The sequence below is a fragment of the Mirounga angustirostris genome, unplaced genomic scaffold (assembly GCF_029215605.1).
Source record: "Mirounga angustirostris isolate CCGP_5_RB_7025 unplaced genomic scaffold, mMirAng1.0.hap1 SCAF_10, whole genome shotgun sequence".
NCBI lineage: Eukaryota > Metazoa > Chordata > Mammalia > Carnivora > Phocidae > Mirounga > Mirounga angustirostris.
In genome coordinates, this window is record NW_026991718.1 from 1,878,854 (window position 1) to 2,023,032 (window position 144,179).

The window sequence follows — 144,179 nt, forward strand, 5'->3', positions numbered from 1 at the left end:
TAGATCTTCTTATTGAATAAGATCAATAGTGAAGATCTCTTTACTTGTGGTATTTCAGGTCTCTGCTCTGCTGCTTTTTGATTCTCTTGACTTTGGACTTTCTGTGTATTGGCTTCCTGCTCAGGGTGATAGCAATTCCAGGCCATATTTTTCCAAAATGTCAATAAGTAGAGGGATAAGATTCTTGTCTTTTAGAAAAGAGAGCCTATTATAGAATTCTTCTTGAATTCAATTGACCAGCATTGAAGCTCAGGCCATTTTAAGTTAATTACCTTAAAAAGAAAAGGATAGACTTAATTTTCATCAACTAATCAGGGTCTAATTCTGGAGCTGTTAACTTGGGCACTTTTGCTATATGTCCTATATGAAGGGGTGGATAGCTGAATAAAATGTTGCTCCCTATGGGATAATTTTTTTGGAGAGCACTGCAGGAACAATGGTACAATGGTGAACATATCTCCTGCTATCAGGAAGCTTCCTCCAATCTTACCATTGCATGTAATGTCCCATGTTCCATTACATCACTTTCAACCTTCTCACTGGTCAATAATTCCTTCTCTTCCTTCCCCTCTATAAATGAAATAGACTTCATTATGAGCATCTTCCCAAATTGAACTCTGCTACTTGCCAAGACCACATTATCCTTACATTACTCAGCATAATTTCACATCTTTCTTCACCCCACATTCAACAAATTGATCATTAAATTGTAACCACTTATCCTGTACAACATTGGAATATATCTCTCTATTACCAAAAATTGTTCTTGTAGTACTGCAATTGCCCACTAAATGATCAATGGTAATCTTTGTTGACTCTGATCCTTTAAGGAAGGACGACATAGCAGTACACAGAACAAACTTCTAAAGGGAAATAAGGGTGGAAAGAATATAGAAGAATTAAAAGAAACATAGAGCATGTTCTGTGAAAAAAGTTGGTATGTGTTTGGGTACAAAATACACAATTTCACATTTATATGTTTGCATACAAGAAAAATGGAAGTTTCCCATGTAAAGTAAGTTAAAATAATGGAGGAAAAACACATTTACAATAAAATTTACTCCAAAGCCTTGTCATTTTTTTTTTTTTTTAAACTGCAAAGTGTTAGAACAGGATCCTTACAATATGAAGTCATCAATAAGCAATGGCTGTTATTTTCTTTGGTGGTAGTTTTCTGAACTGCAGTCTTGCCCACAACCTCGTTCTTCATCAATTATCCATGGACAGTACTCTGCTGGTCACTGTGGTGCCCTGGCCTTTGGTCTTTGTCTAGTGGCCACTCTGACTCTGCCCTGACTTTATGCCAGCAAGTTGGCCCCACTTAACAGCCCAGGATGGTGCATTTGATGGCTCCGAAGAGTCTGATTTTATGAAAAAAATCACAGCTGGACAGTTTTCTCATGCTGACTCTGTCACTTACTATGGGAGTCCTCATTAAACAAACCATTTTCATTTCTCTGACCTTTCCTGAAGCCATCCATGTGTCTGGAAAACAGGCATCAAAGTTTTCCCTTACTCTCAGGTAGAGATTAAATGATATTATGTACTGGGAGGTAAATACTTTGTAAACCATGGTTTGCTGAATAATTGTGAATATTGTTTCAGGTCTAAGGCCGCTGGGAACACTGGATTAGTGAGGATGTTGAGGAATAATTCTTACTAGAAATACAGGGTTTTAAGTTTCTGCAAGCCTCTGATCACATTTTGATCAACTGATCAATACATAACTTTGTCTTCTGTGTTTCCGTGATAGCTAATTATAATGTTTTATTAACATTGAACTCACAGCCCACAACACTAACTCATGCCTGAATGAAACTTCTCTAGTACATGTATTTTCCCCATGAGGCACATCACCCCATCCTTGTGCTTGGTAACACAATGCAGCACTTTAGCGCTATGGTTGAGCGAGACTGGTCTAAACCGTGAAATCACAGTAACAGGTGCAAACATGGAAGAAAGGTACGAAATCATGAAAGACACTTGTTTATAGTCTAAGAGCTAAAATAAGATTGGTCATCCTGGTTTGACATCAGCTGGGAATGCACATGCTGGGTGACTCAAGTGTTTTGCAGCTCTGCATATGTCCATGAACGGAAAGTACCCTGGGTATTTTGGGGGTACAAATTTTAGCTTCTGCACTAATTTGAAGTATGGACTCCATGAATAATGAGAATGGACTCTAACCCTATGTGAGGGGCAGGTATAATTCCTGCACGGGTACTGGGTATAGGATGGTTATGTTTGCCTTCCCTTGACTTCAGGATTCCTGTCTGGAGCCCAATATTAGTGTACCTTCTTTCTATTGATGTATCAGCCAGAGTTCTCCAAAGAAACAATGACTGTGGGAGGTGTGTGTGTGTGTGTGTGTGTGTGTAGACAATGGTGAAATTCCAGTCCAAAAGCTGGCAGGCTTGAGACCACAGAGGAGCCAATATTTCAGTTCAAGTCTGAAGGCAGGAGAAGACTAATGTCCCAGCTGTTGTAAGGCAGGAGGAATTTCCCTGTCCTTCCCCCCTCAAAATATACCCTAACACATGTACCCAGAATAATTGACCAAATATTGGCCACTGACCGTGGTCTAGTGAAATCCTAAAAGTAACCACCACAATTGGTGTTTTCTTTTTGTGTATATCTTCTGAAAGAATATATATCAGATAAATGTATATTATAAAACTTAAAGCCCTCTATGGTGTTCCCCTGCTATCAAAGCCCAGAACCCTATTTTGGCAATGTTCTCTTCCTTGGATTCCGTACCTTCCCTAGATACAAGATACGGCTTGGTGCTCTGCACTCATGATCTCATGATTGTGAGGCTCTGCCACCTCATCCTTACATAACCTAAGGGTCTCAGGGCACCTGGGTGGCTCAGTCGTTAAGCATTTGCCTTCAGCTCAGGTCATGATCCCAGGGTCCTGGGGTTGAGCTCCAGGTCAGGCTATCTGCTTGGTGGGGAGTCTGCTTCTCCCTCTGCCTCTCCCCACTGTGTTCTCTCTCTCTCGGATATTTAAATAAAATCTTACAAAACAAAACAAAACAAAACTACTCCATCCTGGATTAAACACACTTGTTCTGACTTCAAATCTTGTGTTCATATCTGTTCTGCTCCACTGCCTCTAATGGACCAGCCCTGCTTTCTACTGATTTTTTTTTTCATTAGGAGAAGGAATTAAACAAATTGAAATATTTGGAATATAGCAAATGATTAGATCAGGTATTTATGGAATGTGTAGAGGTAGTTTTATGGGACATCAGACAAATGGCTTGCTTTTATATAGCTTCTATGGAAAATTCCAAGTCTAGCTGTTGGAATGAAACAAGAGTTCCAGTCCACAAAAATGGTTTTTGTTCCCAATCTGATGCAGTCTGGTGTGATCATGGTGCCTTTCAAAGAGATGACAAACATGGGGTACAGCTCATGCCAATTTCAGCCAAATCATCTCTGCCCTTTTGTAGTTTATCTGTGAAAGTCTAATTTCACTTGAGAAGTCAAATTTCTTTAACTGCAATATATTTTTTCCAGTTTTTTTAAACTAAAAAATACACTTAGTTTCCATTTTAAATCTATGTGCTAGAATGAGACATTTTATTCGGCTTTAAATCATAAATGACTAAAATTTGAATTTTGAAATACTATAGGAAAATATATCAGCCAAGCAATGTACCATGAAGAAAATAATGGACTGAACAACTGAAAATGTAAGCTATTTAACTTCTCTGTCATTCAAAAGCAGGGGTGGTGAGATGCACACAAGAGGTTGAGTGGGCAAGACATGAACAAATCACAATATTGGGAGATTAGGAGTTTCTATCACTGTTGCTTTTGTGTGAATATTTTTTGTGCTTTTTTTTTATTCTTATGTTAATCCCCATACATTACATCATTAGTTTTAGATGTAGTGTTCCATGATTCATTGTTTGTGCATAACACCCAGTGCTCCATGCAGAATGTGCCCTCCTCAATACCCATCACCAGGCTAACCCATCCTCCCACCCCCCTCCCCTCTAGAACCCTCAGTTTGTTTTTCAGAGTCCATCGTCTCTCGTGGTTCGTCTACCCTTCCGATTTCCCCCACTTCATTCTTCCCCTCCCGCTACCTTCTTCTCCTTTTTTTTTTCTTAACATATATTGCATTATTTGTTTCAGAGGTACAGATCTGGGATTCAACAGTCTTGCACAATTCACAGCGCTTACCAGAGCACATACCCTCCCCAATGTCTATCACCCAGTCACCCCATCCCTCCCACCCCACCTCCCACTCCAGCAACCCTCAGTTTGTTTCCTGCGATTAAGAATTCCTCATATCCGTGAGATCATATGATACATGTCTTTCTCTGTTTGACTTATTTTGCTCAACATAATACCCTCCAGTTCCATCCACGTCGTTGCAAATGGCAAGATCTCATTCCTTTTGATGGCTGCATAATATTCCATTGTGTATATATACCACATCTTCTTTATCCATTCATCTGTCGAGGGACATCTTGGCTCTTTCCACAGTTTGGCTATTGTGGACATTGCTGCTATAAACATCGGGGTGCACGTACTTTTGTATCTTTGGGGTAAATACCCAGTAGTGCAATTGCTGGATCATATGGTAGCTCTATTTTCAACTTTTTGAGGAACCTCCATACTGTTTTCCAGAGTGGCTGCACCAGCTTGCATTCCCACCAACAGTGTAGGAGGGTTCCCCTTTCTCCGCATCCCCGCCAACATCTGTCATTTCCTGACTTGTTAATTTTAGCCATTCTGACTGGTGTGAGGTGGTATCTCATTGAGGTTTTGATTTGGATTTCCCTGATGCCAAGCAATATTGAGCACTTTTTCATGTGTCTGTTGGCCATTTGGATGTCTTCTTTGGAAAAATGTGCTTTTGTGTGAATATTAATAGCTTCCTTCTTAAGATCACAAGAACCCTGGTGATGTGATTTCCCTACCTAGTTCTCTCTAGTCTCCCCAACAGGCTTCCCTATACATCCTAGGTCATTCATAATGAATATTGTCTGGACCTTTAACCTTGTGTTTTGCCTCTGGGAATCCTCGTGTTTTGTTTTTTCTTTTTATTGGGTGACATCCAACCTGAATCACCACTTTGGTTATTTTTATGACCTCCTTTGGCATTTAGCCCAAACGCCACATCAGTGAGGGGCTCACTGGCCAAGATTTTGAAGGAGTTACTTGTGTTATCTGAGAGTTCAGAGCTTATACTTCATTATTTTAGAGTTTAAATACCTTTTTCTATATTCCTATCATCCCCTCACTAAAACGCCTTTGAAATAATAGCCACATTCTGCAAGACACTGTGTAGATACTTCTTGTTCTTTCAATTCATGTATTCAGTAACTACTTGTTGAAAGACTTTGTGCAAGCATTCTTTCAGGTTCTAAGGGACCCTCTAGTGACAAAACCAACAAAACTCTATGGATTTCACATTCAAGTGATTGCAAATGCATACCGATGTAGACAAGTGTTAACAGGAACTGGGACATTCGAAAAGGAAGCAGATGATAACTAAAGGAAGCAAATGATCAGAGTGTAGATTGGCTTGAGGAGATTTCTGGAACCAGCAACTAGAAAAATGACCAACATCTTTTCTTTGTTTTCCTTTGTTCTATCCAGAAAGTCTGACTTTTTTTTTTTTTACATTCTTTCTCACAGCTGTGGATTTTTATGTGGCCCTGTAAATAACCACCCACATGACCCAGAAATATCCAGAAATCGAATCTCGTGTTTTTTGCCCATTCTAAGAGAATGGTCTTTGGTTGCACTAGCTTGGTCAACTTTTGACTTGCGGTTTATCAACTATGACCAAGTTTGCTACCACCACTATAATCTCATAAATTAGAAGATTAAAAAAAAAATGAAACTGCAGAGAGCTCTGAATTCTCTTGACCTCAGAATATCCATATGGCAATGTCAATTCTGATTCCCCTCTGTACCTGATAATCAGGTAAAAGCTATTTCCCTTTGGGATGCTAACTGCTGCATGCACCCACGTGGCTACTCCTTGTTTTAAAAATTAAAGGCAATGTAGGTGACTTTGTTTCTGGTTGGAAAATGATTTTGTAGGACTTAAAAGTAATGAAAGAGATAACAGGGAGTAATTTCACTATAATAAAGTATTTTGAATAGATCTATATAAACAATATAAGGTACAAGATGTGTGTCCATGGGACTTGAGAAATCTCATCTAGCTATTTTTTTTTAATTTATTTTTTAGAGAGCGAGCGAGAGAGAAACAGCATCAGAGGGGAGAGGGTCAGAGGGAGAAGCAGGCTCCCCGCTGAGCCGGGAGCCCGATGCGGGACTTGATCCCAGGACCCTGGGATCATGACCTGAGCCGAAGGCAGATGCTTAACCATCTGAGCCACCCAGGTGTCCCTCTCATCTAGCTATTTTGAGTTGCCATGAACTTATCTATGAAAACTTCATTATACAATGCATATTTATTTCACATTTTCTATGTGAAGTTTTCCAAGTACTGGGGAAAAAAAAAATATTTTCCTGCTTTCTTGACAGTGTTTTTGTGAAGATCAGGCAAAAAAAAAAAAAAAAAAGAAATGAACAATATAAATAATTTATAAAGTACATAAAAAGGGAAGTGATGACTATGAAACAAGATAATGTTTTTAAAAGAATGTTGCAAATTCTAAAGCATGGCTATATCTGCAGTGTATTTATCAGGCTTTCTGGGAGATTACAGAAAAGATCTGGGGCAGTATCAGCTAGCCATCTTGTGGAGTCTGAAGGAATTAGAAGACAGAATCCCTTTTCCTGCTGCATTCATTTTTGCTTGATTTTATTATGTATATCCTGAGCCCTGCTTTATATTTACAAGGCTCGCTGGTCCTCCCTACTCTGTATGCTTCCTTGGGGAAAACCTGAGGAACAACAGCCAAACTTTTGAGCGTTTGCCCACCCTTGTAAGAGGTAGCAGGAACGTACCAGGTGTCCATTAGTGATTTGAAGTCACTGCATTTGTGTTCTTCCCTACATGCTGAGTTCATTCTTATAAATAATACTTGCTGTATGTAGTTCTTAGCCCCAACAAGTAACATCTGGAACTTTTTGGCTGAATAATATACAGCATATCATTCCTGAGGATATTTTTTTTATCTAAGAATCTATATTTTTAATCAAATAAAAGTAAACTGTTGGATTAAATATTATAGCTTGAGTGCTTAGACTGGGAAACCCATGAAATTGCTTTAAATCTAGAAGCCAGTGCTAACTTCTTACAACATATTGCAAATGGTAATTAGAATGTAAACAATAATATGAATTAAGTGAAAATGCTCTTCCCATTAACTAACCTTTTCTCCATTTTTGCCTTATATGTCAACTGCCCTATTGCATACTGACTGGTCACTGCTTATTGTTTTAGCCTCAAGCCAAAAGTCCTGTCCTGCTGGACTTCTTCCCTGACTTTCTCTCATTCTGGTTCTATTCCTTATCTCATTATCTTAGCACTTAGCACAGCTGTTGGCTTATGGAGGTGACTGGTGAATGGATTGTGTTTACAGCACTGTGGTAGGCAGAACAATTCCCTAACCCCTCACCTCCAACACACACACACACACACACACACACACGTCCACAGTTTCATCCTCAGGAACTGTGAAAATGTTAGTTCACGTGGCAAGGGAGAAATAATATTGCAGATGAAATTAAGTGTTCTCATCACCTGAATTTGAGATGGGAAAGATTCTTCTTAGGCTCCATGTAATTTCAAGGGTCTTATAGGTGAAAGGTGGTGGCAAGAAGGTCAGTGTCAGAATGGTTCAGTGTGAGAAAGTCATGGCTGGCTGTGCTGGCTTTGAAAATGGGAGGTTGGCAGGAGCTAAGGAATACAGACAGCCTCTAGAAGCTGCAATAAGCAAGGAAGCAGACTGACCTCCAAGCCTACAGAAGGAATGATGCCCTCCCAACACCTTGATTTTTAGCCCAGTGAGGCCCGTTTTCGACTTCTGATCACCAGAACTGTTGAGCATTACACAACACAAATTTTTAACCTTGAGTTTGTGCTAATTCTCTATGGCTGCAATAGGAGAGACTAACACACCATAATATAAATAAAAGGGGTTTTGTTTCCTCTGTATATGAATAGCTAGGTTTTCTCCCTCTAACAGGGATGAAGTCATGTGCAATGTCTTTCAATATCTAAGGAAGTATGATCTAGTGAAAATACAGTGAGTTTAGAAATTCGTTGGCTCTGGAATCCTAGCTCGCAGAGGACATTTGTGACCTTGGGCAAATCACTAAGCTACTAAATAGTTTGGTTTCTAGAGATGATCTGCATTTCACAGGGGTATTGTGAAGATGAAAAAGAATACATGTCAATCATCTGCTAATGTGCCACAGTATACAGTTGGAATAAAATAGGTGTACCGCAGTGGAGATCATCACTTTGTGTAGTGAATGCCATAAGGCGTAAGCACTAAACGAGTAACGAGAGTTCTGATGAGCTTTCTGGAGGACCTCAGTACTGACGTTGGCCTTGCATGAAGGGAAAGTTTCACCTATGTGAGTCCAGGGGAAGGCAGGGCACTCCAGCCTTTATCAAACTGTGTTCAGTAGAAGGCAGGGGGGTGCTGCCCAACAGTTTCAGGCAGCGTCATCAGGTGCCAGCAGGTGTGGGCTCTGGAGCCAGACTGCTTTGAGTCCTGGCTCCACAACCTCCAGACCATGACAGCTTCGGTCCACTGTGTAAACCCTTTCTGCCTTCGTTTGCTCAACTGTAAAAGGAAAGGTAGCACTGGGAATTTATTGTGTAAATATGTCTAAGACACATATTCAAGCTCGATAAAGTAATACCTACTGTTCGTGTTATTTACAGCACATATGTGGGGATGTTAATGTGAGGAAGGTGTTCCGAGATGCTTTGCAGCCAAGCTAACTGGAGCAGAAGCTTCTGTAAACCTACAGGAAAATGTGTCCAATGGAGGACTTTCAGTACTCTTAGGGGAGTGGGCAAGAGAGTTCAATGAGAGTTCAAGTTCAGTGGGAATAAAAATTATATCTTGCTGTTGTTGCAGTTCACCAATTTATCCCTAAACCCCACACGATGTCTTGTCCATAGGAGGACTCTTTAAATACCTACTGATGGACTGTACCCGTCTAAAGTCCAGACTATAGCATCCAGTCCTTTATCAGTCCTAGTCTGTGTATAAACTGGAACGTAAGGAGCCTGAGTGAAACCTTTGAGGTCTTCCAAATCAAGCCAGGTGAGCCATAGCCTAAATTACCCAGGGGAATCCATCTGTACTGTTCTACCACCTGCCTGTGTGACTTTGCATGAGTGCCTCCAACTCACTGGGTCTCAGATTCTACCTTTCATGAAATGAGAAATCTGAGTTCTGTTCTATTTTGATTTTACAAAATAACATAACCTAATCATGATTGTGGAAACTCTAGTTCAGATCCTATCTCTGTGTCTCCTCCGCATAAATGGATACCGATCCATAGTCCATGCTGAATGAGCCCCTTCCTTATTTCTCAGCCCAGCTTATGGAGGGTGGCTTACAAGTACAACGGTATTCCATAGAGTCCTGGGCTGAAGAGTAAGAGATTTCATTGAATTGATTCCATGGCTTGTCTCTTCAGGACTCTTATTTATTTATTTATTTATTTATTTATTTATTTATTTATTTATTTATTTTATTTATTTATTATTTTTTTAAATTTTTATTTATTTGCGAGAGAGAGAATGAGAGACAGAGAGCATGAGAGGGAGGAGGGTCAGAGGGAGAAGCGGACTCCCCGCTGAGCAGGGAGCCCGATGCGGGACTTGATCCCGGGACTCCAGGATCATGACCTGAGCCGAAGGCAGTCGCTTAACCAACTGAGCCACCCAGGCGCCCAGGATTCTTATTATTTAAATGGAATTGTCTTGTTTCTGAAACTGGCATTTTACAAATAAACTCTGTCATCTTAGTGCCACACAGAGCATTCTATCACCACTCATATGTCATTTTTCTCAGGGAATGATATCCGTATCAAGGTGTATGGTAAGAAAATATAAATCTTTCTTCCACTAGGCTGAATAAAAAATTAAAAAGGAGTAATGATTCTATGAGATTGTTGCATAAGAAAAATGAGGCTGGATTATTTAGGCAGTGTTGATTAGAAAGTAGAAAACAATCATTTGCTGCAGTTCCTGATTTATGGCACCCTCTTAGTGCATACATTGGGGTTATTTGCTCCAGAAGGAAACTGTAGACTAATTCATAATTCATAATATTTAGAAATGTGCATATGATGAAGTAGCTAGTAGTAATAGGGGAATAGGAAAATAGATATTCCAAGGCTTTCTCTACTGTTTTCAGGATGTTGATGGTACTGTTTTTATTATCATAAGTGTGATTTTAATGCTTATCAATGCCTCTTTTTCATAATGGCTATATAAGATACCATAGGTATAATAAGAATTAGGAAAACTGGATTTGAGACCAGCTCTTCCAGTCTCTGGCAATGAAATGCATTCTCTTAATTTCATGAACTTCACTTTTCACATCAATTAAATATCCCTAATATAGTTATATACAAAAGCACTTTAAAATGATAGTGTCATACCACAATTATTAGCATGTGAATGTTGGTTTAACACTACTATAGTGTAGTCCTTTTCAAACATGAAAAATGTAGGCATTTATTGTGATCTCCAAAGAGTGTCTTTTCAAGCATGAACTATAGATATTGACCTGGATGGTTGGTTGATTTTTTTTTTTTTTTGTAGGTTTTCTGGTAACTCTGTCTCCTATTTCCTACTCTCTGGTGATTCATTTTGGTCCAGCACAGTATTAGGTTTTTTAGATTGTTCAAAATCTTCTAAACCAGATTATCTAAAGATGTTTCAGAAAAATTAAATCTGTTAAAACGAGCTATCACATTAGATAGACATAAATTTGGATACTACCTCTGCCACATAATCCGTGCATGATCACAGAAAGGGTAATCTTTGTGAAGCCTCACAATAGTACAGGTCAGTAAGTTTTCTTCCCAACTTTGTTATTTAGATTTTGCTTTTATATCTCCATAGACCTTTGTCCTAAAAGTTCGTAGAATTTTAAACCTGAATCTGTTCAGCCTCATTAACTCTGAATCACTCTGTGATGCATTCCTGTATTCTTCCACCATTTCGTTACTGATGAGGTATAAGGAATTATCACTGCAGCATGAATTCCCAATTACTGCCACCATCTTATATTCAGACACACTGTTGGTGAGCCATCTCTGGGTTAGAAAGGCAGAACAGAGCATTAGTCATGTAAAGACGTACAATAACAAGCTTAAGGAGGTTTAATCTCAGCCTCCTTAGGGTAGGAAGTGTCCGGGAGGAGTTCATTTTACTGTGCATCCATCTCTGAATACTTTCATGGAAACAATCATTTTTGGTTCACCCAGTTAGGAATCTGGTTGTCGTCATTTTTCTGATGTATTGCCTGTGTATGACAGCCACCAACAATTGACTTTGAACTCCTACCCCCACCGTTGGAGAGAATTCGGTGTTTGTTAAATTTTCCCTATAAGATGCTGCTTAAGAGTGCACGTGTGCATACCCAAACACACTTGTTCAGTGTTGACGGCAGGAATTGGTTTATATATTTCATCTAATTTAAAATTCACAACCTGGCATGGTAAGGGTTATAATCCCTACATAATTTATCATAAGTTAACACATGAAAGTAGTAGAATCAGCACCCATAGCCTTCTGGTTCCAAATATATAGGTGTGTCCTTAAAAAATAAAACTGATTGCCACATGCTAGGAATACAAATCGAGTCAAGAGTCAGCTAGGTGATGCTTTCCTTCAGTCAGTTTGTACTATTGACAAAAAACCTCTATCAGATGTTTGTAATAGGAAATGCACAGGAAGCTAACACTGCTGTCATTAAGTGCAGGTTCTCCCATGTCCACCCTCACCCCTTGCTTTATTTAGTGCCTGCAAGATTGCTCAGCTACATAGATCATTTCTAGTTTGGGAGTCCAGTATCCCTGACTCTTGTATCAGTACCTTTTATACTAATGTAACACCAGTTTGAATTTTGGGGCTGATAACAAAAAACATGTGTTTTCTTAGAAGTGATTTATCTGATGTCCTGGCCCAAATTTTTGAAGATCATCTTCTCCATAGTGAATATCCTCACTCCTTTTCTGAAAATCACTTGACCGTAATGTGAAGGTTTATTTCTGGATTCTAAGTTCTATGCTATTGATCAATATGCTTATTTTCATGCCAATAACACACTATCATTTCTGCTTCATGGCTAAGTTTGAAATCAGGTAGTAGAAGTCTTCCCACTCTGTTTTTCCTTTTCAAAATAGTTTTGATATTTAAGGGACTTTGCATTTGCGTATAAAATTTGAATGAGTTTATGAATTTCAACAAAAATATATGCTGGGGGAGGCGCACATCTGGGTGGCTCAGTTGGTTGAGTGACCAACTCTTGTTTTTGGCTCAGGTTATAACCTCAGATATGCAAGATCGAGCCCCACCCCCTCCACATCGGGCTCTCCACTCACTGTGGAGTCTGCTTGCTTCTCTCTCTCTCCCTCTCCCTCTACCCCTTCCCCTGCTCATGTGTGTGAGTGCGTGTTCCCTCACATTTTCTCTTTCTCTCTCTCATCTTTTTAAAAAAAAAAAAAATGTATGCTGGAATTTTGACAGACATTACATTGATTCTATAGATCAATTTGGGGATGAATTGCCATCTTCTCAATATTAAGTTTCCAATCCATAAAAATGGAATGGCTTTCCAATTATTTGGAACTATTTTAATTTATCTTGGCATCGTTTTTTGTAGCTTTAATTGGACAGGTCTTGAAACTTTTTTTTTTTTTTAAAGATTTTATTCATTTGTTTGACAGAGAGAGAGACAGCGAGAGAGGGAACACAGGCAAGGGGAGTGTGAGAGGGAGAAGCAGGCTTCCCGCCGAGCAGGGAGCCTGATGTGGGACTCCATCCCAGGACCCTGGAATCATGACCCGAGCCGAAGGCAGACGCCTAACGACTGAGCCACCCAGGCACCCCAGATCTTGAAACTTTTTAAATCTATTCCTGTTTTATTTCTGATATTATAAACTATTTTCTTTTTTTCATATTGAATTATCTGCTGCTGGTATATAGACATGCAGTCGATTCTTTACATTGATCTGATACCCGGCAACCTTGCTACATCACTTTCTTACTTCTAGTAGTTTTCATGTGGATTCTTAAGGATTTTCTACCAGATTATGTCCTCAGAGAATGGTGGTTTTGTTTTAATTCCTAGTAGAAGGACTTTTTTTTTTTTTTTTTTTTCTGATTAACTGATGTGCCTTATTATACTGGCTAGACCAAACAGCACAATATTTAGTGGGAGTGAAGAGTAAGGATGTGTTGGAGGAGGTCATTGATATGACATGACTACAAGTTGACTCACAAGCTGGGCATGAGCAATTGGAGGCTCTTTTACCCCTCTCCTGTCCTTGGAATGTGCATTCAATGTACTATTCCCATACCAGCAACCATTTCAAAAATGCATTCTTGAGAGTGTAAGACCATCTAGATGGTATGTGACCGAACACAGTGAAGACCTCTCTATCAACTTCTAAGATTCTTGCAGACAGTTGAGGAAATCTACTTGCCTTGCAACACCCAAAACAAGCTGTGTAATTTACCTTGCATCTTAAAACTGCCACATACCAGTCTGGAGTGGCTTGCCTCTTTCTCTGGTCTCTCTTTGCCCTCTGTGTATAGGGGCCGGTTTTAGACTTCACCCCAGGAACTCCTGAGGTTTTGAACAAACAGGACGTCCTTGGCTTGTTGCTGATCTTAGGAGGAAAGCATTTACTCTTCAGTTATGAGCTGTAGGTTTGGAGAAGATGTTCTCTGCCAATGGAGGAAGTCCCCTGTTCTTCTTTAATGCGTTTTTGTTTTATTATGAAAAGTTGTTAGCTTTTCTTCTTATCCTGAACTGGTGTTGAATTTTTTTTTCTTCCTGTTTCAGATGAGATGAACATGTGGTTTCTGTCCTTTATCTACTTGTTTAAAACTATTAAACCAATCTTGCTTTCCTGCAATAAACCCATGGTCATGATGTTTCTTTATAAATGTTGCTGGATTCACTTTGCTATTTTGCTAAAGATTTTTGCATCTGGTTTTGTTTTCTAGTACTTTTGTCTAGCTTTGGTGTCAATACTAACATTTTAGAATAAATGGAGAAGTGTTCTCCCCTTATCTATTTTCTGAAAGGATTTGTGAAGGATAACTATTTCTTTTTGAAATACTTGAGGAAGTTCCTGTGCTCAAGTACCGCCTGAGATTTCTAAGGCTAGTGGGGCCCCGGGGTCATCCAGAAAAGGGAGAATGGGCCAGTGAACACCTGCAGCAATGCTGAATTGCCTGGGGGTCCCCAGCAGGTGCATTCCTGCAAAAGCTGCCTTTTTATGGTGGGCAGGTTGGTGATCACTCAGTATTGCCCGCTCCCCGGGCCCCTACCAGGAACCCCAGACTGCCGTGGTTTCTCTCTCAGCAGGAATAAACAGTACTGAGCTACACTTAAGAGCATGAAGGCCCAGGACCGGGTCGTTATGACTTGAAAATACCACCAGTAAATTCTGTTACTTCCTGTTCTCAATCCAAAGTACCTCGATTCCTGCCCACTTGTTCGAAAACCCCTGGCCCAGGAGCATACAAGTCTTCAGTGCAATTCCCCAAGCAGCCCCCCTATGTGCACATCGGGGTGCACATAGCCAAAATGGGCCAAGAGAATAGCCTTTTCTTCAACAACACAAATGGCTTTTAAAATAAAGCCATCTTGGCCCTAAGCTATTTTGAGTTTAGCAAGTTCTTCTGTTCAGAAAACTCTATTTTCTGTTCTTTAGGAGAGTTTGACTACAGAACATCATCAATTGCCCAGGCGACCCTCCTGCCCGCCTCTCTGGAATAGTCCCAGCATAATTTCCAGTTCACTCTCGAAAGTGTCCTGGTTTGAATAATAAACTGGGCTCACTCTGTTTTTAAAAAAAAAAAAAAAAAACTTGATAGAATTCACAATGAAGCTATCTGGGCCTAGGTTTTTCTTTTTTGAGAAGTTTTCAATTACTATTTGAATTTCTTTTTATAGGCTTATTCATGTTAAAAAATACTAAGTATCAATAGTTTGTAATGGTCGCAATGTGTCTATTTATGTAACTTGTCCAATTACTTGACAATTTATAACAAACATCCCCTTAATTTATATAGAATCAATAGAGATTTCTCCTGTTTTGATTTTGGCTATTTATGCTTTTTCTCATTATTTCTTGGCCAGTCTAGCTAAAGGTTTGGTACTTACTCTGATCTTTTCAAAGAACCAATTTATTGCATTGGTTTTGGCTATCATCTTTGGTTCAATTTCTGCTTTTTTTTTTTTTTTGCATGATTGTTCTAATTTGTCCACTTTAAGTAGTTTCTAAAACTATAAATTTAAACTTTTGATATGGTACTTTATTTACGTAGCTTTATTTAAAGCTTTAAATATCCAGATGCATTAATTGCATCTGTAATTTTTTATTTATTTTAAATTTTATTGTTATGTTAATCAACATACATTACATCATTAGTTTTTGATGTAGTGTTCCATGATTCATTGTTTGTGTATAACACCCAGTGCTCCATGCAGAACGTGCCCTCTTTAATACCCATCAACAGGCTAACCCAACCTCCCACCTCCCTCGCCTCTAGAACCCTCAGTTTGTTTTTCAGAGTCCATCGTCTCTCGTGGTTCCTCTCCCCCTGATTTACCTCCCCTTCATTCTTCCCCTCCTGCTATCTTCTTTTTTTTTTTTTAAACATATATTGTATAATTTGTTTCAGAGGTACAGATCTATGAATCAACAGTCTTGCATAATTCACAGCACTCACCATAGCACATACCCTCCCCAATGTCTATCATCCAGCACCCCCATCCCTCCTACCCCCCACCACTCCAGCAACCCTCAGTTTGTTTCCTGAGATTAAGAATTCCTCATATCACTGAGGACATATGATACATGTCTTTCTCTGATTGACTTATTTCGCTCAGCATAACACTCTCCAGTTCCATCCACGTCATTGCAAATGGCAAGATCTCATTCCTTTTCATGGCTGCACAATATTCCATTGTATATATATACCACTTCTTCTTTATCCATTCATCTGTCGATGGACATCTTGGCTCTTTTCACAGTTTGGCTATTGTGGACATTGCTGCTATAAACATCGGGGTGCACATACCCCTTCGGATCCCTACATTTGTATCTTTGGGATAAATACCCAGTAGAGCAATTGCTGGATCATATGGTAGCTCTATTTTCAACTTTTTGAGGAACTTCCATACTGTTTTCTGGAGTGGTTGCACTAGCTTGCATTCCCACCAACAGTGTAGGAGGGTTCCCCTTTCTCCGCATCCCCGCCAACATCTGTCGTTTCCTGACTTGTTAATTTTAGCCATTCTGACTGGTGTGAGGTGATATCTCATTGAAGTTTAGATTTGGATTTTCCTGATGCCGAGTGATGTTGAACACTTTTTCATGTGTCTGTTGGCCACTTGGATGTCTTCTTTGGAAAAATGTCTGTTCATGTCTTCTGCCCATTTCTTGATTGGGTTATTTGTTCAGATGTATATAATTTCTAATTGGAATTCTGCCCTAATATTATTGACTTGTTTTTAATTATGGGCAAATAAAAAGTGGCATTATAGTTAAAATTATTTTCTTTTGTCATTAATAATCAAGTGACTTCATGGTTTTTTTAATCATCCCCCTCTTATTGGAAACTTTAATATACTTTTCTTCACCTTTGTGATTCATATCAAATATGGAGATCTTTGTGCATACTATTTTCCATATACTGTTTCTTTATATTTGACTCGCAGTAGAGGAATTATTGGATCAAAAAGAATAGCAGTTTGAAGGCTCTTTAGATTACCAAAGTGCTATGCAAAGTTATCATGTGAGTTAACAGTCCTACTTGCCTCTCAATGAGGCAGTGAAAAGTGCAAAATGCCCATCATGTCACTACTTATTCACTTTACAATTCAGCCACTTCTAGTGGCTGTCATCTTCTGAACAGCTTGGAGAAATAAATTTGTACAATAAACTTCCTAAAGACCCAAAGTGTTTCTGGATATTATTTAGGTGTAAAAACATTAGTAAATGGTTATCCAGTAAGTAAGATGCTGTCCATGAGTTTGGCATAAACTCTGAGAGGATTTGGTGAAGTGTGCACTAGGTCATAACGGAAGAAGTGGCAAATTCATCATAAATCTGGTGCCCATGAATGGGTTGCTAGTTAGAGATCTTTCATGCCTTCAGCCTGCCCATAAACTCCAGCTGTTTATTAATCTCTCATCATCCCATTTTTCTTTTGTCAGCATATTTTGAAATCTTATAATAGTTGAATCTAGCATTACCAAGAAATCTGGAAGCAATTCACATAGCTGGTAGTTGCCACTGTAGTCCCATTTGCTTCTCTGGTGTAACATTTAAATAAGCGAAACTGATAGTTTTGTTCACTTACAAAGTACATTTTGTTTTTATTCACTTTCATAATTTTTTTATTGAAGCATAACTGGATATGGAAAAATTCACAACTATGTCAGAACACAGAATGTTATCATGATCCAGAAACCCCCAACCCCACCCATGATGCTTTGAAACCCTTAACCCCAATCCCAGGGATGACCGTATTCTTACCTCAAACCATAAATAAACATTGCCTATCTTTAATATGCATTACTGGGATCATAGAACATGCATTGGGCCTGTGTCTTCTTTCATTCAGATGCAGGTTTGTGAGTTTTTTTGCAAGTTTATATGCATATTGTGCTTTGTTCATTTTCATTGCAGTTGAGTATAAATATACCATATTTGTATATCATGTATTCCTTGTGTATACAGTTCTTGAGTGACAATTTAGAAAATGTCTTTTGGTGGAGGTATGTACACAATTGTTCGGAAGGAGTGTAAATACTGAGTCATGGTATGAATGTTTGATATTTTCCAACAGCGTTCCAAAGTGATTTTATAAATTTAAACTTCCAGTACATTATTTTTTTTATTCTTATGTTAATCCCCATACATTACATCATTAGTTTTAGATGAAGTGTTCCATGATTCATTGTTTGTGCATAACACCCAGTGCTCCATGCAGAATGTGCCCTCCTCAATACTCACCACCAGGCTAACCCATCCTCCCACCCCCCTCCCCTCTAGAACCCTCAGTTTGTTTTTCAGAGTCCATCTTCTCTCATGGTTCGTCTACCCCTCCAATTTCCCCCGCTTCATTCTTCCCTTCCCGCTACCTTCTTCTTCTTCTTTTCTTTTTCCTTAACATATATTGCATTATTTGTTTCAGAGGTACAGATCTGAGATTCAACAGTCTTGCACAATTCACAGTGCTTACCAGAGCACATACCCTCCCCAGTGTCTATCACCCAGTCACCCCATCCCTCCCACCCCACCCCCGACTCCAGCAACCCTCAGTTTGTTTCCTGCAATTAAGAGTTCCTCATATCAGTGAGATCATATGATACATGTCTTTCTCTGTTTGACTTATTTCGCTCAACACAATACCCTCCAGTTCCATCCACGTTGTTGCAAATGGCAAGATCCCATTCCTTTTGATGGCTGCATAATATTCCATGGTATATATATATACCACATCTTCTTTATCCATTCATCTGTCGATGGACATCTTGGCTCTTTCCACAGTTTGGCTATTGTGGACATCCAGTACATTATTTTTTATGTGATAAAATACATACAACAGAAGATTTGATTTTTCAACTGCTTTTCTGCTTACAAATCAGTGGCACTAATTACAGTCACAATGTTGGGCAAATATTATCTGTTTCCAAACCTTTCCATCACCTGAACATAAACTCTGTACCCATTAAGCTGTAACTCTCCATTCTTCCCTCCCTTCAGCCTCTGGTATTGGTTATACTTTCCATCTCCACGAATTTACCTATTTGAGATAATTACAGATAAGTGGAATGCTACCGTATTTTCCATTTTGTGCCTGGCTCATATCACTTAGCATAATGTTTTCAAGTGTCATGTTGTGGCATCTATTAGAACTTCATTCTTTTTCAGGGCTGAATGTTTCATTGTGTGTGTGTATACCACATTAGTTTATACATTCTTCTATTGATGGACACTTGGGCTGTTTCAACCTTTTGGCTATTAATGATGTTGCAATGAACATTGGTATACAACTATCTGATTCAATGTTCTAAAATTTTCTGGAGTATATACCCAGGAGTGGGATTAATGAGTTGTATGGTAATTTTATGTTGAGGTTTTTGAGGAATCACCAAACTATTTCCACAAAAGTTGCACTATTTTACATTCCCATCAGCAAGACATGAAAGTTTTAATTTTTTCACTTCTCGGCCAATACTTGTTATTTTCCATTTTACTATTCTTTTTTCCCCATTTTATTATTTTTAAGATTTGAGAGTGAGTGTGTGCAAGCAGGGGGAGGGGCAAAGGGAGAGGAAGAGAGAGAATCCCAAGCAGACTCTACACTGAGCATGGAGCCCTATGCGGGGCTGGGTCTCAGGATGCTGAGATCAGGACCTGAGCCAAAATCAAGCATTGGTTGCTTAACTGACTGAGCCACCCAGGTGCCTCAGCCATTTTGCTATTTTTATTTTATTTATTTGAGAGAGAGAAAATGAGCACAGGTGGGGGCGGGGGATGAGAGGGAGAGGGAGAAGCAGGCTCCCCACTGAGCATGGAGGCCCACACAGCTTGATCCCAAGACTCTGGGATGATGACCTGAGCCAAAGGCAGATGCTTAGCCCACTGAACAACCCAGGTACCCTGTCTTTTGTATTTCTAAATTAACTTTAGAAAGAGCATGCCAGTTTCAACAAATACAACAGAAAAATCATACCAGTTTTTTTATTTTAAAAAATTGAATCAAATTTATTTGGGAAAAATGTCATTTTTATAATTTTTTTTAAATTTTATTTTGTTAGTCACCATACATTACATCATTAGTTTTTGATGTAGTGTCCCATGATTTATTGTTTGTGTATAACACCCAGTGCTCCATCCAATATGTGCCCTCCTTAATACCCATCACCGGGCTAACACATCCCCCCATGCCCCTCCCCTTTAGAATCCTCAGTTTGTTTCTCAGAGTCCATAGTTTCTTATGGATCCTCTCCCCCTCCGATTCCATCCCCTTCATTTTTCCCTTCCTACTGTGAATTGTGTAAGACTGATGAATCACAGACCTGTACCTCTGAAACAAACAATACACTATATGTTAAAAAAGAAGATATATTATTTTATTGGTATATATTATTATTACATATAAAATATATAACTATATATAATGCTAATATATTAATATTTTTAAGTTTTTTGTTTTGTTGATTTGTTTTCTGTTGTATGCTTATTTTCTAGCTAATTGACTTCTGCTTTTATAGTTATTTTTTTTCCCTTTTTTTGAGTTTAATTTTGCTGTTCTTTCTCCAGCTTCTTTTTTTAATCATTATTTATTTTTTATTATGTTAATCACCATACATTACATCATTAGGGGTTTTTTTTAATATTTTTTTTTTAAAGATTTATTTATTTTTGAGAGCGCGAGAATGAGAGAGAGAGAGAGTACATGAGAGGGGGGAGGGTCAGAGGGAGAAGCAGGCTCCTCGCTGAGCAGGGAGCCCGATGTGGGACTCGATCCCAGGACTCCGGGATCATGACCTGAGCCAAAGGCAGTCGCTTAACCAACTGAGCCACCCAGGCGCCCTACATCATTAGTTTTTGATGTAGTGTTCCGTGATTCATTGTTTGTGTATAACACCCAGTGCTCCATTCAATGTGTGCCCTCTTTAATACCCATCACCAGGCTAACCCATCCTCCCACCCCCCTCCCCTCTAGAACCCTCAGTTTGTTTCTCAGAGTCCATAGTCTCTCATGGTTCATCTCCCCCTCCGATTTCCCCGCCTTCATTTTTCCCTTCCTACTATCTTTTTTTTTTTTTTAAACATATGATGTATTATTTGTTTCAGAAGTACAGGTCTGTGATTCAACAGTCTTACACAAGTCACCATTTTTATAATAAGTATTTTACCCAATCAAATTGAATATGATGAATTTGTACATGTTTGTACATACATGGGAATGTATATATATATTTTAATCTCTAATTATATTAATGTTTTACAGTTTTTAGTGTCAAGGTTTTAAGTACTTCTTAGTTATTTGATATTAATATTATGAAAACCATTTTGAAATTCCATTTTTTAATTTTTTATTGCTAGTATATACATGTAAAGTTGCCTTTTTTTTTTTTTAATTTTATATAGCTAGAATGCTAAATTCACTTAGTAATTTCTGGAGTTTGCCAGGAGATGCTTTTGGATTTTCTCTATATATGTAATCAGGTAATCTATGAATAATGACAGTTTTAGTTCTTTCTCTTCAATTTTATGCTCTTCATTTCTTTTTGCTCTGTTACACTGGCCAGGACTTCTTGTAAAATAGTGAATACAAGTGGTGAAAGCAGGGATGCTTATGACCTTTATCATTTCAAAGGGAATACTTCTGATAATTCACTAAAATATAAAATTTACAGTAGGTTTTTGTTTAATGCTGTTATATAAATTTCCATTTACTTCTGTATTGCTGTGAAACTATTAATGGGTAATTTTATCAAATACTTTTTTGAATATATCAAAAATATCTTTTTTAAATTAATATATGATGAATTATATTGAGTCATATGTAGGGAATACTTAAGTGTGATAGTGGAGCCAATTCACTTTCCATGTTTTATGTGTTTATATGCCATTGACTTGACCATTAGCTTTTTGTATATGCCCTTACCTCCTCTCTTCCTCACTCTAACATCCAGGAAATTGCCAAGCCCTATCAATTTTATTTTAATTTTTTATTAATTTTTTTAAAATGTATTTCTTAAGGACCTTGCAAAACTATCCATTTTTTTCAACTCCATTGCCATCCTTTCATTAAAAAAAATCTGATTTTAAATTTAACTTACAAGAGATTTACCAATTTCCTTAAACTTTATTTTTTTTTTAATTTTTATTTATTTGAGAGAGAGAATGAGAGAGAAAGAGAGCATGAGGTGGGGGGAGGGTCAGAGGGAGAAGCAGACACTCCGCTGAGCAGGGAGCCCGATGCGGGACTCGATTCCGGGACTCCAGAATCATGACCTGAACCGAAGGCAGTCACTTAACCAACTGAGCCACCCAGGCGCCCCTTTCCTAAACTTTAAAAGAATCCTTTGTCTTGTGAATTTTCTCTATCACTATGGGAGTCAGTTGCATTGGGAGTATTGACTGAATCTTCTTTTGGTATTTATTATATATATATATATATATATATATATATATATATAATTTTTTGTCCTCACCTCTTAAGTTCAATCTTGTCTTATGACTTACTGTTACAGGCTGGATGTTTGTGTTCTCCCTAAAATTTATGTGTTAAAATCCTAACCCCCAGTGTGATGGTATAAAGCAGGGAACTTTGGGAGGTAATTAGGTCTTGAGGGTGGAGCCTTCAGGAAGGGGATTAGAAAAGACCCTGGGAGCCTCCTCTCCCCCTCCCTCATGTGAGGATGAGAAAAGACCTCTGCAACCCAAACAAGGATCTTCAACATTCTACCATGGTGGCATCCTGATTCTTGATTTCCCACCTCCAGAACCATCATAAATAAATTTGTTATTTATAAACCACCTAATCTATGGCATTCTGTTAGAGCAGCCTGAATTAAGACACTTTTAAGAATAGAATATAGCAAAAATGTTACTGTACCAATTCTTGCCTAAATTTTGAGAAGATATACCTTTGTTGGGGGGGGGGTGGTGCCTGGGTGTCTCAGTCGGTTAAGCATCTGCCTTTGGCTGGAGTCATGATCCTGGGGTCCTAGGATCAAGCCCTGTGTCGTGGGGAGTCTGGGGAGTCTGCTTCTCCCTCTCCCTCTGCTCCCCCCCTACCCCTCACCACGACTCACTTGTGTTCTCGCTCTCACGCTCCCTAGCTCTCAAATCTTAAAAGAAAAAAGGTATACCTTCATAAAGCTTCCATTTCTGAACCTTTAGTAGGAGCTCTAGAATCATGTCACAATTCTAGATGAAATCATGTTAAGAGAAAATAGGGAGAGCCTATGTGGAGAGGAAGAGGCCCTGATTCCTTGAGGGAGAACTGAAAATCCACACAGGACTTCAGTGTAGCTCTTCTAGCTGGCCATCAACTTTTCAAACCTTCCTAGCAGAGACATGAGACCGGGACTAAACTAGCCATTGCAGATGTTCCAGCTCTCTCAGCCATCAAGGTGAGAATAGGTAAGTCTACTGCCTTCTGTGAAATCAGGATAAACAATCAAGTGATTGCTATTTTTTTTTTCAAAGATTTTATTTATTTGAGAGAGAGCACATGAGAGGGGGGAGGGTCAGAGGGAGAAGCAGACTCCCTGCCGAGCAGGGAGCCCGATGCATGACTCGATCCCGGGACTCCAGGATCATGACCTGAGCCGAAGGCAGTCGCTTAACCAACTGAGCCACCCAGGCGCCCAGTGATTGCTATTTTAACATACTAAGTTTTGAGGATAGTTTGTTAGATGGAAGTAGATAAAAATGGATAGAAATTGGTACTGCAGTAACAAACTCAAACTATGAAGCTCTGGCTTTGGGATCAAGAAACAGGTATGGGGCTAAAGAACCTTGAGAAGACAGCTGGAGAAAAAGGGACCTTAGTGATATCCTATCAGATTAGTAAAACGGCCACCCACAGTTCTTGGAAGATGGAAAATATACCTAATGAGCTCAGGAATCTGGCTAAGAAAGTTTCCAGGGAGAGTAGAGAAAGTATCAGTTGCCGCCTTTATTTTGTCCATATGCTAAACAAAGGGAGAGAAGGAAAAGGAGGGGAACCCACTAAGCCTTTTCTCTAGTTTGTCTCTGTGTATTCTAATTTAAATGCAACACCTCCTGAGTCCTTGGTTTGAGAGAAATGGAAGTAAGCAACAGGAAACCACCCAGGGAGAAATCACTGCACACAACAAAAGGATAGAGTTTCGGAAGCTATGGTTTACAAGCATCATGATAACTTCATAATAAAAAGGACTTGGGAGGTCTTTTAGCCTTTTGGAAACAGGTCTACTTTACGCATATTTGACATATTAGAAACTACTCCAAAGGAGAAGAATAAATTGCCCAGTGTCACACAAGCTGGTAAGTGGCAGGGCTGGAAATAAAATCTAGTTCTGACCTCCTTGCCACACAGCATTGAAGCTTTCTCCCCTTTACAAAGTGAGCTAGGCTTGCTGTAGAGGCATCTGAAGGCTTAACTGTCAAACTGAATCCAGGCTCCTTGGCAGTGTCACGGGGAGAAATGATCTAATGGGCTGAAACGAGGAGAGGAAAATAGTTCTCAGCAAGTGGTATCAACTTACTTGGCATTTTTCTCTCCTGATATTGTTACAGACATGTTAATGGCAAATCTGAGAAGGTTCTTTTGTGAATCAGGTAAGGGCTACAATTGTTCAAAAAGCTCATTAGCAATTTATGAAGAGCAGCAAAACTCATTTTCCCTGAATGTGAAATCACTTCAGCCCTGTCACTTAGAGGAGGAATTGTTGGGAAGTGAATTGACCACATACAGATCCATTCTTTAAAAAAAAAAAAAAAAAAAGTCCTCCAAAGGAAAAATACCTTGCAATAATAAGATATGTGCAACACTCAGTTAAGCTCTGGTTAATATAGTTTCTGAATTGGGCTACTTTTCTCATTTGCCTACTGTGGGCACCACTCAGGTAGACTTCATAAACCTGAGTTATCTGTCTATTAAAAAGCAGCAGGGGCTGCTTGACTCAGAATTTCATTAAAACAACAAAAAGATTTGTTGGGAATGGTTGAATTTGCACTCTGGAATGAGAGCTACATGGAGTTTACTACATTCACATTTCATATGAAAATGATTAAAGTGACTGGAGTGGGTTTTGATCTCCATTCCTGGCTCTTCTACTTCAACAATGATTGTTACCCAGAGTGGCTGGCGGATCGCTCTGTGCTGGGTGAGCTGATTTCGCTCTGTTCTGTGTATGGTTCCTATAGGCTCATCTCCTGTTCTGTCACTTGGGATATCCAGATCTTGCTCCAGAGTCTTTCAAACTCTTTATTTTCACACCAGTGCATTTGGCCAAGGTTCAGCATTTAAGCAGTAGGTCTTCATCTGATATTTTGTGCCCTGGAAATTTGTCTGTTTAATCCATTAACCCCCAGAGATTCTGTGTGGCACTGCATCTTTCTGATTATTCTAGGCATGCATATCTGCTTTCTTTCTGCCAGATCATTATTGTTCTGACCTCTGGCTTCTTTTTGTTTTTTGTTTTTTTTTTTTTTTGACATTGGAAGCTTTATTTTTTTAACCTCATACACATACCCCTGTCCCGACGATGGCCTGGGCACCCTGGGCTGCAGATCCACCCAAGAGCCTTTGACAAATGAGGGTTTATATTCTTAGGTTGTTTTGGAACTTGAATTAGTTTTCTAGATATTGAAAACACTTGGATTTCCTAAGTACCTGGTGAAGTCATCAGGTAATTTAAAGGACTTTGGAGAAAATTCCCAATAAACTAGCTTGTATATCCCCAGAGAAGTGTGTGCTTTGTCATAGGCAGCAACTGTATAAGTCAGTTTGATCTTCATAAAGCAACAGTTGTATGATTTAAAAAAATTAGGACAGTTAATGGAAATGATCATTAATACGAATTTTTATTTTGTTCTGTAACATACTTTTTGGAAGATTAACTAGAGATTTCAAAAAAAAACGTTGTTTGAGATTAGCCATTAACTCTTCTACCCACGGAGGTAATTTCACGAAAAAAATTAGGTATCATTTGATTATTGTGATGGTTCTATCAACAAGTTAAATTTTGAAAAGTCTTTTTTTTTAAGATTTTATTTATTTATTAGAGGGAGAGAGAGAGAGAGAAAGCACAAGCAGGGGGAGTGGCAGGCAGAGGGAGAAGCAGACTCCCTGCTGAGCAAGGAGCCCGATGCAGGACTCGATTTCAGGACCCTGGGTACGTGACCTGTGCCGAAGGCAGACGCTTAACCGACTGAGCCACCAGGTGTCCCTTGAAAAGCTTTTAAATCCTATTTCTGTCAATCCAAAATAATATTGCTCACAGTTATATTTGAATGATGGGAAGATAGATTTAGCATTTTGGGGTGTCTTAGTTCATATCCATAAAAGTTCATTTAGCTGAATGTTTCTAAGTGGAGTTGTACCAATGTTAAGATCTCACCAGTCCATATACTTACACATGGCTTAATAGTCAGATGCTAACATGTAAGATGTTTTTTCCAATATAACCACTATTCCACCTTCTAGATTATTTGTTGAAAATGATGCTACCTGTGTTAGTTGGGTTGCTATAACAAAATACGACAGACTAGGTGGTTTATAAACAACAAATTTATTCTCCTAGTTCTGGATCCTGGGAGTCCAGTATCAGGGTGCCTACATGGTCAAGTGAGGGCCCTCTTCCTGGCCATAGACTTCTGGTTGCATCCTCACCTGGCGGGAAGGGGCTGGGAGCTTTGTGGGAACTTTTATAAGAGCACTGATTCCACTCATGAAGACACCACCCTTACGACCTAATTACTTTCCAAAGGCCCCACCTATTAATTCTATCACCTTTGAAGATTAGGATTTCAACATGATTTTAGGGAGGACATAAACATTCAAACCACTCCCCTGCATGGGAACCTGCAAGAGTTTGCAACCTAGAGAAAATTGAGAATAATGACTAGCAAGCTATAATCCAGAAATTCCTTGAAATAGGTTTTTATCCCAGAATTTGATAGTGATCATTTAAAAAGTGAAAATATATCCTGCCCTTGGTTCTTAAGACTCCAATTTTAAGATATTAAACATTCTTTAGAAGTGGCAAAACCATATATAGAAAGACATTTTATAGGTTAGGTGCTGGAGGACAAGAGATAAACCTTCCCTCACAGGCCTGTTTTTACTAATGCATGAAATCATGTTGATTGCAATGAAAATATCATGTTATTGTAATCTAATGACTTTTAATCATTTTAATGGGATAGAACAAATAGTTACTAAGCCATCATTTGATCTCCAAATTAGTTGAGGTAACCACAACACTTCCATGTAGTTCTAAAAATATTCCCAAAGATGAAAAGTCAAAGCTTCCTTTGTATGTCCTTTTATAACCATCTTCCCAAGAAATTGACTAGAGGAATAAGCTTTGTATCAAAATTTCTGGATACAGATATTAACTCCCCAGTCCACTGACTGAAGGATATCTGGAAGTTATCAAATTTTGAGTATCAGCTGTTAATAAAATGGGAATTATATGACCTGGTTCCATAAATATTTGCAGAGTAAAGTGGATATATGGGAGGTCTGTCAGTGTTTGATCTTTGTTTTTGGAAAAAGGAAGATTCATGTTCAGGCCCTGCATATTCTTCTATGTCATGCTATCTTATGATTTTTTTTCACTTTTTTTGGATTTTTGACGAAGTTCAATTCCATATTAAAAACTGGAACTACGATGTTGAAGTGGGAGAGCGAGGTTCTTGTCTCAGAGTCGAAGAATGAATCTCACAAACAGGAGAGTGAGTAAAGCGATAGTTTTATTAAGTAAGGATACAGAAAAAGCACTCAGGATTTAAGTTCCCTGGTTAGCCTTCAATAAAAGACCAACCCTAAAAGCCCTCAGTTTTCACTTTCCCAGGGATTACACCTCTTTGTGTCTCATTCGGGCTTTGTCACAAGCTCTTACAACTGAATTCATGGCAGCTTGAGCCCTCCTAGGTTTGCAAAATGGCACATTAGGGTCTACAACTTACTATTCTGCTCTCCCACCTTGTCTGCCAGCCCCAAAACTAAACTCAGCTCTTCCAGTTTTCTAACCCGAGCCTCTGATCTGCATCAGTGGCCAGCTGACTGCCCACAGTAGAAACTAGCCCACTGTAGCAACCCTTCTCTGCTGCAATGTGCTCTGTGCAGTTCCTCAAACAAGCATGTTAGACTAGCTGGCATTTTCAAGGCATCCCCGTACTCACGTAGCAGTCCACAAGCATCTAACAGAGGTTAGATGGCCAAATCAGGATTCCTTCCACAGATGCCTCTTTCCCAAGACCCATTTCTTTGGTCTCTTGCCTGGCTTGCCAATCATTAGTTTGTGACTTCAGGAGTTCCCCTGGTGGCCCCAGTGCACAGAGGGCAGGGAGAGCTCAAAGAAAGAGGCAGACCACACCAGATTGGTAGGCGAGAGGTTTAATAAGCAAGGGAACTTCTATAGGAGGCTTGTCTTGAATGCCGCAAAATGAGTAGATCTCTACACCTCCCTGCCAGAATCTTAAAAATTTATATAGAGGCCTTAATGGGATTCAGTCCATTAAGATGGTCTCAACAACACCTTAGTCTCTCAAAGCCATGTCCTTGAATCAGCTCCAGCTGTGGGAATGGCAGGTAGAATATGCATTCTAAGGACCGAGAGTTGGGGGGAGGAGCCTGAATTACTGGGAGTCCAGCTTCAGGGTCAGTCAACCAGTGTTCACATCCTCTCAATGACCTCCTCCAGAAATAGAGCAAAAATGGAAACATTTTTATTCCTTGTAAATGCTATTCCAGATATTTCTTAGACTTAGGTATGTAAATAGAATAAACTGATACAAATGATTACAGAAATTGGATTCTATATCATACTACACTGTTTTTTTGTTTTTAGAATATTTAATGGAATAAAATGAACCAGAAATTAAGTGATAGGGTAAGTAAATGTTAATATTCTGTCAAGAGAGATTTTTGTCCAAAAACAGATTTCTAAATTAAGAACAACAAAAATATAAGATGATAAAGATAAGGTAAGATTTTGACTTTTTTTTTTTCCCTGTGGTTTAACTTTAAATGCATCTCCTCAAATCCCTATTTAATAGAAGATAGGATATTTTTACCTCCTTTCTCCACATGGATTGATAGTTTTGGTTATGTTATTAAGCTTATATTGTCAATGCTTTAAAACATTATTCTCTCTTTAACTATAATTTACACAAAGTTCTGTTTTAATTTTATTTCCATATTTATAGAGTTCCTGGCATCATTCATTTTTACTAAATCTTCACATTCTTTGGTCTTTTAATTTCTGTCTGGCTTGACTAGTTTTCATCATTCAGTAAGGTATAAAAGTAAACCTCCTGGGTGTTTTATTCCATTACATTTGCAAGAACACATGGCTGGTTTCAGAATTCTAGGGTCCCATTTCTTTCAGAATTGTACTCATTGCCTCCTTGCCTTTTGGTATTGAGTGTTGCTGGGGAGAGTCCACCCCAAAGGCAACAACTTTGACTGTTTCTTCTAAGAATATACTAGACTTCCAACTCTTCTTACTGAATATTTTCTGTTAACAATTGTATTTCTTAATTTTCAAAAACTCTTATTTTTTATCGCTTCCTCTACCTTTGAGCTGTATATGACGCCATGTATTTTCTCTCTGAAGATAACTGCACATCATTTTCTGAAATTTTCTTCTGTTCCCTCCTTACAGTGCATCTTTATTATGAACTTATGAATAATTAAAGGCATTGTCAAATCTTGTGTGTCTATTCATATTTAGGAGACGAGAACCACACTGCTTGTTGGAGGCGCCATGTGTGGGAGGTGATACGTCTGTTGGTAAATTTCTCTGTGGAGAAGTTTCTAGATGGTTTTAAAATTTAGTAACCATAAATGTTAGGTTTTTGGCATTTCAGCTCGAGCGTGGAGGTCTAATGCTTATCGCCAGTAAATGGAAGTTATGAGGGTGGAATACAATTAGTGTCAGAATGGAGTACACCCTTCTGCTTTGCAGACTGGTGTCTACTCTTGTGCTGTTTGAATTGTGTCGTCAAGCCTTGAACTTTCCTTATTAAATTCCTCTGGAGAATAAATATCCTATACGTGGTTCTGCAAGGAATAGGCACTTGACTTCCTGGGACGTGGATGGAAAATGGAAGATCTTTCTGCCCTTTAGGTGGACTTTCCCACCATGCACCCCCAGATGCAAAAGTGCTAATGCCTCACTCCTAAGCTTTGTTGGTTTTGCAGGGCTCACTCCTTGTTCTTTCTGGTAACCGTAGACATTTCCAATTGGCCCTTCGGATCCACTAAAGATTTTCTCATCAGGGTTTGCCTCATAAATTAGAGATTGTCTTCAGCTGTCTCCTTGCTGTGTTGTCTTTTTTTTTTTTTTTTTAAGATTTTATTTGAGAGAAAGAGAGAGCGAGCGAGAACACACAGGGAGAGTGAGAGGGAGAAGCCGACTCCCCACTGAGCAGAGAGCCCAAAGCGGGCCTGGATCCCAGGACGCTGGGATTATGACCTGAGCCGAAGGCAGACGCTTAATGACTGAGCCACCTAGGCACCTGGTATCTTACTGTTTTCTATGCTTTTTGAGGACAGAAAAAGGCACAAAGTTCTCTGCCATCTTAAGGTCGGATACTCTTATTTTGTTCTGCTATTTTCAAACTTACAAACTTGAGAAACACAACTTTCTTGATTTATTATCTTTCCATGTGTGGTAGTCAGAATTCTAAAATGACCTGCAAGATTCCTGCCCCTAGTCTACATGTAGTAAGTAATCCCCTTTCCTCAAGAGAGGGCAGGGCCTTGTCTGATACTTGTTTTAAACCTTATCTTTTTTTCTTCCAGTTTAAATCAGTATAAAATTATCTTTCATTTCCTTACAACCATGAGGGAGTGTTTGTTGACTTTTTCCTTTGTTTCCCAGATTACTTCCATTTGGAATATGTATTCTTCATTAGTCTATTGATTATGTTCCTTTCCTCATCATTGCTACCACCACCAGTCAGCCCTCTTCCTGCCCCCTGTCCTCTCTACCCCCAGTATTTCAGAACGTGTCTTAGGCAAACATCCCAAAAGAAATCCTATCTTTAAATGGGGTCAAGTATTTAAATAAAAATGTCTAAAGTGGTAGTGAAGTGAGTTGGGGAAACCCAGAGCTGTCATTCAGGTTTTGTTTTTGTGGTTTTGTTAGTTTTCATCAGTACAAAACAATCTTGCCAAACTTTATTCTCTCCCTTGAAGGTATGTCTCATCTAAATTTTAATACATTCAGTTGTTTAGTCCTGCATCCAACCAAAAAGATTTGTTCTGTCGAATAAAAGCACCATGAACTTACTATTTTTATTCTTTAGATGCTATTATTCCCTCTATCTGAAAGCCTCCAGTACTTGATGGCTGCATTAATAGTACTTAGAAACCAAATCCACAATAGTGAATTATTTTTAAGTCTTTCTCTAGTTATCCTCCTATAAGGAGGCAAACCCTTGAAGTGGTTGAGGATTTCATACAAAAATTCTGAAGGGCAAACTTTATCTTATTTCCTTGGGCACACTGATTCATCCTTTTAGCTGATCTCTGAAGGAATCCATAAAAAAATACTTGTTATTATTTTTACCCACAGCAGCATAATTTAAATTCTAGTTATAGAGGCTTGTAAAACAAATCTGGATAACCACAATGGGAAATGATCTTCCCAGTGGTATAGCTAAACTAATAAAGTAATTATGGCAGGGATGAGCAATTATAGCCCAAGCAATGTAGACTCAATTCACATGTATAAAACCACAGAGGCAAGAGGAATGTAGACTGTAGATAAGATCAGAGAAATAAGAGGGTGCTAGGAGTCATGCTTCCATATTCTGCCGATAGACATAATCTACCCACTTTCCCACGAGTCCATCATGGAAATGCCTTCTCTCCAACGCATTGTGATTAAGGATGTAATGATATTTTATGCAAAAACTGTTATTTTGAAAAGCAAAAAAAGTTCTAGGACACAGTGAATATTTGCTTCAGCAATATTTACCAACGATTTATAGATTTATTTACATAAAGTTTAATCAGTGAATATTTTATGTTGCTTTAGCTACACTACTTTAGCTTACATACTAAGTCAAACACCAAGGTTTAATCCATTTAACAACTTTAAACAAACGTTGATTTGACTCATGTTTCAGGGACAGTATTAGTTGCTAGGGATACAAAGTGAATAAATCCCTGTCCCTGCCTAAAAAGTACATGGTCTTTAAAGCTCAAGACAATAGAGTCACAGAGTGTTTTAGAATCAATTTATTCATTATTTTATTCAATAATTATTTTGTACCTACTACGTGAATGTATTACTGTCTATAGTTTGGTATATGCACAAATTCTATGCATAAAATGTTTCACATTCATTTTAAAATAAACTTACATTTGTTTTGTAATATGTAAGGATTATTTTCAATATTAATCTTTGAGGTCATCACTATTATCCATACTTTGCTGTTTATCCCCTCATAAAATTCTTTTGGACTGTCTTGGCATCTTTCCGAAAGCTACCTCTATACATATGTACTCCTTATTCTTTAAGACACAGCTCGATAGTCACCTCTTCCATCCCACAGTCATACCTATGTACATATATACCTTTCCATTGGGAGTAATCTGTCCCTCTTCCAGATTTTCATAGCATTGTCTGTCTCTACACGTTTGCTGTGTACTAGAGTGTGTTGTGTATGGGCTGCGGCTGCCCTTATCGTGAGCAGTAACACCCTGTCAACATCTGGTGAAGGGCTGAGACCTTGTGTTTCTCTAAGGAAAGGCTCATATGTGATCATTTCCATGTTCCTCAAATTGGGACCAGTTTCTCATACATAATAGAACTCCATTAAATTATTTTTGTATATATATTTTGTATACAGTTGAATTTTACAGTTGAATTTATAATGCGTTTTAAAATCTTTGACCTACAAATTATATATTCCTTGTATACTTAATAATGAAGTTGAAGTGGATGAATTAAAAATGATTATCCCCCAAATTGGCCCTTAGTTCTTTTCAGAAAATATTTGGTTAGTAGACAATGAGACTTATCTAATATGGCATCTCTGGACGTCAAAAATCATGAGGGTGCTTAGTTATTATAATATCATATGTTGTCACAATCCTTTCTTCATCTAGTCTGGTGTTGAATCCCTCTAGTGAGTTTACAGCTCAGTTATTACATTCTTCAGCTCTGTGGCTTCTGTTTGGTACTTTCTTACATTGAGCTGGTGATTCTTTTTTATAAAATGATACCATACATCCTACAGAATTTTCCCGTGACAAAGATGATCGATCCCAGAATTATGGAGGCCCCCCCCCACCTCAGTCATTCTTTTCCTCTAATTCAGGTCATTTACTCAAAACAAAAAAACCCAAACAACAACAAAACAATAGGATACAGCTTAAAAGTTGAAATCAACTTTGGTATTAACCCCCATTTTTTTTAAATAAAATAACATTTCTTCTAACAAATTTTCAGTGCAAATGTCTCAAATTTATTTCATATCTAGATTTTTACAAAAGAGATTTTAAAAGTTTTTCCAAACATGTTTCAATATATTCCTTTAAACTGTAAATTCCATAGCTTACTTTGGGATTGGGAAAATTACTGTTGTGGAAGGTCTTCTTTTTCTTAATTTTGATATCACACAGAATGCAAATGTTATTTTCTTAATTGATGTAAGGTTATTATTTGGGATTATCATATGAACTCCATCCTTTTTAATAATTTGATAATATGTTCTCATTTTATATAATCTATGATATAGAAATTTTACTGTGCAGAAAATCTCCACTTTTTGATGTTTTCTTGATATTTTACACAAATGCCTTTTTTTTTTTTAAGATTTTATTTATTTATTTGACAGAGAGACCCAGTGAGAGAGGGAATACAAGCAGGGGGAGAGGGAGAGGGAGAAGCAGGCTTCCCGCGGAGCAGGGAGCCCGATGCGGGGCTCGATCCCAGGACCCTGGGCATGACCTGAGCCGAAGGCAGATGCTTAACGACTGAGCCACCCAGGCGCCCCTACATAAATGCCTTTTAATCTGAGAATTCTACATGATATCACTGCATGACATATACTAGACATTGATCACACTAAAGAATCTGCACATCACTCTTTACAATACAGGAAGATATACTTAATTTTTCTTGATTTTTTTTTTGACCTATTCAATTCAACTAATTGAGTACAAGCCAACCAAAAAAGAGCAAATGAGAAATTATGACAGTGCATTCTGCTCAATTTCTAGAGCAGTAAAACGTGAAGGTATTTGTTTCTTTATTAATAATTTTAAGATCCTTTTATGTGCAAGTCACTATAATAGAATATAATCAAGGAGACAGACCTAGTCTTTCCATTCTCAAAAATTCAGTCATTCTTCCACAAAATATATATATGTAATAATGTGTATGTAATAGGTAAATAATTATTTACATATTAATTATGTAAATATGTAAATAATCTGTATGTATGTATAATACCAATTCTTTGTGGTGTTAGGCCAAATGTAAATGACCTGATCTTAACATTTTTTGGCTTCTAGTTTGCATGATCTTATTGAACACGTCCTCAAAAATGGAAGAAAAGAGAATATCTAAGAACAACAAAGCAAAATACAGAGCTCAGGTCCCATTTTTGAATTACATTATAGTAGCAATAATGTTATATTCATGTTTAAAATGATTTAAATTTTATAAGTAATGTTTGTGACATGCAATTATAAAATCAGTTATATTTTAGCAATTTGTTGAGTATAGATAAAAAATACCTGTGACATGAATCTAGTAAACATGCCATCTTTATAAATTATTCTCTGTTCTATTTTCTAACTGTTTAGTCTCTCAATCTATTAAAATATTTTTTTAGCTTTATTTTCTGCAGTTTATATTTTTTAAATGGAAATTTTTCTTATGGAATTATGGAAGAGAAAATTCTTTGAGGCACCCTACACACATTTTTCAATCCTTTTTTTTTTTAAGCTTGCAAGACATAAAGGGAATCTTCAGTGACAATCGAGTTGAAACTGAAATGAGGAAGCATGTATGAAGTCAGGGAGCTGGGCTGGAAACAAATGATTATTGTTAGCATTATAATCTGTACACTATGTCTTTAGCTATAAATTATAGTAGCTATAGCTGAAAATCCCAAATTAATCCAGGGACACTGGAAAAGAATAAAATGCTTCAGTTCAGTTGTGACAATGTTGCCCACATATTAGAGAAAGAGATCTTATGTTTAAATTTATATTGAATAACCTACTTAAACAGGCCAAGGTATTTAGGGAAATAAAACAAAATTGAAAACAAATGACCAATAATTTTGGTAAGCAAAGGGCATTAGAGTTTGGAATAATCAGAAACTGATTAAAATAATAACTAAAATAGTTAAATAAAATACAAAGATAAAAACATGACAATGCAAGAAACTGTTAAATAACAAAATGAATTTTTAAAAGCAACCATGTACAAATGTAGAAATGAAAAGATACTTTTATAAAATTTTAATATCTGAATGGTATAACAGGAAAGTAATAGGGAAAAAAACAAACAATGGAAACAAAATCTGCTTCTTTGAAAATATCAATGAAAGTGATAAATCTCTAGGCTAACCACCCCAGTCCTCCAAAAAGATGACCGATGTCAGAAATGAAAGACTGGGCATTTTTGTTGATTCCTTGGGCAGTAAATGAATCCTCGAGGTAACAAAAGAAAATGAAGGAATACTATGAACAAAATTGTGCTCATAAATTCTATGGTTTGAAAAAATATAAATCTATGAATCAATAATTAGAAGCCTTCCGAAAAAGAAAGCTTGAGAATCAGAAGGTCTCACTGGTGAACTACTATGGTCTGAATGTTTGTATCCCTGAAAAACTTGGACATTGACACCTAAACCCCAAGGTGATAAAATAATTTTTTTTTAAAGATTTTTTTTTTATTTATTCATTTGAGACACAGAGATACAGAGAGAGAGAGAGAGAGGGAGAGAGCATGAGAAGGGAGAGAGGGAGAGGGAGAAGCAGGCTCCCCGCTGAGCAGGAAGCCCGATGCGGGGCTCGATCCCAGGACCCTGGGATCATGACCCGAGCTGAAGGCAGACGCTTAACCATCTGAGCCACCCAGGCGCCCCGGTGATAGAATAATTTTAATAGGGAATGTGATCTTTGAAGTGACCACATAATTGTCCCAAAGACCATTTCTTAAAAACAGAAAGGCTTTCCTATATTTAAATGGAAAATTTCAGAATAGTTAGCCCCCATTGTAAAAAGATTTAGTAGCTAACCATTACATAGCACTTACTTTGGACCTAATATGATTCTAAATATTACCTACACTATAATGCATTCATCCCAACAATTGTCACAGAAGGTAGGTGACTGCAATTATCCTTTTGCAAATGAGACTGAGGCACAGGGAAATTTCTCAATTTATACCATTAAGAAATGGCAGAGCCTGGGTGCAAAATTGGGCAGATGGCTCCCAAGTCCAATACTTAATTACCTCGGAGAGGACGGTGACACACAGGAAGATGGAGAAGACCAAGAAAGCTATGTTTTTATACACATGAACTAATATATATAAATTCTGGCCCCAGTATACTCTCTTTTTTTTTTTTTTTAAGATTTTATTTATTTATTTGAGAGAGAGAGAATGAGAGAGAGCACATGAGAAGGGGGAGGGTCAGAGGGAGAAGCAGGCTCCCTGCCGAGCAGGGAGCCCGATGCGGGACTCGATCCCAGGACTCCAGGATCATGACCTGAGCCGAAGGCAGTCGCTTAACCAACTGAGCCATCCAGGCACCCTATACTCTCTTATAGTAAGTTCATGGGAGAGAATACATTTTCCTTGATGCTCCTGGTGTACCATTTTGGCTTCATTCCATAACTTTGAGATGTAAATGATCAGTATTGTTTAGTTTTAAATATTTTTCATTTTCCTTTTTAGCACATTGTTTAGAAATTTGTATTTAATTTCTAAAAATATAACTATTTTGCTTGTTGCTCTTTTATAATGGTCAGTGAACTTTGGCTTCCCAAGTAGAATTATATGGGTCTGTGGTATCTTTTATAGTTTCTCTGGGTGTCCATACTGCATCTTGACCACAAAAATTCTCTTTCATCTATTTGATAGCTGCTAAATATTCGCTAACATGTAAAATAACTTTTCTGTTATTTTTTTGGCTTTTAGTTAGAAATGAGTAAATCTAGCATGTGTTCTATCGTTTAAAAAGCAGACATTAAGAAAATTGTTTAAGCCCATAGAAAGCAGTGAATGTCTTTTTGTTGCCTTCAGAAAAATGACTGACAACTTGGCAGCATGTAAAATTCTTAGAACATAGTTTTTTCTTTTAAACCTCCATATATGTTGCTAAAATCTGGCATCTGATTTCCTGACCAGTTTTTCATCCTTCATAAATAGTCTCCCCAAGCTTACAGTTTCTTTTTCCTTCATGTCAAGACATTCCTGGTGGTGGTTTGTTTTTACATGTAAGGGTCTCTCCATTAAAGAAAAAAAAAAATCTATGCATTTTCTGCTTGAAATGTCAACAACTAAGAGGGACATGTTAATATTTCCAAAGTCAGCTGGGCTTTTGGACACTTCTTACCTTTTACTAGATTATTGCAAAAAAAAAAATCCTGAATATTGTTCAGGTATCAATTGTGTATTAGATAAATTGTCAATATAATGTAGATTGACCCAGGTCATGCTATTTCATATTCTTTTACTTATGTTTCTATGACATAAATATTATCACTTGAACTTTATTTGGTCTTACCTAGTGTGTCATTGTTTTACTGTTTTTATATAATTGTATAAATTATCTTCTTTTAGCTATACTTACTGAAATCAGCATAGAATTTCAGTTTTAGATTTCCTTTTTGAGTAGCTTTGTCAAATGTTCCCAGGCTCTCCAGTCAATGTAATAGGAACAGGGGAGCAGAAGGCCAATATTGTAGGAAACAGCCAATAACTAATTAGATTTGGGCATATCAGATTAGTGGCTGCCTTTTACTTGAGCAAAGAATGTGATTTTGCTGATTTTGAGATTGGCTATTTGTACATATTTCCTTAAATAGAAAAAATAACTGCATAGTTAGCTTGTATAAATCCTTCCTGAATGATGATATAAGCTAAAGCATAACAGGACTGTGGCACAGCAAAAAAACTAAGCATGTCAGGATCAGCAAGATCACCCCTGCACAGAGTAGACTAAGACCAGCTATACAGTTCCATTAGGGACTCTCAGGAACTTTGGGAAACTGAACTGGGATAAGCCAAATATGTTTCTGTTCTCTGTGGCATACAGATGAAGCTGCATCTCTAGATTCTTGGTTAAATAAACTGGAATGTAAGTCTAACTTTCTAATAGGCAGTCTACATCACTTAGATCCCTTGTCATCCAGCAATCCTTTGTCTCAAGAGTGATGTAACTAATCACAGATACATGAATGATGACTTCTTGGAGACAGTCTCAGTGCTCAACGCTGCAGTGCTCAGTCCCCTCATAGGTGTCTGTTTGGGAGGCACAGTTGAGGAGTTGAGTTTCTGAGTTGATTTCAAATATAAGAAGTGTGGCAAAGGATACATGCATGTGAAATTCATGGTTGCAACTGTTAGAAAAAAAATCATGTTGATGGTAAGACAGACTTTACTCAGAATGGTCACATGAAAGCAAAGAGATGGGGCTCAACTATGAATACAAGAAGAGCAAGTAGGGATTTAGAGCCAACTAGCAGAATGAGGGAGTAGTGGATGGAAAATTACTAAGAGCAGCCATCAAGGGGTTCTTGCTAAAGGCAGGCCAGGGTGATCCCATAGAACCTGGATAGTGGTGGGGGTTGAGGAATTTGATCAGATATGGAAGGTGATCACATAGGGAGGCTGTCCTTTGAATTAACATTGTAAACGGTATCTTTCAGAGTTATGAAATATGACAGCCCTGTATTTGAGAATACATTCATATTTGGCCATTTTTCTATTATGAAGTGAATACATTTAATTTTCCCAATTTCCTGTTGTTGTTTTTTTAAAGCCTTATTTGTTTGAATTTATAGGTCCTGGAAACTTGAACTTTGTCGATTATGTATGTTGCACATAACTTCACTTTGACTTTCACTTTTTTGGTAACTTTTGATGAACTGAAATGTGGTCAGTTATAGATCTTTTCTTTTATGGTTGATAATTTTTGTAATTTAAGGATATGGAGATAATCATTCAGTTACATTAATTTATAAAAGCTTTATAGTTATACTATCTCTGTAATCTATTTAAAATAGTTTTTTAATGCTACAAAGTAGGATTCTATTACTTTTTATTTCCCCTCAGTTGCCCTACCACCACCCACTTCTTGATTATCCACACTACCATTTCTGTATGTCATGTATGTTTGGGTAATCTTGGAAGCCTCTATGTTATATTCAATTTGTCAGTTTGTACATACCTTTTCCAATACCACACTATCTTAATTATTCAGAGCTTTACAATAAGACTTCATAAATTCTTAAGGCCTCCCTCTTTGGTCCTTTCCCAGAATGTTGTGCTGGTTTTTTTCTTATTTTCACTTCCATATTAATTGTAAAATTATACCTTAAAACCTGGAATTGCGTTGAATATGTAAATCTATACTGGGAGAACTGCATCTAACATATATTGACTTCTCCAAACAGAACATATTTTACCTCTCATTCATTTAAAAATAAATTTTCATAATACATTTTCTTCATGTATCTTGTGAATCTTTGGTTTCCTAGGTACTTCATAAATTTTGGTATTTTTTAGAAGTATATTTAATCTTTATTTTCTAACTTATTTCTAATGCATCAAAAGGCAATGATTTTTATGCATGGATTTTTACTTAAAAAAAATCTTACTGTTCTTAACTGTAAAAAAAATATATCTGTAAGATCTTATAGATTTTCTATATATAATAACCATATCACCTGCAAATCAGTTTTTTTTTTTTTTACCTTTCCCATCTTTTTTTTTTTTTTTTTTTTTTTTTTTCTTTTTAAGAGGGAGAAGGAGAGCACATGTATGCAGCAGAGGGAGAAGGAGAGAGAATCTTAAGCAGGCTCCATGCTCAGCATGGATCCCCACATGTGGTTCCATCTCATGACCCTGAGATCATGACCTGAGCTGAAATCAAGAGTCAGGCACTTAACCAGCTGAGCCATCCAGGTTCCCCCTTTCCCATCCTTTTTAATTACAACCTTTTATGCCAACTAGGTATTCTAAGCCAATATGAAATAGAACTCATGGCACCAGATATCTGTCTTTTTTTCTCATAAGAAAAGTTAACAATTAATCATTAAATATGCTTGCTATACATTTTTATAAATAACTTTTATCAGATTAAGGAATTAACTTCTCTTCCTAGGTTTGAGACTTTTTTTTTAAATCATAAATGGATCTTTAGTATTAATTGTTGACTTTTCTGTGTTTGAGAAAAGCTTACGTTTTTTCTTTAATATGGAGAATATATAGAGAGAAAATATATATGTTCTATATATAGATATACACATCTATATATAGAATATATATAGTGTTAATATACATAGTGTTAACATTTTCAGGGTACAGGCAGATCAAGAAGTATTTGATCCATTTTATGCTGCTGAATCCAGTTTGCTAATATTTTATTCTGATTATTATTTATTCTGATGTTCATGAATTAGTCTGCCATTTTCCTTTCTGCTACTGGCTAAGAGTTTTCTGGTTTCAAGTTATGCAAAGCTTGGGACACCTGGGTGACTCAGTCAGTTAAGCATCTGCCTTCAGCTCAGGTCATGTTCCCAGGATCCTGGGATCAAGTCCTGCATCAGGCTTCTTGCTCAGCAGGGAGCCTGCTTCTCCCTCTGCCTGCCACTCCCCCCACTGCTTGTGCTCAATCTCTTTCTGTCTGTCTCTGACAAATAAAATCTTAATAAAAAAAAAAAAGTTATGCAAAGCTCATAAAACAATTTGGGTTGTTGTTGTTGTTGTATTGTTTTCCAAGCCTTTTTTCTCAAATAATAAATACTTAGAGGACCTAATATCTGTCCAAAAAAAAAAGGGGGGGGGGGCTTCGATTAAAAACAGATCTTCAAAATGAACCAAAAACTGAGAGGACTTTAAGGAGAGGTAGACAAAATTTATAATCATATTAAACATTTCTTCAATAACAGAACAAATAGAAAAACAGTGGGAATAGAAGAGACTCCACCAAAGGTCTTTTTTTAGGTGATCACAAGTTTAAGATTGTTACTCTTAATGAAATGACACACTTTATTATTAGCAAATGATCTTATTTTCTCCTGGTAATATCCTTTGATTTAAAATCATTTTGTGTGTGTAATATTAATAAAGGAAACTCCAGCTTTCTCTTGATTTGTGTTAATATGTGTATTTTCTATTGCTACCTTAAATTACCACAACTTTAGCTTTAATGCAACACCCATCTATTTCACAGTTCTCTAGGTCAGCAGTTGAGACATAACCTGGCTCAGCTGGTTTTTTGCTTGGGTTTCACTAGGTCAAAGTCAAGGCATCAGCTGAACTGTGTTCCTTTTGAAGACTCTGGAGATGAATCTGCTTCTAAGGGCATTTAAACTCTTGGCAAAATTCAATTCCATGTGATTGGCGGACTGAGGTCCTCTTTTCCATTCTAGTTGTTGATGGATTGTTCTCACCCCTAGAGGTGCCTGCATTTTTTGGCTTGTTGCTTTCTTCTTCCATCTTAACAGACAGCAACTGAAAGTTGATTTCTCAGCTTTGAGTCTCTCTGACCACCCCTCCACATATCTTTTCTCCCTCTTCCACTCTATCTCTTTTGTACTGACAAGGGACTCATGAGACTACATTGGGCCCACACTGATATTCATTGTATTTCTCTGTTTTAAGGTCAGCTGATTGGCAAATCTCTCATAGTAGCATCTAGATCAGTATTTGAATAATTAGAGGGTGGGAATCATGGGTGGTTGGGGGATCTGCCTCTCTCAGTATGATATATTTTATCCTTCCTTTCAAATGACTTGCGGCTTCATATTTAAAGTGGCTATGCTTTAAGAAGTATAGAGTGGCTCTCCTTTGTTTTGCCTGTTTTATAATCAGTGAAAATGTCTTTTAATTGAGATGTTTAGGTAGTTAACATTTACTGTGGTTATTGATATGCCTTTGCTTAAATAGATCATCTTTCTATTTTCTGTTGGGCCCATCTGTTCTTACTTCACTCTTTCTTCTCCTTCTGCTTTCTTTTGAATTAATGATGCTTTTTAAAAATTATTTTATCTTTTTTGGGGGGGCTTATTGGCTATAATCCCTTATTTTTGTGTTTTATTAATTTTAGGTAGTTGATAGGAGTTTAACTTCTATTTTACTTATGACAGCCTGTGTTCAAATGATGTATATGTTTACTTATAGTGTAAGAAACTTACAATAATTTATTTCCCTTCATTCCAGACTTTGTATTATTGCTGACATACACTTAACTTTTATATATATTATGTAGCCCTCCCAAAAGAATTATTATTTTTAAGACTTGATTAACTTTTAAAGAGTTTTAAGTACATGGTAAAATTTGTATATGCAGTTTTATATACTGTAATATCATAGTATCACTTGAGCATAGAACACTTTGGTTCTCTGTGGAATCCTATATTTGGAGACCATGGATTATCTTGAATCAATGCATTCATAGGTTTTTTTATACTGAATTTAATACACATATAGCCTTTTTAAAAATATGTTCTATTTCCTTCACCTTTCTCTTCTAGAATGCTTGAGGATTTTCCATAGTTCACTAGTCTTTTTGTTACTTTTTTTTCTGAGTTTTTCCCTAAATATAGTTTTGATTGCTATGCCTTCAAGCCTTTAATTTGTTTGGTTTGTTTTTCAGTGATGTCTAGGCTACTTTTAATCCTGCCGTTTTTTTTTTTTTTTTTTTTTTTTTTTTAATCTCACCCACTTTCGTTTTCGTCTCTCGAAGTTTAATTTTTATCTTTTTTATCTCTAACATTTATATATCTACTTAACTTCTTAAACATACGGAATACAGTTATAATAGTTTTAATTTCTTTGCCCACTATATCTAACATGTGCTGGATATCGGGCCTTTTTAATCAATTGATTTTTCTCATTATTGCAATTCACATTTTCCTATGTTTTTTGCATGCTTGATATTTTTTAACTGGATCCATACATATTGTAAATTATGCATTGCAAATAGAGTGCTGGATATTTTTTGCCTGCCTTTGAAAATTCTTGAGGTTGTCAAAACCTAGCCATTGCAATTCTCTTGGGCTTTATTTCTTCAACTCTGGGAGTCAGTTGGGTTCTGCCTGGGTTCCTCTTCTACACTATAAGAGTGCAGTAACTCTTAAGGCCTTAAGCTGAGGCATTTATACAACTGACTTAGTTTGTTTCCCGTCTTCCAGAGATCAGTGTTTTGTATTGCTCACTTGCCAGCATCTTGAAAACTACTGTGTCTTATATTTTGTCTTTGTGTATTTTTCTAAGTGGTTAAATTAGATCCCTATTCTCTTTATCTTGCCTGAAAGTGGAAGTCTACACTCCTTTTAGTATAATGAAATTTCAAAGTTTTCTTTTCCCTTTTGCCTTAAGTTTTAACATTACTAAAATTTATTTTTGTTAATGATATGAGGCAGGAATCTCAGATGATTTTTTTTGTCCCATAAGAATAAGCAATCATCAGAGCACATTATTGGATATTCTATTCTCATTACACTGGTACCTGATATTTTATAGCCAATTTAAAGCCACAATACTCCTTTATTATTTTGTTATATGCTTTAAGTAAATTTAAGTGAGGTGTTGTCCTAGCAGGTTTATCATCTTCTTAAAATAGCTACGGAAATTAAGGATCATCACAGTGTAGTTACTTGTCCAAGATTATACTGAATTAAGTGACTGAATTGGGAATGTAATTCATATGCATGAGCTCTGACTGAAACATTTGTCATCCCTGCACTCAGTTCCCCTGAAGAAGTGGTTTCTGTCTTAATGTAGAACTATTTAAAAGTGTGATCAGCTCTTAAAAGCAGGAAACACTCCTTTGACTGAGGAAATTTTACTTCTAAGCCTTATATTTATTACATTGTGCCATATTTTTCTCACTTCTTCATTTACCATACTCACCTCTTCATTGAATGCCATCAAATTATAACTGAATAATTTTGTCACTGGTATAACTTGGTTCCTTCTTATGGTTATGGCTGCTGCTTTTAAGTTAATTATTTAAATTGTAATGACTAGTGAATTAATATACTCCAAATTTATTTCTAAAGTAAAGGCTTATTAACCGATTTTTAGACTTTTATTACATCTATGTATGCTGTGTGCTAGCATGAGGTATAACTGTTTGTATATACTCACATATGAATGGTCAAAGGTAGATCAAACATATGCAGATAAATAAAAATAATCTTTTTTTATCTGCAGGCTTCTATGTGCCATCTTTTGTGTGACGTGTAAATATTAACTCTATACATTTTAATCTTATTGGGCAAGTGCTATTTTTCTACTTTAGATATGGGAATCTCAGAAACATTAATTAGCTTGTTTGATGTCATGCAGCCAAAAAATGCTCTTGTAGAGATTCAAACTCAATCTTACCTGGGACTCTGAAACTCATGCTGTTCTCATTTCTCTGCACTCAAAGGTCATAGACTGTTATTACAGCTCAACAAAATACAGAGTACCAGTAGGTATAAAGCCATAATAGTAAGTGCAGTTTGTGACACAATTCACTGAAGTCCACAGTAATTTCCTCTCATATTGTATGCTAGAACTAAAGCAGATTATCTTTACTTTAAGATAGCATCACCTTTTCAACAACTGTTAGAATTTTATTTTTCTGCCTCCCTATGTTCTGTATAATAAATGAGTTGGATTAGAAAGTGAGCCCATCTGGAGAAAGGCATACAGATCCATTTCTGACATTATCTCTCAAGAACAAATGTTTCCATGTTTCTTTACACTATCAAAACAAACACCAAGAAAAGGATGTGCATGATCTTGAATATCAGTCTTGGTGATTAGATCTTCTGCATGAAGGAGTAGTGACATACTATAAGAGCAGGGACACTGAAGAACTACCAGGGAATGCCGAGGATGGGGAAGTGATTGAGAAGCTCGCCGATAGGTAGAATCATAGAAGGAACTGGAATATCTGCGTAGGTTGTTGACTCGTGGGAGACATTAAATACACTTCCAAATCTCTGGCTGTCCTGTGGATAAGAAAATTCTGTGTGTTGTGTCATCCCATAAATCTCACTTGAAGAGATTATAGTAAGCAAATGCTGATATGATGAAGTGATTAGCTACACCTGCTCCTCAAGATGGGCAAATAGAAGTTGGATAACCAAAAGTCCTTCAGAATCCTGTATCCAAGAGTCTTTACTCTTTAAAGGACTGAATATTATAAGTGTTTTAGGTTCCTTTCTAACTCTGGTCGTCTGTGATTTTGTGAAGTTAAGACACTTGGCTATTTCTTCCCATACTCATCCACAAATGGCAAGATAGGAATGTATCTGTAGTATGGGAGTAGAATGGGTCACCTTTAAATTACATCCTGAGGGTCTCCTAAATTTTCAACACATGAGAAACCCGTTGGTTCTAAACAATCTGGAAATTAACTCCAGTATTCTTGGCATGGATAGGACAGACTTGTATATTAGTTGTCTTGGCAAATGTAAGGCAAAGATGTGTGGAGAAAATAGAAGCCGAATTTTGACCTGTAGTCTGAACTTTGAACTGCTTAGATTAGAAACTAATGGCCAGTTAAAGAAACCCTGAAGCACTCTGGCTTTTGTGGAGGTAATTTCCTTGGAGCCCTTACTTATTTTTTTGACCTGTCACATGGATTTTTCAGTCCATTACAGTGTTTCCTTTCTTCAGAATGTTTTCATTGCCTCTCGTCATTTAGCTACTTACAACTTGGATTTTAGAAGATGTTCTTACTTTCCACAGTTTGACTCTCCTCTATCTTTGGGGACTTGGATTCTCTTTTTATTTTCTTGTTTTTTCTAGCTACTTTGAGTCAAGACCTCACCCTATAGAGCTCCATTACTTGGACACCAATCTGGGCTGAGCTTCCTTTTGTAGGGGGCATTTGTCACATCCATCCTGAACCTTGTGTGATAAAGACAAGATAATTTACATCAATTTACGGGTAGATGAAATAAAGTTTACAAAAATTTGAAGTATACCTGCCATTAGAAGAAAGTCATACTTTGACTATTGTCTACTCCAATAGTTCTTAAGTTCCCTGAAAACAGGGCAAACCTTATTTTTTGCATTCTCTTAATTTTTAAATTTTTTGCATTCTTAATACTTTGACTTGAATTTCTCTAGGAGAATTTCAAAGTTCTGACAATCACTACATCCTAGGAAGAATCTTTTTTGTGCTCTAAAGGCAAAATGAAATGATAAAGAATATCCATTGAGTTTATGGTATAAAAGGGTGACTTATTGAAATAGTTACCAAGGGCAAACAGAGCCTTCATTTATGTTTTCTGAACTGATTTTCTAAGTACAGAGAAAACAATTTTGTCTGTCTATGTCTGACTGTCTGTCTACCTGTCATCATCTCTCTATCCTTTCACCAATGAGCAGTAAGAGTTAGAGAACCAGATGGATCTTGGAGACAGAGCAGGAGAGAAGGACAAAGCAGATTCTTATGCTCCACTACTAAATTTGACCTGATACTAAAATTATTCAAGAGGTGTCTTGAAACTTTTATGCAGCTTAGTTCTAATTACCAAAGTTGGAGGCCAGGAGGGGAGTTGGAATGAATTGAAAGAGAATTTGTGAACTTTAACATGCATTTGGGATTAGTACCAAAATGAGAATCAGAAACCTAAAACCTTTGTTTTACAAAAATGTTGGTGTAACCATGATCTGACCTGACGTTGAAAAATAAATGCTTGGGCACCTGGGTGGCTCAGTGGGTTAAGCGTCTGCCTTTGAGTCAGGTCATGATCCCAGGGTCCTGGGATGGAGCGCTGCATCACGCTCCCTGCTCAGGGGGGAGCCTGCTTCTCTCTCTGCCCCTCCCCCCTGCTCATGTTCTTTCTCTTGATCTCTTGCTCTTTCTCAAATAAAATCTTAAAAAAAAAAATAAATGCTCTATTCCACAGACTGTATGAGGAAGGATGAGACTGCAGAAATGTATAGAGTGGCAGATATTCAAGTTCACACAGATTAATTGCATGGTGGCTCTGGGTGAAGGATCATTTGGCAGCAAAAGTGCTGATGATAACTGGGATTATAAAAGATAGGTATTTGCCTTTCTGGGTTATAGGGGCAAACCTAAGCCAGAAATTAGTTGTCAGCCCTAATATGAGAAGATACATTCCAAGAAAGCAATGACTGACTATGCATGTAACCAAGAGAAAAGACAATCCATCTTCCCAAAAGGGCAATGAACAGTAGAGGGATAAAGGCAAGGTGGGCACATTTTCAGTCTTAAGACAACAATAATTTGGGATCCAGCCACTGTGGAATACACTATTGTTCACATACTAAATGCCTTAGTCATGAATGATTCAGGAGCTGAATGGAGCTTAACCCAAAATACAGATTTCAGTGGAAATAGCTGGAAAAAGCAGGATCTGGAAGTACAGTTACTGAACTAAAGTAAAAGCTTGAACTTTATACATGTGGACTAATAATTTTAGAGACCATAAAACTTAATCTAAGAAACGAGTGTTTTCAGCAAGAAGTAAAAGACCAGCTTTAGTCCAAATGTTACATAAAACTACAGACCGTGTAGTATAGACCCAGAATAGGACAACAAAAGATCATTTTTGAATGAAAATCAAGAAAAACATAACTGACTGCTAACCAATGCCCTAGAACCTAGTGAAGAGTAATGATCTCAGGGTTGTGAGATGGAGCCTCACATTTTGCTTTGCATTGGGCATGGAGCCTGTTTAAGGTTCTTTCTCTCCCTCCCTGCCCCCCCTCTTAAAAAAAAGTTTATTCTTCACTTTCCTATCTCTGCCTTCTTTTTTAAAAAGTAGGTATATTTGAAGGCTAAGAAAGTGCTACTTCCTTCTGACCATTTTAAAACCTTTCATTTGTTATTTTACCAGAAAACCATGTCAAGTGTCTGCGTTGAAAATAGAGACCCACGAATACCAACATTTCATCATTTTTGGTATTTTGCCAGCGGACAGTTTAGCAAGTTATTATGAGCCATAAAATTGCCAGTAATTTTGAGATTAAAAACATGAACATTATAAATTTGACTGCATAAAAACAAAGCCAATGAGTTATAACTTCCATTTGTGGACAATTTCTGAGATTAAGGATGTAGGGCATGAGAGATTCACCAATTAAAACATCTTTAAATGTTGACATTGAAAGAGCTTTTAGAGAATAACTAATGCAATTAATTGCCATTATTTTCACCTTTTTTTTTTTTTTTAGAGCGCTAATACAATATCAGGAAGGAGCTGCAAACTGAATTCAGAACAATATGAATTTGACACTTGCTTCCATTATGTGCCAGATGTTTGACTTTGGACAAATCCTTTGCCCCTGATTTTCAAATCTCACATATGTAGGAGAAAATGAAGCCCAATTTTAAGGCTATAGTGAAGATTATTACTAATTATATTGGTCCTTGGCACAGTGACAGACTGGCTTTCATTATTAGTCATGGAGCTATAACTTGGGTGGTGGTAGTTTAATAACCCCTTAATTATATATAATGTTTATGTTTCTGAAGCTCTTTTCATATATAATCCCTAATTTATAAAAAGGTTCAGTAAAAGGCATGTTAACAGCAACTTTCTTGACTGCTTACTACAGGATAGGCACTGGGCTAATAATCTTACATCCATTACCTCATTTTATTCTACAAACATCTTTGGTATAGGCATTATTATCAACTCTGATAAAAGGCTTAGAAGAAATTAATAAATTTGTCACTCGAGGCTACTGGCAAGTGACAAGTGTAAAATCAGCATCTCATTTCTAACATTTCTGAGTTCATAAGAACTGAACAGTACCACTTACTAAAAAAAAAAAAAAAAAAAAACCTGATTTAATTAAACTAGAATTTAAATCTCATATGGATGACACTGAATTTAAGTGACTTGAGTTATATTTGCATTTCTTCCTATGTAATGGGAAGATTTTAAAATACTCAAATATTTTCATAGTATACAATGACCTCCTAGAATTTGGAACCTGCAAAAGAATTGATCATCTTGTCTAACCAATTTTTAATATCTTATTCATCATCAGATTTAGGAAGGCATGTAAAACAGCTTTACTGTAATTATATATAGTATGAGAGATATAGCTGAATATAAGTTTAAGAAATATACATTTGCAAATATTAAGTTAAATAATTTTAAGTGTTTCTTAAATTGTTCTTTTCTAATAAAAATAGATAATTTATGGCTATGAATAAAGAGGTTCCTTAATTTGAATTTCAGTTTTTAAGCTTGTGATTCACTGAATTGCAATTTACTGACTTTGCATTTTCAGGTGTAAAGTGCTGGTTCATAAAAAAAGACTATTGCATAAATGATATCATTGCACAATACATATTAAATAGTGATTATAATGATATATTTATGGAATTTGAGTTCCTGCTTCATATATATTTGTGGATATATTTCTTATGGCTACTATTTTTTTGTGGTGGTTTATGCAATTTTCTGCTATGCAGAGACCTAAGTGAAATCAAGAAAACATCCTTGCTTCAGAACTCAATTTTTAAAATATATTTATTGATTTCCAATGTCAGTGGGTAGGTTCCTTGGGGAGCAAACTCTTGAGATGGAGATGAGTGTGCAGAAAGTCTACTGGGGTATACTGTAGGGATTAGCATCTGCAACAGGGAGGGAAAGACTACTACTCTTTCTGGGCAGAAAGAGAAGGGCTCTGTGAAGGATTAATAGCAAGGATTCAGGAAAGCCTACAGGAACACTAGAGCTAAGAGAGCCCTGCAGAATTGTGAGGAATTGGGGCAAGGTGACTAGCCCTTTAGATCTTCCTTAACCAGTCATTGAATTCAGGCTGTCTCTAGGAAGGAATCATGGCCTTTGTGAGGTGGTTCTCCTCAGTGGAGGGAAATTACCCTTAGGAAGCAGAGGATTTGTACTGCTTAGAGTGCCAATGGTAGGTAGCCCTCGGTTAGTTGCCAGTTTCCTTGGAAATCACCTCAACTGAAAAGGACCCATCTGTCCAAGGCCATGAGACATTCCAAGTGGCCTACATCCAGTTATCAACTGATGTGGGGGTATAAAAACCTGACCCTTTGTTTATGGTCTTATATGGAATTGCATATAATCTGATTTATATGCTAAAGCCTTAACTCCCCCATACATCTGTATTGGAGATGGGGCCTCTAAGGAGGTGGTTAATGAGGTAAAATGAGGTTATAAGGGCAAAGCCCTGATCTGGTACAACTGCTGTCCTCATAAAAGAGGAATAGACAATAGAACTGACTCTTTCTCTGCCATATGAGGACAAAGGGAGGAGGTGGACTTCTATAAGCCAGCGAGGTGGACTTCTATAAGCCAGCAAGAGCACTCTCACTTCTCGCTAGAATTTGAACCATGTTGGAACCCTTGATCTTTGACTTCTCTAGTCTCCAGAACTGTGAGACAATACATTTCCATTGTTCAAGCCACCTAGGTTTGATGTCATTGTGACAGCCTGAATAGACTAAGGCACCCTTTCATTCTAATATGCAGGAGGTCTGTTTCCTAGGGAACCCAAATTCTGGTGGTTGGAACTAAGAAGGACATATGAGAGCAGCCACTGAGATGGAATTTGGGGCAGGATCATCTGACACCCAGCGAGTAACCACTGCAAGTGGTAAGTAAAGCACATGTCACCCTTGGCACAATGTGGTAATGTAACTATTGAATTTCCTCACTGGGGAATGGACATGGCATACCAATGTAAAGAAATCCTTTGGCTAGTATGATTTATCAAGGATTTGAGGAATGTGGGTGGAATACCACTGAAATTGCAATGGAATTGATGACTACTGCTAAGGGGGAAGAAAAGATAATGAAAAGTTGATCAATTAACTGGCAATTCAAAGCTAAGTTTTAAACTCAGAAGGCTTCCTTCATAACACGTAAAAGGAGTCCTCATCTCCTGCGGTGATAGGACAGAGAAAGCTTGAGGACCAGAACTTAAGAGTAGGTGAGCCCCAAAGAAGCTTCAACTATTAATACAGACTGGTTTGCTATGCCAAGGTCAAGGAACTGGTTAAGAAGGAATGGGGTCTTGACCTACAGGATGGAAACACCAGGGGGGATTCCCCTGAAAATAATATAATCCCAGGTTACTTGGGATCCTCTGAGTCTGCATAATGGCACATGGAGGTTGCAAAAAATATAGCATTTACCAAAGCAACATCTCATGTTCTGGTGAGAGGTCAATAGCATCACTTAGAAGTTCAGCAGTGGTCTTGCTCTGTATGCCAGGGCTGATGGTAGGAGATCCTGCCATAGAATGACTATTGGCAATGGATGTGATGGGACCCCCACAGCAATAGAGGACAGGACGTATCACTCACCATCAGAAGGCTGACGGTCACAGTAATCATAATGAGTGGCAGAATTGCAGGTGCAGCTGAGTGAGCCGACCTTCAGAGTGTTAGAAATGGTTCATATGGCATCTCTAGGAACAAAATAAATGGGCAATCAAAAAGATACAAGTCAGTCTATACAATCAAGAGAAATCAAGGGTGGAGAGTCAAGAGGCTGAAGGGCATCTTCCCAATGAAAAGTTAATATTCCTTTCTCAGTGTCAAAATTTGAGGGAGCTTTCAGACTAAGAATGGATAGATTGAAGAGACTAGGTCACCAGGAGGAGAAAGCCTAAAACACTGCTCGTGTACATCACATTGCTTCCTAGTCCTTGCCTACAGGGAGTATGGCATTTTAGTTGCTTAACCGGGCACAAGAGGAGTGTTCCAAACTTGTCAGGACTGTTGAACACAGAAGGAAAGCTGACCAAAATATCATCAGGGTCATGTTATTAGAAAGGGAACATTTTGAGATCAGGTCATAAATGAAGTCCTGCCCCATGTTTGGGTCATCTGGGTCCATTTGAATTTTAGGCCCATCCTTTAGTCATTTATAGTTTCCAAATAGATGTACCTGTTCATTAACACAAGCACCAAAGTCATTCCTTAGTCTTTGGGTTTAGAGCTGTGATTTTGGTTAAGGCCAAGGGGAAGCCTCTACACTGGTCTTCCCTATTTTCAGCAAGATAAAAAATGAAAAACAACCTCACATCTCAGGTTAAGTGGCAGGGATTAGTATCCCCTTTAAAGATCTCACAAATGCAAGAGTTGTTTTCTTTCATATCTCCATGAATTTCAACAATCTCTTGGGAGGCGGGGGGTTGATGGAACCTGGAGAATAATAGACGATTCCTGCAGACACAACCAAGTAGTTAGTAGCTCCAATTACTGCTGCCGTGTCAGATGCAGCATACTGGCTGGAAAAGATTAATGTGACCTGTGATCCATGAACTACATCCATTGATGTAGCAAATGAGTTCCATCTCTATCAGAAAAGAAGATTAAAAATCTGTATTCACATGGAACTGGCAGCCTCATACATTTTAAATTTTGCTACAGAGGTCTGTTTAAGCCTCCTGAGTCCTCTCTCAATGTAGTCCCAAGAGATCTGGACTATCTGGAGGTTCCTTAACACAACAAAGGGGTGCACCTTATCAATGAAATCACATATTTGGACCAAATGAGCAAGAAATGGCTAGCATGTTGAAGTCTCAGGAAGACATTTGACCTCTAAAGGGTGAGAGCGAAAAGACTTAAGGGCCTACCACATAAATAGAATCTTAAGGGAGTTCAGGGGGTCTGGGGCATGCTAGAATATCCTCCAAAGGTAAAAGACAACTTGTACCTTGTACATTTCACAAGGAGGAAGGAGACACTGTTTCTAGTAAGTTGCTCTCCATTTCTGAGGCAGAATATTACATTTCACCTCTGGGAATACTGTTTTGACCTGCCTACTGGGTGACACACAAATTTGCCAACTTTGAAAGGAGCTCAAAGGAGGAAAAGGTTTGTAGCAGATGCAAGCTGTAGTATAAATAGCCCTGATGTTTGGCCCACGTGATCCAGCAGATGCCATGATGTTACAAATACCATTCATGGGAAAAGATGCTTTGAATAGTTTATTATAAGCATGGATGGGAGAATCATAATGCACGCCATAACGTTCTGGAGCAAGACCGTGACAAGTGCATGGGATGATACACATTTGAAAAATAGCTCTTGGCATGCAGTCAGGCCCATGCTTTCAGTAAGAGAGTCTGAATGTGAGTCATCAAATGACCATGCAGATGTAGATGGCTGTCATAGGAGGGTTTTGTGAAACCAGCCAAGTCATAAGATCAGGGGATCCCAACCACCAACTAGATAAAATGACATGGCTATTGGACTTCTGTTAGCCTGTCTTGACCACTCCAGTGTTAGTACAATGCACTTATATATTAAGTAGCCATGGAGGCAGGGATAGAGGCTATATATGGTCCAAGACTATGAGCTCCCGCTTACCAAGACCGATTAGCTACCGGTATCAGCAAATACCCAAACTGCCTGGAGCAGAGAACAAGTCTGGGTCCCCACTGTGGTATTATCTTTCAAAAAGACCAACAGATTTCCTACAAGTTATTCATTTGGGCATTTTTCTATCTTAGAAGAACCAGCTTTTTCTGTATTTTGGACATGGTTTTGTTTTTCCCGTCCTCAGGGACTCGGTACCACTACCTGAGGACTTAAAAGAACTTTTTTTCTGGGGCACCTGGGTGGCTCAGTCGTTAGGCATCTGCCTTCGGCTCAGGTCATGATCCCAGGGTCCTGGGATCGAGCCCCACATCGGGCTCCCTGCTCCGCGGGAAGCCTGCTTCTCCCTCTCCCACTCGCCTGCTTGTGTTCCCTCTCTCACTATATCTCGCTGTCAAATAGATAAAATCTTTAAAAAACAAAACAAAACAAAACTTTTTTTCCAGCTGTCTGTGATAGTCCAAAGATGCATTTTCTAGCCACAGAGGTGTGGAAGTGGGCCCATAACATGGATTCTACAGGTTATATTACAAAGCATACTACACAGAAGCTGCCAGTCTAATAGAAAGTTGGATAAGGCCATTGAGACCTTGGGTAAAGCGCTGGTTTATAAGCAAAACTTTATGAGAAGGGACGATATTTCCCTGGGTGCAGTACATTCTTTTTTTTTCCCCATCTTTTTTGAGTATGGTTAATAAAAATTATATATATTTAAACAATGCGATGTTTTGATATAAGTATACGTTGATTCCCACAATCATTATACAATGTTTTTGTGTGTGGTAAGATCTTGAGATCTACTCTCTTAACAAATTTCAGGTATAAAATACATTATTATTTGAAATATGGAGAGACATGGTTCATGTACTCACTTAATTGGTAGTGTAATGTAGAAGCTGTATGTACTGATGTTTATAATAAAGTGTCTTCTTTCTGATATTAAGCAAAACATAGCTCCATGTAATTGATTTCCTTGGTAATGATGTAAGGTGAAGTGCGAGTATCACAGTAGTCTTACTAAGAGTTTCACTTTGGGCGCCTGGGGGGCTCAGTTGGTTAAGTGACTGTCTTCGGCTCAGGTCATGATCCTGGAGTCCCTGGATCGAGTCCCACATCGGGCTCCCTGCTCAGCAGGGAGTCTGCTTCTCCCTCTGACCCTCCACCCTCTCATGCTCTCTCTCTATCATTCTCTCTCTCTCTCAATAAATAAATAAAAATCTTAAAAAAAAAAGTTTCACGTTGGGAAGGGGTTAATTGTAGTAATACAGTTGTGGTTTCGGAGCTGTAAGGCATCTTTGGAATTGTGTGGTATAATCACAGTATTTTACATAATAGAAGACAGACCCAGAGAAATCAAGGGGCTGATTTCCTCACTTTCTCAACAGTGCTATTTCCCCTCCTCTGTCTTGCTCCATAAGAAGATATACAATGAGCAGCTGCTCAGCCTGCTAAGATTGTTTTTCTTCAAATTGAGTCTGGTTCTAATCAATCTGGATTTTTGAGTTCTGTGATTGAGCTTTTTTATTGACTTGAAGGAGAAACCCATTGTACTCAACTGCTACCTTTTATCAGCAACAACTTTTTCAACTGCCTGGCTTTCTAAATACCTCATCAATACTTAATGTCCTTTCCAGATTGCTCCATAAAATAGGCGAGGTTTCATAAGAAAAGTTGCTCAATACACGTACAAACGAAATGATAGTTTATATACTTTATTTTTATATGAGTGGGTTTGGGTTTTTTGCAAACACGTCAAGATGACTGCCTCAAATAATTCCCACCTTCCTTACACTTTAGAGATTACCCCCTCCCTTCCCTGCCTGGTTGTTTCTCCTCCTGTGGACCAGTAGGTCTGTGAAGCTGGATGTCATGGGACAGTGCCGCTCTTAGTCGTGAGTAAAGGAATTGCACACACTGAACAGGATCGGTTCTGTTTCTCATATTTGCCAAGCTCTATGCATGTCATAAATAATTTTACTGAAACTTCATGGCAAATGCATAAGGATTTAAACAGTCCAAATAACTTTATAGGTGGAAAAACCTACAGAGAGTTTAAGAAAATTACAGAGAAATAGTAAATAAGGTTGCTTCATTGTATCCGGAGCACTCATTTATTGATCACTTAACAATGTATTAGCCTGCTAGTTACTGTCTTAAGACAGATGTAAGTAAAGTGTGTCTTTGTCCTTAGAGAAATTGCATTCTCTCATTTGACTCTTTCTCTCTCTCTCTCTTTTTTTTTTAAAGATGTATTTATTTATTTGAGAGAGAGCGGGGAGGGGAGAGGAAAAGAGAGAGAAACTCAAGCAGGTTCTGGGCTGAGTGTGGAGCCCAATACAGGGCTTGATCTCATGACCCTGAGATCAGACCTGAGCTGAAACCTGGAGTTGGTCACTTAACAGACTGTGGCACTCAGGTGCCCTCAGGCAGACTCTTAATCAGAGTAAAGTGATGTGAGGGTTGAGAACGTGGGTTGTATTTTCAGAAACTTTGATTGAAACAATAGGTGGGAAGCACATACAGATTTTAAATGGAAAGCCTGGAGGTGGTGGCTTCATGGGAGCCAAAGTGAGATGGTAATCAGCCTGTGAGATGCCACTGAGGGAAAATATAATGTGGATTTTTTTAAAGATTTTATTTATTTATTTGACAGAGAACAAGCAACGACAAGCAGGGGGAGCGGCAGGGGAGAGGGAGAAGCAGGCTCCCCGCTGAGCAAGGAGCCCGATGCGGGGCTCCATCCCAGGACCCCAGGATCATGACCTGAGCCAAAGGCAGATGGTTAACTGACTGAGCCACCCAGGTGCCCCTATAATAAGGATTTTAAATGGAGTTTATTGTGATAGTTGAACAGAAGAGATTCACTAGAAATTTAAGAATTTGTGAAGGAAGAATGGAATGGAAGCTGGAGTGGGACATTGAATCAAAGTATCATGGTGGTTTTCTCCAAGCTGGCTACGTTTTAAGAAAAAGATCCCTACAGGCCTATCAGAAACAATGGACAATGAGAGGTGCAGAGGAAATAGGCTTATAGAGCAGATGATGGATAAAGTAAGTTTTTCGTGAAGGTGAGGTAACAGAGGACCCAGAGCACAGGTCTCGGCGGGAAGACTAGATCTCCTTCCCTCTGCTGGGTGAGAGGAGAGGCAGGTGCAAATCTCTGCTAGGTGTGTGGAAATTGGAGAAAGGTCTAATCATAAAAGAAAGGAAACATGCTGGGTAGGACATTTGTGGAGATTAAATAACCAAGAAAGCAGGTTGAGGGAACAGAAGAGCCAACTTACCCGAAAAGGAAAACAGATGGACTGTTGGCGCTCTGTCAGTGTTTGAGAAAGCCTATAGACTTTTTTTTAAGATTTTTTTTTTTTAATTTATTTATTTGACAGAGAGATAGCACAAGTTGGCAGAGCGGCAGGCAGAGGGAAAGGGAGAAGCAGCCTCTCTGCTGAGCAGGAAGCCCGATGCGGGGCTCGATCCCAGGAGCCTGGGATCATGACCTGAGCCGAAGGCAGCCGCTTAACCGACTGAGCCACCCAGGTGCCCTGAAAGCCTATAGATTTTTAATGGCAACAATCAGTGTGTTTATACAGATTTCGTTTTTCTTGAGATGCCTAGGACTGTGGGGTCTTAGGGGGAGATATGATATTTTAAGTGTTTTGGTGAAAGGGGAAGCAAAAAATGAAAGTAAGAAAAGCTAAAGAAGGAAAGTAAAAGCAACCATAAGACATGGGGATACACTGGGTAGAACAGTGGGTTTACGTCAAATTCGTTTATAGAGTTATTTAAGAAACAGACAAGCTCTGCACAGGCTGTGATCTACTTTGTGGAAGAAGTGTCCTTTTATTCCAGGAGTAAGGAGTCCCAAGCAAATTTGTAATTTAAAAAATTGTAAGTCATCGGATATGCAGTCAGAGTAGTAGACCGCTTTGAATAATCCTTGTAATCTCAGCATGTTAGGAATGGATATGCTGCAAGAGAATGAGGAAGACCGTGTAGGGCAAAAGGTTTTAATCATGTTAAAGCACAAATATGGTATTTGGAAAATAAAGGAAGAGAGCAGAGTTTTTACAGCTTGAGTTTGAGTGGTACTGGGACTGAGCCCATAAAAAGGGATGGGGAGGGATGCCTGGGAGACACAGCTGGTTAATTAAGCATCAGACTCATGGTTTTGGCCCAGGTCGTGATCTCAGGGTCATGAGATTGAGCCCCATGTCGGGCTCTGTGCTCAGCACAGAGTCTGCTGAAGATTCTCTCTCCCTTTCCCTGCCCGTCCCACTTGTGTGTGCTCCCTCTCTCCCTAAAATGAATAAATAAATCTTAAAAAAAAAAAATGGAGAAAGTAGAGAGGAGCAGAATTTCCATTCCTTGACCTGAGAGATAGGGCATTAAATGGGCCTTCCAACTTTATTTTGTTGGTAGGAAGGAATCAACTCTTTTAAGCTACACAAATTCTCATTGATAAAGTGTGGATTTGGATGATCCTTATGATTAATTTCAGCTCTAAGCATAGTGTGAAATTATGAGCATGATTCAAGTCCCGTTATGATCTATGTGCATACAAAACTATTTCAGTTTTACTCAATCCCTGAAATTCCTTAGACCAAAAAAATTGATAAATTTATATAATTCTGTTACTTAATTGTATTCATTGGGTTATAGAGGAAAATTAGATTTGTGGGGGGAAAATGAACTTTAACATATTTATATTTGTGAGAGGCAGCAGAAAATGCTATCTAGTTATTTTCACTGTATCATACATACTCATATTTGCTGTTTCTTATAAGTCAGATAAAGTTTAGGGAGTTAATTTGAAGAGCCTTCAAAAAACAGTAGCAACAAAATGATTCATGAGCACTAAAAAATTAGAGAGCAACTGAATTTTTTTAAGAAGCAATTCAATTACATCAACCTGAGGAGCCAAAAACTTCAGTTTTTATGGTTTTATTAAATTGTAATTATCGAAAATACAGCTTGCAAACAAGAAGACGTTGAAAATTCTCTCTACAAAAGCAAGTAATAAGTTGAAGAAATTTAATTTTCTGAGCCAAAATGATATGGAGGATTTCATTTTGGAATTCTATAATTGCATTTTGAAATGTATTGACTTGGAAAGAATCTTCTGACAGAACTCTAGTTCCTAATAGTTAAGTTTATATTCTGTATAGGTGTAAAATGAAATTGAAAAACCCAATGATTTTTCAACATATAATTCGGTAAGATGTTTAAAAACTCATAGATACAACTAATTTCAAGCTCTGTTTTATAAAAGTATATTTCAAAGAAAGATACACTGAATAGAAGTAAAAGTATTGTTCTCATGAACATCTTAGGAACTAAATATACATTTTTTATAAAGTAATGGAACTGAGGAATATCTTCTTTTAATATATGCTTTGAACTTACCAATGATCTCAGCACTTACATGAATAATATTTTCTCAGTTAGGAGTATGATCTGCAGGGACGCCTGGGTGGTTCAGTTGGTTGAATGTCTGCCTTCGGCTCAGGTCGTGATCCCAGGGTCCTGGGATTGAGTCCCACATTGGGCTCCTTGCTCAGCAGGAGAGTCTGCTTCTCCCTCTGCCTCTACCACCCCCCCGCTTGTCCTCCCTCCCTCCCTCTCTCTCTCTCTCTCAAATAAATAAATAAAATCTTAAACGAGTATGATCTGCAGAAAAGAGTAAGCTGAAGGAGGAAAAAAATTATTTTTTCAATTAAGTGCAACTTCCAAGAAGATTGCAATATTATGAAAAATGCTTACAATACTAAAACCATATAGAAAAAAATGTGTCTTGCTCAATAAGATACCAATAACATGCCATTAATAGTGACTGATGTGACTGAGAAACTGATTACAGTATGTTGAACATGTTCCAAGATGATTATTCTTCTATTACTACTATGATCTAAATAATGGAAAGTTGTTTAATTTGCTTTATCATGGGTACATTTATTATTTAGTTTGAAAATATAATTTGAATAGAGCTATTTTTTTATGTTCACCAATAAAATAACACCAATTTATCAAGAATTACATCTTTTTTTTAATTGAGATGTAACTGACATGTATATTGGTATACAACATAATGATTTAGTAAGTACATCATTTTAATTGTTATGACCCTTTTCATTCTCAGAATGTCATAGCTTTGAGAATAAATTGTTTGGTCACCCTCCTCTGTTTTAGCATTGAGCAGCTTAGGATAGGTAATAAAGAATCATTGAAAAGTTCTGTGATATTGCTTCACTTTTGTACCTGGAAAGATAACTTCAGTCTGTACATGGAGAAAAGGAAGAGAATGAAGTCAGACTGTTGAGGAATTAGTACAGACAGGGATGTGTTGCCTTATACTTCTTAAAAATTTTAAGAGAAGGGCACACTAAGGAATTCAAACAAAACAAAACAAAAAATTAAAAATATACCTCAGTTAGAGAAGCATCCTAATATATTTTGGGTTTTTTTTGCTCTGAAAATCTTTAGAGATGTTTTTGTTTTTTGGACTGAAAAGCATCCAGATGTTTTTTGGTGGATGTTGCAAATAAATCATCGTTGGGCAAAGGAAAGTATTCTAGCTGTACTTCACTTTATTCTGAACTTGGAAAGTGAGAGCATATTGAATTTTAATAAATGGAACAATTTTAAATTCACCAGGCAATAGCATTTTAAAGGGATATTTTTATAATGGAAAGAAGCCTTTTGTAGTGCAAGTTACAACTCATAACATGTGTTTTGTAAATTCAGATTTACAAAGTTTTTAACTAGCAGAGTCAGTGTGTCCATACTCAAAAATGAATGTCTTTCCAGAATCTGTTTTAAAAAATAATTCACTTATGCAAGAAAAAGTGAATGGATATTAATTCATTACCTTGGCATCACTCACACAGTCTGAGCAGCTAGTAGTATAAAGGGAACTTGCTCATGCTAAGGAGGGATGATAATGAATATGGCATCAGATTTATCCATCAGTGGTTCACAAAGTAAACAAGGAGGTAGACATACCTATGCTCCTAGGAAAAGCACCATAAAATGTTCTGGGTAAGTGCAAGCATAGCTAGAAGGGAAGAAAGAAGGAATTGATATTGCCAATTTCATTAATTTTGGATCTGAAAAGGTCTCATGGAGGACATAAAATATATGTAGGGTTGCCAGATAAAATATAGGAGGCACAATTAAATTTGAAATTCAAATCAAATGAATGATGTTTTAGTGTAGACATGTTCCATACCACAATGACTTCCTTATACTAAAAATCTGTTGTCTGCCTTTTTTTTTCTTTTTTTTTTATTATGTTATGTTAATCACCATACATTACATCATTAGTTTTTGATGTAGTGTTCCATGATTCATTGTTTGCATATAACAGTGCTCCATGCAGAACGTGCCCTCTTTAATACCCATCACCAGGCTAACCCATCCTCCCACCCCCCTCCCCTCTAGAACCCTCAGTTTGTTTCTCAGAGTCCATCGTCTCTCATGGTTTGTCTCCCCCTCCGATTTCCACCCCCTTCATTCTTCCCCTCCTATATCCTCCACTTATATTTGCTAAATCTGTCCATCGTAAATGTAAACTAGGTTTTGGAAAATAAAAACTTTCCAAATTAATAGCTTCATTTATTAAACATCTATGACATGTGGTACACAGTCATATGCATTATGTCCTAAAGCTCTTAGCATAAAGTAGGAATTCTGTTTTAAACTCCATTTTCTAAATGATGAAAAGCAGGCTTGGTGAGGTTAAGTAAGCCACATCGCACAACTAACAAAAGGCTGAACCTGAATCTGAAGTCTGAGGCAAGATTTGTTTGTTATAGATTAAATTAATTTTTAATTAAAAAAAATTTCCAGGGCACCTGGGTGGCTCAGTTAGTTAAGTGACTGCCTTCGGCTCAGGTCATGATCCTGGAGTCCCTGGATCGAGTCCCGCATCGGGCTCCCTGCTCGGCAGGGAGTCTGCTTCTTCCTCTGACCCTCCCCCCTCTCATGTGCTCTCTCTCTCTCATTCTCTCTGTCTCAAATAAATAAAATCTTTAAAAAAAAATTTCCAGCTTTATTGAGGTATAATTGATACAAATTGGTACAAATAAAAATTGTATGTGTTTAAGGTGTGCCACATGATTATTTGATATGCATATTCATTGTGAAATGATTACCCTGTCAAGGTAATTAACATACCTATCACCTCACTTAGTTGCCTTGTGTGTGTGGGGGGGTGTGTGTGTGTGTAGTTAAAACACTTTAAGATATACTCTCTTAGCAAATTTCAAGTATACAACATAGTATTATTAACTATAGTCACCATGCTGTATGTTAGCTCCCCAGCATTTGTTTATCTTATAACCCAGAGTTTACATCCTTTGACCAACAACTACCCATTTTCCTCACTCCCCAGACCCTGGTAACTATCAGTTTATTTTCTGGTTCTAGGGATTTGACTTATAGATTCCACATATCAGTGAGATGATACAGTATTTGTCTTTCTATGTCTGGCTTATTTCACTTAGCATCGTTTCTTCTAGTTTTACCCATGTTGTCACAAATGGTAGGATATCCTTTTTAATGGCTGAATAATACTCCTGTGTATGTGTGTATATATACACACCACATTTTCTTTATCCGTTAATCCACTGACAGACACATAGCACTTACGTTGCTTCTATAGGTTGACTATTGTGAATAATGCTGCAGTGAACATAGGGGTGCAAATACCTTCTCAAGATACTGGTTGCATTTCCTTTGGATCTATATCCAGTAGTGGGATTGCTGGATTGTATGGTAGTTTTACTTTTAATTTTTTGAGGAATCTCCTTACTTTTCTCCATAATGGCTCAACCAATTTACATTCCCACCAGTAGTTTACAAGGGTTCCTTTTTCCCCACATCCTCACCAACACTTTTTATCTCTTTTCTTTTTGATAATAGCCATCCTAACTAGTGTGAGGTGATCTCTTGTTGTGATTTTCATTTTCATTTCTCTGGTTATTAGTGATGTTGAACACCTTTTCATGTATCTGTTGGCCTATTGTATGTTCTTTGGAAAAAAATGTTTATTCAGGTTTTTCCTCATTTAATTATTATTTTTACTATTGAGTTATATGAGCTCTTTATATATTTGGGGTATTAAAATTGGATTGTATCAATGTTAATATTTAGTTCAAATAACGTATTAAGGTTTTGCAAAATGTGATCATTGGGGAAACTGTGCAAAATGTATTATTTCTTGTAATTAAATGTGAATCTACAGTTATCTCAATAAAAATTTCAATTACAAGGAAAAAAAATATCAGTATTATCAGATACATGGTTTGCAAATATTTTCTCCCATGACATAGGTTGCTTTTTCATTTCATCCTCTGGCTAGGACTTCCAGTACTAGCTGGACACCCTTGTCTTCTTCCTAATCTTAGAGAAGAAAGCTTTAACCTTTTACCATTGTATATGATGTTAGCTGTGGACTTATCATATGTGGCCTTTATTATGTTGAGGTGCATTCCCTCTAGACCTGATTCACTGAGGACTTTTATGACGAAAGAATGGCAAATTTCATCAAATGATTTTCTGCATCTATTGAGATGATATGATTTTTATCCTTCACTTTTTAAAATGTGGTGCATTATTTTTATTGATTTGCAGATGTGGAATCATCCTTGCATCCCAAGGATAAATCCCACTTGATCATAGTGTATGATCCTTTCACTGTGCTGTTGAATTTGGTTTGATAACATTTTGTTGTGGATTTTTGCATCTATGTCCATCAGGGATGTTGGCATGTAATTTTCTTTCCTTTTGAAGTGTTTTTATCTGGCTTTGGTTGGGGCAGGGGAGGAATACTGGCCTTGTAAAAAAAAATATCTGGGGGGGTGTTGCCCCATCTTCAGTTTTTTGAAAGCCTTTGAGAAGGATTGGCATTAATTCTTCTTCAAATGTTTGGTAGAATTCACCAGTGAAACCATCTGGTTTTGGAATTTTTTTTGTTGGGAGGGTTTTGATTACTGCTTCTATTGCCTTACTATTGGTCTGTTCAGATTTTCTGTTTCTTCACGATTCAATGCTGACAGATTGCATGTCACATATTTGTGAATTTTCCACCTTTTCTCATGTTTTGATTTCTAGTTTTATACTACTGTGGTCAGAAAAGATGCTCAATATGATTGAAATCTTCTCAAATTTGTTAAGACTTGTTTTGTGGTTCACCATATGATCTATCTTGAAGAATGTTCCGTGTATACTTGAGAAGAATGTGTATTCTGTTTTGGGGAGCAGTATTCTATATATGCCTGTTAGGTTCATATGGTCTAAAATGTTAAAATGTAATTCAGGTCCAGTGTTTCCTTACTGATTTTTTCTTTTTTTAGTGGGAGGTCTGCATAGTCTATCCATTAATGAACTTGTGGTATTAAAGTCCCTACTATTATTGTATTGCTGTCGATTTCCCCCTTCAGTTTTATTTGCTTTATATAGTTAGGTGCTCCGGTGTTGGATGCATGTATGTTTGTAATTTTTATATTTTTCTGTGAATGTATCCCTTTATCATTGTATAGTAACCTTCTTTATCTCTTATGACCATTTTGACAGAGTTTATTTGCCTGATATAAGTACTTTTTTGGCTGCCATTTACGTGGAAGCTATTCTCCGTCCCTTTATTTTCACCCTCTGTGTGTCCTTAAAGCTAATGTGAGTCTCTTAAGGTAGCATATTATTGATTTTGTTTTGTTTTTTAATTGAATAATTTAATCGATTCATGCTTAAAGTCATTATTGAATAGCTAAGGACTTACAATTGCCACTTTCTTAATTATTTTTTCTAGTCCTTTTTCTGTTGTCTTCCTTTGTGATTCATTTTTGTAGTGGTATGCTTCAATCTCCCATTATCTTTTGTGTACCTAATGGAAGGGTTTTTTTGTTTTGTTTTCCTTGTAGTTACCATGAAGCTTACATAAAACATTTTATAATAGTCTGTTTTAAGCTGGTAACAATCTACCTTCAATTATACACAAAACTCTGCCCTTCTGCTGCTTCTCTACTCATATTTTATGCTACTGACATCACACGTGACATCTTTTTATATGTTGCATCCATTAACAAGCTATTGTAGTTAGTTATTTTTAATGCTATTGTCTTTTAACTTTTATACTAGACATAAGTGATATACTCCCCACCATTAGGGTATTAGAGTTTTCTGAATTTGACTTCTATATTTATCTCTACCAGTGAGTTTATACTTTTATATGTTTTTATTTTTTAGTATCCGTTCATTTCAAATTGAAGAAGTTCCTTTAGCATTTCTTGTAATGTGGTGAACTTTCTAGTGGTGAACTCCCTTAGCTTTTGTATGGGAATGAATTTATCCTTCCATTTCTGCAGGATACTCTTGCCAGGCATGGCATTCTTGGTGGAAGGTTTTTTTTGTTTTTGTTTGTTTTTTGTTTGTTTTTTGTTTTTGTTCCAATGCTTTGAATATATCTTCCCACTCCCTCTTGGCTTACAAAGACTTTTCTAAGAAATACACTGAGAGCCTAATGGCTTTTATGTATGACAAGTCATTTTTTTCTTCTTTCAAAATTTTTGGGGGCACCTGGGTGGCTCAGTTGGTTAAGCGACTGCCTTCGGCTCGGGTCATGATCCTGGAGTCCTGGGATTGAGTCCCACGTCAGGCTCCCTGCTCAGCTGGGGGTCTGCTTCCCCCTCTGCCCTCGTCCCTCTCGTGCTCTCTGTCTCTCATTCTCTCTCTCTCTCAAATAAATAAAATCTTAAAAAAATTTTTTTTTGTCTTTGATTTTTAACATTTTGATTATAAGGTATATTGTGGTAACCTTGTTTTGGGTTGATGTTGCTTAAAGTCCTTTGAGCTTCATGTACCTGGATGTCTACATCTTTCCCAAGATTTGGGAATTTTTCAGCTATTATTCCTTTTTAAATAAGGTTTCTTACCCTTCCTCTCTCTCTTCTCCTTCTGGGAATTCCATGATGTGAATGTTTGTTCACCTGATGTTATTCCATAATTCACAAGTAATTCACAAAAGCTTTCTTCACTCCTTTTTATTATTTTTTGTTCCTCTGACTAATTTCAAATGATCTTCAAGTTTTCTAATTCTTCTGCCTAATTGAGTCCGCCATTCAAGCTCTTTATTGAATTTTTCAGTTCTGTCATTGCATTCTTCAGTTCTAGGATTTCTGTTTGGTTCTTTTTATGGTTTGTATTTATTTATTAAACTTCCCCTTTTGTTCATGCATTGTTTTTCTCATTTCATTTAGGTGTTTATATGTGTTCTCCCTCATTTCTTGGAGCTTCTTTAAGTTGGTCATTTTGCATTCTTTCTCGGACAATTTGTAGTTCTCCATATCTTTGAGGTCAGTTACTGAAGCTTTGTTTGATTCTTTTGTTGGTGTCATATTTGCCTCATTCTTTGTGATCTATGTATACTTCTGTTTGTGCCTATGCATATGAAGGTGGAAACCTCTTTCAGTTTTTACAGACTAATTTTGGCAAGTAAAAACTTTCTTTGGTCAGTTCCTGGGCTAATGAGATCATCTCTGGGATCAAAGTTGTGCTGGTTTGGAGCTGGGTCATGAGGCTCTTGCTGGGCTTGCAGTCATGTTTGCTGTTGGGGAGCCCGTTACCAGGGGCTTAGGCAAGCAAGATTCCTGTCTGGCTATTGGGTAGGAAGTACTGACCTTGTTTAGTATGGTGGTACTGGGGCAAGTTTCCACAGTTGGGTCTTAGGCCTGTCCCCAGGTTCATGGATAGGCGTGATTCCCACTAAGCTCTCAAAAGACTCCTGCCAGGTCACAGGGTATATCCCTGGGTGGGCAGGACTAGCCCTAGTATGTAACCTACAGGAGCTGGAACTGAATCCCAGGGCTGCTTTAGGGTCCACAGTCTAGATTGAGGTGTGTTTCCTGTCAGGTCCCTGGGTTGGCTGGGAATGCTCCCTGACCATGGCTGGGAAGGGCTGGAGCTGAATTATAGCGTTGTTTCAGGATCTGCTGTCAGACCAACTTTGCTAAACTTACCTTTAGGGGCATGGATGGCTGTGTCTTCTGGTGGTCCTATGGATGGGCAGAACTGCTTGTGGACTGCAGGTAGACAGCGTTAGAGCTGAGTCACAGGGTCATTTTGGGATCTGCTAACAGACTAAGTTTGGTTGGCCTGACCCCAGGGGCACTGAGGGCATGTCTGGAAATATAAAATAATCTTTTAAAATATATCTGGAAGGATAAAGTAATCCTTACATTTGGTGACATCAAAAGAGGAGGAATATCTTCATAAATGAAAACTGAATAATGCCCTAATTACATGCCTGTCACACATAGCTATTTGTTTATTCTAGCTAATGCAATCTATTTACCAAATTCTAATAGTCTATGTTGAAACATATAAATAATGCAAATCAAATGAAAATATGAATTATATGAGGTTATTAACTAATAAAAATGAATGCATTTCCATCATAAAAATACCTATCAGTAGGATAAAAGGGCAGGATATCTGGATCATTATGCAAATGGAACCAGGGAACTTTGAAATAATTTAACTTTTTAAAACTTGCTCTATCCAGAATTTCATCTTTGGCCCTCACTGAGGGACACTGCCAGCTCATATGGTGTCTTTACCTAAACTAGAAGAAAAAGGTACTGATTTTAGTTGGGTATTTTCAGACACAGACACACTCCTGCCAAAATATCCCAGAGAAACACTTGACAAGAGACACATGGGTTGGATTTCGGTGGGTCCCCTTCACCCTTATGACCAAGGTCTCTTCCAGAAGCCACCACCTGTACAATTGTATAACTTGGCCAGGACTCACTGGGTATAAAGCTTCCATTGATAAGCCCTCCTCTATTCCAATGGAAGCAGATAGAGAGGATGGGTAGCAATGTATAAGTACGGAAGGATAGCTTAGCTTACACAAAATCCACACTCAGAAAGGCATTCTTAGACACACACAGGCACACACCACGCAAATTGTGAATTGGCATCAATAAAAGTCGATGTTCACATTGCAATTTTCAAGTGACAGAGACAGAATTGACAGGAAGACAGGCTAGCAAAGCAAAGATTACAGTATTGGAAATGAGAGATTATTAGCACATTGAGGAGCATTTTAGTAGGAGAGAGAGAGCGAGAGAGAAAGATTTAACAGCACTGTATCTCTTCTATTATGATTGCTTTCTTGAAATCCTCTTAACCCAGAGCTAAGTGGATTTCAAAATGATTCCCTGCTAGTCACCGGAATAATATTCCACTGGAACTACCTATACCATTGAAAACGGGTATTTAGGGTTCAGACTTGCAGATGAACGAGAAGAAAGAGAAGATTGCATATAGAAAGAACTTATGAAAAATTCAGAACATGGCCACCAAGAATTTACTTAAAAAGTAACTTAAAAAGTTTTATTTATCCATTAAAAATTTTTAAGAGTAATTTATGAATGGAATTAGTATACCCAAGTAAGCTAAGGTTGCTGTACATTTCAAATGATTTTTTGACATGGTTATTATATGAAATTAAGAGTAGTAAAGTAAAGTAAAGCAAGACCTTCATGGAAAGCAAAACAGAACTATTTAGCATTACCAGAAATAGCAAGCTTCTTAATAAAAAAAAAAACATAATTTATTTTCCTCCCTCCTGTATTAAGTCTCTCTTTCTCTAATCACTGTCTTCTGTTGAAATAAACTGTTCACAGCACAGTCGATAAAATCAGTGGGAGGAGGAAGTCAGAGTGAGGATCAAGGTTATGAGACAAGACTGAGAATGTATGCTGACATCAGGCGTGTCCATCATTTGTCCTGCTGGGATGAAACCAATCAGCAGAAGTTAATTCCTTCTTGATCCCTAGGCAAAGGTTTTATTGTGCCTCTTAACAACCACACGATCATGGAAAAGAGAAGGGTACTCACCTTTTCCAGTGACCTTTGGAAGAGAAACTTGATAAATGTGCACCAGAAACTGACAATGATAAATCAACCAGTCCTGACTTGATTAATAATACATTCTTTAGTCTCTTAATGGTTCATAATTGCCGGTTGAGAAGAATGAATAGAATAATTTTGGCAATATACAAATTTAGAATGCAACTTCCTGAAGTGAACTGCTTTATAAAAAATGATGACAAGTTGACTTTAGAAAAAGAAAGGCCTAATGAGAGTGGAGGCAAGTCTGTTACATTCAGTTCAAGACAGCTCCGCAAGTACCAAATGCCACCTGTTTTCAAGGCACAGCAGTTTCAGCTTCCTTGCCTCAGTGGACAGTTCTCCGTGGACTTGGGGTTACGAATCACTGATGTGAGAAACCAATCATATCTGAAAACCAATTTCAGTCCTGAGGTTTACTCCCTAGGATAAAGGCAAATGTACCTCTAGTCAGAGTCCTAAAAATGAAAACCCCAATGTGTACTCTCTAATATCCAGTAGTATATTCTCCAAACTTGAGGACAAAGAAATTACTACTTTTTTGCTCTGGTAACTGTTTCAATACCAAATACTGAGAAACAAGAGGTTAGTAATATAGATTATGTCAGATATGTAATTGGAAGTGAGCAATTGCGCATAGCATATCTCTCAAGTATAACAAACACCAGGGTATCTTACAAGTATAACAAACACCAGGGTATCTTACAGGTCAGTGAGGTAATTCGTATTGAGAAATATGGTCTCCTTAAACATAATTTGAAAGGTTTTCAGTGTTCGTTATTGTTTTCGTGGAAAACTTGTGTCCCTGAGAATCTGAAGATGACTGTTCTAAATTTGGTGTTGTCCATGATGGCCCCAGCATCAGGCCAAATGTGTCAGTCTGATGGGCAGTACTTGTCTCAGGAAAGAAAATGAATTCATTACCCATGTATTAATGTAAACAACACACATGACATGAGCCAGGCACCAAAAGGTCTTTGGGGGGAATCAGAGTAAGAACTGAGTCTTGTCTTCAAAGGAGACTAATTCACCTTATTGAGGGGCAGGGGAACAAGTTGATTATTACAGTGGTAGCCAAGGATCATACCAGGCTACTTTGGGATACAGAGGAGACCTCTCTCCATTAGACTTGCTGGGGCTTATTTTAAGCCATAAAAAATGAACAAGAGTCATCTACGTGAAAATTGAAGAACAATTCAGAGATGGGATGGCATGGTGTGTGGACTTCTCAACCCTGTCGGTCCTGCTGGCATGCTTGAATGGGCTCCTCATAAGCATATCCAACCTCATTGTTCCAATGCAGAATTCACCAACCAATGTTTTTGCCCCATCAGCTTGTCCCTCAGCAGTGCTTCCAAAATGTGGTTGGGGTGTCAGTCTACAAACTGTTGATGGATAGTGATGAGAAGACAGAAATCAGTGATGTTTAACATTTTAATAACCATTTGCATTGCTGTGATATTCAAGCAGATGCTGAGTGGCCTGTCTCCTTGAATAGGATATTGACAAAAATGATCCGTATGCTATTGTCATGGGTTGCATTGTGTTCCCACCCCCCACACATCCCAAAAAATATGTCAGGTCCTTACCTCAGTATTTGTACCTACATCTTTGCGGATGTAATTAAGTTAAGATGAAGTTATTAGGCTGGTCCCTACTCCAATGTGACTATGTCCTTATAAGAAGAGGTAACATTGAGCACAGCTGTTCACAGAATGCCATCTAAGGGCAGACTCACACAGGGAGAATGGAGCTACAAGAGACAAGGGAAAATTCCCCTCTACAAGTTTAAGGGATAAAGGTCCTGCCAGCACCTTGATTTGGACTTCTAAGCCTCTGTAATTGTAAGACAGAAAGGAAACTAATACAGCTATGAATTGAAAAGTAAAAATATAATCACTAGTCCTTTCTCACAGATATTTGAGAAGTTCTGCCCTAGAGCAGAGGAAAAATTAAATCAGCAGTGGCACAGACAGGGGCCATAAATAACCCAGAGATAAGCAGAGTCTAAAGAAAATTAATGAAAGCAGCAGAATCACACAGTCATTAGAACTGAATGTCTCAAGCAAGGGGGAGCAAAGCAGAGAAGGTGACAATCTGCCTGGGACTGTTGATTACAACGAGAAACACTTTACCATGCCTCTACCCACTCCCAGCCCCATATGTTTCTAAAGGTGACTTAATTTTATCCAGGACATCTTGGTATTTTCAGAAATGTTTGGGAAAGAACTACATGGAACATACAAATCGTTAAGTGGAAACTTACAACTCTAAAATGTGAATTATAAAAGTAGTTATATTCGACGTGGATGGAACTGGAGGGTATTATGCTGAGCGAAATAAGTCAAACAGAGAAAGACCTATATCATATGACCTCACTGATATGAGGAATTCTTAATCTCAGGAAACAAACTGAGGGTTGCTGGAGTGGGGGTGGGAGGGATGGAGCGGCTGGGTGATAGATATTGGGAAGGGTATGTGCTCTCATAAGTGCTGTGAAGTGTGCAAGACTGTTGAATCTCAGATCTGTACTTCTGAAACAAATAATGCAATATATGTTAAGGAAAAAGTTAGCAGGAGGGGAAGAACGAAGGGGGGAAATCGGAGGGGGAGACGAACCATGAGAGACGATAGACTCTGAAAAACAAACTGAGGGTTCTAGAGGGGAGGGGGGTGGGAGGATGGGTTAGCCTGGTGATGGGTATTAAAGAGGGCACGTTCTGCTGGAGCACTGGGTGTTATGCACAAACAATGAATCATGGAACACTACATCGAAAACTAATGATGTAATGTATGGTGATTAACATAACAATAAATTTTTTTTTAAAAAGTTATATTTTAGGGGTTGAAAGAGGTCACAGGCTTCACTGCTGTGCATCATACACAATTCCAGACCCTTACAGATATCACTGTGAACATCAATGAGAATAAGTTATATTAATTTTTTCATTTCAAAAGGAGAGGGGTGCCTGGATAGCTCAGCTGGTTAAGCATACGACTCTTGATTTTGGCTCAGGTCATGATCTCAGGGTCCTGGGATCAAACCCTTCATCGGGTTCCACAGGGAGTCTGCTTGAGGATTCTCCCTTTCCCTCTGCCCCTCTTCCTGGTCACTCATGCATTCTCTCTCTCTCTCAAAAAAAAAATATTTAAAACAAAAAACCAAAAGAGTGGATGAGTAACTTGCTCAAGATAAACAATCAGGTCATGGGAGAGCCAAATTCCAAACCCAGATTTCTCTGGTCACTTCCCCAGAAAAGTTGAGTGAAGTATTTTTTACCACCGGTGAGACTTGAGAATGTGTGTTTATATCTTTGCGTACATATAGACCATTTTTAGACACTCAATAAATGCTTGGCACAGTAACAGACAACTTTCTATCAATTCTGACTAACACTCCATTATAAAACCCATTTTACATATGGAGAAGTAAACTCTGGTTCTTTCAATGTTTTTAGAACTGAAAGAATTTAAACAGTAGAGAATCCACCATGCAACCCCCTTCCACAGCCCCAATTTTTTTTCTCAGTACTCGGGTCAGGTCCAATAGTGAAAGCACAAATGTAGACTCTTTTCAGGAGGCCCTGCCTTGTGGAATGTGATAGTTTTTCCATCTGTTATGTTTTTGCCAGAACCTTCAGGCATATGCTTTTAAGTAGTTTGACGTTTAGAAGAAAGGACATGGATACAATATGGAAATTTTCCCTCAAATTGATAAATTCTAGTTTAATTACATTCCACACTATTTCCTCTGTTAGAGGACACTGTTTTCTCACAGAAACCGGGGCAAACCAAGAGGCTCTCATCTATTTGGAAGGAGAGACCACAGTGTAGAGACTCACTGTCTACAGAGTAATATCATAAGTCCAGAATCTAGTAATTGAGAATCAGTTTGGGGATTCTGAATAATAAAGGACATTCTTAGAGAATCAAAATGATAGAGTACTTGTAGGCCCCAGGAATAGAATTCCTAGGTTCAAATCCTGGATATATTTGCCACTCGATATAATCTTGGGATAGTCACTTAACCAATTTGTATCTCAGTTTTATTATTTATTTATAAAATGGGGATAACGTCTTCCTCACTGGATAAGACAATGTTGGCGTATAGTTCATGTTTTATAAATATTTGCTAATACTAGGAGCAGCTCTCCAATATCAGTAGGAATTGTTGTTTGTGAAACAATCTTATAATTTGTAGTAAAAATGAAAGAAAACCACCTACCTGTCCAGCAGTTTGTTTTTCTTAGATGTGTCTTCTCTAAATATTTGTGTTTACCTCCTCAAAACTGCCCACCTCAGAAGTTTGAAGCGGGGGGGGGGGGGGGGGTTGCTTAAAAGTAGAGCCGCATCTTCTATGTGTTTAGTGCAGCTCTTATCTTTACAAACACATTTTCTCCTCTACCTTCTCGATGTTTTCCTTGACTTGTGCATGCCGTGGCAACAGAGAGTGGTACATATTTTAAGAACTGGGAGTCAGAAGACCCAAGCTCTGCTTTTATTGTCCACATTTCTGTCACCACTGTAATCCCATCAGCATGTTTCCTTGTGTGGAAATCGGATTGGTAAATCCCTTCCCTGCTTATTTCAGTGAGTTTCTATGAAGACAGAAGTGAAATTACTTTGAAAGATGTGCAATAATAAATAGAGTAGATAAACCTAGAGAATCTATTTATTTAGTCATAAAGGCCAAAAGAATGCAGTTTTGCTGTAAATAAAATGATGTGTATAAAAATTGTGTGATTTGAGTAAAGTAGAATGAATTTTAAAATGTATCTTAAAGGACGCATAATGCAACGTGTACCATTCGGAGCATTGCTCTCTGATAACCAGCATATTACCATTGTATTTTGATTAAGATAGAGTACGGAAAGAATTTTGTTTTTACGAAGTCATTTTTTATGAACAAGTGTACAATGAGTGGTCAGATCTCTAATAGCGTGTTTATCAAACAATTAACAAATCTGAAGGGCCCACTTTCTGCAAGGCAACATAAGGAAACAAAGCAGAGGAAAGAGAAAAAAATGAGATCACAGGCACAGAGCAAGGTTCTTCGCATTTATCTTATAGATCCTAAAAATAATACTAAGCCATGGCTATTATTTCAGTTCTACAGACAAAGAAGTGAAACCAAGAAGTCTGACAACTTGCTGAGAGCCACAGAGCTAATTCCAAGCAGGGGCTGGATTCAGACGTGGGTTTCTAGAGGCAAATCCAACATGGGGCCATGTGTCATGGACTCTTCCTTCTAGTTGGAGAAGAGTTGATCATAAAAAAATTAACCTCAAGAGTGCCGTTGATGTCAAAGCAACAGAGTACTTGAAAGACTTTAAGGGCTTTGGAAATAGTAAAGCTAAATAAGAAATATAGGATATTACTAAGGATAAGGGCAGTGATGGGCAAGAGTGCTTGGAGGAGTGGCCAGACATGCCAGCAGTGGTGGGGTTTGAAATACAGCTTGAAAGTCAGGTAGGGTAACCAAAGATTGGTGGGGATTTCAAACATTTCCTACAGGATTCAGAGGCATAGAAGTGGGAAAGATCAGAATGCTAAAGTGTTGGCTTACTTGAGGACATACTCTGTGAGGTTTAATTGAAAATTACAGGCAAATCTATGACAATAAGTTTGCTCTTATGCTTTTTCTCTGTATAGAAATCTCGAGTCAGCAAAAATGAGTGATCATACATTTGTATCAACATATCAGAGTTTTTCCATCTAAAACCTGTTTTTCTGCCTCAGTGAGTAAGCAGTTGGAGCCTGAAATGTAAAAGGTGCACTTATTTCTCATGCAACACACTGTAATGACGGGATGCTCTTAATAGTCCAATCAGAAAGGTCACTGGAGTTATTCAAGTCACCTTTTCAGAGACCACTGGATTTAAATTTAGAAAATTGGATGCAGGCTTCAACTCTAATAAATACACTATGTGTTTGACCCTGGATAAGGTACTTAGTGGTCCGCAGGCTAAATCTTGCCCTCTTTTTTGCAAATAAAAATTTATGCGTTTTTTTTTCACTTGCAGAAACACATTCATTTTCATATTATTTATTGCTGTTTTTATGCTATGGCAACAGAATTGAGTAGTCGTTACAGATATGGCATCACTTGCAAAACCTGAAGTATTTACTGTCTGGCTCTTTACAAATAACATTTGCCAACCTCTGATCTATGGCGCATAACCTATTTATTCCTTACAGTAACACCATGGGGTAGGTAGGTAGTATTCACATTTTACACATGAGGAACCTGAAGCACAGAGATGTTTTGTAACATGGGCACAGTTGCAAAGCTGTGCAGTGCAGGAGTTAGTATGAAAATGACTACAGCATTAAAATCAAGAGATACTGTTGTCATGCAGGAATGCACATTGTAAAGCAGGGAAGATTCATGAATCAGCTCATAAGAAGCAGTATGCCCCTAAACATCCATTGTCGAGGCCACATACAAGAGTTTTCAAACTCTAGCTTCTCCACCTTGTGACTTTGTGCCAACTGCTTAAACTGAGTCTCTGTTACCTTATCTATACGTCCGGGTAATTATACTCACCTTGCAAAATTTTGCTGTGAAAATTAGAGCAACTCAATGCAAGACGCCACATAAAAAAAAGCATGGTACCTTGTGAATGATAAAGTAAGGCTTCCGCTGGCTTTATTAATCTTTGTTTTCACAACACTGGCCTCCATTACAATATTTAACATTTAAGATTTAAATTTATGTCCTTGCCTACCTTCCTTTATCCTTCACTAAACTGTGAGCCTCTCAGAGGGAAGAGACATTGCTTATTTGTTTCTGTGCCCCCAGATTTTTGCACAGTTTGCCATAAGAGTGTCAGTAAGTATTCATTGACTAGATGACCAGTTTCTAAAGCATTAAGGTGGTAGATCTTGTCATGCTCATTCCTTGCTGGGCCACATTAGAGGGGAAAAATGTGCTTTTTCCATTTTAATATTTTTAGGTATAAAGAATGATGCTTCATTTGTTGGTTCTGCATTACGGCTAGGCTTGGGATTTATTGTTGCATTGGGTAGTCCGCTTATTACGGCCATTTTTATTCCTTCTTGGTAGAATCAATTAGGTGATCAAGATGAAACATGTGTCTATTATTGGATTCAGAAACATTCCATACTATTTCTTCAAGATACTTCTAAATCACCCAGGAACGTGCAACAAATCAGAATGCTTAATTTGCCAAACTCTGATTCTTCTCACTGGGGAAGAAAATGAACATATGCTAAAGGTCGTTGGACAGGTCTATAGTACTCCCCCTGTGAACGTTTCCTAAAATGGTGTCTCTTCTATCACCACAGGCTGCTTAATTCACTTCAGAGTGATTACTTTTTCTTATGCTCTGAGGCCTTAGACCAACATGTATTTTCTGGTCCACAGAACATCCCTCAGTACTAGTGAGGTCTCCTTATTCAGGTCTCAGCCATGCTTCCATCTGTAAAATGGGAGTCGTGATTTCTCCCTCACAGATGTATTAGGAAGATGAATTGAAATTACAAATGCAAGGGAACTGGGAAGGTGCCTGGAAAATTATGCTTCACAGTACATGATGATTCCTTCTTGTTGCTTTTTTAATTTTTTTAAATCAAAGATGAGCATTGAAGTTTAATTCATTACTTATATAGCTTATTCTTTCCAAGGAAGCCAGACTAATGACAAAACAGAACAGACTGAATAAAGACCACTTTAGATTTCATATAATACATCTGATGTGTGTTTGTGCATGTATGTATATATGTGTGTATATATATGCTCTTATTATATGCCTATTAATTTCTGTCCTGTCTTTCTCAGATTAGGCTGCTTTTATGCAAATCCTCACCCTGATATCTAATAGTTACTAGCCCGATGATCTCAGTTGCTATTGAGGAAAATTATGTAATAAGCACTTTGTAACTGTTATCCCTTGAGTTATTGATATAATTAAAGTATTACTGACTTGGGGCACCTGGGTGGCTCAGTTGGCTAAGCGTCTGACTCTTGATTTTGACTCAGGTCATGATCTTAGGGTTGTGAGGTCGAGCCCCCTGTTGGGCTCTGCACTCAGCAGGGATTTTGCTTGAAATTCTCTCTCTCCCTCTCATTCTGCCCCTACCCCACTCGTGCTTTTTCTCTAAAATGAATAAATAAAAATCTTTTAAAAAATAAAGTATTACTGACTCTCTTAAGCTATTTTTTTTCTTTTCTGATTGTTTTCCATCCTTTTCAATCTCCTTTCAAAAATGTTTATTTGTACCTTATATTCATTAAGAGCTATGGAGATAGAAAAACTGTTGTATAGTTCTTGACCTCAAGAGAAATTGGTCATCTCAAATACATGTGGACTATAGCAGAAAAAGAGTATAGATAAGAAATAAATGAATCATGAGATAGACTGGTTAGTAGATAAAACAATGATTTTTTTTCCTGAAGTAGAGAAAAGGCTGTGATAGCATAGAGGAAGCAATTAAATAATTTTTGCCTGGCAGAATATGGGAAGGCTTCAAAATTCAAAGACTTTTGATCTGAGTCCTAAAAGCTGAAAAGTCTTTCTCAGATTTACAAACTTGAAGATGGAAGTTTGAGCAGAGGAAAAAAAACAACACACAAAATCTAAGATGTGTGAGAAATACTTTTATGCTTTTGAGCAAGTAGCTTGTTTTTTTGCTGTAAAATATAGATTGGAACTTAAGTGGTAAGAGTTAGTACTAATTAGGCAGTTAGTACTTATTTGTCAGACCAATGAATTTAAGGCTTGATCCTGTTAAGGGAGAGTTGTTTAACAACTTTAGTCAGTGTTATGACATGATTATATTTGCATGATCAAAAGATGATTTCAACAACAGGAAACCTGGTAACAGGTATTTGGAAGATTTGTGAATTAAAAATAGGGTGATTGGTATTGAGGTTTTTGCAGTCAAGGTAGGTAAGAGTCAATGGCATCCAGAGGGAGCTAATGGTAAATGTTGGACAAAGAGTGTATATATACCTCTAATATCAGAGCTTTGTGTGTGTGTTTTTAATGAGCCAATATTAATAGAATCTGTTGTCTAGTTAGATGCTGGGAATAATGAAGTATTAAAATAAAAGTAAGGCAAATAAAATGACTTCCTGACTTCCCTATAACATCCCAAATCTCTTATTACATTATGCTGTACTTGGGAGGGCATTCATCCTATGTTCTACCTATAAGCTAGCCAGAGTGCCTAGAATATATTAGTTAATCAATGAGTAGTTGTTGAATCCATCAGTGATGAAATTTACAGATCTGGATAATGGAGGATAGAGAGTAGATTTATGGGAGCTAGATAGACATCAGTTTTGGAAATATATGACATGTCTGTGGCTCCATGTTATATACTTCTAGCAAGTACTTCTATGCCTGAATGAAGAGCTCTTGAGAGTGGTGATTTAAGATACTGGTATAAAGGAGATCATTTCAGGAGAGAAATGCTGCTCTCTCTCTCTTCTCTTTGTAGTCAGATTCTGTCCGTCTAACCTGTCCTTTACCCTTCCGATTCTTCTTTCCTTCTGTATTTCTTTCCACTTTATTTTTTACCCAAAGATTGTATTGATCTAGAGTAGACCACTGTTTAAATGGAGTAGAGCACTGCAAATACTCTTTTGATGATGATTGGTCTTTTTAAGCCCAGCCCCCTACCAAAATGCTTTATCAAGTGAAAAGTCAACTTTCTGCATCCTGTTTATCATGAATAACAACAAAGATTCTATCCACTTCAGGAATAAAATGAACTCCATTGATTTTTTTTTTTAAGATTTTATTTATTTGACAGGGAGAGAGAGAGAGCACAAGCAGGGGGAGAGGGAGAAGCAGGCCTCCCGCTGAGCAGGGAGCCCAGCTCGGGGCTTCATCCTGGGACCCGGGATCACGACCTCGGCTGAAGACAGATGCTTAACCAACTGAGGCGCCCCTAATTTTTTTAACTTCTTTTTTTTTTTTATTTGAGTATAGATTATACACAATGTCAAATGAGTTTCAGGTTTACAACATAGTGATTCAACAAGTTTGTACATTATACCTTGTTCACCACAAGTATGGCTATCATCTATCCCCATGTAATGCTATTACAGTATCACTGACCACATTCCTTCTACTGCGTCTTTCATTCCCATAACTGGAGACCTGTATCTCCCATGCCCCTTCCTTAATCTTAACTCTTCTATTATGTAGGACCATGCATGTGTGGCAACTGACGTTAGGAATTAGGATGTGATGATTTACAGTGAAATTTCTGCATCATCAACACATCTAATTAAAGCCAAAATTAATGCATCATGCAGTTATTTCTGATATACTTCTTTCTGGTCAAAGGTAGTGAAAAATTAAACTAATCACTTCTTGTACTACTTTAAGAACACACTCATTGTTCATCATTTCATTCAGTGAGTATTTAATATTGTTAGTTTTATGAGCCATGATTATTCTATTCTAACTAAGCCAGTTACACTGCCCCACCAATTTAAAACCCCATTTATTCATAGGACTCATAATTGTGAAATCAATGAAAATTGCACTGAAATAATTAAAATGGAAATGGAATATTTAGCATCTTCGAAGTACTGCACAAACATTTATTCATTTTTGTCATGAGCCTTAAAATGATGCTCTGAGTATTATGAAAAGAATTGCTTCCTATTGTAGGTAACTTTGAGAGTATAGTAAATCATTTGTCCAATTCATATAGTTAGTAACTGTTGGACCTTAAATCTGAACAAACCCAACGTCCATATTCTCTTCTTTTCATTCATCATGCAACCCCTTAGTAGAGACAACTTGTCTATTAGAAATTCTTATGGATGATTTTAACTGGAAATGCCATTTGGCTCCTCTGATAATATTTAATCACAAATTTAAATTCATGACTTATTTTACTGTGTTAATATTCCTAAAACTTTTGATGAATGTGTCTAACTTCATTGCATTGATATAATTTGACATGAAGTACATACTGGAGTTCTAAAATCAGCAAAGTGTAGCAGAATTTCAGTGAGAAATTGAGGAAAGATTGAGAGGCATTGCCATGAACATGCAGTACTAAGAATGTTGGGTGCAAACAAGAAGAGACCCTCAGGATTGGCCTAAGGAAAGAACAATTCATCTGAAAATCTGTCCTGCTTTTAAAGAAAAATACAGAAGAGCTCAGGAGAGAGAGTTTGGGAGTCCACTGCCTAATTCTTTCACCTTTCATTCAAATTCTGTTAATTTCAAGTATAACTTCTAAAAGTTGATTTAATCATAACCTTTTCCTGCAAGACAGATGGCTGGTAAACTTGGTTTTAAGTAACTCATGTACTTCCAAAGTGTAGATATGTAACTTTAATATCCCGAACTTGGAGTAAGACCATCATGCCCCATTTTTATAGCAACTATAGTAGGACCACAGCATCTGGCAATTGGTAGATATTAAAAATGCTCAATGAATGATGTCATACTGTTAGGTTTTGGAGCAACCACTTTCCCTTTCTACTCCTTACATGCACTTTTGTTTTCAAACACAGTATTACCCAGCATAATCAATGAAAGCCAGGACACAGTGCTCAGACTTATCCAAAAGTTCATATCCAGTTTAGCTAAATAAACAATCCCTATATGGTATTGAAAATGCCCAGTGGAGGTATACAGAGAAACCAGGGAGCATCCATAAACAAGTACATCTCATGTTAACCTAGCAAAATATATGTGATGAGGACTGAGGAGAATCTAAGAACATTCTTGGGCTCTTTTAATGTTATGAATGATCACATGTGATTTTCAAAAACAACATTGCTTTCAAGAAAGATGAGCACTACTGATAACAGAAAAATCCTATTCTTAATGGCTTAAGAAAGAAGAATGGCTAAAAATTGAGAGTAAGTGCAGAGGAAGAAAATGAAACCCAGAGAGAGGGAATGAATGAAATATAGTGGAAATCCTCAAACTGTTGGTGATGATGGGCTTCATCTCTTTGGATTATACTTTCCTTATCTACAGTATATTTTTCAGATCTGTTCCTGATCTATTTTTCTATAAGCAATGATTTTGTTGAAATTAGCCATTCGTGTGGTCTGTTTTTAGGATGGGGATACTTCAGCATATAGGAAGATCCACTCTGGTAGAATAATTTTCATGGTAAGTGTTTGAAGTAAGAGCCTGTGTAGTAAAGACTTTAACCTTGCCCCCAAAGAGATCTGGCCTTTGCCTTGCCTCCTGAGAGGTAAACTTTGTTTGCCTGGGAGCCTTGTTGTAGTCAGTAACAGTGTGGTTTAGAGTTAGGGCTGGATATGCCAGAAAGACCAACAATATAATTTAGGGTGGAGGCTTTGAGTGATGAAGTAATAGTCGATCTATAAACTGAGATCAACCACATTGACATCCAATCAATCATGCCTACATAATGAATCCCTAGTAAAAATTCTGAAATCGAGGCTCGGGTGAGCTTCCCTAGTTGTCAGAGCTCTGTCTCATCACACATCAGGGCCAGGAGAGTAGCAGGAGATGATGGAAGTTCTGTGTTTGGTACTTCTCCTGGACTCAGCTCCATGCCTCTCTTTTTCTGGCTGACCTTAGTCTGTATCTTTCTTTTTGATAAACCATAACTGTGAGTATTATAGCTTTCAGTCAGTTCTATGAGTCTTTGGAGTGAATTATCAAACCCAAGAGTAGTTTGGGGAAACTTTTGAACTTGCAGTTGGTTTCAAAAGTGAGGGTGTTCTGTGGATTTCCACGGTCCCTCTGAACTTTGTAGTTGGCCAGTTCTCACAGTTGGCCTAAACTTCTGCAGGACCATGATAGAGCCATCTTTGAATTTATTCCTATGCAAATCATTTATTTCTTAACACCTATTATCTGGACTGTCCAGTCCTATAGGTTATGGGTGATATGAGGGAGAATAAAAATTAATACTGGTGTCTTAGGATCTCAAAATTCAGTGAAAGAGATAAGCATACACTACAGTTGTAATGAAAGACAAAATGCAGCATGATGTGTTGAAAGAGACAAACAGAGAAGAGAAAAGCAGCCCTGACAGCAGAGAGCTAGTTTGGCACAGACCGTGGTGTTTCTAGAATCTGGCCTGGCACTCTCAACTCAGCCATACTTTTCTTCTGTTGTATATGAATAGTTTCATAGAATAGTAACATCAAACAAGACCACCCTGTGCTATGATGATAGGACCAAAACAAGATTCTATAATCATTTCTGAATAAGGACAAAAGCAGGAACACTGTTCAAAACCCCCAAATGGCCAAACATCCTTTTTCATGGCTAATGTGAGCAATCACTGCTCTTGTTTGTTTGTTTGTTTGTTTGTTTGTTAATGATTATAGCTTTAGATTTATTCCTCCTGCCTTTAAGATTAATAAAGATGCATAAGTAAAAAATAACCACTGATTCCAGAATATACCCATTTAAGAGCAAAAGTCTTCTTTCTGAAACCCTCCCTCTAATCTAACACTTTCCCAGACCTTTAATAAGTCCTTTTAACTTTCTTTTACTGAGAAGCCCACTCTTTCAATGGACTACCCTCCCCTCCATTATCACAAGTCAATAAACCCAACTTTATTGGACTTTATAGCGGTGTTCCTGGTAGTCTTTAATGGGCATCAACAAAGCTGTGGTATAAGTATGGTTTTTATAGGAAAGAGGTAGGAATCAGAACAATGACTCTCAGTTTTAACAATACTGCTGTTGCTATAGTACTTGCTGGTCCTGAATGAGGGGACTTGGCAAAGCCTGCATGGCAGCTCAGTGACTGAACCAAGATTACAGCTATGAGAAAACTCCTGTCTTCCAGAGCAGTGCTCTATGGATTACTCCATTCTGTTTGTTTATTTTCCTTACTCTTTAGACAATATAGGTTATAACTAGAATAAAATTTAAGGCAAGTTAAAATGCTGTAACTTTCAGTATATAAATATGTGACTAAAATGAAATTAAGAAAACATCCTAAGGCTTCCTGATTGCAAAGGAGAAATTTAAGACTATTGATATTCTTTAATCAGAATGTCGAATCTGAAAGAATAGCTTCTATGTCTTTATGTTAGCCCTGTTTCAAACTACGTAGTTACTTTATCATACCAATGCAGACCATGCAATTTTGTTTCCCACAACTGAAGATTTATAGTTGTGCTTGTCAAATGTAGCTCTATTAATATATTAAATGAAAAAGGGGGGTCAGTAATCAAATAAATTAAGGAAATGCTAGGTCCTTTAAGGGGATATTTCTCAGAGCCTTTAGTTTATTAATGTCTATCATGAATATTGAGGACAAGAATACAATGCAGGACACTTTCAGAAAGTATCTGACAATTGTTCCTGTACCTCCTCTCCCTGCAAGGAGGCTTGGTGTGAGATTAGTAGTCTTCAGAACAAAATTTGAAACATAGTGACTACTTTATTTCCTTGATTACCTTGTTATTTTCCTCTCACAATTTACTGAATGTTCGTGATGCTTGACTTTCGGTGGGAAGTGGGGGGAGGCAATAGGTAATATAAAAAAGAAGCACACAATGCTCTCGATGTGCAGGAATTCACAATCTAATTGGGCTAAAGCCATGAAAAAAATGTGATATATTTTCTTAGTATACATAATTACTATTTAGGTGAAGGGGGAAACACTGACATTTTCCCTGTTGTATTTATTATAATTTTTGCTGCATAGCAGAACATCTTTTGATATTTTTCTTCAAGAAAGTTGCAGTTTTATTTACCTCTGAACACTAATAGTAATAATCATTAGCACAGTTTGAGGGATCACTTTGTGCATGACACTGCAATGCAATTTGCATATAGTGTTTAATTAATTCACAAAACCCTTTAGGATATAGATTCCATAGAAAGGGAATCTGAGCCTTTGAAATTAAATTTTGCTAAGAACCATGGTTTGTAAACAAAAGAGCTCAAAACTGTCAGCGTTAGATTCTTAATCTATAATCATGATTCTGGAAATACATGACTCATTCAACTCTACATTCCCATAAAAATCTACCCTTAATCATTCAGATCTCACCATTCAATTCAAGATTTAGAGGACAATGGGCATCAGAGATCAGGAAGCATTAAGATAGAAGATATCATAAATTGTAATTCTTCGGGGCGCCTGGGTGGCTCAGTCTGTTAAGTGTCTGCCTTCCGCTCGGGTCATGATCCCAGGGTCCTGGGTTCGAGTCCCGCATTGGGATCCCTGCTCAGCGGGAAGCCTGCTTCTCCCTCTCCCCCTGCTTGTGTTCCCTCTCTTGCTGTGTCTCTCTGTCAAATAAATAAATAAAATCTTTAAAAAAAATTGTAATTCTTCTTTGCTGTCAAAATTACAAGGGAAATAAATCATTTCCCCACATTTGCATTTTCTTAGATCCTAAGTAAATCTAATTATTTAATAGCAAAAATATCTCTTTTGAAGTCTAGAAACATTTTATAAAATTTGAATGCTGCTCCGTTAATTTGCATGCCACATTAATTTGGACTATTTTAATCAATAATTTTAAAGCAAAATGGATTGCATGCAATTGGGAAATATTGTAAATCACTGAAAGTTGTAATAAATGTCAAGGACCTAATAGGTCACTTAAACCAACTGAACAGTGCAGCCAGATGAGAAAGAAAAGTTAGAGAGGGAGGTAATAGCTCTTCACTATCTTGAATTTCATTAAATTGAAAAACAAGCATTAGGCAATAACCTCATTTAGTATCGCTCTGTCTAGGTTTCACTACTAATGTGGCCAGGGTTTCTTAAAAAATGAGAATATGATAAAGTTCAAAGTCCACAGAAGTAGAGACAAAAAATAAGACTTTCATTTCAATCTTGTCCCTCTTGCTAACTTTAATATGAGCAAATTGGTAAACCTCCGACCATTGGTAGTAGGTCTTGGAAGGGCAAAGGGAAGAGTTGCTTTTTGTCTCTATTTGACCCCATATCTCCTCTAGGATTCTCTAGGATTCACAGGAACACTATTAAGAAGAATATTGTGATAAACCAGTCAGGCAAGAGACATAGGTAGTAGTAGTAATAGTGAGAAGTAGTAGGATTCTGAATATGTTTTGAAGTTAGAGCTGACAGGACTTTTTGATGCTTTTAGTAAGAGGGAAAAACACATTATGATGAACACAAGAGATTTAAATGAGTAGGATGGAATTGGTCTTTTCCTGAGATGGGGAAAATTTTGATAAATGCAGGTTTGGAGTGTGAGGAAAGGAACTAAGAGTTTGGTTTTGAATACAGTCCCTGTGAAAGGTCTTTTAGATATCCAAATAGAAATGTTCAGTAAGCAGTGCATATGCATGTTTTGAATGCTATACTTCCAAGATTATATATAAATCAAAATAACCCTTGTGTTTATTTAGTCCCATGATAGAACACTTAGACCTTAATTGATTCAAACAGATTCAACAAGTATACTAAGTATAAGATTATGAGAATGTGAAAATTATAAAGAGAGGTTAATAAATAAAAGTTTAGGATGAAATATATCAAAACAGTAAGAACTCTTAGAGTAGAAGTGTGTTTTTTTGTTGTTGTTGTTGTTGTTTGTTTGTTGTTTTCTGTAAGGTAACACTTTGCAGATTTAACACCAACAAGGATACCTTACTTGGATCACTACAGTTTTTCCCTAACTAACCCCCTCTCCCATTTGTTTTTGCCCAGTTCTAATATAACCCATGTGGAATGAAAACAATACTTTAAAAAGGGGGGGGGGATCTGATCATGTCTCTTCCAGCCCAACACTTCAACACACTACTCTGGATCATAGTGTCAACTGCTCTTATAGCAAACAAAATCTTTTCCATAGTGAAAAAGCTCCTTCACCTGTTCCCTGCCTTCTGACCACTTTCACTCAGTACATCTCCCTACCTCTCCGCTCCCCTTAACTCTGCTTTCATTGGCCTTTTTCCATTCCTCCAATGCTTCATGGACCATCATCCCTTCTCAAGGACCTTGAACCCAAGGTCTTCTATGTGCTTCTCCTTCATGCTTTATCCTACTGTTAACTTTCGCATCCCCCAAACCTTCTCTGAGTATTTCCTTCACTGTGTACTCTAAATTAATGTCCACCCTTCAGGTACAAAATCTGGTGTTACTCTGTACTCTTATTTTATAGATCTTACAGAGATTATGACTAAGCAATCACTTATGACATAATCTGCATGAATACTACTTACCCCATGGGATGGTCACGTCCCGTAAGGGCGGGGTATATATCTAATTCAGTCTTTTAGGTGTAACTCTTAGTAGAGTGCTTTACACGTAATAAGTGTACAATAGCATTCAATGCACATGCAAGAAAAAGGAGAAACTATTGTTTCAATAAACACCAAGAATTGATGAAAGAGAGAGATTTTAGAAGATACAGGTGGAGAGCTCCCAGATGTCTTAGTTTGAGAGAGGCAATGGAAATAATGTATGGATGAGTCCCTTCATTGCGTTGATTGAATTCACACTGAGAATGATAGTGTTTCTTACAGAGAATGAACAGTGATAACAATCACCTTGTGTTTTGATGCTTCTATTGGTTCTAATTTAGTCTTGGTTTGAAGGTTTTAGAAAACATGTAAATTTTTAATTGCTTTTATTAAAGCTGCTTCATTAGGTATGCTTTAGGGGATGGGGAAAGAAAATTCTTGGAAGTGGTGTGGGGCAAAGATCACAGATTTCAGAGTCAGGTTTTGTTGCCATCAGGATCAACAGTTTATTGATATTGGAATACTCATATTTAGATTATCATAATTTTGGCTTTTCTTACCTGAGAAATGAAGAAGATAGACTTTAACGAGATCTCTCAAATTCTTTCAAAACTAAAATCCCATGATTTTGTTTTTAGCTCTAGTTCAGTCACCCTTAATGTCCAGCATTTCGTGTATTACTGCCATTCTATCCAGTAGTTAATTAGTAGTTCTAGTTACCTCTAGTCTTTTTTTAATCATGATCTGAATAGAAGTGTCTAAATTAAGGAATATAAAACAATCTATTAATAATCTTATGTAAGTATAAAAAAAGTTCACAGGTATGGCTTGATGGATAGGATGATTAGTGAATTAAATTTAAAGGGAATTGAAGGAATTTTCATTAAATTACATTAATATCTATGAATGAATCTATTGCATAAACACTAATATTACTATCCACTTGAAAGGAAATGAATATGACTAAATTAGATTACATTAATAATCCAAAGATAGTTTAATAATTTTGAGTTTTGTAAGAGTGAAAAAGACAAGTAAAAAATGTAGATAAGAAAGAAAGATAAGAAATTATGGGAAGAATTAGGAACTTTTATAGATTGTCAAAGCAAAACTTACACTAGGCAAAGTTAAAAAGATAAAAGGGACTTTTTTCAGGGCTATGCAATAGGGGAGAAAGCCCAGAATGCAGTCTTACCTCAACTCAGCTGGAACAAAGGGGCAGGGGGAATTTTTAAGAGGTGGGGTGGGGGGATCATAGGTCACCTTTGTTTGCTTATTGTTGTTACTCAAAGGAAAAATAACCTCTTTTCATATTTTCATGATAGGAAGTTGTTCTACAAATTAAGCAAGTCTCCAAGGTAGTTAGGCTCCAGCCTACCACAGAACCTGGGAGACACGAGTGCTACTTTCTTCAGTGATTACATTTTTTTTTTTTTTTTTTTAGAGAGGGACTGAGGGTGGGGAAGAAGGAAAGGGAGAGAGAGAATCTTAAGCAGGCTCCACACCCAGTGCAGAGCCCAAGATGGGGCTTGATTTCACAACCCAGAGATCATGACCTAAGCCGAAATCAAGAGTTGGACGCTTAACCAGTTGAACCACCCAGGTGCCCCTTGATTGACTACATTTTAAAGAGATGGCTCTCAGGCCTTTGAGAAAGACCTAAGGTCACAAAACTGGCAAGAGCATTTTTAAAGATTTATTTCTCAAAGGGACAGAGAATTTTCAATCCCAGGTTTTCTAAAATAAATGATCTAAGGAAAAGGAGAGGGCAGAATCTCTGTGCTTAGAGTAAGTGGATTCTGTAGGAGCAGGGTTGAGAAAAGGGAGGTCAGTGGCCCAGAGGTACGAAGAAGCTGCTGGTTTAAAATTAAGTGAGCTGAAGGAAACTTAAGGGCATCCTGGTTAGGATTTGTGACTGAGAAGACTGTGGACAAAGGATTGTTTTATTTTACATGTAGGTGATGTAATAAAATGTGTCAATGCTAATTGTGTGATAGATTCAGGAAATACAGAAACCACTGCATTCTGTTGGGTATTGAAAATGTTAATCATTTTAAGGTGCCATTTAGTGCATGTAGAAGGCAACATTTTTGAAGACTTCTGGGATTTTAAAGGGATAGGAAGACACCATTGAAAGCTAATCGCTAACAAAATGAATAGCTTTGCAAATAGTATGCTGGTGATAGAAAACTCACAAAATCCTGCAATCTGGAATACATTCTCTAAAGTTAATGATATTAACTGAATGAAAGATAGAAATAACTAGATATCTACCCATCATCCATCTATCTCCCTTCAGAAATTTATCTTTCTCCTAATTTCAGAATTGATAATCTCTCAAAAATCTTCAGAAAGGAAACATTCATCCATTCTAAATAATTGACTACCTACTACTTATTACCAGGTTTGCATAGACATCAATTTCCCCTTCCTTTACTAAAAGGTTTATCAAAGTGGTTAAGTTGTTATACAATCTAAGTGGATGCTGTGGTGAACCAATCAAATCTCCATTTCAAGACTGAGACTCACATTCTCTCAGTTTCTGGGGATGTTAACTGACTGACCGCTCTCAGCTGGAACCTGGTTTGGGGAGCCGTTCCCTAATATTCCACCTCACCCAAGACTGAGTTGTTTCCTGAGGACATACTAACCCCGCTGACTAGTCCATAATGGAGCAGAATGGGGTATAAAGGAATATCCTCTTGCTCAAAGTGGGGTAACTTGAAGGTTAAGCACTGTTCCAATGGAATCAGCTGCAGCCTTTTTTGCAAATGCATTTCAGTTCAGCTTCTCTCTCTGAGCCTACTTTTTTTTTTTTTTTTTTTTTGCAATGAACAGACCACCAGCACACAAATCTCAACCTGAGTTTGTTACCCAGGGAACCCAACCTATGGTAGTTAGTTCCCGAATGCATCTGAGGAAGCATGCACCCCAGTGTTCATAGCAGCAATGTCCACATTAGCCAAACTGTGGAAGGAGCTGAGATCCCCTTCAACAGATGAATGGATAGAGAAGATGTGGTCCATATATACAATGGAATATTACTCAGCCACCAGAAAGGATGGATACCCAACTTTTGCGTCAACATGAATGGAACTGGAGGAGATTATGCTAAGTGAAATAAGTCAAACAGAGAAAAACAATTATATAGTTTCACTTATTTGTGGAACATAAGGAATAGCATGGAGGACATTAGGAGAAGGAAGGGGAAAATGAAGAGGGGGAAATCAGAGGGAGAGATAAACCATGAGAGACTATGGACTCTGAAAAACAAACTGAGGGTTTTAGAGGGGAAGGGGGTGGAGGGATGGATTAGCCTGGTGATGGGTATTAAGGAGGGCACGTATTGCATGGAGCACTGGGTGTTATACAAAAACAATGAATCATGGATCACTACATCAAAAACTAATGATGTACTATATGGTGACTAACATAACATAATAAAAAATTATAAAAAAAAGAAAGTTATCCCCCCCAAAAATAAAATAAAAGGATATTTTAGAGTTGGATCACCTGCCAGCTGGTTTGCAGTGAGGAGTCCTTAACCACTGGTAGGAGGAGCATTGGTAATCCCTGCCATTCTGCAGCATTGCCTTTGTTAACATCTTTACCAGCAGTGAACTGGCCAGTGGAATATCTGAGGCTTTTGAGGGATTAAAGGTAAGGGCTATTTATAAGGAAAGTGGAATCTGATGGCTATTACTAAGTTCCATTAATGAACTGCAGGAAGAAAAGGCAAAACTAAGAATGCTTATTCAACAGTTGAAGGCAAAGTGTGAAAGTCAAAGGATCTCCACTGTAGAACATAAACAGAGTGTATCTCACACCAGAGAGCAGGAAAAGCTGAAGATGAGGTCCAAACCTTAATTTTACCAATAGCAGAGTTCCACAGAAGGAGAATTCTTGGTCATAGCCAAGTCCATAATGTCAGGTTTAGGGTCCTAGTTGGGAAGGGGTGGATCTGAGACTTGAAACTGGGATACCTGAATGATAAACCTGAAAACCTCAAAACCTGAATTCTCTCTAGATCCTCTAGCCCTGCAAGAGTGGCCCATTTCTTTTTGGTAGGAGGCTAACACATAGCCATTTCATGAAGATGATGTAGAGACCACGGCAATACAAGGCAACATATGACCCCAGTGTGATCTTTTCTGGTGACCAGATCAATGACTATGATCAAGTCACAACAACATCTGACAAGGTTCTGCTAAGCCTACTACAGGAAGAAAGGAATTCTATTACAAGGATCTGTAGGACCTAGAGAAATTGTACTTCAAAAGTTGAAACAGGGCTCATTCATGAGGATGTTGGGTCTGGAATTTTCCTCACTTGGTAGTAAAATGTAAAGAAATTGTCTGACTATAGAATTATCTGTAATACCCAAAAGAGAGAGTTGTCCAGCTCATATATTTATGCATTTATTTCTATAAACAAAAGAAATATCTATGAACCTCTCCTAACCTCTGACTTTCAGTGGTAAGCTCTCTATAGGGTCAGCTAATGAACTTCATGTAAAGTTTTTTCACATATAAATTGATCTCAAAATCTATTTACATAGGTGTGATTACCAAGTATTTATAGGAAAAACTTACGGTAACTAAGACATTGCACAGATAATGTCAGTGTTAAGCCCCCTCACAAACCATTTTAGTAAACAGTTATATCTCAGTCATTGTTATGCAGAAATTTTTGACATGACTGAATGATTTTGAAATATATATAGTTACAGCTATAGAAATGTCAAAGACAGGTAAGGCCTTGGGGAGGGTAATCAGAAACATGAGATTTTCCCCTGCTAACCCAGACATGAGCTAGGTTCTGAGTGACTCTTCATGCCACACAGTGTCAGTGTTCACTCACTTATAAACTAGAATGCCAGTTGATTTACAGTTGGAGATGAACCTAGCTAAGGAAAACAAAATTTCATCATGTCACTTCTGGCCAAAAACACCCACTGATTTCCACTAGCCTTAGGGTAGAATCCACACTTCTTGGCTTGTCACATGGGTTCCTGCATATTCAGCTTCCTATCACCACTCCAAGTCATCTTCCACAGTCTCTCATCACCTCCGCACACAACCTCAATGAATGACTCAGTAAGAACAGCCACACTCTCTCATCTTCCTGATTTTTGAAATGTTGTGTTACACCTCCTTAAATCCATGCCCTTGATTCTTTCCTCTGTCCACTGGGGGTCCACCCTCCAACATGCACATTTGATCCAGTCATCTTGGGATTGTTTTCCACTCGGATGGCCTCTCTTTTTGGAAACCTGCCCCGTGTGAATTCCCCTGCTGATGGGCAATCAATCAATTGAAAGCGTTAAAATGGTTATGTTCAACAAGGTGGGCAGTTAAACATATCTCCTTTTCTGACTCTAATGATGTTTCATCAAGGTGTTTTGACCATGCTTAATAAATGGTAATAAGCCCTTATTTATTTGTCAGGTCCCTTCTCTGTTAGTCATCCTCAAAGAACCTCATGCAAAGAAAGCCTAATCCAGCTGACTCACAAGAAGACAGGAGGTTTCTCTGGACTCTACAGAATAGAGCATGGTTATTCTCATGAGGGCTTGACAATTCATCCTTTGGGATGGACTGTGTTTCTCTATAGGACCTTTTTTTTTCTTCCCCCCCCCATTTTGTGGTGATTTGATCAGTTTTATTTTCATAGGGTAACTTTGTTTCAGTATTCTAGAAGTGTCTTTATCATTTCTACATTCCCTGACTAATTGGGTGTGTATATACAATTTTTTTTCATCCTTACATAAGCACCATGACATACCGAGAGAGCAGAGGGGGTGAGCATCGTCTGCTCCGTGGGTACCCGATGAGTGTGTTGTCAGAAGAGAATTTGAAAAAAAATAAAGCAACTTGCTTACAGTAGTGTTACATGCAAACTGTGGCATACTGTCTTTGCTAAGTGCCAATTTAACTTGCAAAATATTTTACTGAACTGGAATAATACCTTTTAAATAGAAAATTAGGTTTTTTAAAAATAACTGCATATTTTAAAACTTAGGGAAAAAGTAAGTAGAAATTGTATTGTCACACTCATTATTGTGACAGACCATTAAAGATATACCTTCTTTCAAAAAATTAGTGCATGTTAAGTCTCTTATTTATCTCCTTTGTTTTCTGTAATATGTATTTTACTGATTATATTTTCTGGAATGATTACTGAAATTAATTTTCTTAATATAAAGGGTTAAAAAGTGATCTACCCCAGCATGAAATACACTAGGTATATCACAGCGTAGATGGGATATTGAAAAACTATTCAAAGGAACTTGGCTGGAAGAGTTTATTCAAGATCCCATAGCACATTAACTTATTCACACATATATTCATTCATTCATTCATTCATTCATTTAATCACTGAGCACCAAATATATTCCAAGCACTCTGCTAGGCCCTGCAGATACAAGGTAAGTAATCTCAGAATTTTTTAGTGTAAAAGGAGAAGAGAGTCAGAAAATTCAGTAAATAAAACACTGAGCAGGAATCTTTGTTCTGTTTATCAGTTTATCCCAAATGTCTACTCCAGAGGGCGTTAAATAAATATTTTGAATTAATCCATGCTCTGAAAGAAACATGCACAACAAGGGAGCTCAAGGAGCATCTGAGGAGCATTGGCAGTTGGCAAGATGGGGGGGGCAGGAAGAACAGATTGCATGGAGGAGGTGATATGAATTGCCTAATGTTAACAGATGAGTAATAATAAATTGTAGCTTCAGCCGCTACATTTTTGGGTGATTCTTTACACCATTTTTTTGTGATAATAGCTGAACAATGCAGATGTAGGACAGGGTGGGGGGTGGGGATATGGGGAACTAGCAAGAACTGCAGTAGACCAGACAAGAAATAATCAAGCCCGAGGTAGGGCAGCAGTACTAGTAAATGAAAAGAGGGGACCAAACTCCGGAACAAAGCCCACTCTCTGATCAAAATGACAATGTTGGGTGGTTCAGATTTGAGAATTCTGTAGAAGTTAAAATGAAACAAACAAACAAAAAAAACCCTCTCCCAATAAAAGGTACTAACTCCTTCTTAGAGTTAGTACTTTTTGGAGAAAAGCCAATTTCTACGTGAAACTTTGGAGTGTCACTATTGGATCACCATAATTGATCCAGGGTCACTGAGTAGGTCCCTGAATTCCTGGGTGTGAACATTAATAGGATGTGATTTCATACTGTTACTAAGCCAGCACAAAAATACCAGACCTCCCAACACTATAAATATTTTACATGTCAAAAATGAAATGAGGCGATTAGAAAAGAAATGCAAATATAATCCAAGACAGAGTTTTCTTCCCTAGGTGGAAAGTAAATTACAGCCTTTCATAATGAAATTAATGTTTATAAGCACTAGCACTAAAATCAAATTCATAGGCTAACTCCTTTAAAGATGGAATACTCCTTAAAATTTATCAAAGATTATTCTGTTCCAGTTTTTAAATGATTTCCTAATGATTTGTAATAGATTCTTATTTCTTTACAGCATATATAATTTGCATTAGTCTCCATAAGAATTTAAAAGGCAGTTTTTGAGTTTGGTCAAAAGAATTAAGATCTTTGAATTTCTCTTATATCTGGCATTTTCTCTGACCTTTTACAGCTGTGTAGAATCATTCCTTTCGATGGTTATTTTATTTTGCACTTTTCTTTGTGCTCCAGAATCTTGTTTCTGAAAGTGTAGGGTTATGTCATCTAGTAAGTACCAACAGAGGGTTCAAAGATCCTAAGTGTCTGCAAAGGCATGGACTGGATTTAAGAGTGATGTTCCACAAACTAAAAACCTAAATAAAATTACATATGAATGCTCCTAATGTAAGACAGATACTCCTAAACCCGCTTTTTGTTTGAGTTGAACTGTATTTACATGAACTCTCTGTAGTCACACTAATGCTCTCATTCTGGGCATTTTATATTTGCTGTTAGATATGTTTTAAAAATGTGATAAAATTAAAAACAAATTAGGTAAGAACTAAATGTGGACCTTATGAGCCACTGTACAAATCTGATCTCCTTAATTTACTTGAAAAGAAACTGTGGTCAAGTGATGAACCAAATTCTCTTAAGTGTTTGATACTTAATACTGAACTTTCTTACTGATTGTTGGTACAGAGAGAACCTTGCAATATTGATACTATGTATTAAGAATGTTTAACACTTCAACCTACCTGGGTTTTCAACTCTTCAAACTTATCCTGAGAAAGTAATCTGAAATGCCTAACAATTTTTATATGTAAATATTTTCTTTAACTACAAATACATATTGTAATAGGTAATAACAAACCAGAAAAACATTAAACAGAAAAAGAAAGCGAGACTAACTTTAAAGTAGTATACAGGGCGCCTGGGTGGCTCAGTCCCTTAAGTGCCTGACTCTTGGTTTAGGCTCAAGTCATGATCTCACGGGTGGTGGGATTGCCCACATAGGACTATGCTCTAAGAGGGGAGTCTGCTGGAGATTCTCTCCCTCTGCCCCTCCTCTCTCTCTCTCTCTCACTCTGTCTCTGTAAAATAAGTTTTTTAAAAAAATAGTATGCAGGTATAAGCTATATCCATCCGAACATGTACCCGTTAAAATAATGTTTACTTAAAGCATATTGTAATATACAAAAAGCCCACTCTAATATTAAGGGAAAATTATAAAATTCAAAATAATCTTTGGTTACATAATGAAAAATAATATCTGCAATTTAAAACAGGAAGTAAAATGTATAAATATATTGTGAATAGTTGGATCCATTTCCTTTTTATAATTTTCTATATGTAATAGATGAACTTTTCTTCTATAGTATGTATATGGCAAATACACATATTTCAATACAGTAGTTCCAGCACACTTTCATATCCAAACATCTTGTTAATGAAAGAATGATATTTCACTCTGCCTACTTAACATAGGTTTATAAAATGACTCCTGTAATACTAATTGCAGTCAGAACTTTTTTTAGATACATTGTAAAGGTTTTTCAGAACATAACTCAATGTCATTGTTGCAGTTTGATATCTATAGCTAAATATATTTAAAGCATAGAACTTTTGCCTTGATTATTTGAATTTTACGCCAAATTCATTCTCTGATCATATTCCTCATGGAATTTTCTGCCCATATAAATCATTATTAATACCCACTTGTTCATATGATGAATACTGGGAATATTTCCAAAAGAGTTCTGCTTTAGATTTTACCTATGTGCCCTGTGCTGTCGGTAATCATAGGCAACCAGGTAACTAGCCATGCAATCACCTGAGCTAGGTATTATTTATTCACATTTTATAATTGAGGAGATATAAGCTTATAAAGGTAAAGTGCATGTCCAAATTCACACAAATATGTGCTCTGGACAAGATCTAATCCAAGCTTTTGGGTTCACAGATGACCAGCTTTATGATGTCTGTTCACTGATCTCTGAGGCTAAGTTCCTACAAAGTAAACATAGTTATTTTTATGGGGTCTTTGTGATAGCAACTACTTAGTTATGTGTCCACAAGTAGTAATAACAGTAATAATAATGAACAGTATAAACCTCATTTTAATACATATCAGTTTGAGTTTTCTACCCCATTTGAGTACAGACAGACCCATTGTTAGAAATATTTATTAGTTTGCCTTTTTTTTGTTTTTAACCCAGAGTCCAGGCCAATCAAAAAACGTTTCTCTTTGTACCACTGAATAGAGTGAATAGCTTTCCCTCATAGTTAATATTTTCATTCAGTTTAAAATGTTTGGCTATCTCAGATTAATGTAGGGTCTTATTTCCAATCCTGTGCCTCAGGTAGGCTCACATTTTTGTCTTCTTTCTCCATGTGACTCTAAAGCCCAAAAGTCCCTTGTTAGAATAATAATCCCTCCAGAATAGCTACTGACTGCATGGTCTGGTTTATACTTCATGGTCTGATTTTTTTTGGACTCTTTTCATTTACAAAAGGAAGATTGTTCTTCATCTGCTTGCAAATGCTTACATATATTTTATCTTCACACATATACATACAGAAACTACAGTGTCAGCTGGAGCACAAAACTTTTCTAACACTTTGACAATAAAATTCAATGTCAAATTTTAGATTTTACAAGACAATTTTTGTTGCTAGATTGATGTAAAGTACTGTTTAAAACCTAGTAAACAAGAATATTTTATTCTGACCAATCTTCTTGAACTGATTTTAGGGATTTCTGCAAGTAGTTATCTCCTTTTTTTTTTTTTTAAGATTTTATTTATTTATTTGACAGAGCTAGAGAGCACAAGCAGGGGGAGCAGTAGAAGGAGAGGGAGAAGCAGGCTCCCCACTGAGCAGGGAGCCCAATCCAGGGCTTGATCCAAGAACCCTGGGATCATGACCTGAGCAGAAGACAGATGCTTAACCATCTGAGCCACCCAGGCGCCCCTCCTTCTAGTTTTTCATTGAACTCTGGTCTCTTCATTAAGATAAAGTATTTCTTTCCCATGGAAAAAACTTTATGGAATAGATTTTAAATTCCTTTGTGATAAACTCAGTGACAAAATGGCACTAAGGAATAATCAGGATAGGGATTGGACCTCACTCTGAAGATAGGAAAATATACAGAGAGGCAATGAGAAAAAAACTGTATTAGTGGTTTAACTAGAGTGTGCATCCAGTCATCAGGAACTTTTTTATTACATATTTTTCCTTTTAAGTAACAGAATTTTCTCTGATAGGACATTCAATAATGGAGCTAGACAGTAGGACCCGAGCCAGCCCCTGACATATGCTTTCCACCCAGGATGGTCTAAAGAGATAATATTTTATCAATTGATTCAATAATTTAATTTATAATTATGTATTAAGTTTCTACAGTGTGACAAGAATTAAGTGAGAAATGATTTTTCTGCTTTACTTTCACTTAAATATTTAGACTCTTTGCTCTCCAAGTAGGTCTAATGCTACCTTGTAGATGAAAGCATCCTTAAATCAGTTCCATTTCTCTGTTGTAGAGAAAGTTATTGACACACAAAACAGTGGTCAGTAAATGATAGTCATTGTAGTTCAGTGCTACAAATTAGTAACATTGAAGTGTGGCTACATGTTTCATTTCTGTCCAATTTTAAGGCTCTATTGAAGATCCAGCTCTCCCAGGAAGGCTTTCTCTGACCTTTAGCATTATTCTTCCAACCAGTGTCAGCTAACAGAGAAGGTATTTGAAGTTGGAATAATCTAAGAGACCAAGTGACAATACTTTAGTGCTTATTCCATTTTCTTTTTTTTTTTTTAAGATTTTATTTATTTGACAGAGACACAGCGAGAGAGGGGAACACAAGCAGGGGGAGTGGGAGAGGGAGAAGCAGGCTTCCCGCCGAGCAGGGAGCCCGATGCGGGGCTCGATCCCAGGACCCTGGAATCATGACCTGAGCCGAAGGCAGACGCTTAACGACTGAGCCACCCAGGCGCCCCAGTGCTTATTCCATTTTCTATTATTAAATGTATTTCTTTACTTTACATAAATTCACTTGTTAATATTACTGCTTCATTTATTTAATGTAAGGGCAGTTGCCAGATTTGAATGCCACGATACTCAGGATAAATTTTGTAAATTTGGTTTCCTATAAACGTATTTGCTTTTTTTATTTGTTTACCCCAAGGAAGTGTGATCAGGCTAATAGGATAGCTTTTCATTTCTTTTGCCATAAACACATTTAACCAGATGCATAATATAGAATACTTCAATACAGAATTTTAATAATTGGTTTGATGAATAATCTGTCCAAATATTCACAATGTAGGTTACTATCAGTGGTCTGTAAAAGCGTGGCATATTTTAGCTTTTAAAATGAATATAGATGGGTGGGAGGCAAAGGTTAAATAACCACAGTGTGGAAGGCTTATAAAAAGATGCTTCAGTGGTGCATGGAGTACTTGAATCAATCAAATTTTCATCTGATACATGAAGAGATTCTTGTAGATATCCTATAGAATCTAAAAATTCTAGTCTGGTGTCTTAAAGACAAGACACACATTGCTTTGAAGCCCATTCCTACTGCTTGCAACTCTGTGACTTCTCTCTGTTCCCATTCACCCACTGTAGAATAAGGGCATAAAACAACCACCTTAGGGGTTGGTTTGGTGGTTAAATATAACCTACAATAGCCTGTCAAAGTATGTGGGCAAGTATAGGCACTCATCAAATACCCGTTATTAAATTTAATCAATTCCTACTCCCTTTAAGTACTCTTCAAAGCCACCCATGTAAAATAGAAAGAGTAGTAAATTCCCTCTCCTGTCTATGTGGCTCTGGATATCTGCACCGCCTTTTCATAGCTCCAGTACACTAAACAGTATTTATGGGCTACAGAACATCTCTTACTTAGGAGAAATATCCATCCGTGGATGATCCTTTACAACATAAAGACCAATTAAAAACAGAAAATATTAACTGGCTCTATGCAAAGTGGAACAATTTTGAAGTTGTGAACTTAATCAGAGCTTTAAGTAAAATTCGAGGATTGCTACTGTCGAATGTATCGAGATCATTAAACAAAATTGGTAAGACGAAGTAAAAGCAGGAACTCATACACCCAACTTCCTTCCCAAATAGTATTTAAGGTCATGTTTTTCAGATCAGACACAAGGAAAAGGCCACTCACTAAATAGGAACAGTAATTTTCATGTTCCTTATGAAACAGATTTTAATAATTTTTTTTTTAATTTCTGGGAATTTACTCAAATGTATTGCATGGGAAGTCAGAAATTATTCCTCTTATCTGCTGTTTCCTGACATTTTTCTCATGGCGCTGGGTAATGGGAGCCTCTGAGGAGAAAATTATCAGTTCTTTACTTTCGACTATAATCAAAGCCTATTTCTGTGAGCAAAAAGTCCCCCACCCCAAATCACCAGTATACACCAGTTTTCAGCCTGAAATTCAGCACATTGAACTGTGGCAAATAGCAGGCATGGTGCAGCCTAATAAAATGTGACTTCTCAGACTGAGAATGACTCAGACTGAGGATGATGCATCTGATTAAACCTCCACAGGTCTGCTTGGTGATTCTTTCCCACTGACCAGGAAAGATGGATGAGATGCACATTATGTCCATCCAACTTTCCCAACATTTATTAATATTAAGTGGAAACTGATAACAGATTTCTTCAATGTGGAGAAAAAGGAAAAAAAAATAATAAATGTACTAAACTAGAAACTACAAAAATGACCAGCAGTAGTTTTCCAGAGAACATTCCAGAGGAGAGATTGAGAATGTCCAATCAGTAACTTCCAAAGTTTTAAGTTTATTTTATAATATATGTTGTTGTATGGAAATTTGATTCACTTACTATTTCTAAGCAACTTATAATATAAAATATATAATTCTTATCAATCTGTGGGGGGAATTAAGTATATCATTATTGCACAGCATTGTGAAGTGAGCTCCATAATTTTCAGGTGCACAGCGTTCTCACTAACTTTGAGAATAATTGTTAGTTAAAATGAATTTTTAACTCTTACAGTCCCACAGTCTTCTTCATTTTGGAGAAGTAACTTCTGTGTGCTTTTATATCCATCAAAACTAGTAACTTAGCTTTTATCTAATGAATTTCCGTGTGTCTTTTAGACACATGTTAAATAGGGAAACACTTAAAAAAAAAAAAAAGAGGATGTTTTCAGTGTATCCACAATATGGACCCTCATAAAAAGTCAGTCGTTCCTTGAGCCTGTACCTGGGTGGAGTTTTTCTACCTAAAGATGTTTTGGTTCTGTATTAAATGCTTTTAACTGCTATGGAAATGAGATGTCTGTCCCAGATAGGTTTCTCTCAATCCTGCTGAGATTTTACTGCAAAGGCAGGGAGCTGTCAAGGGTCACTGAGTTTCTTCCAAGTACTCAGCTTTTCTTGACACTTGACAAGCACAGATGAAAGGCTTGCTGATTCATAGGTTTCAGGATCTCTGTCAATTCTCTGCCATCCAGAAGAGGAAGAAGTAAAGAAGAGTTCTAGAAAAAGCCAGTTTGGGTTTTTGCAGGGGAGGGGGATAAAATTCATAGTTTTGAAATTGTGCAAATAATGCATCATATATTAACTGGAAAATGGGGGAAGTATGACAAAGCAAACAAAAAATAGCATTGTGAAGCAAAGCTTGATGTTCTGAAGCTTTCACTTCCAAAATATTTTTAGCATAAAATATATTATCTAGTAGGAATCACTCTAAATATATACTTTTACCCTTTTTTTTAAGTTACATAAAACCATTACTATTTCATGTGTATTCAGATATTCATTTTAATTCTTAATGTTTGGATGCTCATGTCATAATTTATTAAACCAATTTTTCAACATCTGGGTGTTTATAATCATCACCGTGGGATACACAGTCTCTACGGTGGTCCCCATTAATGCTATCCCCTGGTGGTCACACCTTGGAACACTGTCCTCCTCTATAGGGCAGGCACAGGACCTGGGACTTACTTCTAACCAATGGAAGACAGCATTAAGATTATCCCATCTATCTTGCTAGAAAATTATCTGTTGCTGCCTTTGACATAGCAAACTGCCATGCTATGAGTGCCCTAGGAGAGGACCTTATGGCAAGGAACTGAGGGTGGTCTCTGGCTGACGATCAGCAAGAGATCAAATTCCACAGTCTGGCAGCTGATCGTGAACTAGATGCTTCTAACCATGTATTGTTTATGGGCAGATCTTTCCCCAGTAGACCCCCAGCCCTGAACTAAAACCTTAATGGCAACCTTAGAGGAGCTCCAGCTAAACCAGGCCCAGACTCCTGACTGACAGAGCTATGACATAATAAATGCATGTTCTTTTTGATTATATTGCTATGTTATATTACATAACGAAGAAAAACTTATAAATAATACTAAGATAAACCGTATTATGTAAAAAGGACCGTTCTTTAAGTTTACTTCCAAGGATATACTTCAGAATGGAATATTACTGGCCTGAAGTATTAACTATTATTATAATTCTGATTTTGAAAAAGTATTTGTGTAATACCCCAAAAGAAAAAAAAATTGTAAGAATAATTTTACCCTGGAAAATTCAGGAAATCCAATATCACCCACTTAGTGAGAAAACCATAAATAATCTTAAATAGCAATTGTTACCATATGCCAGATACTATGCTAAGAAGCACTTTACATGTTTTAACTTATATTGAATTTGCGGACAAGCATGTGAGAACTATACTAATATGCTATATTATACTATACCCAATTTACAGATGAGAAATTTGAGGTGAAAGGGAGATTTGCTAACTTGTCCAACATCCCAAAGTTCCTGAAGTATAGAGCTGGGGTGAACCAGGTAGATGGGCTCTAAAAGCTGTCCTCTTAAACAGTTTGCTGAAGTGCTTGCTAGATAAATGGGCAGCATATATCAACAGTGTTATAAATAAGTTATAAAATATGGAAAATATCACCAAAATAGCCCTTAGTTATCACTTACTACTTTTTGTCCAAGTTCTGTTGACCTTGGGCATTTATTCACTGTGCATCACGTTTTGTTCACTTACTCATCTAGCAAATATGAATTGATCATTTGCTAAGGAAGGCATTATATGAAGCTTTAGATACGATAGTAAAAAACAACAACAACACACAACATATGGGTTCAGAGCATGCCTCTAGCATGTGAGACCTATAGTGTAACCACAATTCCACAGTTGTGAAAAGTGCTCTGAAACAAAACACATGGTAATTTAAGAGGATGGGGAGTGAGGTCATGCTTCTTTGAGGAAGCAGTCTAATCTGACATCTGAAGGATAAGTACTAATTAATTACATGGAGAAAAAGAGATTCACATCTCAGGCTTAGGGGCCACCATGTGTGTGGGCCCTGGCCCTACGAAGCACGGTTATTCCAAGAATTTGAAAGATGACCTGTGTTTCTCAGTCATACAATAAGCCAGTGGCACAAAATACAGCTGGTGAGATTTGCAAGTACAGAACATGGAAAGCTCTATAGATCTAAATATCTGGCTTTTTTTTTTTGTAAAAGTAATAGACAGTAATGGAATAGATTTAAGCAGAGAAGCCTCCCGCTTATATTTGCATTTAACATAAGGTATCTGGGGACAATGCAACTTATGGAATGGGCAGGGTACATGATATACCCCAATCCTAATAAGCTGGTCAACTTAGAAAAGCTGGGCAAAATTCAAAAACCACCTGCTTGTGGGCTGAAGAGCTAAGAAGAGTGTCAGGAATTACTGGGATAGAATGGTGCAAGTCCAGAGTTGCAGGGTGTGTGCCTTAATCCATCCAGGCTGCTGTAACAAAGCTCCAGAGACTGAGTGACTTAAAACAACAAATTTATTTCTCACAGTTCTGGAGGCCAGAACTATGAGATCAGGGTGCCAGCATAGTTCAGTTCTGGTGAGGACCTGCTTCCTGGTTCAAAGATCACCATCTTCTTGCGATGTCTTCACATGGTGGAGGGTGTTAGGGAGCTCCGTGGGGTCTGTTTTATAAGGGTGCTAATCTCTTTCACAAGGGCTCCACTTTTATCACCTAATCACCTCCCAAAGATTCCATCTCTTAATACTATCATAGGAGGGCTATGATTGCAATAAATTAATTTTGGGGAAACACATTCAGTCGATAGCAGTGTGGAACCAAGTTTGAGGATCTGCTTTTGTCCCTGAGGCCAATTCTAGCTTGGGAACCTGAGTCCAGAGTCTGAGACATGTTGTTAAAGTCTCTCCAGGTTCAGAGCTAAGGGATTGGTGTTCAGGTCTCCCTAAGGTTTGGGGAATAGCCCTTCAGAGCCCTTTTCACGTGAGATTGGAACAGCTAAGTTCTGCCAAAAAGAAGGATGAACCAGAAATGGAAACCTGCACAGACTGCTGGGAAACTTCAAATTACCTATCTCTGAAATTGGATTAAGGAGATTCTTGAATATGAATGCCAGGTGCCTGGCAAAAGCATTTGCAGTTCATCATTGGAATATTACCCTCGCTCTCAAGTTACCTCTACCACCCTCTGTGGTCATGTACCCTTTAATGTTACTGCATTTTAAATGAGGGATATGAAGAAAATTCCTGTGCCTTAAGCAGAAGGCAAGGTGCAATGAAGGAAGGAATGACCACCAAGAAGCTTGTTTTAGCATGCTTTTTGAAGCCTATTGCATTGGTAGATTCATTCTGCAACTTCCATGAGAAAGCCTATAATTTCTGCAAATCCCTAAAGGCAGCCTTAGGTCAATATGACTGAAAAACAAATTGAGGTCAGAAGGTTGCAGATTGTTTCATTTAGAGAGAATATTTAAGCTCTGTGGATATTTAAGTTCATGGCACCATCCCAAAGGGGTGTGCTACATGTCCTGAAATTGTCTGTTACCCACATGAATAAGTCTTACTGGCTTCCCATCACCTGTAGATAAAATTTCCTAGGATTTCTCTTTGAGATCTGACTCCAACCTCCCATTCAGGCCTCTCACTGATGCTCTGGACCTCACACACGATTATTGTGTTGCAACATAATCAGTTCGTACATATGACTGGCCTTGTATGACTCATTGAATCTGCTTGAAGTGCCCTTTCTCTCCTTGCTTTCCTACAGAAAAAGAAAATAAAACAAAAAACTATCCTGCAATGCCCAGTTTGTGATACTTTCTCCAAAGTTCTTAGCTAGAATCTCCACAATATTCTATGAAATCCCTATTCCTGTAATCATCCTCATAACATTTATTTTAAATTCCCCATCCTTGAAATGAGTGAGAGGTTTAAGGACCTTTGCAACTTGTTAACATATACTTCCCTTAAAAATTGCATTTGGATCCATCTCAGAACTCATTTGATATCTGATGTTTATCATATCTTGGCACCTCAGTCAAAACTTTGCATTTAACATTCTGTCATCATCACATAATTTATCATCATCCATGCTTGTGTTTTGCACCAGACCAGAAGCTGGGACTGTCTCATTCTCTTTTTCACTTTATATGGGTTATCACTCATATGTCACTGTCCCAGAAAGCCCTTTCCTGACTATCTTATCCAAAGTAGCATTCCCACTCATTTGCTATTCGACCCCTTTTCAATACCAGAGAGAGATAAAAATTGTTTCTTATCATGGAATATAAAATTCAAAAAGCAGGGGTGTTGGTTTTTGTTCCTCATGGCAGTTCTAGCCCCTCCCAGTTCCTGGCATAAATTGCTAAATAAATCAATAAGTATGTGTTGAAAGAGAGAATAAATAGATAGATGATGGATACTGGATATATTAACAAATCTTTCTGGGTAGTAAGTATTTAGTAAACATTTGTTAAAAGGATATTTTCAGAATGCCCCCAGATGTCAGACCTTAGCAGGTACAGTACAAAAGGAAACAAAGAAAAGTAAAATTTAGGCAAGAAATAGTCATTTTCAGCCTGTGATACTTTTTATTCTAACACTTATTCTGACCGTTACTAGTGTCGTAAAAATTGATTTTACTGAAGTGTTACTATGTACCCAATAATATATGCTTCTCTGTTTTTCACACAACAGGATTAAAAGGAAGACATTTATAAACTTTGGATGGATAAACGTAATATAGATAACTATTGATTATTTAACTGCATGTCTGATTGCTTTCGTTACTCATTTCATCTTCATCACCATACATTGAACTAGATATTCTCTCATACTTTACACTTAGATACACTAGAGCTCAAAGAAATTATGTAACTTGATTAAATTCTAATGATAGCAAATCCCCATTTCTTAACCTAATTTTCTCTAACTCCAAAGTCTCTGTTCTTTCTACTGTAATAGGTCATAGTTCAATATATATGGTAGCATTACTTGAATTTGTATATTTGTGAAAAAAAATATTCCTCTAAATTCCTGGGGATACTTTGTATTCTTTCCATGCTATTTGACAAAGGATTTTGTTTGAAAAGGATGAGAGTCCGTGTGACTTGTTTAACTTGGAGAGTGCTTGCTCATTTCACTTGAAGTTGCCTCTTAATAAGCATGTCCACTAGAAATGTCAATAAACTGATCAAAATCATAAAAGGGTCAAGCAGAGAAGCTTCGCACTTCACTCAGAACCTTGCCATGTTCCCTGTGATTTGAGCAAAGAAAGGTTCACTTCAGCCAATTAAAGAAACATGTTAAAGTCAGAATAAGAAACATTGCAATACAAATAAAACTAAAGACAAACTCAGTGTTCAAGATGTGGGAATAGAGAGAAAGTATACAAGTTAATAGTTGTATAGGTTATAAAAATAAGTTGTAAAAACACTTCTCATTCGAACTATTATAATTTGGGATTACTGTGTAACAGACATGAATAAAATATTCTTTTGAAAACATTCCTGAAAGGTTTTTATTCTTTAGTCTCTATGCTGTAGGGCAGGAAATAATGAAAGGAAAATAAATGCTGTGTATTTAAATAACTTTCTTTACATTTTAAATATGAGAATATCATGAATAATATTCTTTCCATGAGCCTGACTGGAACAAGGCCTTTTCATTTCCTGGCTTAGTTCTAATCAAAAGTCAGAATAACATCTTTAGAAAAATTATTTTGTATATCAACAGAAATTCCCAACACAACTCTACCTCCACAATAGGCAGATATTTTTTATATCAAAGTGCTTTATGCACCCATATATTGTACTTTTACAATAAAATATAATTATGTATTCATGTATTCAATAAGTATGAATTTAGTTCCTACTATGCACCAGGCACTCTTGTAAGCACTGATAATTTATTGATTCGTAAAATAAATTGTCTCAACACTTGAAGAATTTTCATTCTAGGCGAAGAAAAAATAAATTCACAAATGAACACAAAAGGTAGCATTGATAAATGCAGTGAATATGTAGAGGATAAAAGTGGTATTGTTATGGAAAGTGGCAGGCATGGTTTCTTTCAGTCTCTGCAGAGGGAAGATATATATATAAATTGTCCTCTAACTGTTGTCATACCAAAATCTAGAAGAGGCTTTTTTTTTTAAGATTTTATTTATTTATTTGAGAGAGAGAATGAGATAGAGAGAGCATGAGAGGGGGGAGGGTCAGAGGGATAAGCGGACTCCCCACCGAGCAGGGAGCCCGATGCGGGACTCGATCCCTGGACTCCAGGATCATGACCTGAGCCGAAGGCAGTCGCTTAACCAACTGAGCCACCCAGGCGCCCTAGAAGAGGCTTTGAAAGAGATGAAGAATAAGTATGAAGTCTCTGAGGTGGAAGCAACTTTGTGTCCAGGAGACAGAAAGCAGGCCAATGTAGCTTGATCATAGTAAATGGGAGGATAAGGAACAGAATTTGGTGATCACAGAGGACCTTGTATGCCATAACAACATTTGATTTCATTGTATTTTGAAAGAGTGTGTTAAGGAGGGGATGACATCTGGTTAATTTTGTGAGTTTGATCTAAATCTATAGCAATGAAAATAGAAATGTGAAAAAGAATATATTTTGGGGGCAGAGGCTTCAAAATTTATCGATGGGTTGGACATGAGAATTAAAGAGAGAAATCAAGGATGACTCTTAGGCTTTGGGCCTTAATATCTGTGTGAATGGTGAGTCAATGTACTGTAGGCCAAAGAAGCAATAGTTCTGTTATGGTCAGAATAATCCTGAGAGGGGTAATAGATGAGATGCTATATAGGCACTTGAACAGAATGTAGCAGACAGAAGAGTCTGGCTCTTGAAATATACACTTGAGTCATATATAAATAATACTCAAAGTGAGTGGGCTGCATCAGATCATTTAGAAGAAACAGTATAAAAAGAAAGTAGAGAAACCTAAATGAATAGCTCTGGAGCGTCCCAACATTTAAAGATCTGGTAGGAGGACTTCCACTTCTGCCCATGAAAGATTAATTGTTACAGAAATTGCCACCCTGCCAATAAATAACTAGAAAACTGAATAAAATATATAAAACTATTTTCAGACATTGCACAGTAGTCAATGCCTAATTGCAAGGATGTGATCCCCACCAAAGAGAAATCAATGAACTGAACCCTATAATTTTCCCAGCTTACCACCTGAAAGCAGTTGTCAGGCTGCCCAATAAGTAGGGGAACTCAAACAGGGCCCAGCAATCTTTTTAAAATGAGGGCAGAGATTGCATTTCAGGGAAACAGAGTCAGCTAGCATTTGCAGAGCTGAGTACTAGAGAAGAGAGTGTTTCAGAAAGAGAGCTCTAGATGTCTGCAGAGGGTCTTTGAGACCTTGGCTGAATGGCATGATCTGCACATGCATGAGGTGAAACTGCATGAGGGTGGGGAAAGATAAATTATATATATTATTGTATTATATTTATATTTCATATATATATATATATATATATATATACACACACACACACATAATGAGGACAGGATGATCATTTTTTAAAATAATAAACCAGGTAAGGGAATATCTCAATTGGGTCAGCAAATTGATAGATTAGTATTACAAGAGTAAGTGGGCTAGAGATGCTGATGTTCATAGAGAGAGATGTTTGAAATCATAATTTTAGAGTGTGTATCCTACAGTTCCAAGACATGACAATGGAACTATGTGGCTGAGATGAGCTTCTGGAAAGATAATTAGAGTCAACAGCTCAAGCAACGGAGATAACAGGATATTGAACAGGTCACTTACATAAGTGATTCTTATATCAGACCCAGTGATCTCTTTTCATAAGTTTTTTTTTTTTTAAAGATTTGATTTATTTATTTGAAAGAGAGTGAGCATGAGTTGGGGGAGAGGCAGAGGGACAAGCAGGCTCCCCGCTGAGCAGGGAGTCCAACACAGAGCTCTGTCCCAAGACCCTGAGATCACGACCTGAGCTGAAGTCAGATGCTCAACGAACTGAGCCACCCAGCCCCTTCATAACAGGTTTTTATTTATTTTTATTTTTTAAATTTTTTTAAAGATTTTATTTATTTATTTGACAGAGAGAGACACAGCGAGAGAGGGAACACAAGCAGGGGGAGTGGGAGAGGGAGAAGCAGGCTCCCCGCAGAGCAGGGAGCCCAATGCGGGACTCGATCCCAGGACCCTGGGATCATGACCTGAGCTGAAGGCAGTTGCTTAACCGACTGAGCCACCCAGGCGCCCCCAACAGGTTTTTATTTAAGTCATGAAACTGGAAGAAAATATTTATATCCTATATTACACATGTAGGGCTAATACTCCTATTATAAAAGCACTTTTAAAAAGGAAGAGAGAATAGTTTTTGTACTTGATAAGCACACTCCACCCTGACTGTCTTTTTGATCACAACTATAAAGCGTGGATAGAATGAATGGATCTGTTATCTGAGGACTCTAAGAAGTAAAATAGTAATAGGAATATTGTGGGTGAAACCAGAATTCTGAATACTACTTTTATAGACTGACTTGTATTTCCCAACAATTCATATGTTGAAGTCCTAAGCCCCAATGTGACTGTATTTGGATATAAGGCCTTTCAGGAGGTAATTGGTGTTAAAGAGGTCTTAAGGGGTGAGATCCTCATCCAATAGGTCTGGTGACCTTATAAAAAGAGGAAGATGCACAGAAGTGTGTGTGCAGAAAAATGACCATGTGAGGACACAGCAAGAAGGAGTCTGGCTGTCAGCCAAGGAGTGTGGCCTTATCCGAAATCAGCCCTGCCAATACTTTCATCTTGGACTTCCAGCCTCCAGGACTGTGAGAGATACATTTCTATTATTTAAGCCCCCCAGTCTGTGGTATGCTGTTATGTATCTTGAGAAGCCTGAAATAACTATGAAACCAGCCTAAACAATCCAAAATATCTCTGGATATGAAGAATCCAGAAAATTCCAACTTGCATTGGAAAAATAAATCAGCAAATATTAACACTGAGGGGTGCCTGGGTGGCTCAGTCGTTAAGCGTCTGCCTTCGGCTCAGGTCATGATCCCAGGGTCCTGGGATCGAGCCCCGCATCGGGCTCCCTGCTCAGCGGGGAGCCTGCTTCTCCCTCTCCCTCTCCCCCTGCTTGTGTCCCTCTCTCGCTGTGTCTCTCTCTGTCAAATAAATAAATAAAAATATTAAAAAAATATATTAACACTGAGATGACACAGATGTTGGGATTTTGTGACAAAAACTTGAAAACAGTGATTCTACAGATGCTCCACTAAGCCATGAAAAATAGTATTGAAATAAAGTCATTTTAGAAGTAAAAAATGAATGGTTAAAAAAACAACCCACTGAATGGGCTCAATAGCAAAATGGAGGTAACAGGAAGAAGAGTTTGGGCACTGCAAGAAAAATAAAGGGAATTTATTCTGTATGAACTAAAAAGAGAAAACATAGGATTAGAAACATAAGCAGATCCTCAGTCTTACAGGACAAAACAAAATATATAATATTTGCCTCAGTGGAATCCCAGAAGGAGAGGAAAAAGAATGTAGTGTTGAAAAGATATAAACTACAAAGTTAATAAACTGAGCAGACTCCAAACAGGATAAACCCAAAGAAACACATGTTAAATATATCAAAATTAAGTGGAAAGCTAATGAAAAAACAAAAATGCTTGAAAGCAGAGAAAATTGGCATGGTTTTTGTATATATAGGGAAATGATGATTTGAATTACTGCAAATTTCTCCTCAGAAACCATTGAAGCCAAAGGAAATGGTACAACATATTGTAAGCACAAAAGGAAAGAACCTGTCAAAATTATACATTCAGTGAAACTATCATTTGTGAATTCATGAAATGTAGACATTTTTAGGTGAAGGAAAATTTATTGCCAGCACATTTTTTTATTCATTCACGTATTTATCCAAAAAACAATTTTGAGCATCTGTTGTAGTTGGGGTTCTTCTCAAGGTACAAGATAGTATATTGTTGGCTATGGATATACATTCTGTAGCCATTCAAGCTAAGAGACTATTTGGAATATGTTGATTAAAAAAAAAAAAAGCGTTCAGTTTCTCAAAGGGGAGATAAAAGTGGCCTACATATTTGCTTTCCTCTATGGTTTCCACTAGCCCCAGATGGCTACTGATCACTTGAAATGTGAATTGTTCTGAAATGAGATGTGCTGTAAGTATAAAATCCATTATCAGGTTTTTTAGACTCAGTGTGAAAAGAGAATGTAAAATATCTCAATATTTTTTATAATGTGCCATTTTGGCTATATTTGATCAGATAGTATATTATTACAAATAATTTCACCTGTTTTTACTTTTTTTTTTTATTCTTATGTTAATCCCCATACATTACAACATTAGTTTTAAATGAAGTGTTCCATGATTCATTGTTTGTGCATAACACCCAGTGCTCCATGCAGAATGTGCCCTCCTCAATACCCACCACCAGGCTAACCCGTCCTCCCACCCCCCTCCCCTCTAGAACCCTGTTTGTTTTTCAGAGTCCATCGTCTCTCATGGTTCGTCTACCCCTCCGATTTCCCCCGCTTCATTCTTCCCCTCCCGCTACCTTCTTCTTCTTCTTCTTCTTTTTTTTTTCTTAACATATATTGCATCATTTGTTTCAGAGGTACAGATCTGAGATTCAACAGTCTTGCACAATTCACAGCGCTTACCAGAACACATACCCTCCCCAGTGTCTATCACCCAGTCCCCCCATCCATCCACCCCACCCCCACTCCAACAACACTCAGTTTGTTTCCTGCGATTAAGAATTCCTCATATCAGTGAGATCATATGATACATGTCTTTCTCTTTTTGACTTATTTCACTCAACATAATACCCTCCAGTTCCATCCACGTCGTTGCAAATGGCAAGATCTCATTCCTTTTGATGGCTGCATAATATTCCATTATATATATATACCACATCTTCTTTATCCATTCATCTGTCGATGGACATCTTGGCTCTTTCCACAGTTTGGCTATTGTGGACATTGCTGCTATAAACATCGGGGTGCACGTACCCCTTCGGATCCCTACTTTTGTATCTTTGGGGTAAATACCCAGTAGTGCAATTGCTGGATCATATGGTAGCTCTATTTTCAACTTTTTGAGGAACCTCCATACAGTTTTCCAGAGTGGCTGCACCAGTTTGCATTCCCACCAACAGTGTAGGAGGGTTCCCCTTTCTCCGCATCCCCGCCAACATCTGTCGTTTCCTGACTTGTTAATTTTAGCCATTCTGACTGGTGTGAGGTGGTATCTCATTGAGGTTTTGATTTGGATTTCCCTGATGCTGAGCGATATTGACTGTTTTTACTTTTTAATGTGTACAATTCTGACACCAAAATTTCAGTGTGTGTGGTGTTTCTACACCCCCAAGTCATTCTCTGACACCAGTGGGGTGTTCCCCATATTTAATTGAACTTTGGCACTATCTCTCTAGAGATAGCATCAGATCCCACAGGTCAAGGGCTCACTCCCACAAAACTGCCCCTTCTTTTAAAGAAATGCTAGAGAAGGAAAATGATACTAATAGGAAATTGGGAAAATCGAGAATGACAGAACTGTGATTTTTCTTTTTTTACTTGTATTATTTGGAGTTTGTGTAGTTTTACTTTTCCCTTCTTGTTATGTTCTATTGTTTTTCTGAGGAAATATTGGGAAAATAACTGAGGCATAAACTGCCATTGTCTAGAGCCTGGAAGTCTCAAATATTAATTTAATTAACAATTTTAATTTTAATCATAATATTGAGGCGATGAGGCAATACAGAGGCAGTTATCCAACTGCATACTATACAAACAAAAGTGAGATAGAATAACTTTAACCTCTTAAACCACTTTAAAAACAAGTATAATTGCACTGAGTAAACTATAAATGGACTTTTATAGACCTATTCTCTGTTAATGTATCATACTAGTGTTTCAGTATAAGTATGTTTTTCATGGCCCGTTATAAAAATGATCTTTGGTAAATATCTGATATGAAACTTAGGTTTTGGTCATACAAAAGGTAATTTCCAAGATAAAATTTCCTCATGGTTATTACAACGAGAGACCTCCAAATCCAACAACGTATACCGTTCCAGAGGCTTCCTCCAAGGGTAGGACTCAGGAGATGCATTATTCATAACCCAGTATGACACACAGTAGAGTCAATTTATTGAAATAATTATCTGGTAAAGATAACAAACACTGTACATGATGATTTAGGTCAACTTTTTGAGTATTTATCATAGCGAACCCACTGAAGAGATCAGTATAGAGCAAAAGTAACCCTTGGGGCACTAACAGTTACTATCCATGAAATAATATTTTAAATTTGAAAGAGCTCATTTTAAAAATAATGGAATAACTTCAGCCACCAAAATATAAAATGTCAATTTTCAAGGAAATTATCCAATAAATCAAGATATTATTCACATCATCAAAGAAATTAAAAATCACAATGAAACTCCTAAATGGAGAAAAACTGTATGAGTCATATTAAAACACAAATTCCTTTCAACACTTTATAAAGTCCATATAAAGTCAAGGTTACTGTAATTTTGTTTGAAAAAAGAAACCAGACCAGATTAAATGAGAGGAAAATATAATAGAAGTTCACAGAAAGGAGAAGGCCCAGAGATATGGAGAGGGAAATATCAGTCATTGACTTTGTAATTTAATCAAAACTGAGTTTTAATAAAATTTATTCTCCTTGGGTTTCTGGAAGCATATCTGCCTGATCTATTTGTTGACCAACATCAAATTAAGTATCCATTAAAATAAGTATAGGATCGACAATCACAACATTTTAAAGAGGAACAATCTAAGGGATATTAGCATATATAAAACAGCAAATTAGAGTTGTATTCCTTTCAAATTAACATGATGTACTAGAAATAATACAGATGAGCTCTCAAAGAACAGGAGTATTCATCGCAAAATCCTCCTGATCCCCTTTCTTACTCTTTATATGAAAACTTTTTAAAATTTTCTAATGTTTACTTCCATAAATATAAATAATAAAGATTTATCTCTATTGTATTTTGAAAATTTTTGCTCATCTATAGTTACTGTTGATTTTAAACTCAACATTTCTCCGAGATAAGTTTATTGTTTATTTTCTTTTAGTTTTGTTTTCATTCACATTGTCCTTAGGATTATAACACCGTTCTTTTCCAATTTAATACTTACTGGTTGGATTAGTTGTTTTCCTATGATTTATAAGTGATGATTATTTTTAACTGGTTATTTTGAAATAATCTGAAATTTATAGTTTGCAAGAACAAGAATACTACAAAGAGCATCTATATGCCCTGTCTTAGTCCATTCGGTATGCAGTAATAAAATGCCACAAACTGGGTAGCTTGTAAATGACAGAAATGTGTTACTCCCAGTTCTGAAGCCTGGGAAGTCCAAGATCAAGGCACCAACATGGCCACATGGCAACGTGAGGAACCTCTTCCTGGCTGATAGCTCATGTCTTTTGCTGTGTCTTTACATGGTGGGAGGGGCTAGGGATTTCTGTGGGATTTCTTTCATAAAAACACTAATCCCACCAATCCATATGATTTCATTTATATGTAGATTCTAAAAGACAAACAGAAAAACAGACTCTTAAATACAGGGAGCAAAGTGATGGTTGCTAGAGGGAAGGTGGGTGGAGAAGAAGGGTGAACTAGGTGAAGGAGATTAATGGTACAAACTTCGAGTTATAAAATAAATGAGTCATGGAGATGAAAAGTACAGTTTAGGGAATATAGTTAATAATATTGTAGGAATGTACGGTGATGGATGGTGATTACACTTACTGTGGTGAGCATTGTATAATGTGTAGAATTGCCAAATCAACATGTTGTACACTTGAAACTAATATAACCTTGTATGTCAGTTATACTTCAATAACAAAAAACATTTTGGAAAAAACCCATTATTTATTAATTTTTTTCAATGAGGGACATGAGGCACAGTTATTGGGGAAAATAGGAAGAAGTGGTAGAGCAAGGATTTTTATAAGGAAATGTGGCTCTTGACCTTGTGCTTTTAAATACTACTCCATAATGAATAAGTATTACCTTTGCAAAAGGGGAAAAAATAATTTAGAAATACATATAATTTCATATAACGGTAATTTAGAATAATTGTAATATTATAAAACACGAACACAAGCAGTTTGTTATTCTGAATGTGATTGTTATACATAACTCTGATTTATGAGTAAAGCCCTATTCAATGAGATTTCCAACAAAATTCAGTTATTACACTTTTCCATCTGATGGGATCAGTTTCACATTCGGAGAATAAAGGGTTCGGATGCTAATAGGCTGCTGTTGTTTAAAAGAAAAAGAAATTAAATAGTCTGTGGATCATCCACTGTAAAATGTACTAGATACGTTTGAAAAATGAAATGTACTATTGAAATAGAATTAACTTTCAATTTCTCATTTCCCTCCCAGGTAATATTTCAGAAGATTAGCTATTGTTAAGAAATTTAGATGCAGTGAAAAATTATGGTCCAGAGAGAGGAAGAACTTTTGCTGAGAAAGCAGTAGAGTGTACCACCTCCAACCAGGCATAAACATATCAGAATGACCTTAACGCCTACCTTATTTTTTATGTCTGCATAAAGCTGTGAAGTATGCCTGCAATTAGGACAATAGGGTAAGGAGAAAATAATAAAAATGTGAGAAAGTAGAATCTTTACAGGGAAAGGATAGGGGACTGTTTTGGGACTTGTAACATGCATCTTTACTTCAAATAATATACCTCTCAACATACAGTGTTAAGACCTTACAGGGACATACTGCTATTTTCCCCTTTCATCCTGTGTGCTCTAGAGTTGTTTGACCCTTTTTTGGTGTTATTTCCTGTGTGCAGATAGGATCCTAACCAAAAATCAGGGGTATCCTCTGCAGATCTCTGGAGCTCTCTGTACAGCACCCCTTTTCTTTTCTTTCTTTCTTTCTTTCTTTCTTTCTTTCTTTCTTTCTTTCTTTCTTTCTTTCTTTCTTTCTTTCTTTCTTTCTTTCTTTCTTTCTTTCCTTCCTTCCTTCCTTCCTTCCTTCCTTCCTTCCTTCCTTCCTTCCTTCCTTCCTTCCTTCCTTCCTTCCTTCCTTCCCTCCTTTCTTTTTTGGCAATAGTGTGCCCTGCAAATGCCAACTCCCTCTGCATTTCTGGTTTCACATCTCTCTCTCTCTCAATTCGGAGACGTTGTTGTCATCTGTTTGGGTTTTTCCTCCCGACTACAGCCTGGAGATTGTCTCCAAACAGTAAGCTGATGCATTTTTCTTTCCTCTCTGTGATCAAAATCCTTTGCTGCTTATGCACTGGTGGTGCTGGAAAATAGTCCTTTCATAGCATTTGTCAGTGAGGGCAATTTCCGTGGCAGTTAATTCTCCATGGGTGGAAACCTTTGATCTTCTCTTCCACAGTCTAGTTTCCTCATTCTGCCATTTCTCTATTTGGTCATGGCTTCCTTAAGCTTCCAAAGCCATTTTAGCAGTGTTTTGTAACACAGACTCCTTGGGGGCTAGCCAGGCTGCTAAGTATTGTGGATCCACAGTATTTAATAGGGAGAGCATCCCCATATTAACAGTGTCTCTCTTTTTCCCACTTTATGTGCCCTTTCACTTAGCAATGCCAGAATCCTCTCCCACACATACTCAACTGGCTTCTGTCGCTACACGTGGGCTAGGTCCTACAACTCCTGGATATAGTCACTTTCTTCTCTTTGCAGGACCTGCATGTCTGTCACTAGGTCATGCTATGACTTGACCCTAGAGGGACTTCTCTAAAAATCAAAGTTTATTAATTTTAACAAGTAGGTAGTGCTTTGGGGGTTCTTAGAGAAGGGGAACAATTCATTCCGAGAATAGGGGAGACATTCAGAAAGGCCTCACCAAAGAGTAAATCCTGAATTGGATCAATAGTTAGATTTTAGCCAAAAAAGAAAATTACTAGTTTGGATCTTGGATGTTAGTGCACTCACGTTGTATAAAAGGCCTGAGCTAGTCTAGCCTGACAGCAATCAATTTTCTCACACTCAACATAATATTATATAAGGCATCATCAAACAGGAGAACAGACATAATAAATGATGGAAAATAAGGAATTTCTAATGGATGTCTCAGTTCATCCTTAACTATCGTGACACTAGATTTTTCCTATTTAAGGCAATAGTTAATGATGCAAATCCAAGATGCCAAAAGGACCTAAATAAATTGAGCTAATCTAGCATAAACACACCTGTGATTGGTGTGTAATTGAATTCCAGTGATGTATTTTTATCACAACAGAATATATGTGTATCTTGTAATAAGATTATATTCTATTCTGCTTAGCTATTAAGTAAGTCTTATAACAGATAGAGAATCACTTGAAATGATTGCACGGCACTGGCCTGAATGAGATTTTTAAGTTTGTGGGGGGGTGGCCCTCATATACCTGTGCCAAAAAAAAAAAAAAAATTTGCCTTTATGCTTCAGTGGACATCTTCATGAATAATAGTTATATACACAGATTCTTTGTCACTTACCATTATAAAGCTGTTTCTCCTTTGAAAAATCCACTTGATGTTTTAAGGTGACTTTTTTTTTTTAAAGATTTTATTTATTTATTTGAGAGAGAGAGAATGAGAGAGAGAGAGAGCACATGAGAGGGGGGAGGGTCAGAGGGAGAAGCAGACTCCCTGCCGAGCAGGGAGCCCGATGCGGGACTCGATCCAGGGACTCCAGGATCATGACCTGAGCCGAAGGCAGTTGCTTAACCAACTGAGCCACCCAGGTGCCTTAAGATGACTGTTAATCTTAGATTGTTTTAAGATTCGCAAGGAATGGCAGTATCGTCCGGTGACACATCTGATGCTTCCATTCTACTCTCTTCCTGACAAGCAATTGCTTACTCAGACTCTACTGAACACTTCACTGCTTTGTGAAGGAGTCTAGTCCAGCTGAGATGATTAAAATTTTCCAGCTAAGTCTTTGTTCTCAATTTCCAACACTGGTTCTGGATATTACTTGACATTTATAGAATAAATCAAAATTTCTCTTCCACATAACAGGCTGTCAAATATCTGAAGACAGTTTGAATGATAAAATTAACAGACATTCTGCGTACTAGGGAGGGGGCAGGAGAAGACTAGTTTCCTTCCTCAGTAACCTAGACCCTGGTTGGCACAGCTAAAATGTCATGCATGAGACGTCATCCAGAATCCGCATATGCTAATGCTTTTCTCCAAGATATTTCTAATATGAATTATATGTGTCACCCCATATAAGTTGCATGAGAAGAGATATCACAGGTCCTCCTATTTTTTTCTCAACTTGCAACATGTAGAAGAAAAGGATTTTGCATCTTACTAGTTTTACCGATTTAGGAAGCACTTATTGAGTATCAATTATCTGTCACACACTACATGCCATTTTCAGGAAACAAAAATAGTAGGATCTAGAACCTATCCTCAAAGACCTTATGGTGTGCTGAGAAAGAGTTCCATATGTAATTTTCCGTATAGCAAGTACCTGACTGCAAAGTGTTACCAGAATACAAATGAGATCATCCTTCCTGGGTTGCAGCAAAAGATATTTTAGGAATGGAGACACGTAAGGTGAGATGTGAAGAATGAGAATTTATAAAGTAGATGAGGGAGAATGTTCTAGAAAGAAGCAGGAGTGTTGGAAAAATAAAAATGTATGAAAAGCACACCACCAGGAGAAGGAATCTACTTCAGTGTTCTGAAGGATAGGGTCTGTATGTAGGAAGTGAAGAGAGATGTGGCTAGATAGATAGGTCGAGGCAAGCCACCTTCTCTGGGTGCGGGGCAAATGGGATTTCACAGTAGTTTATAGGCCCTGGGAAACCACTGACGGGTTTGTTTTTTTTTTTTTTTTTTTTTTTTTTATATAAAAGCAGTAACATTCTGAGTACATGTTTTTACAAAAGTCACTAATTGTGCAAAGTCAACTGATGTTGAAGGAAATAAAGTTTAAAAAAATCAGAAAAATTTCAGATTGTCCAACTGAAAGGTGAGCCTGAGGTGGAAATCAATCAGTATGGAGAAGAATTTGGGATCTGAGTGATATCAGAGTCTGAGCTAGCTCAATGATTTCTGACTTTAGTGGACAATTGGAAAATGGCTTCATTCACTGAAGTAAGGAATAGAGGGAGATAAGCCCGTTTGGAAAAGAAATATTGAGTTCTGCACATACTGATTTTAAGATGTCAGTGAAAATTAAAGGTAGCAAAGCTTAGCAAGCAGTTAGAGATACGTGTCTCAAATACAGCAGAGGTATCTGTATTGATGAGTGACAAAGAAAAGATATACGTGAAAACAGAAGGTGACTGAAGAAACAAAATTGTTGAAAGATGTGCAGAGGAAGTGGTAATGATGAACATACTAAGAATTACACTAAGAATACCATTGCACCCCTATTAGAATGGCCATGCATGTTGTAAACTTCTGCTTACATCCCCCAAAGCTATTTAATTCAGTGTCTGAAATCATCTGATGGCTACTATTGTTTCCCCCCCCAGCTTTATTGAGATATAATTGATTTATTATATGATGTAGTACACATCATATAATAAACAGGGGAAAATGACAGAGTTAGAACCTTTCAAAAAAGCATAGGCAGAGTTGTATTACCTTCCTCCAATCCTGTTACTTACATGTATAATAAATATTATTCACAGTATTAATAATGTATTTAAAGTATATTTTTTAATGATAGTGCAGAAAACCAATTTGGTTAACGGAGACATGAGGAAATCCACAAGAAACAAGTATAAAACTGATAAAATTATTAAAAGCAATTATTTCAGTCACTGGGAAATGACCAAAGGCAGGTAACTAGTTGATCAAATTTACTCTTGAAAAATAGCTTTTGCATCAGTAAGAATGGCAGTGACGGGCTAGACTCCTTGCCTGGGAGTAATCCCTTTGCCCCAGCTCTGATAATAAAATCACAACTTTACTGGGGGCAAGAGGTGACAGAAGAGGCTGACAGTGAAAACTCACAGCTTGTGTAGGTAAAAGATCAGATTTGGTTCAGAAAAAGTGGTAAACCTGTAGTTTCACTGGCCTGAGGCTACAACCTCAGTTAACTAGACTGACCAAGAATAAAGGGAGATAAGATACAAATGACCAATATCAGGAAAGAAAGAGGGGCATCACTAAAGAAGCTACAAAGATTATAGGGGAATATGATACACAAAAGTATGCCACAAAAATAGACAACCAAGGTGAATTGGATAAATATAATGTTACAAATGAATAACATGTATTGAAAAAGTAGACAATCTGAATAGACCTAGATCAAGTAACAAGAATGATTTGATCATTAAATACATTCCTAATAAGAAAATTCCAGGTTCAATTGATGGAATTGATCAAATATTAAAGGAAGACATAATACCAATCCTGTCTAAACAGTTTCATATACTAGAGGAGCAGTGAACATGTCTCAATTTATTTTATTAATAAAGTTTTATTATAAAAGCTGCAGATGATATCTCTCAGTAACAAACACAAAAATCCTTTAAGATACTTTTTATGTATTACAGAATAGCAATATATAAGAAGAATAACATACCACTACCATCGAGGGCTTATTCCAGGAATGAAAGGATGATTTCAGAGCTGAAAATAAACATAAATCACTAAACAAAGGATAAAGCCATATAATCATGTCAATAGCTGGATATAAAGCATTTACCAAAATCCCATACACAAACATGAAAACTCTCAGCAGAGTAAGAACAGAAGGCAAATTCCTCACACTGACAAAGGGCATCTATGAAAAACCTGGAAGTACTATAATCATACATGGCAATATACTGATTGTTTTTTACCTAAGGTTATTAAGGCAAAAATGTCCACTTTCATGACTTCTATTCAACATAGCACTGGAAGTATTAGCCAGGGCAATGTGTCAAGGGAAATAAATTAAGACATATAGATCAGTAAAAAGGAAGCAAAATTGTCTTATAATTCACATAATTCAAAATTATAAATTCACATAGAATAATTCACATAAAGTATAATTCAACATAATTCACATAAAAATCAATCCTACAAAATCTACAAAAATAGTTAACTAGAGTCAATAAGTACATTTGGCGAGGTGGCAAAATGAAAACATTAACATACAAAAGTGAATTGTATTGTGTATTCTAGTAACATTACAAAAACACAGTTTAAAACCTTCATAGTATCATCAAAATATAGAATACTTGAGAGAAATTTAACTACACAAGATTTCTAAGAAAAATTAATGGGAGATCACCATATGCATGGATTGGAAGACATGATGTTGCTAAAATGGCATTTCTGCCCAATTAATCTATAGATTTCATGCAATCTGTACCAAAATCCCTCCAGGCCTTTTGAGGAAATTGACAATTCTAAAATTTGTAGAGACATGAAAATGGTCTAGCATAGCCAAAACAATTGAAAAGAAAAAAAATTGTAGAACTTCTACCTAATTTCAAGACAACCTATAAAGTTACAATAAAAAAGACAGCCTAGTATTGGCATTAGTGTTAATACCTACGTATATATTAATGTACCAGAACAGAATCTAGTAATAAACCCACATGCATATGATCAACTGATGTTCACCAAAAATGTCAGGAAAATTCAATGAGAAAATGACAGTTTTCTCAACAAATAGAGTTGAAATAATTAGATACAACATATCCTCAAGAATAAATAATAACGTATCATAGACCTAAAAATGGAAAAGTAAACCTAAAACCATAAAATATATACAAGAAACATAGGAGAAAATCTTTCTAACTTTGGGGCTAGGCAAAATATTCTTTTTTTTTTTTTTTTAAGGTTTTATTTATTTGACAGAGAGAAGGACAGCCAGAGAGGGAACACAAGCAGGGGGAGTGGGAGAGGGAAAAGCAGGCTTCCCGCGGAGCAGGGAGCCCGATGTGGGGCTCGATCCCAGGACTCCGGGATCATGACCCGAGCCGAAGGCAGACGCCTAATGACTGAGCCACCCAGGCGCCCCTAGGCAAAATATTCTTATGTAGAGCACCAAAGCATAAACCACTAAAAAAGTGATAATGAGAAATTGACTTCCTCAAATTTAAAAACTTTTCAACTTTTCAAAAGACAGAAAATTAAAATGCAATCCATGGATTTGAAAAATATATTTACAAAACATATGTAGAAAACAACTTGTATCTAGAATATATAAAATACTATAACAATTTAAAAAGGAAAAGAGAAAAAACACACTATAAAGTGAGCAGGTGGGAAGTCTGGGTGGCTCAATTGGTTAAGTGTCTGCCTTAGGCTTAGGTCGTGATCCTGGGGTCCTGGGATCGAGCCCCACATCGGGCTCCCTGCTCAGCAGAGTCTGCTTCTCCCTCTCCTTCTGCTGCTCCCCCTGCTTGTACTCACTCTCTCTCTGTCAAATAAATAAATAAAATCTAAAGTGAGCAGGTGATTTAAATACTCTACCAAAGAAAATATACAAATGACAAGCACATGAGAAGGTGCTTAACATCATTAGTTATTAAGTAATTGAGTATCAAAACTGTAATAACATAACATGCTCACTGGAATGCTAAAGATTTGGAGAAGCCTCATCTATAACTGGTGACGTATGTAAATTTAAAACTGTACAACCACTTTGGAAAAGAGTTGGCTGTTCCTTAACACTTATCCTATATCCCAGATCTAACGATTATTTACCTAAAAGAAATGCAAACCTATGTCCACACAAAGATTTCTATGCCATTAACTAACAGTATTATCCATAATACCATACCTGGAATTGGGTGGTACAATAAAAAGAAAAGGAGGAGACTACAAATGCATACCTCCACAGGGGTGAATCAATAAGAGATAAATAAAATGATAAAAGAAGTCACACATAAAAGACTACTTAGTGTAAGATTTTATTTACAATTTTCTTTTCTTTTTTTTTTTTGGAAATTCAAAACTATAGCATCAGAAAGCATACCAGTGGGTATCTGGGGCCACAGATGGGAAGGGGGATTGAAAAAGGGGCATGGGGAAAACACTTGTGGATGGATAATGAGGTGGTTGTAAAGCAGGATTGTAGCAAGGCTTTCACTACTATATAAATTCATTAAAACTTTAATTGAACTATAAATTGGGTGGATTTTAGGGTATGTAAGTTAACCTCAAACTAAGATTTAAAAAGATAGTATATGTACTGAAAATCACCAAAAAAAAAGTTTTTTATGGCATATATTTGCTGATGGAGGCAGGAATTCTGGCCAGAATAGTGGAGGAAGGATATGCCCAAGGAAAAATAGAAGCATAGTATGGGAACTAAATGGATTCTCCATAGAGTATGGAGGACAGACCTTCATAGAAGGATATTGGAAGAAACTGCCTGCCCTCAGCCTGAATAAAAGTGAAAAATCACTGCGCCCAGCATCTACAGATGTGAAAACAAGCAGCATAAAAAGTAATTCATCATTTCATATATTTGTGTGACATCACTGGGTGGCAGAGTGAGTAGAAAACTATTAAGGTAAAGACACTTAATTCTGTGGGGAGTGTAAGTGGCACTTTTCCCTTAGATTAAATTTGTTGTATTTGTAAGGATCTGTGCCAAGAAGGAACAAGGGAGTATCAAGAAGTTGGTTCACAAAATATTAGAGTTTACCTTTCCTCTTTGAGCACAAATACGCATTTAGATGGAGATGAGGGTGTCTGCACTTTCGTGGGAAACTGAGGAAGAATAACTTGCTTTTGTGACAAGACTGACGTGACCTAGAGAAAGAATGAGTGAGTGAGTTCCTTATTATACATATTCTAGGACTGAAACACAGTCAGGGTTGACTTCTGCCAAAGGGTGGCGCAAAGCGTCTATTTGCTTTGTGTGCAGTGAGGCAACTCTTCATTCCTAGGGCTGTAGCAGCGGGGCCGGTGATTTAAGCCGTTGAGCCGAGCGCAGGTTCAAGCTCCGGTGGACACTGCAGCTGGCCTGAGCCTTGCTGAGTGCGTGATGGACCCTCTACAATATCCTCTTCTGGACTTGACTCACTGCTTTCCCGTGGACCAACCAGGACAGGGTCAGGATAGAAAAGAGCCTCTAGGATCCATCCCCACATAGCTTCCTCATCTTATTCATCAGAAAAGGCCCTCATTTTCTAGTGAGAGGTTTAATGAATGGGAGCAGGAGGAGGAGGGGGAAGAGGGACCTTTAGTGCCAGTAAGAAAATACCCAAAAGGTTTACAAATGTCACTGGCATGCCCCCACCAGAATATCCATCTTGAGTCTAGATTATGTCCAGAAACATAAATGTGGCAGGTTAGTTGAGAGGGTCAGTCTCCAGGCCACAATACTTCCTGTAGGGCCGTATAAATTGTGACTCAGTTTCCTTATCTGTAATATAGGATTATAGTACTCACTTCTTAGAGTTATAAGATTAAGAGATAATATTGGTTAAAAAATGAAATAAACATTGAGTGTTATCTCTTACATTATATAATAAGTAAGACTGTACTTCATGTATTCTCACCTGACCCCACAAAAATAGCATTAAAGCCAATGTTAATTCTCCAGGATCTTTGCTAGCTATGGCGAATAATCATCCGCATGACCACTGCGGAAGTCTCCAAGAACATCACGGAGGCATGTCATCATGGGTTATAACTGATGTGAGGCTACGATCACCCACACCCTTGAGGGGGGTGAATGACAAGGGTAAGAATGGAGACAGCACTGAGAAGCGCCTGGTGAGCCAGACTTTTCTCCTGCCTGCCTCAAGGGCATGGATTGAATGTCATTAGGAACAACCACATTCTGCCCCCACTCTGAGTACAGCTGTAGAGACAAGCTGCTCCTTGGGGGCCTCCAAGGTAGATTCTCTGTTACCCCAGTCGTCCAAACTGGGACACTTCCTTTGGTCTGTCACACAACTAAATCCTCACTTAAGTAAACACAAGTCATAGTGTGGGCTGTTGCATGTCATTTTTCTCTCTTTATCCATTCTCCCAGCATTCCTGAGAATGGCTGAAAAACAGAAAAGCGATAATGCCAAAGGACGTGTTGTTGGCAATGGCCCTGAATCAGCATTCCTTCAACGTTTCGTAGCGGAGTGGCAAACTTTGTCCTGGAAAGGGCTGATCCTAAATGTTTGAGGCTGTGTGGGCCACACAGGCTCTTTTGTACTTGCGACTCTGCCGCTAAAGAGTAAAAGCAGCCAGAGGTGGAAAAGTGAATGAGTGTTGGTGTTTCAAGAAAACCTTGAGAGCCGGTGAAATTTGCATTCCATATAGTTCTTCTTTTCATTGTCCTCAGCTCACAGGCCATATAGAAGCAGGCAGCAGGAGGATAGGAGCTGAGCGCCGTGGTTTGCTGTTCCCTGGTTTAGTGCATGGAATGATCCACCCCTGCTGCCTCCTCAGCGCCATATACGTCTTAGCCCTCCACCTCCCTGAGTATTCCGGGAAACAAACTAGGGGCTTTCTCAATGGTGGCACCTACTCTGTCCCTCAAGGTTATTCTGAACCTCCCCCTTTCTTTGACCACAGGACAAATCGGTAGCCTCCGTTACCTGTGTATCTATTTCTCACCCAAACGAGAAGACTGAACAATTGGGAAAAGGAAAGTTGTTTTTCTCTTTTACTTTAAGGCACTACTCTTTCTCCTTGAACTTACTTCCCTCTTTAGGCTTTTGCAACTGGAAAGAAAACCATACCCCTCTGCTTCACCCCCCACAGGACACAAGCAATGCCATGATGTCCGTGATCGTGCCATTTAACGGCATCCCCAGTTGTGGACCATAAAGCTTCTCGGTAACTGTTGAAGTTATGTGGAAGTTATCCCATTGACTGTCATCTTCTAGCTCTTAATTGAAAGCAAAAATGCTGCTGCATTCCTGTTTTTTGTCCACTGCCTAATTCCTAATTTATGGGGACAGACATCAATCTGCTTCTAAAACACTTACATTACACTAAAGTACTCTAGTTCTGTAATATCATGCCTACTGACCTGTTAAGTGTTCAAGGAAAAATGTGAAAAAAAATATATTGTGAATATGTGCTTGGAAGTGTCATGCTTTAGTGAAACTTACAGCTTTTCCCTTCAACTTAAGTGCAAAGAATGATTGGGTAACACTTTTGCAAAATTTCAAATAAAATCTATGTACTTTATACGGTGGAATGAGGGCTAGATGTGCTTTTAAAATTATTGGAAACTATGTATCACTATGTGAACAGGTCATCTATCACACAATCAAGCTTTTATTGGAAATTCTGACACCAATTTACTTCCCTAGAAAACCTTGAAACCCTATTTTAAAAGTAGATTCATAGCAATCATATTGGGGGGAAAAAGATAAAAATGCCTTCCATTAGTGTCTCCTCTAGTGAAAATTTATAATTACATTTCAACAATTATTATTTAAGTAATATAGAGTGTCCAATTTTGTACTTACCTACTTTATTATTCTCTACTAACAACTCCTTTTAAATACCAAAAGAAAACTCAAAGGAACCTCAAGGCTGTCAAGAGTGACCAAAGTGGTAAGGATTTGAAAGAAGAGGGATGAAATCCTGACTTCCCCATGTATCAACTTCATAGTTCCAGCCAAACCGGTTGATATCTGAACCTCCATTTGTGCATTTGAAAATGAACTTGTTTTCAGAGTTAGAGATAAAATGTAAGAAGTAATGAATGCTATGTGTGAGACATAGTGAATGTTCAGCATCAATATAAATATTAGAGTCATATATGAAAAATAGTTGATCTTGGGGCACCTTGGTGGCTTAGTCGTTAAGCGTCTGCCTTCAGCTAAGGTCATGATCCCGGGGTCCTGGGATTGAGCCCTGCATCGGGCTCTCTGCTCTGCGGGAAGCCTGCTTCTCCTCCTCTCGCTGTTTCTCTCTGTCAAATAAATAAATAAAATCTTTAAAAAAAAAATAGTTGATCCTGCATTCCAAGCATCATAGTTATATCCACAGAGCATGGGAGCTATAGAGGGACTTAGAGTCACCCCTTAACCATCTCTTAATCTACATCAGATGTAGAAACAGATGTGCAGAGATGGGAAGTGATTGATCTGAGCCCATTCAAAGAAGTAGTAGTAATTCCTGCTTTAACAAAATGGTCTTTAAATATCTGAAACTCAAGTTCTTTCTATCCATGTTGTAACTGCTTAGGGTCACCATGTTGAACAAATAAATTTCCAAGATGCCCAGTTATATGTGATTTTCAAAATTATTTATAATTTTTTTAACATTAGCCCCATGCAATATTCGGACATACTTTTACTAAAAATTATTGGTGCTTATATGAAATTCAAATTTAGCTGGACATCCTGTATTTTATCTGACAACCCAATTTAGGCCACGAAAAGGCAGTGGTTACAGAAACCTGAAACATGCAGTTTTAAACCTCTGAAAAGCATAGCTTTGGCCAAAGACCGTAACTATCTGGAAACATTCTGTTGGCTCTTAAAGCCCAGCTTGCTATCATCCAGTTTCAGAGACTTTATTCTCTAGAATTCAGCTTTGCCCCTTCCAGTGTTCATAAGGTATTTCTGTTCTACGCCCGTGTGTGTGTGTATAATCACATTCCACCATGCACTACATGTTAGAGTCATATATGTTTTTCTCGCCTATCAGGATTGATATTGCTCTTTTGAAATTATAAATCGGTGTATCTGCTCTGTGTATATCTCAGTGTCTTATATGCAGCATCATGATACCCAATATCCTTTTCAAGAGGATTTCCTTATGAATAATCGCTGTTTCCAAGGCTAAAGCAGCCTGATGTCATCCTGTTACTGTCACTCCTTCAAAATCATCATTTACTGAATGCTTACTATATTTCTGGCACTATGATAATTACTTAGAACTCAATTCATATATTCATTTACACCTCAACAATCTTAATAGCTAAATTCTCATGATTCTTACCTCTTTTCTTTTTTTTTTTTAAAGATTTTATTTATTTATTTGAGACAGAGAGAATGAGAGAGAGAGAGAGCACATGAGAGGGGGGAGGGTCAGAGGGAGAAGCAGACTCCCCGCCGAGCAGGGAGCCCGATGTGGGACTCGATCCCGGGACTCCAGGATCATGACCTGAGCCGAAGGCAGTCGCTTAACCGACTGAGCCACCCAGGTGCCCCTCTTACCTCTTTTCTAATGAGAAAACTAAACCCATAGATTAAGAAAAATTACTTAGCAAAAAAGAAAAAGAAAAGAAAAATTACTTAGCTTGCCCTTGATCTCATAAGAGGAAGCAACACATCTGGGATTCAAACACAAGACCATGTCTTTAACTGCTTCTGGACTATCACAAGACACACGAGACTGTATTTCTCTCTTTCTGACTGGAAACACTAGCACAAGGTCTACAGCCCTTTTAAAATGAACCAAACAGGGGCGCTTGGGTGGCTCAGTCGGTTAAATGTCGGACTCTTGAATTGGGCTCAGGTCATGATCTCAGGGTCATGGGATTGAGCCCCAAGTCAGGATCCAGGCTTCCTGGGGAGTCTGAGATTTTGCACCCTCTCGCCCTCTATTTCTCTAATAAATACATAAACTCTTTTAAAAAATGAACAAAATGTGGGCTTCTCCCAACCCCAAATTCACAAATTATTTTTGGAAAATAACTATGGACTGCTTTGAATGTGGATGAAGACAGCCATCCCAATGATTAGATCAAATGCATAATTTTTTCTCTCAATTCCTTACAGCTTTGGCTTCATGTGGTGTTGCAAGTTCCTCAGTCCTTTGAATCCTATGACCACACTGTGACCTCCATACCATCATTCTAGGGCCCCTGTGCAAAGGAAATGCTGCCTATTTTTGTGACCAAAAAGCCTAAAGTTTCAGTGTACATAATAATAAATAATAGTACATTTACTGTCTACTGTGTGCTAAGCATTGTTCATAATGTCATGCATGTGCAAAATAACATTCAAAACAACCTTCTGAACTTGGCACTATTATCCATCCATATTACAAATGAGGTTATTGAGGCTCAGAGAGGCTAAGCCAGGTGCCCAAAATAACACAGCTAGTAAATGTCAAGGGTGAAGCCACTGATCCCACTGGAGTCCCAGAGTGCCCAGGCTTAGAGTGTGTCATATGACCAATCAATGCCACCGAGCTGGGACACGTTCTTTGCTGAAATACAGAGTGTTCCTCTTACCTACTTTATATCACGCTTTCTTGCCCTCATCCCAGAAGAGACTATTATTGCATTACTGAGGATTCACCCACATCTCTTAGACCTTACTCCCTGTTTATCCCTAAGACCCAGATCTGGAACAACATGAGAAAACTCAAAGCAATCCCTGCATTCTGAATCTTAGAACTCAGGACCAGGCTTTCTGAGTCAAACCTGTCTTTTCTTTTTTTTTTTTTTTTTTTTTTTTAAGATTTTATTTATTTATTTGAGACAGAGAGAATGACAGAGACAGAGAGCACATGAGAGGGGGGAGGGTCAGAGGGAGAAGCAGGCTCCCTGCCGAGCAGGGAGCCCGATGCGGGACTCGATCCCGGGACTCCAGGATCATGACCTGAGCCGAAGGCAGTCGCTTAACCAACTGAGCCACCCAGGCGCCCAAACCTGTCTTTTCGTATTAGGTTTCTTTCCCTGCACCTTTTCGAACCCTGCCATCCCCCAGCACACCCTTTATGCCATCATACAGAACTAGGTGAATCTAAATCCTGGGGTAAATACACTCATATTCCAGTCGAGGCCATGGCTTTGTGTAGAAAACCTCATGACTTCTCAGTGCAAGTGAGAAAGGGGAGAAACAGAAAAGTTACCATGAAGTTACTGCAAAGAAGAAATGGAATAGGCTGGAAGTAATGTTGTTTTTTCAATTGTACGTAAAATGGGAAGAACATGAATAAATCCTTGTGTTTATCAAATCGATGCTTATGACCATTCAGTTGTTTGAAAGCAGCTCTCCCTTCAGAAGGTTTGCAAGAAAGATTTTAATGATCTTGTGCTTAATCGTATCTTTAATGAAAACTATAAAATTGCAACACCTTAAGTAGGTTTATTGAACTAAAAGAATGGCACTTGGATCACAGTAATATACCTCCTCATCACTTAAAGAGTGATGTTTGGCTCATTTAATGCTCTTTGAAATAATTCCCTTTCAAATGTATAAATCTGAGGATAATGAAATCGCCTACTTTCTCTTGAAAATAATTATAAAATGTAATTCTATATAACTCCCAAATGTAATAATTCTAAATGAGCAAACTGAAGTCTGTCAATTCATTTCTTTTTAAGACTGTTTAAGTTGATTTTGGCATTTCCTATCACAAGTACAGGCCATGTATTCAACCATTTCCCATTATATATTCTATAAGGTTGGATCGTATGATATTACTATTACATCTATAAACTGGAAATTACATACAGTTCAGTCTCATATTGTTTATGATGTATGTTCATATCCACCACAGAAGAAAGAGTATGTGTATTGAGAACTCTTGACAGAATTTCAGATTTAGGAAATTCTGGTCTTAATGTTTATGTAGCTGTTCAGGGACTTTTGACTGGCAAAACTTTACCTCATTTCCTCCAAAGATCTTTATGTTCTGTATTCTTCTCTGTTCCCTTCTATTTCTCTAGTCACAGTTTCCATCTCTTCGGTTAAGGTAAGGAAAGGAGTAAAGCAATCTCAATTGAGTAAATTTACCTGAATTTTGAATTTGGCAACTGAATTTTGAATTCAGTATCTGAATTTTGCAACTATTTCATATTTGAAAGGATGTTATATTTGAAAGCATGCACTTGTATTATAAACATCTGTATTATTAAGCATATCAGGCTGAAAAATGCAGGCTTGATAGAGATGCTAGGCTATGCAGATCGTCGACAAGCCTGGAGAGGCTCTTAACCAGAATGTGTGAATGAGGTAGGTATTTTAGGCGTGAGAAGAGGATATCTCTAATATCAAAGAAACACATTGGAGCAAGGAGAGCTTACAGAGCAGACACATACTATGTATGACCCTATTGGTCAACTTCACAAAATATACCTTGATTATTGTTGACACTCAAGTTTTTAATTGAGCAATATTCGAAACTTATGTAAAGCTTGATTTTCCATATTAAGGAATAATTGGTCATTAATAGTAAGTACTCCTTAAGTTTTGCTGGAATTAGTTGCACTCAGCAAAATGGCAAATATCTACACTGTGCTATTTCTACGTCCATGTTGGTTTCTAACATTGCTGTGTGGATCTTCACCTAAGTTGAGGAAGTGCATATTCTGAATTTTTTTTTGTAAATCACTTAAAATTCGAGGGGAAAAGGCTAAAAAACTAAATAGTTTGCTAGGTATAACTAGAGTGGAGATAAGGGGTGAGATTTTGAAGGATTAGCAAAAAGTGTATGTTATGCTAGTGGGTTTGTGTATAATAGGAGCTATCTCAGGTCAACAAAAAGACAGGAATATATCCAAATCACCAAAAAAGAAAAGAAAAATGGGGCAGAAGTATCTCAAAAGAGACTAAGAAAAATTATGTAAAAATACTTAGATGACATTGAAAGCTTGATCAAGTTTTAATACCCAGTATCCTACTGGTCAGTTCAAAGGAGAATATCATTCAGATTCTCTAAAAATCAGAAGCAAATATTATTGTTTAAAGTATAAAAGCACTTATGAAACAATGAAGCTACTGTGGGAGTTCTTTGGGGAATAAGCGAGGTAATATGCGTGGCGCATAGTAGGTGCTCACAGATAGCAGGTACATAATGAGTGATCCATACATGTATGGGGTGCCTAGGTGGCTCCGTCGGTTAAGCGTCCAACTCCTGGTTTCGGCTGGGGTCATGATCTCGAGGTCCTGGGATAGAGCCCTGCAACAGGCTCTGTGCTCAGCACGGAGTCCGCTTCAGATTCTCTCTCCCTCCCCCTCTGCTTCTCTCCCTGCTCATGTTCTCTCTCTAAACTAAATAAAATCTTTAAAAAAATAATAAATGTCTATTTTCTAGACATAAATGCCAACCATAAGACTAGGATCTGAGTAGGGAGAGAGGAGTGCAAATTAATATTATATTAAACCTACTCCTTACAACATAAAAGCCTCAACAAGACTGCTTTCATGGGTGACAGCAAGACATTCAAACATTCCCTCACACACACACACACACACACACACACACACACACACACCATGTATCTGTAGTTCTCCATGTGTACCTTGCAAGTGATATCTACATACTGCATTATAGTTAATTAAAATATGTTTAATCTCTGCCATTAAAATACTTTTTATTAAAGGAAGGGGACTAGGTCTATTTTGTTTTAAGCCACCTCAGTTCTATGCTCAGTAGCTAGACCATCTGTATGTGTTTGTCAGTTGATGATGAATACAAGATTGTGAAACATCTTCAAAGTATGCTGCACTTGCAAAGGAAACACAATGAGGTGGTTCAAAGCTCAAAGATCATGTAGAGTCATAACTCAATTCCACCTACTAGGTGGGTTGTGACCTTGAGCAATGAGCTGACCTCTGTGCAGTTGTGAATGTCTTCCTTATGCCTGAGAAACATGTGTTTGAGTCACTGCAGGTAAAACTCTGAGGACAGTTCCTAGCACATAAAAATCACCCCTAAATATTAGATATTATTATATATTGATCTATAAACTTATATTTTCCAGAAGAAATTTAAGGAAAATTAACTGAAGCCATACATTATTTTAAGTGAGGAAAATGGAACTAAAAAAATAAAACCAGAAAAATAGAAACATATTCCATAGGTCTTGTATGTATACTCTAAGGAGCACAAGTTTGACTCTAAGAAATCTGTGAATCCAAGTACAGAAAATTATGTTCATCATCATTTGAGTAGGGCAAATGTGTTTTTTTCTTTAAAGAAGCACACCTGTTCTTACCTGCTCCTGGTGCTGAGAGCTGGATGTCTGCTGTGAATTCACATAAAGAACTCATTGTATAGTATGCTGCACAAATAACACCTTAGCATTTTCTAGTAAATACAACTTTAAGTTTCTAAGAGCTCTTTTCAGTAATGTCGTTGATGTAAGTTGGTGGCATAAACTTGAAAGAAGTTAGTAAAAATGGCTCAACAGGGTCTCAACCAATGTGCTTAAAAATGTTCCCTTGGGTGGCTCGGTTGGTTAAGGCTTCAACTCTTGGTTTCAGCTTGGGTCATGATCTCGGGGTCATGGGATCGAGCCCTGCAGTGGGCTCTGCACTTAGCCTGGAGTCTGCTTGAGATTTTCTCTCTCCCTCTGTCCCTCCCCACGCTCTCTCTCTCTAATAAATAAATAAAATCTTTTAAAAATAAATAAAAATATGTTTTCTAAAAACCTGGATCAATCCAGAGCTACATTTTAAAGTATCTGAATGGAAGGACAATAAAGTATACACCAACTCCTTTTTGAATATCCTCCATACCCTAGCTTTGGGGAACATCTCATCTCCCACTCTCAATATAATTGATTCAAGTGAATTTGAGAAAATATTTCTCTTGATAATCATTTGTAATATTTTAAGTTAATATCTATTTAATTTTTATTGAAGAAATGCTCTTAATCATCCATTATTTTAGTCTTTTGTTCAATAAATATTTTGCCAGGTATGAAAGAAAGTGGTAGGATATACTGGTGATAGATTTACATAAACCTAGTTCACAACAGAATTGCCCTAAAAGGGAAACAAGTGAACAAATAAAAGGAAAATAAATAAATAAATAAATAAATTAATTAATTAATTAATTAATTAAATGAGGGGGGAAACTGTAGTTCCCAGCTACTTGCAAGGGAGGGGGCTTGTCCCTTACCTTTTCTCATCATCAGAAGTGAGCATCTGCCAAGTGTTTTGATACCAACCCAGCTGTAGAAACACCAGCATTTGGCATTAATGCTAAGTAAAATCAGCTTGAAAACCCACAGCTGCCTGGAGGCATCTCTGGAACCTCTATCTGCAATGACCCAGAGTTATCTGGGTAACAGATGGCACCACTCAAAACAACCAGTTCAGTCACCAAACTGATCTTTGGATCATCTTAATAATCTGCCTTTGGCCAAAACCAACCAACCAACCAACCAACCAAACAAACGAAAAATGCCATTGTATGATTTGAGCCTTGGAGACCTCCTTCACCATGGTGACAGGTCTAATGTAACAAAGACAACAGAATGGGAGCCATAGTGATAGTGGGATATGAAGTTCAGATCCTAATGGCTCCATAATCATGACAATGGTATTTTATAAACTGAAGATTTATTTTAAAAAATGTTATAGGTTAAAAAGCACTCAATTTCCAAGGAATTCATATCAGTCTTCTAAAACTGTATCCCTTTATTTAAAGCATCATTATTGTCTTAGTTACTTACTCACTAAGGAATCAAGTTGGATTCTTTCCTTTCCCTTCCTTTGATATCTGGTCAATAACAAAAAATCGTATTTATTATCCATCCAGATTACCTCTTAGATCTCTCCCCATTCTTTCCTTGCCTGTGTTCGCCGGCTTAGGTGAGGCTCTTAGGAACTCTCACCCAGATGAGTTTCAATCTGTCTCCCCTACCTTCAGTCTCTTGCCCTCCAATCTGTCCTTAATGCAACCAGAACGATTTCTTGAAACACTGAAAGATATGGCAGTTATCAGATATATATATATATATAGTTGGTGTTTTCTAGCACCTGGGTCGATGTGAAAATGCATGTATGGAAATGCTCTCCAAGAAGCTAATTTTATGTTGCTGAAAGAAATGGAAGGGTGATCCCATCCTCAAAGTTGCCATAGTCTTGAAGGTCAGGCTACGTCTTTTCAGCCTCTCCTTCCCCTTCCTTTATGCCTCTTCACACAGTTCACTAGCTTGACCATGCTGGTGCTGCACAGAATCGTCCCCGCCCTCTGACATTACTCTCACTTTCCCATGCTTTTGCGCATTTCAGAGCATGTTGGCCATTTTAGTTCCTAGTAAATCCCTGTTCATCATTTAAAACTGCTCACATGTTTCTGCTCTGAAGGTTTTTAAAAAGCCTTTTGTACATAGGGCTAGACTTGTGCATATGGCATAACCATGTTCCAGGTACTGTTTAAAGAATTTAGATATATTATTTAATTCAGTTCTCCCATAACCCTATCAAGCAGGTATTCATAAAATCTCTGTTTTATAAATAAGGATAAGGAGACACACCAAGTTAAAGGAAGTTTTCCAAAGTCATAGATCAAGTAGGCCAGAATTTGAACATGGCAGTGAATTCTGGAGTCCAGTTTCTTAGAAACTATACTGAATTCCTCTTCTCCATAATCTTGTAGTACTTGGGGCTGACTTCTAAGTCAGTATGTGACACATAATGATTTACTGATCTGTCCATTCACACAGAGAAAATTTGAACTGATAGAAAAGACAAAGTATTTCTCATGTTTTATATTCAGCAGACAAAAGAATTAATGCTATTTTAAAGTGCTGAGTGAATGAAGAGTGGATTCCAGAATGTCTTCAGCTCCTTTTGGAGAACAAAGTTCCTTGAATAGTAAGATAATCTTTGAAATTGGCTTACATTCTAATGCCATCAGAGCCAAGTATTTTTTGATAGTTTATTAATCTAGAATTTAGGGGCCTGAAGAGGATTTTTGATCATTTGAGTCATGGGTTTATTTAAACTACATTGAATCTTGTACAACAGAGCCATAGAGCCTTAGGACTAGAAGGAATATTGTCTTCCCTAATGTTCTTATCTAGTAGACCTTTTTCAGTCAGAATTTAAAACCTCAATAAGATGTCATTATGATAATGTTATCTTCATTTCTTTTTGGTCTCATGAAATTTAATCATGACTTTAAAACTTAATTTTACAATTCTTAAAACACTGCATTAATTCTTTTATTGAATGTACAATTATAAGGAAAATTTCTGGCAGCTATTAGCCTGATTTAAATTTTCATAAAACCAAGCGATGTCCCCATTCCACAACTTACACTTCTGACTCTGCATCAAGAGCACCGACTTCGGAGTTCAAAACTGAGGTTTCACATCCGAGTTTTTCCAGCTATGATCCATGTGATCTCAGTCACATCACTTAAACACCGAACACTTTAGCCAACTCAAAGGAAAGACCATCTGCCTGCCACTTCACTGCCTGGGTCTGGCAGAATGAGGATCAATTGATTGGGCTGTCTTGGCAGTAAATTTGGTCCAGTTGTTTCTATGTGAGAAATCTGAAAAGAACACAACACAAATACTGGACTTCTCGAAGTTACAGGACAAATACAGAGCTGAAGAATTTTCATGTAATAAAGAAGAGCCCAAACATAATCTTTTTGGTGTTTGAGCAGATGTCAAGGTTATATTCCTCAATTTCCTAAACTTTACAGAGTGAGTGTTTTCAAAATTTGAGTTTCCATACTCAGGAAAGACCATTTGTATTAAGAAGAGATATTTGTTAGGCATCCACTGATAGCTGTAAGTAAATGCCTCTCCTTCCGGTTAGAATGGCATTGTCTACACTCTTTCTTGGCAAGTAAAATCTGCATTAATACATGGTATTAAAATGGGGCAAAATGGCATTCACCTGTTATTTCATAGTCAACAATGAAAAACATTATTTAGCAACTTACTGCTCATTCTTCTGTGTTCCCAGTGAGAAGGTTAGAACAGATTCTTAGATACCTCTTGACTGCACTTGACAGAATGCCTTCCCCAGAATGGTGACTTCATAAAAGTGTTGATTTGTTAAATCTACAGATTCTTTCACACTTCAAATGAATGTCTTTGCATGTTTTAGTGCCACCTTATGTTTTGCTGGGAATTATCTATGACATATTTGAGTGTTTTTCAAAATGTGGTTTATTGGCCATCTGTATCGAGATCATCTGGAAACTTGTTAATCGTACAGATTCTTGGTCCACCACAAAATCAGAATGAAAGTCTAACCATCGATGGCGGGATATGGGCTAAACCTCTAATTAGTACTTTGAGCCTCTAATAATTAGAAGTTCTTCTGTACAAGATCCATAAGCCCAGCAATATCTGCTGATTAGTATATAATAATTAACTCTTTGGCTTTAATACATATAGTCTCTTGCTATAAGACATTTTTTATTGTTAAATTGTTGAGTGAATTTCTATATGTCACTTTTACACTGGCTGAAATTGATACCAAAAATAATTATTTCCAGTTAAATGCTAGTAGGAAATTTATAGATATCTACCCTTATATCTATACATTTATTTAACCTACAAGGGAATTGGATGTTAGGAAGAGAAATAGCATAGTGAACAAATGCTCCTTGCCAAGTCTTAAGATCAGCTGTCATATATGATTCTCATTGTAATTTAAAAGGTAAGCATTTGGTTTTTTGTTTTTTGGGGTTTTTTGGGGGGGGTTGGTCTATTTTACAGATGAGGGGGAAAAAGCACAAAGATGTGATACGACTTTTTTACGTTTTCACAGCTCTAAGGAGCAGACCTGAGGTCCAAAGCCAGGGCTGGTTAATACTGAAATTCTTATATTTCCACTGGAGTATGTCTCTAGTTTTTGACTGCCATTGTCTTAAAGACAAGCATAAATTACAAGCATTCTTACCTTAATATTAATTCAGATTAATTTTAAGTTCAGCTTATAAATAAATGACATTAGCACATATTTAAAAAAAATTGTTTTAGAATACCAGAAGATAAAAGAAGCAGCAAGTTATCACCACCAGTGCAGAAAGATGAAATACGACTACTTTGAACAGTAAAAATTCAACTGCTCATAAACTGTATTATAGCACTTGTTAAACACAAATGTGACATTTGCTAAACAAAAGTTTCCATAAAGGTAAGGAAGCTTCCAGCTTGAGCAGAAAGAGAAGGGAATCTACTATCAGCAGTTAAGTAGCTGGTGTTTTTTGTTGTTGTTGTTTTGTTTTTCCTAAAAAATGCTTCGAAATGTTGATCTCCCCTAGCTGCTGTGATTGTATCTGTGACAGGATGCTTTCAAAGAATAACCAATTCCGAATCTTTCAAATGCATTTAAAAAAAAATAACTTCACAATTGGTGAAATGACTAAACATATTCTAGGAAGAATTGCACCAATTTTCTTTAAAGAATAGGAAAAAATTGTGTCTGTTAACCTCCGTAGTCAGCAATAGGAAACAAAAACTAAACTCAGACTTTTGATGTGTACTTTGTTTACTGTAAGTAAATACAACGAACATTAAAAAATAGCATATTCCTGAAAATGGGCCTTGCTAGTTCAGCTACTTTAAAGGCAAATTTTTCAATTTGTTCTCTGTACCTCCAGGCCCAGGACATGGGTGCAAGGTGCATTTCCTTCCCAGTCTGAGCTTGCTTAAACAGGTGCTATGCAAATATAAAACCTCATTATCCCCCTTGATAGGAGCTTATTGTTAGAGAATACAAAGGCAGCAATCCTTTTCAGTGGTTGATTTTTCTCCTCTCACATGTATTTATGTTTTAGAAAGACAATTTAGGTAGCTTTTGAAAAGGGTTCACTGAATATTTATGCACAAAGTTTCTATGGTAAGCATTTCTATAGATGGGGTTGTATAAGAAGATGGAATTTTCTTATAAGTACTGGTCATAAAAATTGTTAAGTACCATTAATTGCAAGCTGTTTATTTTGGAAGCCAATGATGGTTTCTCTCTGCCTTAAAATTTCACTCATTTTAAAATGTGTGTTTCTGTCAGATTCGGGTAATACGTTATGAGAGGGTGATATATTGATGATGATATTCTAAATTCGTAAAATTTATCACCATTCACAGAGGACTTTAAAACTAAGGGATTACTGGGTGTGGGAGGGTGGCGCCTGGGGAACTCAGTCGGTTAAGTGTTGGACTCTTGATTTCGGCTCAGGTCCTGATCTCAATCCTTGAGATTGAGTCCCGCGTCAGGCGCTCAGCACTGAGTCTGCTTGTCCTTCTCCTTCTGCCCCTCCCCCTGCTTGTGCTCACATGCTCTCTCTCTCAAATAAATAAAATCTTTTTAAAAAACGGAAGGGAAAAACTAGGGGATTACTGACCTTACAGTAACTTTGTGATGGAAAAAATAGCACATGTAACTGTAGAACCTGAAACACAGATTAATCAAAATCCTGGAGTCACACAGGTTTCTGGCACATAACCCCAGAATCTAACTACTATAGTACAAATAACCTAATTATTCTGCTATCAGGATGTGTAAATATACGTGTGTGTGTGTGTGTGTGTGTTTCTTTTCTGGCCCAGTATAACAACCTAAGCCTTTACCAAAGCCACATAAGGGGGGGGGGGGTCTCCCTCTGTCATCTTCTCTCTCTGTCTCTCTGTCCCTTGAGAGAGAGACAGAACAGAATGTGTACTGCATGGGGTATACTAGGGAGAATTCAACATGCTTCTTCCCTGTTTTCAAAGTTTCTGCTTTTCAAGAAACCATTTGACTCAGAAATTTTATTTCCAAGCATTTGCTCTGGGAAGAGACTGCTTTCAATAGACTCAGTGAACTCTCTAGATGCTCAAAACTTATAATTGCATTTTTGAGTAAATAAATCTGTTGGGAAACTTTTCTCTCCCTCCTCAATATATTGTTAAATATCAGCTCAACACCAAACTAGGGTCTGTTAAACTCAAACATTGAACTTCAGGATTGCAAAAACTAAAAGTTGGTTCATGTCAATGGTTCACGTTGACCCAAACCACAGTATGCTCCTGGGACAAAGTTCTCCCAGTTACACTGGTCATGTGATAATAAAATGAGTTGTGTGACTCCTGCCATTTTCAGGGTTTCCAAAAAACCAAGATCCTGAACCCTATGTAAAAAAAATCACCTGGACAAGCATGATTCTGTGGTCTTCACAGACTAGCATGTGCTCCATGGAATTCAGCTTTTTATCATGCTTATAAATGCATATTGTGTCCCCCCAGAGTCCCCTACAGTATCCTTAGAGGGCAAGGACTCATTACCCAGTTCAGCCATCCCTGTTAACATGTGGAGAGGATGATACAGGGCTGAACAAAACGGTGCTTATGGAACCCAGGATATTAACTAGCTTTCAACAAGTAGACCAAGGAGTAAACATACATACCTTAAAAATGGAGAGTAAGACTGCTTCTTCAGTCTGCTACCACATGCAAATATCCATCTCTCTTCATAAGCCAGAGGCTAAGACACACAGCCATTTACATTTCAGTCTACTTAAATTGCATTGTCAGAACGTTTTAGGAACAGCTCAACTAGTGCCACATTTGTCTTCTTTCTAGCTTATGTTGATCTCCCATTCAATCAATGTGTTTAGGTTTAGTTGTAGCTCTGAGGTCAATTCTGATTAAATACCCTCTTAGTTACCCTCGATGACTATGAAGATCTTTTGCTTTTGCCTAAGATATCAGCTCTATTGCTCATGACTGCAGTCTGGGGCTCTCTCTGTCCCCTGATTCCTTCTCTCTTTGGAAACCAAGTGGTCCTGGAATATACGCAATTTAGTTCTCTGGCAGCTGCATAAAACATGATGGCCTGCAAATCAAATATTTACTTGCATCAAACTGAGCATTATCTCTTTAAGTTCCCAGCATTGAAAACTCCTATTACTTATATGAACAATGGATGTGCTAATAATAATAATTATTATTATTATTTTCAGTGTATCCTGGATGATATTCTATAGACTTTGCTTTCCAGTAAGCAATACTTGGATTTTTTTTTTTTAAATACTCAGAGCCTATTCAGTGGCATCCATCTGCCATCAATACAGGTGTTGTTAATTTCATTACAGAATATCAGCTCTGCTCTCATATCAGAAACTATGGTTCCTCTTCAATCAACACCATGGAATAGCCCTATGAGAAGGAGCCTTGCCAGACAGCTGAATCTCGCATGAATTGTTATTCAGATCTTGCCCAATTTATACTTGAGAAGATTGACATTGAAGTGGGATGATTTAAGACTTCTTTTTTCTGGGGACGCCTGGGTGGCTCAGTTGGTTAAGCGACTGCCTTTGGCTCAGGTCATGATCCTGGAGTCCCTGGATCGAGTCCTGCATCGGGCTCCCTGCTCAGCGGGGAGTCTGCTTCTCCCTCTCCCACTCCCCCCTCTTGTGCTCTCTCTCTCTCTCTCTCTCATTCTCTCTCTCAAATAAATAAATAAAATCTTAAAAAAAAAAGACTTCTTTTTTCTGTGTTATCAAAGTTCTAAACCTAAACCAAGTTGGATCAGCAAAGAAGCAAACTATACAAACACATACACTTAAAAGCCCATAGAAAAATAGTAAGTGATGAGCCCATAGTATTCCCTGGCCTTTTATTAGAATCTACTATGTAAGCCTATGATGAATAGTACACAGTATTTTGTAAACCAGAGTCAAATAACTTATGTTTTCACCACTGTTTTTTTTTTCTTCCATATAAATTTTCCTTCAGAATGTAAGAGCAGAGAAGAAACATCTTTGTCTTTCTATCAAGAATAAATATCCCTAGTTGTTACACGGTGCATAGATAGAAGCTACTCTACTTTTATATTGGATGCATAGGAGTGCAATGTCAAATTTGGTTCTTATGCATTGGATTACTAAAATCCTTTCATGATTTTTGTCTGGTGGATTTCTTTCTCCCCTGTCTTTGGGTTCCAGTCACATTTTTAAAGCATCTTTATACAAACTTTCACACATATATGTATCAGCTAAACTAACAAATTATCTAATTTGGAAGGTGTATGCCATTAAATCAGATATTGTTATAGTCCATCTTAGGGTCTCAGTTTAGGACCTACTATGCTTGAATCAATGTCAAGTGCCATGAAAGACCCAACATCCAAGACTAGGTTCCTAGTTGTTCCTTTCCACCCAATATCAGCAACTAAATACAATGCAATTAAGCCTGTAAAAAATACAAAATGGTATATTCAGATAATCTTTTTTTTTTAAAGATTTTATTTATTTATTTGAGAGAGAGAATGAGATAGAGAGAGAGCATGGGGGGGAGGGTCAGAAGGAGAAGCAGACTCCCTGCTGAGCAGGGAGCCCGATGCGGGACTCGATCCCGGGACTCCAGGATCACGACCCGAGCCGAAGGCAGTCGCTTAACCAACTGAGCCACCCAGGCGCCCGGTATATTCAGATAATCTTAAAAGTCCAGAGAGAAAAAATAGATGATACCAATAACAGTGGAGACTTATGTTGTCTAACTATTGGCCAGACACTGTTTAAGTACTTTACATTTATAAACTCACTTAATCTTCACCACCAACTCATTTACTATACACTAATATTATCATTCACATTTTTCACATGGGGGGATTAAAGCACAAGAAGTTTACATGACATGTCCAAGTCGCACAGTTTGTAAAAATTAGAACTGGTCTCGGGCAGTGTGGCCCTTGAGTCTCTATCCTTAAGCCACATTCTAGGTTACGACTCAAAAATCAGAAGGCCTGGGGCTAGTCACGGGAACCAGGATAGTTTCTTAGGGCTGCTTAAGATTTAACATAAAAATTAACGTTTAAAGCAAATACAAATGATTAATCTTGGGTTTGTTCATTGAAAACAAATTTCCCAGTTTCACTTGGTTTCAACTTCTCTTTCCTGTTGAAAACCCTTTCCAGTTTATGGAACAGCTGTGTGTGTCAAGGATTGGGGCGTGAGGGAGAGAAGGAAGAAAATTTTACAGGCAAATGAGTTCTTAATTGATAATGAAATGGATTTATTCAATTGCAATTTTAAAAGTCTCATTACATTCAAATAATATAACTCATAATTGAACTTTCTTTTTACTTTGTCACTATGGTAGAGATTTTGAAAAAAAATAGACTTTCACGTTCAATTTTAGGGGGAAGTGTGGAGAGCAGAATCATGGATGGCATTTAGAGTTCATTTACACTTACCCAGTTGCGTGTGACACGTCATTGGGGCAATGGCTCTGCAGAAGGGCAGCTCTGGGCCACCGTATAGGCTGCCGAAGACCGTTCTCTGGCAGCTAACTGTTCCTGAACAAGCTGACATTTTATGGGGACTATTAGAAATGCATGAATTCTGCACACAAAATGTCAACTGATATATTAAGAAAGAGCAACTCTCAGTAGTCACTGGCAGTAAAATTTCTTTAGCTTTTACCCCATTCCGCTTCATAGATACATTGTATCTACGCTTGTACCATTTCAGATGAGATCACTTGACACCCAAAATACACATTCAAGTTAAACTTCTGAAATAAGAAAGTGAAATCTTAAAGAGAAATGAAAATAGTTATCATCTCTCCCTCTTCAGTTCAGGAACCAAGGTCATGGGTTATGAATTTTAAGCAGTCACTATATCACTCAAAAATCATTCTAGATGTAAGATGGCATGTTTATTCAACTTGCCGATTACTTTTAAAGTATGTTCTCGCTTAATAGCCTTTTGCTTTTGACATGGAGGACTTCTGTAAATTGGATACTAATACAAAAAAATCAACTCCTATCATAAAGCAATTGAGTTGAATAGCGTTTTTTTTTTTTTGTATGTGTTGAATATTATAGTCAGTGATGCTGTCTCCCCCTATGTCCAGAAATTCAGAGAAAATTGAATGCTTGAAAAATGTAAGCTTAATATTTATGGAACCCTCACAGTATGACATAGCGGAGGGAGATATTCCCTCATGGAAAATGAGATTAGCCATAAAATCGGTCCCTGGAGGACATAGACCTCCGAACACTCAACGTCAGGAGTAGCAGAAGACGGCAATCTGTTGATGGCATTCCCCTTGTCATGACTCAGCCCACTCGTGGTGAAACAGAACCACGGCTTTAGTTCTCTGTTGAGCGCCTATCATGCCGGCTTCTTTGTCACACATAATGCTGTTCTGCAGACACATCTATGGTTGCTTTCCCATCACATTGAAATCCATTTTTCTCACCATAACTTCTAAGGCTCCTTTTTGTTAAAAATACATGTAAATAATGTCATCTGTAATAAGGTGACTTCAGATGACTTACTACAGCTCTGCCAAAATGCAAGGAACAAATGATGATTCAATTATTAAATTAATTCTAATGCCAATAAAATCAGTTTTATTTGCTGGTATACAGATTTAAATTTTCTTCTGTAGATAAAAGCAAAAAAAAAACAAAACAAAAACCCTACAGTTTTGCCTTAAAAATAACAAGTGGAGAAAGCCCACAGAAAAGTTTGGAGTTCCATCCGTGTACATGTTTACTCAGAAGAGCATCACCTATTGGGTGTAAATGATAATGTTACTCATCTCATTACCCTTGACTAGGAAAGCTGCCACATGTGAATAATTTAGAATTTGAATGCAATGATGTATATAATATCTACAGTAGTAGTCGGTTTCTGCTTTGTTGGGTCTTACCTTGTTGATATGTCATTTTGTTGTTCTAGAAAATGGGTTTAATTATGTTCTAGATAAATTATGTCATTTAAGCAAAAAGTGGAAATAGACTTAAAATGGAAATTTTTTTAAAACATATTTGGTGGTGCCCGGACTCACAGAACTGAAAGCACAGGCTGTCCAGTGTGGTATGCAAAGAGAGGCTACTACATTCAGGAGGGACATCATTTTCTCTATTGACTGAGATCATTTCTGGAATATTTTATACTCTATTAAGCTATATGAAACATAGAGTTAGAAACATAAGTCAAAACTTTGTCATCATTTCGGTTTTAAATTTTTTAAATTTTGGAATATACACTATCAGTCATCCCATATTTATTATTGAAGTATCTGCTATGTGCAGGACTCTGTGCTAGCCACGGTGAGGAGATACAAAGCATACAAAGGGGGTCAGATGGTACAGAATGTTCTAGAATTTGATTTCTGGAGCCACCCAAACTTGCGTTTGAATCCTGCTCTATCACTTCCTAATGAGCGATCATGGAGGAGGTGCTTAGCTCTTTTAATCTCAGTTTCCTCATCTCCAAAATAGTGATAAAAATAGTCTCTGTTGAGGTGCCTGTCTCTTGGCTTTGGCTCAGATCATGATCTCAGTGTTGAGATATCAAGCCCCAAGTCAGGCTCCCCACTCATCATGGAGTCTGCTTCAGATTTTCTCTGTGTCCCCGCCCCCACTCCCTGCTGTCTCTCTCTCTCTCAAATAAATAAATCTTTAAAACATAGTCTTTGTGTCTCAAAAATTTTCTTGAATAATAACCTGAGTATACACACAAAATATTTAATGCTCGTTGTGACCAGCACATAATGAATACCCAGTATTTCAATATTATTAAAGTACCATCATTGCTATGATTATTCAATTCCATTCTCCAAGGAATCAGAAGCTAATTCAATAAAGGAGGATTGAACTAGCAAAAATGCAGATAACAGGGCGCCTGGGTGGCTCAGTTGGTTAAGCGACTGCCTTCCGCTCAGGCCATGATCCTGGAGTCCCGGGATCGAGTCCCGCATCGGGCTCCCTGCTCGGCGGGGGGTCTGCTTCTCCGTCTGACCCTCTTCCCTCTTGTGCTGTCTCTCATTCTCTCTCTCAAATAAATAAATAAAATCTTTAAAAAAATGCAGATAACAAATTGTTATACTATAGAATAGTATCTTTAGGGAAAAACTCTCAGGATATAAATAAAACCTAAATTGAAATTACATATATAAAAATTATAAATATGCCATTAATTAGCATATTCTTAGCCTAAAATGAACTCCCTAATTAAGGAGAAGGAAGGGAGTCCTTTTAACTTTGGGAAAATTAAAAATATTTTCATAAAGTATTTTATCATATATGTCATGGCAAAATGGACAGGACAAGAAAATTGTAAAGAAGGACCTATAATCCCAACATTCACAGTCAACTCATGCTCAGTTTTTCAATGTAACTTCCCCTGGTCTTTATGATGTCGTTTTTTGCACAGCGGAAATTCTATTGTACATTAAATTTTATGCCTGCTTTTTTTTTTTTTTAAAGATTTTATTTATTTATTTAACAGAGAGATAGCGAGAGCAGGAAC